Source organism: Prunus avium, chromosome 5 (assembly GCF_965620075.1).
Source record: "Prunus avium chromosome 5, drPruAviu1.hap1.1, whole genome shotgun sequence".
Classification (NCBI taxonomy): domain Eukaryota; kingdom Viridiplantae; phylum Streptophyta; class Magnoliopsida; order Rosales; family Rosaceae; genus Prunus; species Prunus avium.
In genome coordinates, this window is record NC_142288.1 from 20,384,842 (window position 1) to 20,513,213 (window position 128,372).

Sequence of the window (128,372 nt, forward strand, 5' to 3'; positions counted from 1 at the left end):
TGCTGTGCGCATACCAAATGCAAATGTGTGCATGCACGGTCAAGCCATCGATAATATTTAGGGTTACCATGATTTTTTATAATTCCGATCATTTTTTTGGGTGCAATATACCTCTTGAATACCTCTATAGATAGAGGTGATGGTATCACATCGAATACCTCTAAAAATGACGATAACATCACGTGCCATGCAACTATATGGATAATAATTTATACGTGTCAAAATTGGTTGTTATACATGTCGCAAGACTTGGGACACATAAATGTGGCATGCGCCACATACACTGTCTTTGGCAGTTTTTGACTGAAACTGAGGAGCCTTAATTTCCATGGAAAAGTGTGTTTTGGAATCGTCAGTATGAAATCGTACAGACAAATACTAGAGGATTTGTTTTCTGTCCTTTTCCCTGTTGTTTGTCCATTCGTTTTTTTTTTTCTTGCTTTGGAGAGGGACTATATATATCTGTATGTTAGTGCATTCTGTTCTCGTTTCAAGATTGCTTTGTTTCCAGAGGTTGTCCAAAAGTTTTGAGCACTTGCAACATGGCACTCTTTAGTTTATTTTACAAGTGATTCCGAAAAAACAAAAAATTAGTTATCTTTTTCGTATTTGTTTCATATACAAATCAATATACAAACTAGTTAGAAGCTACATATGGGATGCCATTCAGGTGAAACATGAACTGATAATAATTTGATCAACAAATTAGGGCAGTTTCTAATTAATTAACTAAATATTAGGACTATAAACCAAAGAGCGCCCGGCCAATGAATGGCAACTTCCTCAAAACAAGCTGGTGAAGTGCAGCTGCAAGCAAGGATTCCCTTTTTGTTTGTGTGGAAAGATCAATCCTCAGATTTTGAGTTTAAATCAGGCTGATTCTTGTTGCTGCATTCTCCCACACCTTCACAATGTTTCCATTATGCCATGAACTCTTCAATTATCTATCCGTAGCCGCCTTAGTTCAGCTTGGAAGGTAGGGCTCGAAGTTAGTGTTCGATATGCAAGAGTTCTGATGTCTTCACGTGAACAGTCTCGAGAAATGCGGACCAGCTCCCACAGAGCACCAGTACTGATCATGTCTTTTGCATTAACTTCTGAAAAATAAATTAACAGTTCAGCAAACACTCTAGAGGAGATTAGCTAGTTCATGGTGCTTGGGGGAGGAGGAGGAGAGTTTACCATGTTGCGCCAAGTGGCAGAGTGCAAGCTCAATGTGGCGCCTGATTGGCGAGGCATCATTATTAGCATTCTGTACAATCCATGAAAGTGCACCATCCTCAATCAGCAGAGACCTTCCAGTCTTGGTCCCTACAATGAATTAACCAATTTAAGTCCAAATTGGATGATTAAATTATATATGCTTTACAAATTCTTCACAAAACGAAACTTTTGTCAACAGAAAAGCAAACAAATTTATGAAGTAATGCTGGACTGTATAATAATGTTCAATGCGATAAGCACAAACTCTTTGAAGACAAGCACATGAAGATCTTTTCCATAAACCCATAGCTAGCATCTTTACCTTGTGTAGATGCTCTAGACTCGCATTTTGCGAAGTTTGCTATTCCACGAGCAACTTGTGCAAGAACATCAGGATGCCCACATCTGACCATTCCTAGCAACGCTTTGATGCCACCTTCACCCCTTAGCTTACTCTGTAATTTATCTGAACAAGCAATTTCATTGTTGTTAGTGACAGCAAGATAGAATACTCAAATTATCTTTTGTTGGTTAATGCAAATACAAGCACTTCAGAAAGGAATTAGTGCAATTGTCAAAACCATTTCCTAACTAATTATGTCTGTCATAAGAGATGGTTTTACCACTACTGCAAAATACCCAGTTTGAATGAAGTATATGATTGAATTGTAACCTTTAAAAGTTAAGAGACTAATTAAAACAGAATATGGAAGAGCCTTAACAACTACTACATCAACCTTTCCATGAGTAGTTTACCTTTTTAGTTAAATCTGACTAAATCAAGACCTTCACAAACACTTGATAATTCAACTACAAGCACAACTTACTAATAGCCGCACCACAAGAGTGTAAATTACTACAACTGTTTCCATAAGTTTTCATTTCAGGTAAATATGATTAAATAACCGGCCCGTTTGTTATTGAAAAATCAGAAAGAAAAAGAAATAGACATCTTCCTAAACCCCAATATTACAATTAGAAGAAAGTATATAAAGAACCACCCTGATGGAGAATGATGAAGATCCTACTTTCAGCAACTTGATGGGGTTTGTGATTAAGGATATGATTAAGGAATTGAACATTGAAGAGGTCAGCAAGTTTACCATTTCCACAGAGATTAGCAATGGCTCCAGCAACCATTCGAAGGGTTTGTGGATCTTCACCATTTGCTGCTGTCATAGATAACAAACTAATTCCCCCTTGAGTCATTATCAGCTCCTGGTTGGTTTCTGATTTAAACCAAAGAAGAATTATACCGCAAATTAGAGAGTAGAGACATTATCAGTCAATATTGTAATGCATACTAAGCATTATGAATTTGGGACATAAATTGTTACCATTCATTGCTAGATTTGCAATTGCCCCCGCTGCAACTCTATGTATGGTTTCATCCTCAGAGCTTTTAAGTAGCATCAACAAGGATGTAAGACCACCAGCCTCTACAATTTTCTCCTGATTTGCTTCTGCGCATTAGGAGGAGAGCACGTATTATTGCTTGCTGATGCAGTGAGTACTAAAAATACTGATACTATGAAGCGGTAATATCAGATATAGAGGTATAGCTTTATTCAACATGGCACAATAGTCAGAATATAATATATAGAAGTGAGCTTTGTTCAATGTAGCACAATATCGTAACCCACTAAGGGGTACATTTTAATCAAAAAAATAAATTAAGGAGACACATTGTATAAAATAATCATTCAGTGCATATAGATAACAAAATATATGACCTCAAATTGACCACGTAAAGTGAGATCCCTATCCCATCCCATGCTTTCACAAACTTTCACTGAACTCCAAATCAGATTGCTGATCCAATCAATAATTTCTCTATATTATTTTATGCATTTATTTATCATTCTTTTCTATAACCTACCGCCCTCTTTTTACAATCATTTGATAAAGAATCATCTAATTGCCTGTGCACTTACCACTGGTTCTAAACAAACAATGGAAGCTAAACGGAAAAGGGAATTAGTTCTATACTTTCAATGTTATTGTTACACATATGGTACAGCGCCACTTGGGCAATTATTCCCTGATCTTCCCATCTGAAAGGTTTTTATGAAGAAAAAAAAAAAAGAAGCATTGTGCCACAGGTAAAATCCAATCAGACTTGCCAAGATTAAGCAAATAATTATAGCATGAAGATGGGCTTGTGATATGACAGCAGCAGTGTAAGGAAGTCAAAAATGGTAAAGAAATATTATCACCTTCAGCAGCAAGATTTGCTACAACTTTAACAGCATGAATTCGCACATCATTGTCTTCTGCTTCAAGCAATGACAAGATCTTTTGCAATCCCACTGATAATATTGTCTATTGTCAGTAATAAACAAGAGCAAAGATTGATACACTTAAAAACATAATGCACGAATTAAAAATAAGTTTAGCACAGGAACAGACTGCAACCTTGCTCAAAGAGTTTTGCTATTGAGGTTTTCTCCTCATTTCCTGAATCTTTGAGCTGTGGATGTCTAACTTGAGTCATAAGGGATTCAAGGGCACCAACTTTTCCAGGCTCATTCCTGTCTAGTCGTTGACTTGTCTACAAAAGCATATCCGTAAGAATCCATGTTTCAAGACTACGAGCATACCACGGCCTTGCATGGAATGGCCCCATTAATGCATGACCGAAAAAAAAACATAAAAATATATACAGGCAGAGGGATTCATTGGACCTGCTCATATGCTGAAAGTGTTTTCTAACAGCTCACAGCATCATCACAAACTTTGTAAGAGTTGACAGTCTCCAAAGTTTAGATTCACTTTCTTTACAAATGTGACTTCTAGTTATCTAAATATGGAGCACGTAATAAAAAAACTCACTACGGATATGTTCACTTTGTGTCAAATTTAAACTGCAAATCCAAGTGCTTTGGGCTATGGAACTTGTTTAGACCTCACTGCAAAATTTTCTTTTAGAGCTTTTAATGATTTTATTATCCCATTTCTTGGTTTAATTCAGGCCTGACAAGCCAAAGGCAAAGTTTGACTTGAACCATCTTGATCAAACCAAAGCAGAATCACTAAACAAGACCATGTGTCTATATTTCTCACCAGCAAAACAAAGATACTACTAACCACTAGAATGTTCTTTTGGGGTAATATTCAACTTATAAACTCCCCTAAAAGAATAGGAGCTGGACCATTTCTCTCTTAAGAGGTAATATTTGAGTTTTGAATTCAACTGCATATTTATTAAGCCATCCTGTGGAGTTATTTCAGCGAAGGAAAATTATTATTCTTACTGGGGAAAAAACAATCAACAAAAGTGAGAACAATTAAAAATGAGGATATAATTGGAAGATGATTCCCAACACAATACTTATAAATTCTACAAGCAGCTTACCTCATTAGCTTCAAAACTTAGTTGCAACAACTGACTGTGTAGTGTTGCTATTTCTCCTTCAAGTTTCTCTTTCTGATGTTCCTCATCTTCCAGCATCTTACGAAGCTTTAAGATCTCCGAATTTCCAGCTGCCTAGAACATCAAATAATTGCTCTATGTAACACCAACAAAATGTCAAATTTTGGTTAAATGAGATTAAAAATTATTAAGTCAGTTATAACGCACCTCGGACCTTTTCCATTGAGTCAATTGAATTTTAAGAGTTTGCACTTCCTCTTCAGCAGCCTTCCTAAGAAGCGTCTCTTTCTGGAGCAACTTCGTTAGGTCATCAATTTCCTCAACATGCACCCTGCAACTCTATGTACAATAAAATTGTTAAGAACACTCTTCAACATGTCATATGTAAAGGAAGAAAGGACCAAAAATAATCGATTTGGCAGGGGCAGTGAGAAATATATCAACTCAAATAAAAAAACCAATACTTGGAAATTGCGCAAACTGGATCAATGGGAGAAATGCAATGTGAAAGGCACCTGAAAACTAGGATGACTTCGTGCTATGCTATTGACAGGTTAAAAGAAGAAAGCAGCCTCGATATACATAGACGCTAGAATGTGTGGCCAATGTCCAAATTTCGACCGTGCAAATTTTTGAAACCTTGACCTTGATAAAATGCATTATGTTTTCTTTCTTCCCTAATGTAATCAATAATATAATCAGGAACATCTAGAAGAGTCAACTACCAACAATAATGCTATGAAGAAAAAGAAAGTAGAGATGGTAAATATGTTGTATGGTATGTTGTTTTAAGCAAAACAATATATGACAAGATGGAAAAGAACAGAAAAACATATATAGCTTTCCCTTTTTTTTTATTTTTTCTAGAGTATAGACCATAATACCTCTTTGATAGTTGTCACATTAGAGCCATCATCTTCAGGTCCATTTGTGATTTTTTCACTGCCATGCTTTTTCTGATTCATCACCAACTGCTCTTCAAGCTTCTTTATTGATTCCATATAGTCTTTCTGATATTTTACTCTTTCCTTCTACAAGGGAGGAAATATGGATTTAAATAAGCATAAACATTCTCTCAGAAAAAAAGAAGAAGCATAAACAAACTCAAGGCAGACAATACAATTAAGTTTTCCTTCCTTGCTTTTAAAACAAATCCCACCAGCTATATTTTTCTTTGTAGTAATGAACCACAGAATAATGTTTAAATCAGTAATTAAAAAATGTTAAACTGTATAACCATGTGAAGGCCAACTAGCTTTCCAAATCTTGGTACAAAATTTACCTCCAGTCCATCTGCATAGTTCCTTTCAACCTCTGATATCCGATTTTGTGCTTCTATGGTTATTCTTTCAATCTCATCCTCAAATGCTTTCTGCTGCCTTTCATGTTCTGCAATGAGTTTGTCTAATTGTATATCTAGCCTTCTTGCCAAACTTTTGTAGTCGAATTCTTCCTTCAATTTCAGCATATTTTCCACTTTCATAGCCTATGTGAGCACAAAATTTCAGTATCTTCCAAATAACAGATATGCATAAACACATATACATTTTGCACAGAGTATTCCCTTGAAAGTTTTTTCTGTGGTTTTCTGTGGACATTGATCATACAGATAAAACCCACGCAAACAAAAATAAAGAAAAGCACTGGTATATTGCCATAATGTTCACAAATTTGGCTAATTTACCTATGACAACTATACCAATTAGTCCAGAGAGGCAAATTCAAAGTATAAAGAAACAAGAAAGTGAATTTGGAACCCACCCGCTGTCCAAACATAATAGTACTAGCTGTCTCTCCTCGATGACGGGGTGATGGACCAATAGTAATAACCAGTGATGTTCTTGCTGTGCCTGTTGCAATTTACCGGTGTCAGGCATAGAATGTTGAAATGTCAAAAGATATAATACTGCAATCCGTGTAAGGGTTTTTTTTCTTTATTTTAAAAGCAACATAGGCGTGGCCTGGGAAGCAACATTTATTTATTTATCTTTAACATACAAGTGTCTTTTGGTCTATTGTGTGTCCTGTTTATCTATTGGACTCATGAACTATTTGAGAGGTCAAGAATCATACTCAAGATAGCCGTGAAAAAAAATCTACAAGTATACACCTGAATGAAGATAACATATTCTGATACAATTTTATTTTACAGAAAAATAGAGATGAAACCACGCAACAAGGAAAACTTACTCGCATATTTAATGCATCTTACCTCCAAATGAATCCCGAAGCAATCTTGTGAGTTTTGAATCTCGAACTGGAACATGTGCACTATTCTCTGCCAATGCATTAATGCACTTGCCCAATGCACTCAAGGAGAGATTGATTGATTTGGCTTCTTCTAGTGTATGTCCTTCACTTCCTGGTACATGAAAGATTAACCAACAACAAATATCAGACCCTGCCCCCATATAAAAGTACATATCTGTCATAGCGAAAAAATGTATATATAAGATAGTTTTCCTGAAAAATTATGTTTTGTGGTTCTCTATTGTACAGTAACGCTAAGCTTATGGCAAGAAAGGATTCAATTTTCTGAGTGTTCTCAACAAAAACGAAATACTGTATTAGGAAACAAAAAACAGAATAACAGCCAGTCAATCATAAGTAAGGAGACTGTTATTATTTCCATTCACCGCATGCACGCACCTGATTTGTCAATACGCTCTGAACCAGCAAGATCCACCACAACCAACTTGCTCTTTCGAACAACAGGAGGCTTTAGACTTTTAACCATGTGAGAATTGTTCCCATTTTGGCTTGTCAGAGCTGAATCTCTTCCTTTGACAGACTTCTTTACGTTTACCTGTAGCATTTTAGATTTCTTTTCTTTTAATAAGTAGCATAACCCATATCTCTTAATGCTCCAACATTATCAGCTTATAAAATTTACAGTGAGTTCCACTTACTTTCAAAAACATAAGCATAGCAAAACAAGAAAAAGCAAATGGCTTACCATCAGAATAGCATGACTACGAGAAGATTCAGTATTCAATTTTGTATTTGTAGCAAAGCGGTGAGCCTCCCCTAATCTTAGCAGTTCCACAAAACTCTGATGGTCCCTAATTTCGACTAGGCTAGCCCCTGGTACTGAGACATCACCGGTCTTTGGGTCCTCCACTATAGAAATGTTATCATTGGCTGGATCAAGGAGGTCCTGTATAGTTTCCATGTAAAGCTGCATACATGCATAAAGAACCAGAATGTTAGAGAAACCATAAAGTCTCTAGTAAATTTGATCAATAATAAAGGTCAAATATCTATAAATAACAGTAAAATTATAAACCAACAACAATAATGATATTTAAATATATTATTAACACCAGTTTCAGAGGCAAACAACCTGCAAATACGAGACTGACAAAGAATCAGACTCTAGAGATACATCTGCTAAAATATCCTCCATAGCACGAACCATTATTCCACGAGCAGCAGTGTCTTCTTCTCCAAGTATTCCAAGAGTATATGTTTTCCCTGTACCGGTCTGGCCATATGCCATTACTGTTCCATTATAACCTTCAAGAACACTCTGGTGAAGGAAATTTCAAGATGGGATGTCAATTGAACGAAGTTCCACAAAAAAAAAAAAGAAAAAAAAGAACTTCTTAACCATATGAATAGGCATATATATAATATAGATATATGCATATGCTTATGTATTTCCCACTTATGAAAGGAGTGTTAATGCTTAGCTACAATCTCCGGGGATGGGGTGATATACATATGCAAAATCATAATATTAAGTAACGGAAAATCTACCAACTACACCTAGAAGTAGATACAGTCTTTCTGACATAGTGTGAGTCCAAACAGAAGTAGATAACATTAATGAAAATGCAAAAATTTCACTAAAATGCGTGTTACAGATTATGTGGATCCTTGGAATACACCAAATGCCTAGATTAAAAATTTAGCTTGACCAACTTCCAAATGACCAGTTCAAAAGGCAAAAGCTAATTTTTAAATGACTACAAGGTTTATGAAGGAAACTAATGAGTTATGCATGTGCACCTCAACAACAGGCTTTGCCACTACTTCATAAACACGCTTTTGGGATGCAAACTCAGTGAGCACTTCATCGAACTCATAAGTATCCGTGTCCCAATTGTTTTTCCGAAGTTTCAACCTTTTCAGCTGCAATAGACCAAAATAGATTTACTTTCCATGGCCATAAATCAGATACTAACCGGAAGACAGTGAGCTATTAATAAATCAAGTTTTAGCAGGATACCTCTGGCTGTAATTCTACACAATCAGCAAAATCAGCATCTGCAACCATTTCCTCAGCATTACGTGGTCGCAATCTTACAGCAACTCGGACTCTTCCAGGAACTAGACCCAAGAAAAGAAAAGTTGAATGACCAACCACAAAGCATTTACAATTCTTTAGTTATGGGATAGGGAAATAAACTCATGCTAGGAACCTCTTTTGATCAACAAATAATAAATTTTTGGGAAACCTAATGCTAGTGCAAAAGGAAGAACCTACCGGTTAGCATTACAGCTTACAGTAGAAAAGGACAATTAATTGTCTTCAAGGAGAGGAAAACTTTACACTAGAACTTCCCACGAATGTAGCATTGAACAAATTATTTTGACATCAATGATGTATCCTACTATTTCATCTCCAAGAAAGACGAGGAGAATCAGAGATGAATTTACAATTTAAGGTTTAAATAGGAAAAAAATTATTGAGCTTTCGACACATAAGGCAGGCGTAAAATCAAATTATTTCTGCTAACTTGACCATTTGCACAGGCATACTATAACACGATTGCATAGCTTAGTTTACAGACTGCTCATCAATTTAACAGGGCAAAAAACACAAGTTTCCATGTATACCCAATTGAATTATGGGACAATCAAATGCTCCATAACTCAAAAAGGTTTTCGCTCTGAAACACGGGATAGTTATCCATCCTCAGAAAAGTGAACACCAAATTCGACGACTTTATTTGTTTAACTGTTTGGAAGTACTTGTATTGCTTAACATAGCTATGCTAACCCTGGTTTTACTTCCAAATGCAAACCACATTAATGCCATATTATCTAAAAAGGCCTGGAGATTCTAATATGTCATAACACCTATCTAACTAGTTTTGTTAACTCACATTTATTTGCACAATCCTATCAAAACCGCCAAAATCAACAAAAACAAAAAAGCAAGAAATAAGTTCCCCAGTATCTCAATTACAAAATGCATCACAACCCAAAATTCTGAACTCACCTCCTGTATCATTTTTAGAAGTAGCAGGTCCAGCACCACCACCGCCGATAGAGCCAGTGCTGTTCCGGCGGGGCCCAGAAGCAGGCAAAGCCTTGGATTTGACAGAAGACTTCGGGTTGGAGTTGAGAGAGAGAGGCCTATCCACCTTATGAGAGCTCCTCTGAGTGCCATCTCGGTAATTATACCCGCCTGACGCGGCCATTGCAATTAACAACGAGAAATGAAACTTCAAAAATGGGTCTTCAACTTCACCAGAGGCAAACACATACAAAAGGAGCAATCTTAGAAATTCGAAGAAGAACCCAGAAAGACCCAAGTGTCTGTCTTCAAAATTAAACAATTCCCAGAAAAACCCAAGTGCAATATTTGAAGTTTGAAGAAGAAATGCAGTTCGTGCAGAGGTGATGGGATGTTGTAGAAGCAGTAGCAGAGTAGTAGTTAGTGAGTCCTTCAAGTGGTAGTGGAGCTAAATCGTGTGGAATGCGACTCAGATAAATCCGGGTTTCTCTTTTGATTTGGTGCTTTCAGCCTTTTGCTTCCTCAAATCCAAGCCTACTGGGACAGTGAGAGAGAGAGAGAGAGAGATTAGAGAGAGAAAGCAAAGCGTATTTGACTTGGTTTACTTGTGTATAAAGAGAGAGAGAGTGATGGTCCCGTCACACCTTAGTGGGTCCCCATTTTGCTCCATTTCCTTTGGGCCTTAAGTCTTCAAGTACGATAATGTCCTCGTGTTTTTGTTGCTGAGGGGTAATTTAATCACGTTATGCAACCACTAACCACCAATGAATTGACAAAACTACCACCACCATTTCTATGATAACAGTAAGACCCACCAGTTTCATAATATATATGTTTTAATCTGTGACATAATTAAGTACACACAGATTTAGTGGCGCCAGAATTTGAAAAAATGAATAAGAAATGGAGCAAAATGGATAGGAGCTGATTACCCTTAGCAAAATGATGAGAGCTCAAAGAGCAAAGAGGATGAGAGAGAGAGAGAGAGAGGTTAGCGCTTTTGCTTTTAAAAAAAAGAACAGCAAAAGTGAGGGAAGGAGCAATTCTAGAGATGTAGAATTATGAACAAACTTTGGAATTTAATGGTGCCAAAAAGAGCATTAACCATTTGAATACTGTCCCCTTATTTTAATGGAGCACTAAATCAAACCAAATGAAACTTTCAAGCACCCTTTTCCCAGCATACCAGAATGGGGCCTTCCTGCGATGCTTTGCTTTTGGAAAAAATAAAAAGAAGAAAAAATAATGGTCCCCATGATTTGTTCGGAATCAGAATCCCCCAATTTCAAACACACATCTTTCTACAAAGTTAATTGGCCTTGACTTTCTTATTTTCTTTCAAGACCAATGACGCAAGTGGTAGGGATAATTTGTTTCAGAGCAAATGTGAAGTGTTCATCTGCAGAAAAATGGTAGAAGATGAAGATGGTAATTTGCAGCATTTATAGCCCTTACCATTTGTATCAAACTGGTTTTGTTCATTTTTAGTTTATATGCAGAGAATTTTGCGGCCTATTTATATTTATAAGATGGCAAGCTTCAATCATGGGTTTGAAAAAGACACTGTTCTCACCTACCTAATGTTTCAAGCGAGCAGAAAAATTATAGTACGATTTAACACATCAATGTGGCTCTACCATGGCCATTCAAGTAGTTTAAATGTCCCATTGTTTAGGGCCTTCCTTCAGAGGGGCCCTGAGCTTTCTTGGCACAGAAGATGTCTCTCTACCAATAAATTCACTTTGAGAAAATTAAAGATGTGCTTAGGTTAATGTCAGCACAAGGCAATGTGCATCAATCTGATGATGACCACACGAAACCTTCAACATGACTACTATATACTCTCTATGTTTCCATCATAAAGATAAGAGAAGAAATCAACTCATTTACCTGACACGTATGGTTTTCGAGTGATTACATGTATATAAGATTTACCTTAAGACCATACACTCGATGAGAAGTGGGTTGCGAGAATTTCTGTCGATATCAAAATCAAAAACCTAAGGTAGAGGATCATAAAAGCATGTTTGACATGTGTATTAAATTGTCAATCTAGGTGACCCGTTGAAAGGGATCAAAATCATTTATAGTAGTTTAGATTGATAACAAGTTAAATTGTCTAGCAACACCAACACATAACACCAAAAGAATACTTCCCATTATTTCGATGTGCTAGATCGATTTGGTGAACCAATTATGTGCATTCAGGAAACCATAATTGTTTCCAAGGAAGTTCTTATACCTATTACATGACAACCAAATGCATCAATAAATTTGAACCAATTATATGTAAAGGGTCACAATCCAAGGGACCAGTGCACCAATGACACATTGACCAGTCGAATTTTTTGCCTCATGAGTTTCAAATTTCAATGATCTAAAGTGATAGATATGTTTCATAACTTTCTAGTTCTGAAAGGGAAGGGGCCTTAGGGAAAGAGGGATAAAGCAATGTTCTTAGTTTGATGAAAAAAAATTTCATCATTAAAAGAAACATGAACAGTATATTTAACCCATTTTGCGAGGAAAAAAAAGTGAGAGAGAGAGAGAGGAAAAGAAAAGGATCATGATTGCTAGTTGCTCCACCACCGCAGGCCTTATAGGCTAGTGGCAGCCTTTATGTTACTTTCTCATATCTTGAAGGGTGGTCAGTTTAAAATGCTTCATATTTAGAGCAATCGGTCATGGATGAGTAAATGCATATAATACATAGTTGAGTTGCTCACCCAGAAATTCACATGAATTGTTGGCATGACATCAATGTTTGCTTCCAACACACTTCAATTATTAAGTCACTCAATCAATCACAGGTCTTACTTTATGGCTGAGTAACATGCAATTCAGGTGAGCAGTTAATTAACCTTTTTTTTTTCTCGAGTTTAAAAAAAATTTCAGCTATGAAGTCCCAATTCTTTTTATTTGAAACAAATATGGCTATAAATCATGTTAGACAACCCACATAATTTGGCTTTTATGATATATATATATATATAGCATCTACAATGAGTTCCCTAAATCACCTCATTAGACAAATTTTATGGAGGAATTGGAAAAATACAACTCCAACCATGCTCCCTATCCACCTCCTAAAATAGGGAGACCTTTAGGAGCTCCTAAATCTGAGAAGAGAGAAAGGACTCCTAGTGGCTCCCTATAATTTAATGTTGCTTTATTTAAAGAGTATTTCAAACCTTTAATTAATGTTAACTATTTTTTATATTATTTTTTAATAGAGATGAACCAATTAAAAAAGAGTTATAGCATTTATGACTTCCTAAACTAGAGGGCACCATTGGAATTTAAATTTGATAGAGAGCTACTAAAATAACTTTTATATGTTTTTAGCTAAAATTTAACTAAAAAATAGAGAGCGTGCTTGTGGATGCTAATCAACTCTCTTAATTGTATACCTGGGATCTCTGTTTATTTTCCTTTTTGATTCCTCGCTGTATTGTATAAATTTTCTCCTTAAGAGATGAATATTCATGCAGAAATTCTCAACTTCTTCATGGTATCAGAGCAGAGATCCTCTGTCTCTGCCCTCATCTTCCCATTCTCCCTCTAAGCTTGCTGCCCAGAAATTTTGTCGCTACTAACTCCGATCAAGCTATTGTTTGCTGTTTGATCGAGTTGATTTTTCTCCTTTCTACTCAGATCGAGTCAATGTGCGAAGCCTAGCCACTCTTGCCGCTGCCACTTTCTAGCACCGCTACTCTCTCTCTTATTCATCTGCGACTCCACTAGTTCTTCAAATATGTTTCACGTGGCTCAAGGTTTTGGTTTGTCAACTGTGTCATGGAACTGGTCACACAGCTCTTATTTGTCCAACTTTGTGTCATATGGCTCATGCTAGTCCCAAGCTTGCTGGCCCTACCCCACCTTCTTCTCATGTGCCTTACTATGACATTGGGTTGTTAAGCTCATAATTTCATACATATACATGCCTTAGTTTCTTAGAATTCTGAGTCATTTACCTCTCTTTGTGTGTTTTGTAGGTCAATGGAGCAAGAGAGCATAATTCATGCAATTCAAGCATGTTAAGGCCTGATTTAGATGATTGGAAGAAGAGCTCAATTTGGGCTACACTCCCTTGTCAGTCAAGTTTCGTTGGTAACATTGCAGTCCTTATTTCAATGATCTACACCGCTCAGATGAGGAGACATCCTTCATGGACGTTGTTCCAATGGGTGTCTATTATAACATATCCAAAAATGCAGCCTAATTAGATAAATCTGGAGTTCGTCACCCATCAAACACTGAACCATGCTCAGGAGGACGTTTGTCTGCAGCTACCAAAACTGAAGACTGAGTTATCAATTCGTTTCGGACTTAAATTCTTCATCCGAACTTGGATTAGCCTAAATGACATGTGGTTGAAAAGATGACATTCTGAACTTCAAGATGGAGGGCTCAAAGTCGTCATTTGCTTAAGGGAAGCCCAATTCGTGAGCCCATGAAGTTGATGGCCATTCTAACCTAAGCATAAGCTAATTGTTGCTTGGTAATTCTGAATTAAGCATGAGGTGATTTTTTATGATGGGGAAGTTAGGTGAGCTGATTCAAGTGGAGTTTTCCAGTAGCCAGAAGAAATAAAGAAGATTAAGTGGGTGTTGTTGGTGAACTAATTTTAAATGCAATTGTGTGTTAGGTGAAGTAGGTGTGGTTGGTGAACTCAATTGTAAAAACCAATTCACCTAACCTCTATGCCTATAAATAGAGAGTCTTTAAGGAGCTAAGAGATATTCATTCATATTCATTCATATTCCATCACATTGTACACAAAGCGATGGAGAGTTGAGAGCCACAAAGGGAGAGAAGAGAGAAGGCAATAACTGGGAGGCTTCGGCTTCCTGGCAGCCATGGAGATGAAGCTCTTCCATCTCTAGCATGCTGTACCGAATGGCTCGTGCACTTGCAAGAGAGCATAATTCATGCAATTTAAGCATGTTAAGGCCTAATTTAGATGAATGAAATAAGAGCTTAAAGACACCCAATTTGGGCTACACTCCCTTGTCAGTCCAATTTCGTAGGTCACATTACAGGCCTTATTTCAGTGACCTACACCGCTCAGATGAGTAGACATCCTTTACGAACATTGTTCCAATAGGTGTATATTATAACATATCCAAAATTCAGCATAATTGGATATATCTAGAGTATGTCACCCATCGAACACTGAACCATGCTTAGGAGGATGCTTGTTTGCAGTTGCCAAAACTGAAGACTGAGTTAGCAATTCCTTTCGGATTTAACTTCTTCATCCGACCTTGGATTGACCTAAATGACATGTAGTTGGAAAAATGACATTCTGAACTTCAATATGGAGGGCTCAAAATCGTCATTTGCTTAGAGGAAGCCCAATTCGTAAGCCCATGAAGTTTATGGTCATTTTGACCTAAGCATGTGTTAATTGTTGCTTGGTCATTCTGACCTAAGCATGAGATGATTTCTGATGGTGGGAAAGTTAGGTGAGCTGATTCAAGTGGAGTTTCCAACAGCCACAAGAAATAAAGAAGATTAAGTGGGTGTTGTTGGTGAACTAATTTTAAATGCAATTGTGTGTTACGTGAAGTAGGTGTGGTTGGTGAACTCAATTGTAAAATATGATTCACTTAACCCCTATGCTTATAAATAGAGAGTCTTCAATGAATGAATTGAATGAATGCCTCTCAGCTCCTTGAAGACTCTCTATTTATAGGCACCAGGATTAGGTGAATCAGATTTTACAATTGAGTTCACCAACCACACATACTTCACCTAATACACAATTGCATTTAAAATTAATTCACCAACAACACCCACTTCATCTTCTTTATTTCTTATGGCTATTGGAAAACTCCACTTGAATAAGTTCACCTAACTTCCCCACCATCAGAAATCGCATCATGCTTAGGTCAAAATGACCAAGCAACAATTAGCTAATGCTTAGGTCAGAATGGCCATCAACTTCATGGGCTCACGAATTAGGCTTCCCTTAAGCAAATGACGACTTTGCGCCCTCCATCTTGAAGCTCAAAATGTCATCTTTCTAACCACATATCATTTAGGCCAATCCAAGGTCAAATGAAGAAGTTAAGTCCAAAATGAATTGCTAATTTAGTCTTCAGTTTTGGCAGCTGCAGACAAATATTCTCTTGAGCATGGTTCAGTGTTTGATGGGTGAAAGCATCCTCATATTGCTGACATGGCTCGCACTCTTCTCCTTAATAGCCATGTTCCCGTAAGGCATTGGGTTGATGTTGTTTCCACTTCTGTTTTTATCATCAACCTTCTTCCTTATCCTGTTTTTCAGTGGTCTTCACTCTATTGTTGTCTTTATGGTCAAACTTCATCTTATTCTGAGCTAAGAGTCTTTAGTTGTGCATGTTATCCACATTTGAGTGCTTACCTGACTAACAAACTTTTACCCATAACTATTAAGTGTGTTTTTCTAGGTTACAGTTTGTAGCACAAAGGGTATAAGTATCTTGATCGTGCTATTGGCCGAGTCTACATCTCTCACCATGTTCGTTTTGATGAGCAGTCATTTCCATTTGCTTTCTCAAACACCTCAACTGCTTCCACCTCTTTTAAATGGATGTATGCTCCAATTTCACCTCTGTCATTGCCATTGTTTGTGCCATAACGTCCTCCAGCACCACATGTGCCACCTCACTTCCTATAGGTCCACATGTGCCACCACCACTTCCGACACCCTTGCGTACCTATCATTGTCAACATATTGTAATCTCCCATGGTACACAGACTACACCATCTTCCCCTTTTAGGACTTCCGAGCCTCATACACAGACAATACCATCTCCACTTCCACCTCCTAGGGAGTCTGAGCCTTCTTATGATAGGCACACTTATGCTTCGGGTTTGCCTGCTGTGGTGCATCATGGTCACTCGAAACCAGGATGGCATTTTTCGGCTTTGTGTTCGCACCGACAAAACTGTTCGATTTATTGGCTTATTCTACTGTCCCTAATGAGGAACCTACTTGCTACACCCAGGCTGTTCGGTTCCCTGAATAGCGTACATCCATGACTACTGAATTTAATCCTCTCCTTTAAAATTAGACTTGGGTTCTTGTTCCACCTCCTCCTTAACAGCACGTTGTTGGTTGCAAGTGGGTGTTTAAGCTTAAACAAAATTCTGATGGTTCCATTCAACGGTACAAAGCTCGCCTTGTTGCCAAATGGTTCCATCAATAACCTGGTATAGATTTTGATGAAACCTTCAGTCTTGTGGTCAAGCTCACTACGGTTTGCACTATTCTTTCTTTAATTGTCTCTTTTGGTTGGCCTCTCCACCAATTAGATGTGAATGCCTTTCTTCATGGCTATTTAGACACTATGGTCTTTATGACTCAACCTTCGGGTTTTGTTGATCCGGCTTGTCCCACTTATGTATGTAAGCTTCAAAAATCCATATATGGTCTCAAACAGGCTCCTCATGCTTGGATCTAACGTCTTAGTGGCTTCTTACTTCAGTTTGGGTTTCTTTAGAGTTGGGCGATCCCTCATTGTTCATCTTTTGTCAGTCTTCTGATATTATGATTCTCTTATTATATGTGAACGATATTGTTCTAAATGGCAACCAGACCTCTCTTCTGTCATCCTTTGTAGCCTTTCTTGGTAAGGAGTTTGAGCTTAATGATGTTAGCATATTATCTTACTTTTGGGGACTTGAGGCTAATTCCACATCATCTGGCCTCCATCTTTCACAAACTAAGTATACTGTTGATCTTCTCAAACGACATTCCATGACTGATTGTAAGCCATGCACTACACCAGTTTGTGCCTCTCGCCAGATGTCTTCCCTTGATAGTCAGTTGCTTTATGATGCTACTGAATATTGCCACCTTGTGGGATCTCATCAGTATCTCACGTTCACTAGGCCAAACATCTCCTTTGTTGTTAATCATGTTGCTCAATTTATGAGTGCACCTCGTTCTCCACATCTGGTTGCTGCCGAGCGCATTCTTCGTTATCTGAAGGGTTCCCTTGGCTTTGGACTCTCTTTTCATCGGTCTCATGGTCCTCTCACTCTTCATGGCTTCAATACTCACCCTCACACCCTTCATGGTTTCTCTGATGCTGATTGGGCCGTTGCCTTGATACTCGTCGCTAGACTACTCGCTTATGTGTGTTTCTTGGCCCCGATCTTATCTCTTGGAGTGTCAAGAAACAACATACTGTGTCTCACTCTTCTGCCGAGGCTGAGTATCGGTCTTTGGCTCATGTTTGTGCCGACACCACATGGATTTCTTATCTCCTTCACGAGTTGGTCATTCCTTCTTCTGGCCCGACCCTTCTTCTTTGTGACAATCTGAGCACCACTTATATGGCTTACTAATCCGGTTTTTCATGCTCGTACTAAACATATTGAGCTTGATTATCACTTTATTTGGGAGCGCATCCTCTCCGTCTCTCACCGTGTTCGTTTTGTTTCGTCTATGGACTAGCTTTTTGACATCTTCACAAAGGGCCTTTCTACACAACGCTTCTAGCTCCTTCGATCAAATCCTGTCTCTCCTATATCGTCGGATTTGTAGGGGAGTGTTAGACAGCCCACATAATCTGGCTTTCATGATACATATATTGTCTTAGTCAACTGGCTTAATTGTATATTAGTGTATATCAGGGATCTGTGTTTATTTCCTTTTTTTATTCCCTTTTTTGATTCCTCTCTGTATTGTATAAATTTCCTCCTTGAGACTTGAGAGATGAATAATCATTCATAAATTCTCAACTTCTACAAATCCCAATTCTTTTTTGCCGAAATCTCTTCGGCCCTTTGTGGCTATACTTGGACGTACACTTAGGACTTTTGATGATGTCGGTAATTTCCTCCAAATTTGGATTAACTCTTTGGGTTACTGGACTCCATACTTGTATTAATCCTGCATGGGTATTGGTGTTTGCAATGGCCCTTTGGCTTGAATTATAAATACATTATCGTCTTTATCTCAACCAAAAAAACAAAAAAAAAGGCTAAAGAAATTTGGATGGGTCAACTTTATTATTGACATGTACTACAACAGGAACGTACACAGAACAGAGCAATGCTGTGAGATTTTAGGCCACAAGTTTTAAAGCAATTTGGAGATCGCACTATACCATAAAAATGACATCTAGCTTCTGAAAGGAGTGGCAAATTAATGGGTCTTATCTTGCCCCAAGTTTGAAGGAATGCGGAACTGTAAGGTTTAATTTGAAAAGGATGGCAAATTAAGAAATGAAAGCTATGTCTTAGTAATATTCAAATGAAGAAAAGTCCATCCTTTATGCTGAGAAAACTAGCATACTAGTTGCAAACTGATCAATTTGCACATAAGCTAGGATTAAATGAACACTGTCATAACTTGAATTGGATCCAGAACGAACTATACAACAAGATTAACAAGAGGTTCAACTAGTGATGAGAATACACACTTTGCCTTCGAGAAGCTAACCTCACTTGGATGACAAACTCATAAGCCAGGAAAGAAAGGGATAATTTCGAGATCATCAAAACGATTTGAAGAATTGAAGCAGCCGTTCAAAACATGGTGCCACCTGACCGTGAGACTCTTTTGAACACTTTGCATAAAACACAGAAAACGAATGTAACATTCACTAATGAAAATGACATCAAATGAGTACTTCAATTTCCATCTTCATATAAGTGAAGCTTCCAGCATTCTGTATCCTGATTCCTGCACACATAGAAAACCACTTGCTTCTTCCTCAGTATGTCACCTTTACTGCTCTAACAAATAGATATTTCTTGGTGCCTTACAGGAATAAGATCTGTTTGTGCATATACAGATACTTCAAAGATTCTTGGAGCGTTCTTCAGATGCTCTGTAAATACGAAATGCAGCAAAACACATTGTAGCATTGCCGATAACTGTCAGGGCTGCTTGAAGAGCCACCAGGACCTGCAAATCATGGAGGAGCCCCAAAGTCACTGTAGATATTTGTCTCACAACTTAGTTCCGGTTGTAATTGAAGGGAAATATTCATAAGAATCTAGCAATTAGTTGCTGCAAGGGATGATCATGATCAATATTCTGTTTTGTGTTTCAACCATTTTATTTCCCTTACTCTTAAACAAATCTGCAAGGAAGAGATACCACCCTTCTTACCTCAAGAGACTCAGAGTTATAAAAGAAATGCCATGTGCATGCACATAATGCTCCACCAAGCAGGGGAACCTACATCAATCAATTACATCAGTAAAAATTTAAACAAGGAGGCAGTAGCCGTTTGAATAATTACAAAACTACAAAGCAAGCTCTACATAAACTCCTCAACCTCCACACCCCGGCAACTGACTTGGAAACCTAAATTTTCGACTTAAAACTACATCAGAATCCACAAACTGACAAAAATGATATCAACCCCATCTTAAAAGCCATCTTCTTTAAGATTAGACCCTAATCGTTTTGAATTGTAAAGTCAGTTAAATGGATATGAACTGCCATTAGTAGTACAGCTTAACAAACAAGTACCGTTGTAAAAGAAATCTACCGTTAGTAGTAAAGTTTCTAATCAGCTCATAGAGAGACCATTATCAAGAAATACTTGAGATTTTTATCCTACTACTGGTAACTGTATGGTGTCAAGCAGGGAGGATCAAATCAATAAAACTATCAAGAAGACAGGTGTACCCACTATAGTTCAAATTCTAGATTGGTTGGTGGCTCATGATAAACCAAAACTTGTGATATGCTCTGAAATAAAAGGAGGCCATATGCTTGTTTATCTCCTCACTAGTTTGTGTTGAGAAAAGCTGAGAGCGAGTCAACTGAGCATATATATACTTATGTTGGGGCAAACAAGTAGGCTTTTACTCTTTGGTATTCGTTAGTGCTGGCCTCCATTTGGATTGTGGGGTTGGAGACGAATAGAAGGATCCTTGACAACAGGGCAGATAAAGTTTCTATAGGATTTCTACCCTCATTTTGGGGCATCATTGCCTAAAAACTTTAGGAACATACCTTTAGAATTATTCTTCCTGATTCAGTAGGAATTTCACATTGATGGTTGGTTTGCTAGGCTTGTGCTCGTAGTTGGTTTTCCCTAGGTGCTACGTTAGTAGTATTAGTTGCTTTGCATGTCCATCTCCTCCTTATGTACTTCATTTTGTTTCTCAATAAAGTTCATGTTTCCTATCAAATAAGATAAAAACAAAAACAGGAAGGATAGAAAACACTGGTCAATTGTATCTCCCCAATTTGATTCTCTGAGAAATTGGACAAGATTGTAATGGTTTGATTTGATATAAGTAGTATGACATTAGCCAACAAAACAACTACTGGAAACAAATGGGAACAATCGCCTACCAACCATTTTACTAAAACTTCAACTATTGTACACAACCTCTAAAAATTTCTTCAATGAAGTTAGAAGTGCTCCATCATTCAGAATAAATAATTTTAACAGAGGCAACATTGTTCTTTTGTTATTCATTTATCCATGGATCATCCAAATAATCAAATCAAAACTACATTGCACCAAAAGAAAATAACTCACCATACCCCAAGACAGCCCTTTCCAAGATTCAAACCCAGACTTCTCCCCATACTGCCACACCAAAGCCATTGCTGTAATCCTTGCAACAAAAAATAGAATTTACAATTAACACAGCAAGCAACCATGCTCAATATAATCGTCTTCCTTTCCTTTACCTCTCTTTTCTAGGCAACCAAACAGATGACCAACAAGAATTCAAAACGAAAACAAAAACAATGAAAGAGAGAGAAAATTCGGAAAACCCATTTACAGAAACACCAGAAAATGATCTTATGAGAGAAAATGCTCACCATTCAACGACACTAGAAACGTGTATGGCCCAGGTGGGCAAAGAGAGGGCATTGGAGGGTTCACTGAGCTGCAAGGATCCCCACAACGGTAACTCAGCAGCTGAGGCGGGTCCAATAAGGGTCAGGGTCAGGGTCAGACCCGCTCCGAGAAAACCCAGGGTACCATTTTGACTGAGGGACTTTGCGGGTCGGGTCTGAGCTTTTGGGTGTGTAGGGAACGTTGGAGGGGAAAGGGGTTTGTGAGGAAAAGCGGGTTTTGGGAGGTACAGTAAGGAGTTCATTGCCATGGTCGTTGGGTTTTGTTTGAAGATTTTCACTGTAAAGCTTTCGAAGCTGGTAGTTGAAGATGAGGGTACAATGGAAATTTACTTCAAGATTGAAGGTCTTTCTGGTAATTAGGCTTTAGATAAGGTACCATACTCGTATGGTGCTCTAATTTGCACCCACCAACACCAAGGAGCTCAATATAACTCGTCTACCTAAAATTCTCTACTTGTCACAGTAAAAATTAAATAAATAAAAAAGCTAATTGAATGGAACGTACATGATATTGGAGGAGGAAATCAAAATGAGTAAAAATACTCTTACCACTTGAGCTACTATTACCCAATGCAGATGGGGATGGAGAATCCCCGAAATGAATATTGCAAGTATGAAGGTGGAGATGGGGGAAAAAAACTTAACAGGGATGGAGATGGGAATGACATACCCCAATTCCACCCATTGCCATCCCTAATTCAAGGTACTAAATCAAAATTAACTCATATATTTATTGCCAAGCATTATTATACACTTGGGGGTCAAGGTGGATTGGTTTATTTTTATTTTTTGTGTGTGCTTTTTTTGCAAGTTCCGACTTGTATTGTAGGTGCTTGAAGTTTGTAGCTTGGACCAATCCGCAATGAAGGTGGTGACTTGTAAGTGAAGCAATTAGCAAGCTGCCACTAAGCTATGTGGTTTTTGTAATTTTTTATGTTCAAGAAAATACGAGTGTTGCCCTTAAAAAAAACCTCCAAAATTGTACGACAATGAATATACAAAAATTTATTGGGCATTCCTTGATTTCAAGTTCGGATTACAAATGGACCGTAGTAGACGATGATTTTTGTGATCGAATGATGTTTCTTTCATTTTAAATCAAGCATATTTTCCACACACACAAAAATAAAAAAAGAATTGTGCAAGTTCTAATACTATAGATGTAACGGACAGACATCATGAATCAATTGAATAAAATGAAGGCAATGACAATGATAATTGTCTTACAATTTCAGCATTCTTCCTATGAAAACCTGACTATGAATTGTACAATTAATAGATCAAACGTCAACTTCTACAATGCCCTCGACCAATTGCACAATTGAGGCGTCATCCATCGGCCCAAAAACACAATTCAAGCTTGCAGGGGACAGAGTGGTAATTATCCCATCCCGAACGCGGAAGAGTTTTTGCAGAGCATACTGGAGTTGGACAAGACCAGCAGAAACGCAAACGTTGTAATCCTTTATCAGTAAGTTCCACTCTTCCTTGAGTGCCCTGGCCTTGATCTCCTCTTTCATGGCTTGATACTCTTTCATAACCCTCTTGTGGTCATGGCGGTTGCCGGGTATCGAAGAAAGCCTGCACCTCTTACTCATCATGTTGACGACGACGACTGGAGAGAGATGGGAAGCTTTCTGCTCAAGAATTGGTGTACTCATCTGCGAGATGTGGTGTTTCTGCTTCGGCTCGGTTTCCTTATATAACATTTGACCAAGTCCTTGTAGGAATAGGAATGGGAAATAAGAATTTGGGCCAATTTCAAAAGGCCCAGTCCCAGGCCCGCAAAAAAATTAGAATCATCCGGTTACTTCTTTTTGTTTTTGTTTTTTTTTTTGTTGCGTACTTTTATTACATAAATAAATTATAAACATATGAAACATACAAGTAGAATAGAAACCCAATCCCATATTACAATTTATTGTTTCATTTAAACCTTTTTCCTACAACCTATATATACTTTTTTTTTATAGAGAAAATAGTATTGCATTTAACCCAAAGAGAACATTACATAGTAAGAATGAGCATGTTAACGGTGGCCTTGTTAAAACCTTCCAACGGAAAACCACAAAGGATAAAACCCCGGAGTAAGAAAGAGCAACACCCATGCTAATGACTAAACCCTATATATACTTACTCTTCATAAAAATTACACAAAAGATTATAATTTTCCAATTTTGATGCTTAAACCTATGAACCTCCACCAATCAGTCGGCAACTTGAACCTACAGACAGGGCACGTCTGATGCAACTTCAACCATTGAACGACACAGCCTGCATGAAACAAATGAGAGCATGGCATGCACGTGACTTCTTCCCCACTCAACATCTTCTCCAAGCAGACCACACAGCACTCACTATTAGTACCATAATTTACTCCATCAATTTTGATTAACTTTGCTAATTCCTCAACCGAAGCTTTGGTTGCAGGCTTTGGTTGATGGTCATCTGAGAGCACCGCCATCAACATCCCCATTTCTATCAATATTTCATTAACATCCAAACTTCCTTCAGAATTAAAATTGACATTAATATTATTTAGCAGCCCTACAGCGGCTGCATGTGACCTTATTTCATTCAAATGCGACCGAGCCCATCGACACCTTAAAGCGTAAACACTACTCGTAGCTTGGTCGCGTAGCAAACCTTCACTTGAAAGCATAGAACGGAACTCCGTTAACATACGTTTAACCTCCCTCCTTGCAACCATTGCATCATATTGTTGCTGTGAGATCTTAATCCGCTTGTCAACCGTGACAATCACGTCCAGCTTCTTACGTTGTCCTGCACTAACCATCCCATCAATGGCCCGTCGTATGTTGTTGATCGTGTCGTCAACGCTGTTCAACGGCTCGGTGTCCTTCACAAAACGACTCGGTTTCCAGCGTAGCCTGTCTAATGGGAATGAGATGTGTATCTCATGTAACATATTGGATATAATTTCATGTGACGGTAACGATTGTAGAGCATTAAATTTGGGTGTTGTGTCGGGGTCTATGATCGGATTTCTCGATCGGGTGGTGGTGCCGGTACCATCTTGAATAACATGGTAGCTCTTGAAGACATTCCAAGCAATTGAGACTTGAGGAAATTTCACAAGGGATTGATCATCTGGGAAGCCTCTGTTTTCTACCATCACAACGACACTATAGTCATGGTCGTTGGAGTTGAGATTGAAAGCCTGCATGTTTAGGTCAGAAAGAGAGAAGAGCTATGTGTTGAAAATATTTTATTCACTTTGAGGTGATGTTACTCTTTTTGGTCTTCTACCTTTTATATATTGGTGATCCATGTATCAATCTGACTAGGATTAGGATTGTTAGTTTCATATTTTTCGTTTATTCTTGGAAAAGAAATCAATTTCATTACTCAATCAGTATTAGTTTCCGCTTCAGATTAGGTTTCTATCGACTTTTTTTATTTATTAAAAAGAAAACCTTATACAATTAGGCTAATACGCCCTTGTGTCAATCGGTTAATTAATTCGTCTGCCTACACCTTCAGATTCACGCTCGCTCTCCGATTCGACTCAGTTATCCGCTTCAGATCTGTAATTTTTTTTTTCTCTCATATATAAAGTTGTTGTATATACGCCTATATGAGCTTCCACATAAACAAAAGAAAAGGATCTACAAAAACAACAATGGGGATGTTAATCTTTAATTTAAATGATTGCAAAATTTATGAATATTTTCCATAATTACTGCCTTAGGCATAATATACAAATTACAAAATGAGTTGATACACAAATCTTAGCACTAGAAATTAAAAGTGTACAATTATTAAAAAAACACTAAAGAAAAACAAAAATACTCTTCAATCATGCTTGAGTGCACTTCATTAATATGCAAGCCATCAAGAACCACTGAGCCAACTTCAAAGAATTTGAGATCTATTTTGTCTAGTTATTCTTTCCTTTTGGCCCAAACCATAACAAGAGAGAAGCCCATCAAAGACATGATTACAGTCTGCAGATCACAGTTAAAAACAGTGAACATGTAAATAATACACCCGGTGCAACAAAACACAAAGTAACCTTATCTTTTTGGGGTCAATATGTGTGCATATTGAAAGACATTAGCAGGGTGAAAGACAAAATGTGTGCGTATTGCTTGGAACAAAGCAATATGTAAATTTGAAACAATGATCTCTCCAAACTGTAGAAGAGTTCCAAGTCATCTTAGCCAATAATGAATTAGTGAAAAGAAAAAAACAAAGGTTTTTAAGCCAAGACATTGACTCACAGAGATGGCCGGAGGCACTCCAACAAGTGGATCTTGGAAAAATCTGTTTGCAAGGGCAAGGGCCAGAAGACTGCTTTGCATTCCTGCAAAAGTGAAAAATTTGTTAGTTTCATAAATTCCTATAGAATTATGTACTGATAAGGCCAAGGAGGAACCTGTCTCATAGGATAGTGTTCTTTGTAGTGCTTTGACATCAGGTGTCTTATGAAAGACCATGCCAGTAAGGAAATACCCAGCTACAAAAGCGGTCAAATGAAATGCGGTAATAAGCAATAAAATGGTTAGTCCAAAAGGAGACATAACAGACTCAATGTTAATGGCAAGTGGTGCTCCAACACAGCAAGCTGTAACTAATACAGATAACGGAGGCAAAAATGGCCGAATAGCATCACATATTCGGGGAAAGAACCTGAAGGCGAATTACATAAGACAAGTCAGAATCTCTACAAGTAAACATTGGGCTAAAAGAATGTTATTCAGAGTTGGTGTATCACCGGTTCAAAAGCAAGCCTGCAGCAACTGGTGTAACTACTATCTGCAGAATGCTGGACACCATTCCGTTTACATCAACAGGCAGTCTCTTTCCGATGAGCAAGAGTGATAAGAGTGGTGTGATAAATACTGCAGTAGCAGTAGACAGTGATGTCATGACAATGCTTAGAGGAGCCATTGGCGGGTCCGTCAGAAAAGTAGCATAATTTGAGAGCTGGGCGCCGCTAACACAAGATACCAACATAATTCCAGCACCTGATCACAGATTCAAGAAAAGTTAGTACATTCATGCCGGTGTTTTGACAGGGAGGCAGGGTGATCATACCTACTGGAGTTGGAAGACCAAATATTGCTACTGAGATAATGCCAAAAATATATCCAAGAAGCGGCTTGACAAGAAATTGGCCCATATAACCAGCAAGAATAGCTGTTGGTCTCTTGAAAGCTTCGAGGAAATCCTTTTCGCTGGAATTAACCCCAACTGCAAACATCAAAAACCCCAAGGCAGGTGCATAGTACCTGGAACGATATTGCAAGAACACAATTATAAGCATGTCCTTAGAACAATATCATTTGTTCGATGAATACGACATTTAATTTGCAAAATGTTTTAATCTGGATGTCAAAACCCAGTAGTTTCAAAATCATATCAATTAGATCCCTGTGTCCATGTCTGTTTAATTAAATGAATGGAAAACTGCAAAAGTGCCCACCACATGAGCATGGGACTGTTATTACAATTTACAACAAAGGGAAGAGGCCGCATAGCCACAAGTCAACTAATTGTGTTTGATCATGTTCGAAGGAACCAAATTGAAACACTTAGTTATTTATATGATGAAAAGTATGCTTACAATAAAAGTACATGTGTTTTATGCAATGAATTACAATTTACATAGAAAATGAACTAAAGCTTCCCTGACATGTTAGGCAGCAAAGAGAATACACAATCAACATATAAATAGCCAAGACCCTGTACTCACTAATTCCAAATGCATTTTATGTAACAAGCCAATATATACAAATTATATTTCTAACTGTGATTGGATGAATCTCTTCTTCTTTCCTCTTCATTCACTTAGTTTTCCCCTTTAAAATAATATGTATACACAAGGACCACAACTGCATTCAGCCAAACTCCACTTTTTAGCACAGTGATGTTAAAAGTCAACCTTCCTTGGAAGTGGCTCATTGTTTCTATAATGGAATAGTGTAAACAAAATATTCAATTATTGACCAACCAATTTATCTAAACAAGGTTCAAGAACCTGTTGGTAAACCATGTGAAAGAAGGTGGAAAGACAAGAGCCAACAGCGTACTAGCAAGGGTTACATGTGGCAGGAAAGAATTTGATTTCTTCAGGACCTCCACAAAAGAAACATTATTTTGTTGAGGGATCTGAAATGAGACATACAATAACTACAATCAATATGGCCCGAAAATATTTTGCAAATGCCTTGTAAAATGAACAGTAATGAGGGGTGTAAATAAACCAAGCCAAGCCGAGGTTTGGATTGGTCTGACTTTTTCTATCAGTCAAGACCCTAATTACATTTATTTTCAAAATTGAAAGTTGCAACACCCTTAGGAAGAAAAAAAAATAATTATACCATTAAACATACTAAAGATTAAATTTTCTAGATGTAAAGAAAATAAAAGCATTTAGGGATGTACATTTATCCTAACAATAATTTTGATGTAAGCAAGTGAGAACCATCTTTGTCAATCACCAAATAACTCTCCCAAGAAAAAAAAACAAAAACCAAATAATAAAGAAGGCAACTACATCTCTGTCACTTTTATTAAAAAATTATAATAGATTTAAATCCTTTAATTGGATCACTATCATTTTTATTATTATTTATTATTCCTCCAACTAATCTACTCTCATCCCACTCTAACCTGGTCACATTGCATAAACAATACGCAAGTGATCCTTCTACTATAATCTAATCAAACAAAGGATTGAGGTTCATAAAAGTAAGCAACAAAATAATATAAAAAATCACCAAAAAAAAAAGGTAAAAGAAAAAGTCAGGAACAGAGAGCACCTGCGGTGGTCCGGATGCATAATTTCGACCCGAATCCGAATCGAAAGAACCCGAAATCTTCTCCGATACACATCTGCGCACTGAACACAACAAACACGATAAACCCAAATGAAAATAAGCGCCGGGAAGTAAAGAAATGTATCGGATTGAGAGAGAAATGGCGAAGAAACTAACACAACAGAGGATGTGAAATCGAGCGAGAACGAAGGGAGAAGCCTCGAGACTGCGAGATTGGGATGTTGAAATAGAGATTTCGGAGCTGAATTTGGGTTCGATGAAAGAGATTTAGACGGTGAATCTGACACTGCTGGTTATTGACTGTACCATGCAAAGCCATTTTTGTGCAGCTTGCAGAGTAGGAAGAGAGACAGAGAGTCAAATTAGGTGAATAGAAATCAGACAGTCCACCCACTAGACGATATTTTGACCCAAAAATTCCCACCAGACGATATCATGTTACCGGAACATTATTTTCATGAATTTATTTATTTATTTATTTATTTTTTGTGTGTCAATGAAAGATGTTTCATATATGACTAGCCTCTCCGCACGCGCTTGCGAGAGGTTTTTTTTAAAAAAATTTAAATTTATTTTAGAAGTAAAAAAGATAATGAGTAGTTGTGTTCCATAAAAATAGGATCCATTATCTGATTTTTCTTTTAATTTTAATTTTTTTTAATATGAAAAGGTATGAATTTACCATATTATCCTCATTTAATTAATAATTTCAATTCTTAATGTTTGCATCAACCAAGAGCATTTTCTGGTATTTTGAATGTTTCACCATTCTCTGCCTTTTGCTATATATATATATATATAGATATATAAGCAAGAGAAAATTGGTTGACAAAAACCAAAATAAATTTTCTAGATGTACATGATGTTTCATATAGTTTTTTGCTTGGTTGACAAAAACCTACCCAAATAAAATTGGTCAGAGGTTTGAGAATAGGGTACAGGTGTACATGATGCGGACAGGTTTTAGTTTAGATTTACACAACATAACAAACTAAAACACATAAAAATATGCATTCAAATTCGAGTTCCTTTACCGTAAATTAAATTAATTAGAATAATTAATTGCTTATACAAAATAATAAATTAAAAAACACGATGCAACATGCTTTACTCCTGGAATTAATTTCTTACCAAAAACAAATTAGTACTCAATTATTTTAAGTGCCCACAAGCTTTTTGCATAATGAAGAGAGGGATTCACTATGGCAGAGGTAATGATGCTATCTTGCTTTCTGGATAGGTCCATCGGCTGGAGGTTCTTGCAGATAGGGTGTTGAAACTTGAGGATGAAGTAACAAGAGCTAAGTTTATATAGATTTAGTCAAACAATATGGGTAGAATATTTTCAGATATATTTCATTCTCCGAAAGGAGGTATTTATAATACAGGTTACAAACCCTAGTAGGGTTTAATTAGGAAATAAGTGGAATCCTAATTACATAATATCTATACAAAAGGAAAAATAAATAAAACCCAAATAGAATATGATATATTCTACTCGCCAACACTCCCCCTCAAGTTGGAGCAAAGACGTCACGCATGCCCAACTTGTCAAGCGAGTTGAGAAAGATACTTGTAGAAACAGCTTTCGTAAGAACATCAGCTAACTGATACTCTGAACGGATGAAGGGGAAGGACACAATCTCCGCATCCAACTTTTCTTTAATGAAATTTCGATCAACCTCCACATATTTTGTACGGTCATGTTGTACAGGATTATGAGCAATTGCAATCGCAGCCGTATTGTCACAGTATAAATCCATGGGTTTATTAGGCCCAAAACCAAGGTCTTTCAACAATCTCCTCAACCATAGTAACTCAGATACACCATGGGCCATTCCCCGATACTCGGCCTCAGCACTAGATCTAGACACCACCTTTTGTTTCTTGCTCCTCCACGTAACAAGATTGCCACCCACAAACATAAAATACCCAGATGTCGAACGCCTATCTGTGGCTGAACCTGCCCAATCAGCATCTGTATACCCTTCTACATTTGTATAGCCATACTTGGAGAAAATTAACCCCTTGCCAGGAGTTACTTTCAGATACCTTAAAATACGAGTCACAGCCCCCATATGATCTACACTAGGAGAGTGCATAAACTGACTCACTATATTTACAGCATACGCAATATCTGGACGAGTATGAGCCAAATAAATCAACTTCCCCACAAGTCGTTGATAACGTTCTTTATCAGTTGGAACTTGATCGGGATATATCCCCAACTTATGATTCTGCTCACTAGGGGTATCAATCGGTTTACAATCCAACATTCCAGTTTCTGCAAGTAAATCCAAAACATACTTTCTTTGGGATAGAAAAATACCATGTTTAGATCTGACAACTTCAATCCCAAGAAAATACTTTAAATCACCCAATGATTTCATCTCGAACTCAGAAGCCAGATACTTCTGAAGACTCTGTATCTCTACATGATCATCTCCAGTCACAATCATATCATCAACATAAATAATTAAAGCTGTCAATTTACCTTTATGACGCTTCAGAAACAAAGTATGATCAGAGTTACTTTGCACATACCCAAACTTCTTCATAGATGCAGCAAATCTTCCAAACCACGCTCTTGGAGACTGCTTTAATCCATACAAGGATTTCCGTAGCTTGCACACCACACCCTCCTTAGAAGTCACAGGGATACCTGGCGGATGATCCATATATATTTCTTCCTTGAGATCACCCTGGAGGAATGCATTTTTGACATCAAATTGTAGCAGTTGCCAGTCACGGTTAGCAGCTAAGGATAAGAGTACGCGTACAGTGTTGAGCTTAGCTACTGGAGCAAAAGTCTCTGTGTAATCCACTCCATATGTCTGAGTATACCCTTTTACTACCAATCTTGCCTTGTAACGGTCAATGGAACCATCAGCCTTGTGCTTCAAAGTAAACACCCATCTGCACCCAACTGCCTTTTTTCCTTTTGGTAAAGGAACTAACTCCCAAGTAGCATTCTTGTTCAAGGCTTCCATCTCAACATGCATTGCATCTACCCAGTTTTGATTAGATAGAGCATCCTGCAACTTAGTTGGCACACATACACTAGATAATTGACACAAATATGATGCATATGACTTAGATAAACGATGAGTTGACATATAATGGTTAATGAGATATTTGGACTTAGCATGTATATAAGGAGAATATTGTACTTTAGGTTTTCCACGAGTAGTACGTGGGGGCAAAGAATAGGTAGGCATATCACTAGAAAGTACCTCATTATCACAACTTGATTGAGGCAATGGCAGGGCAGAGGGGGGTATATTATCAATTTCATCTGTATGAGAGTCGTCAATATCACTGTTATATCCTTCTGAGAGAGGCTCGAAAACACCATCATTTTCGTCTGGCGACCGGTCGTGGCTTTTGTCACTCGTATCGGTACTGTTATCGCTCGTCAATGCGGGCGACCGGTCGCTTCCTATGTGCGATCGATCGTTTCCAAGCAAATTCATTCGCGACCGGTCGCCCACTTCTACACGACCGGTGGTATCCAGACAGATTCGTTCGCGACCGGTCGTTTCCTCACTGCGACCGGTCGCTTCGCTCATATCGGTACTGTAGTCCCAGCTCGACGCGAGCGACCGGTCGCGTCCTATGAGCGACCGGTCGTTTTCATCCTGTTCGCCAAAAAATTCCATATTTTTCACTCTGAAACTCTTCAATTCACTCCCCCTCTCCCCCTGAATTGAAGAGGAGGGAGAAACATAATAGGGTACTTCTTCATGAAATGTGACATCCAAAGTGACATGTACCTTCTGAGTAGGCGGGTGATAACACTTATAACCTTTCTTAGTCGTAGAATAACCAATAAAGACACAGCGGAGAGCACAAGGATCAAGTTTACTCCTTTGATGAGAGTAAACATGAACATACGCAACACACCCAAACACCTTCGGAGGTAACTTAGAGACCGAAATCGAAGGAGTAAGAGCACATAACACATCAAGTGGAGTCTTGAAATCAAGAACCCGACTAGGAGTACGGTTAATCAAGTAGGCCGCGGCCAAGACACCATGTCCCCAAAGATGATGGGAAACAGACATATCCAACATAAGAGAGCGGGCAACTTCAAGTAACTGACGATTCTTCCTTTCAGACACGCCATTCTGTTGAGGAGTGAATGGAGTGGTAGTTTGGTGAATGATATCGTGATCACGAAAGAACTGATTCAATGTATGATTCACATATTCACCGCCATTATCGGTCCGAAAAACTTTAACATGAGCATGAAACTGAGTAGACACCATGGCACAAAAATCAGGGAGAATAGAGGCAACATCATGTTTATTCTTCATCAAATACACCCATGTTAAGCGAGTGCAGTCATCAATAAATGTAACAAACCAACGGAAACCATTTGAAGTCACACGAGCAGGTCCCCATACATCAGAATGGACTAACTCAAAAGGCAAGACAGCTTTATTATTACTTAAGGGAAAAACAATACGGTGACTCTTGGCCATTACACAAGTCTCACATTTGAAGCTAGACTCATCACAGGAGCGGAATAAAGATGGAAACAGAAGCTTAAGGTAGCCAAATGACGGGTGTCCCAAGCGACGATGCCATAACCAAATTTGCTGTTTGTCTTTGACACTGCAACGTTGAACAGTATTAACGACACGATCACGAACTGGTGCAGAAGGTAATGTCAAATAATACAACCCCCCTATTCGTTTACCATGCCCAATCACCTTGTGAGTCTTGAGATCCTGAAAAGAGCAATGGGTAGGATAGAAAGTAGCAGAAGCATTAAGTGTATCAAGTAAGCGACCAACAGATAACAAGTTACAATGGATATTGGGAACTAATAACGCACGAGACAAAGACAGAGTTGGGGTGAGAGAAATGGTGCCCTCGCCAGTAATTGGAGGGGGCAAACCATTAGCACTAGTTATGTATGGGTCACGGGTGTTACTAGACAACTCATCAAAAAATTTAGCATTATAAGTCATATGATCAGAAGCACCAGTGTCAATTATCCAAGTATTAGAGCCAGTACCTGGAATAGAGTCAGAAACACGCAAATTTGCAGAAGCAGTACCAGCACCAACAATAGAATTATCACCCATGATTGTAGCAGAAACTCAACAAATCACGCAAGGTATACAACAGATCACAGCACAGACACAAATATGGCAGATGCACGAAGACAACAGAGGCACAAACACAGTAGAGGTAGATGCACGAACACAGTATAGGCACGCAGTAAAGGCACGAACACGACAGAGCACAAGGCACAAACACAGTAGAGGCAGATGCACGAACACAGTAGAGGCACAAACACGACAGAGCACACAGCGGAACACGGCAAAGGCACAGACACAAGAACCCTAAAAGAAATTAGGGCACACAGTAGAACACGGGTGGGCACAACACACACAGGTCACCAGAAACTAGGCTCTGATACCAAGTCAAACAATATGGGTAGAATATTTTCAGATATATTTCATTCTCCGAAAGGAGGTATTTATAATACAGGTTACAAACCCTAGTAGGGTTTAATTAGGAAATAAGTGGAATTCTAATTACATAATATCTATATAAAAGGAAAAATAAATAAAACCCAAATAAAATAGGATATATTCTACTCGCCAACAGATTTCACTTAAACAAGAAATGCCGATAATCCCACATTGCAGGAAATAAGTAGAAATAATTTGGGGAGATTAATTGGAGACCTGTAGGAACCAAAACTTTGATATCAAATTAGGTAATCATGTGTCCTCCAAAAGATTATACTAGAAGGAACGAGTACAATAATCATAATAACAAGCGAGTTTTGTTAAAATTAAAAATGGAAATCATATTGAATTTTGTTTTGATTAAAGAAAATCTGACGTGACTATATACCGTGTTAATTTTGGACATTTCAAGTGTGTTGACTCTATGAGAATGTGCTAAAAAATGAAATTTCATAAAAAGCCTAGAGCACCAGTTTATGTACCCAATTTTCTGCAAATTTATTTTGTGAGAACTTGGGATACACTTTTTACGAAGCTAATGTACTTGAAAGCCTAGTTAGCATTTTCCCGTTTAATACTAGTATTATATATGTATATATTTTTCAATAATATTTCCGTTTTTCATACACGTCTTAAAGATTTGGTAAAATACACATTTTTTTAAAAGCAAACACACAATACACATATTATACACGTACATACATATTTTTCACATTTAATACACGTGTTTTTTTTTTTTACAAATTTTTGAATATACATAAAATTCACTTATTTTTCACATAGTATTGAATAAAAAGTATATAGTAACCGAACTTTTTAGTTGTATCTTGCTAAAATTTTGCCCAATAAAAGACGTAAGTATTTTTATTCATACTTTTTCCCTTTTTAGCCTTCAATTTTAATGGTTTCTCCAAGGAGCTGCCGTTAAGCATTGTTGTTGTTCTTTCTACTTGAAAAAAAAATGAAGAAAATGAAGGGGCGAAAGAAAGAGCCAAATGATGAAATTCAAGAATCTTCAAGTTTGTGGTGAAATTCAAGAACCTGCAAGTTTCTGAGCCAAAAGATATGCAAGCTTTCAGTTCCAACAGCAGCCATCCCTATGGCATTTTCGTCGCGGTAGAGAAGAGAGGTTTCCCAGATGATGAATCGCTTCCCATTCCGATTCCGATTCCTCAGGTCTCGATTCTTTTGAATGTCCTCATAAGCTACAACACTAATTCTGATAATACTCTGCGCACCAGAGCTTACGATGCAAGACTCGAACTTGATCATCCTTTTCACTCATTACAGTCCCATTCACGAGATATTATATCAAACATGATCGATGTAATGCGCATTCCCTTCCCATTAGACCGGCTCCGATGGAAAACGCAGCGTTTTGGTGGCGGCAACACAGAGCCACTTGAGAGCGTTGAGGCTATGGTAAGCAAAATAGCGCTTGTGGTTAGTGCCATGGTGGAGAATCACGCGGCTGCTGGACTTAATAAGAAGCTGGGCATTCTTTTTACAATTGAGAAGGTGATTCCAATTTTTGCACACAATCTGTTTGATGAAATGCAGCAGTTGGAGGTTCAGGCCAGGGAGCTGAGGGATGAGGTGAACTCACGAATACTGACCAACGATGCTCTGCTTGCACTTTCTTTACATGGTGCTTCACAAGTCTGGGAGGGTTGGGCACGGGAACTGAGGGAAGACTGGGACTCGATTATGTTATCAGATAGTGTTGTTATGCTTTCTGCTGATGATATTCATAAATTGGAGGAGTCTCGAGATAAACTATTGAGCCTTCGGGACACTGCAGTGAGATATTGTAGAGTCCTGCGCCTACTCTTAAATCTACTGGGACTATACACAGGGGATACCGACGATGGCACATTGATGGAAGAGGCTTTGAGAGAGTCATTAAATCAAGAAATGTTCAGCCCAATGCCTGCAACCAGAGCATCAGTTGAGGCCTTGGATAAGTTTGTGTTTGATGGTTCGAGCAGCGATCAACATTGTGTGATTTGCTTGGAAGGGATGTTGAGTGGGGATCAAGTCACTTGCTTGCCATGCTCTCATATGTTTCATGCTAACTGCATTGAACAATGGTTGAGGTATGGTCATATCTGTCCTCTGTGTGGGTTCAAATTGCCAACTGATTCTTGATACAGATACATGGGATGGGATGATTGTTGTGAGAGTCCTTCAGCTTTGAATTTCACTTATTTTCTAGAATTTCTGCAGTTTCCGTTATCTACCTGCGAACGTTAATCTTTTGCAATTCCAGACATTTGGGATTGTTACAGAATTTGTGTATAGATATATCTCAGTTTTCTATGGCCAGAAAGAAATTACAATCATTCCTGCATAGAAAGAAATTACAATCATTCTTGCATAGAAAGAAATTAATCCATTGATGCAACTACTTAACAAAAAGCCTCTCACATCTCTCTTCTTTATGTGCACAAACTTTCTGAGTTAATTAAAAATGGAGGTTTTCAATCAACAGTCAGCATGGCCATGAACATGGTGCATTTGTGATGGGAGAGAATTTTCAGTCAAATTTTAGCTCTCTGTCAAATATTTCAGTCAAACTTAACGATTCTTTGCCGACATGGGATGGGATAACTGAGCCCTGCTCTTGAGCTTTGAATTTCAATTCTTTAATTTTTCAGAATTATGCAGTTTAAGTTAATCTAATTCCATATACATGGGGTTGGGATTGTATTTGTGGTAAATGGGATGGCTAGTCTTAGTCAAACTTTGGGTTTCGGTTGCAAGTTCTTTGGCAGCCTCCTTCTTTATGTGGCAAAAGTTGTGCTTGTGCTTGGATTTCACTTAAACAAGAAATACCCATAATCCCACAATATAGGAAAAAAGTAGAAATAATTTGGGGGAGATTAAAACCTCTATGAAATTTTGATATCATGTTAAGTTATCACATGACCTCGAAAAGATTATGGTATCAAGGAATGATGAGTATAACAATGTATATCATACTAACAACGAGAGTCTCGTTAACTACTTGTCATTACTAATTGCAGTGTTTTAAATTTGGAATTTTCGAGTGATTTTCATGATGTTCGTTCTAATGATCATTCTAATGCTACTTTCTAAAAACGTGCTAAAAATGAAATTTTATAAAAACCATTAGCACCCCAACATGTTTCCAAACGATTCTGTTGGAGTAAGTAAACATATTTATTTTCATGATGTTTCCGATTAACATTCTAATGCTTGGTTCCAAATTGTATTAAAACTAAAGATGGAAATCTAATGAGCTTGGGAATTTCAACCATGTAAGAATGTGCTAAAAATGAAATATCCTAAAAACCTTATAACCCCAATTTATGTGCCCAATTTTCTCCAATTTATTTTGTGAGAACATGGGAGACTATTTTTTATTTTATTTTATTTGGCAAAAGAAAGGCAAAAAAAAAAAAAAAAAAAAAAAATTAACGTAAGTCAAGTTTATGTTGTCTATAAATAAATACAATTTTTATTTTAGATTTTAGTCATATATATATATATACCTGCGAAATTCGAGAACCTGCAAGTTTCTGAGCAAATATGCAAGCTTTCAGTTCCAACAGCAGCCACGACTATGGCATTTTTGTCACGGTAGAGCAGAGAGGTTTCTCAGATGATGAATCGCTTCCCATTCCCATTCCGATTCCTGAGGTCTCGATTCTTTTGAATGTCGTCGTAAGCTACAATGTTAATTCAGATATTTCTTTGCCCACCAGAGCTTACGATGCAAGACTCGAACTTGATCATCCTTTTCACTCATTCAAGTCCAATTCACGAGATATTTTATCAAACATGATCGATGCAATGCACATTCCGTTCCCATTGGACCGGCTTCGATGGAAAACGCAGCGTTTTGGTGGTGGCAACACAGAGCCTCTCGAGAGCGTTGAAGCTATGGTAAGCAGAATGGCGCTTGAGGCTAGTACAATGGTGGAAAATCATGGAGCTGCTGGACTTAACAAGAAGCTTGGCATACTAGTTACAGTTGAGAAGGAGATTCCAATGCTTGCACACCAACTGTTCGACGAAATGCAGCAGTTGGAGGATGAGGACAGGGAACTGAGGGATGAGGTGAACTCGCAAATAGAGACATATCATGCTCCGCTTGCACTTTCTTCGGGTGGTATTGAACAAATAGGGGAGGGTTGGGCACGGCGGCTGAGGGAAGGCTGGTACTCACTTGCATTACGGGCTAGTGTTATGCTTTCTGCTGATGATGTTCATCAAATGGAGGATGTTCTAGATAGGCTATTGAGCCTCCGGGACAGTATGATAAGAACTTGTGCAAACATGCGCTCTTTCTTGGATACATTGGCCCAAAACAACGGGGATATCGACGATGGCGCATTGACAGAAGCAGCCGTGAGAGAGTCATTAGAGGAAGCAGTGCTCAGCCCAATGCCTGCAACTAGAGCATCAGTTGAGGCCTTGGAGAAGTTTGTGTTTGATGGAGAGGTGCAACGCGGTTCTAGCAGCGATCAACGTTGTGTGGTTTGCTTGGGAAAGATGTTGAGTGGGGATCAAGTCACTTGCTTGCCATGCTCTCACATGTTTCATGGACATTGCATTGAACAGTGGTTGAGGTATGGTCATGTATGCCCTCTGTGTAGGTTCAAGTTGCCAACTGATTATTGATACAGATATATGGGATTGTTGTGAGAGCTCTTCATCTTTGAATTTCACTTCTTTTTCAGAATTTCTTCAGTTTCCGTTATCTACCTGCGAATGTTAATCTTTCGCAATTCCAGACATGTGGGATTGATTGATACAGAATTTGTATATATCAATATCTCAATTTTCTATGGCTAAAAAGAAATCACACTCATTCTTGCATTAAAATAAATTAATCCATTGATGCAACTTTTTAACAAAAACACCCTCACATCTGTCTTCTTTAATTTCTGTGGACAAACTTTCTTTGTTAATTAAAAATGGAGGTTTTCAATCAACAGTCAGCATGACCATGACCATGGCGTATTTGTGATGGGAGATAATTTCTTGTCAAATTTTAGCTCTCTGTCAAATGTTTCAGTCAAGCTTAACGATTCTTTGCCGATATGGGATGGGATAACTGAGCCCTGCTCTTGAGCTTGAATTTCACTTCTTTAATTTTCCAGAATTATATGCAGTTTAAGTTAATCTACCTTTCATTCCAATTGGTAATCACGCACAACTTTTATTTCTACTCTAAGTCAACAATGAAAACTTATGTTTGGGTTTTTCTTGGGGAAAAAATCTTATTCCCAAGCATTTTTTACCAGAAAAAGAAATTATCATTCCTAGTCATAATGGATTAGGATTATCTTTCCCATTCCTACTGGAGTTCATCATTATAAAAGGAAACTCATACACAGACATCAACCAATTCATTAGCAAAAAAGGTTTATTATTCGCCAAACTCTTTTCCTAAAAGGAAACTAATACTGATTGAGTAATGAAATTGATTTCTTTTCCAAGAATAAACGAAAAATATGAAACAAATAATCCTAATCCTAGTCAGATTGAGACATGGATCACCAATGCATAAAAGGTAGAAAACCAAAAAGAGTAATATCACCTCAAAGTGAATAAAATCTTTTCAACATATAGCTCTTCTCTCTTTATGACCTAAACATGCAGGCTTTCAATCCCAACACGAATGACCATGACTATAGTGTCGTTGTGATGGTAGAAAACAGAGGCTTCCCAGATGATCAATCCCTTGTGAAATTTCCTCAAGTCTCAATTGCTTGGAATGTCTTCAAGAGCTACTGTAAACCGCATATCCTTCTCATATAGTGTATAGCCAGGACTTGGATCAAAGCCTGGGCCTATACGAGATCTCCTGGGTTGAGATGCTTCCCGTAGAAGACCTGCACACTCAGAACAACTATCAAAATAGGAATGAACTGGGGTTGTACCCAGTTAAACCCCCTCCGATGGTGAAGTTAGGTGTGGTTGTACGGTGGAGAGAATGAATGTAGGGTTTTCACAATAAGAATATTTATTACCTTTGTCCTGATGTAGGTGAAGGGTATTTATAGAGGGGAGAGAGACAAAGATATCTTAAGGAGGAGATATTTATCTCTTCTCTCCCAAGTGGGACTGGAGTACAATAAATGACCTATTCCTAATTACCATGCTATCTGACAGAGATTGTGTGACAAAGCAACATGTGGCTTGGGATGGGAAGTATATTAAATGATCCCTCTCCATCACCAGACCGTTTATCGGGGATCGAAGGGTAAGGCAACACTTGGTTTCGGATGGGAAATGCATTAACTAATCTCTTTCACTTTCCAGGCTGTCTATCAGGCGGATGGAGTGATTGACCTGACAGGGGTCTGGTCACACTTGTTGAGCATTAATGCACCCCTAGTTGCACACGGTACCACAGTGGTTGGCTCGGTATCTTGCGCCTGAGCACTGGTTCATCTCTTGCTCAGTCAGGTTTTGGTCGGGAGGCCTTTGATTTATACCCGAGACATCACGTTTGCTCAGGTCGGTGCACGTTTAACGTAGCCATCTACGGCCACGTTGTGATTTGTGATGGGCTCGGCTCACCATGATGGTATGAGGCATTAACAGCTACCATGTTATTCAAGATGGTAACGGCACCACCACCCGATCGAGAAATCCGATCACAGACCCCGACACAACACACAAATTTAATGCTTTACAATTGTTACCGTCACATGAAATTATATCCAATATTTAATGCTTAAACCAACCAACCAATGATGTGTAAATTGGATTGAACTTAGTCTTTGGTGTGCTCCCAAGTGATTTGGGTGTTCAAATTCAATGATATCCGCCATGCGTGTGACATCATTATAATTTGATTTGAAATTCAAATTTCAACTTAAGCCAATTCAGACATCATTATAATTTCATTGTTCAACTATCAGGGAAAACCACCCTTTGAACTTTACTTCTCATAGAAAGACTTGAATTGCCGAAATCTTTGATTTCATAACATCTCCTAATCAAATTCAAAATTGAAGTCGTGAACAAACTACAACCCAAACTTAATTTTCATTGTTGATTTTAATTTTTTTTTTTATTTTTATATCAAAAGATATGAGAATTCCTACTTTTAAGGAATTCAAATTTTTTTTCTTCCCCCATTCGAAATTCAAAACAACGAAACATATCATTGTCATTGTTGATATATAGATCCAATTGTTAATCACTAACAATGAAAAGAGAATATATAAATTGACATTAACCCTTTAAAAAATTCACATATACTTGTATGTTTCATATGTTTATAATTTATTTATGTAATAAAAGTACGCAACCCAAAAAAAACAAAAAGAAGTAACCGGATGATTCAAATTGGCCCAAACTCTTATTTCCCATTCCTATTCCAACAAGGACTTCGTCAACATGTTATATAAGGAAACCGCGTCAGGTATACTCTGGATATTTTATTTATAAAAAAGCGTATAGTCGTTCAGCTTTAGTGCGGTCATTTTTAAATTTTTAAATTTTTTATAAATAGCATAGCCGCGAGGTTATACTCTTGGTATAGATACTGTGATCTTTTTTTAAATTATTTTTGCCTGATTTTTGTTTATCAATATGAGTAGTTTAGAGAATTATCTATTACTCTTAGGCTATTACTTGAGTCTCTATTATCCCCTTTTGAGTTTTTACTTTTCCAAAATTATTATCTGTATAAAGAATTTAGCATTTTCATATTAAATACTCATACTGTACACATACATACATATTTTTCATGTTTAATGCACTTTTTTTTATTTACAAAATTTTCAATATTACACACAAAATTCACGTATTATACATAAAATACTCACATATTATTGAATAAAAATAAAATATATTTAAATATTTAAATATTTAAATATTAATTATTCACTTAGTAAATAATAATTTAATCATAAGTACTATTTAAAGTAATTAAAAAGAGAAATTTAGATTATGCTATTAATTGGGTATAGCCGAGTGGCTATACTTTAAAAAAAATATATTTACAGAGTATAGCCGCACGCTTCATCTTTTTCAATAAATCGTATGGCCGCGCGGCTATACTCTGGATTTGTTTATATAAAAAGGAGTATAGCCGCGGTTTTACTGGGTTGTTTTTATTTTTTATTTTTATAAATAGTGTAGCCGCGCGGCTATACGTTTCCCCTTTTTTATTATTTATTGATAAGAGTAGTTTAGAGCATATTTTTTTAACAAATTGAAGAAAGAAAATCTAACTTTTGCAGGTCTGATTTTTCAGGGTCCATCTCTGTTATCATTGAAGTTATATAAAAAATAAAAAATAAAAAATAAAAAAACTTCAGGTTTTGAGAGCTTGTGCACATAACATGGGTTAGTGTAAGCTACTTCATAAATGTTTCCTAGCAGTAATATGGTTCTTGATTTTGCTGTTAGAAGTCAAGAAACTTCCAAAACCAAGATGTCATAACATTTGCAAAGTTCATATTGGGAATTTCTTGGCAAATATATTTTGTCTTTTTAAATATTTTTTATTTGAATACTTAATTGCTTATCTGATAGATACTGAAAAGGATGATTGTGCCCACATTTTGCAATCATTTGGATTCCATTACCTTCTTTTCCCCCATAATCAGCCTAACTGGTCTGATATAGGAAAACGCAGGCAGATGCCAAACTTTTTACAACCTGTACTCTTTTTTCCTTTTAAAACCACAATTTAGAAACCATTTCTTGCATATTCTATAGCTATGCTTCAATGGTTGTGCATAATATCTCATGGTAATAATTCACAGCAAAACATTTATGCTTCGAGATAGCATGACAAAAAATTTCCTCATGGTGGCGAGACGAGGAAGCTCTCGGTCCTCATGGAGGTTAAATGCAGTGTGATAGAAAAAAAACAAAGTAATTAAGTAATATCACATACACAGCTTGAATTGTCTGTTAAACATCAATTACCAAACTCTATTTCAAGTCTCAAATTAAACAATCTGATTCGCGCCTAGTAAATTTGTTTCAGAAACCTAATGACTATACATTATAAATGTATGGTCAACTATTCTTTCTTTCTCATACCTTAAGAAAGAGGGTTTCATTCTTTGTGCATGAGGATGCTTACTGGAACAGGAATATTACAGACAAAAAAAAAAATTGAATGTAAATTGCGCTGTTCCTAATGAGAATGTTATTCAGTATTTGCTTGCACAGAAAAAGTTGCTAATACACTAACTGATATCAAATTTGTAGGAATATCCAAAAACAACCCTAAAAGCAACCACATAAATGGAACCTCATCTAATTTGATAGCAGCAGCAACCTTGAACTTCCTAAAATGATTTAATTAAGTTTCTGGTTTCAAGGAAAAGAGGAAACAAAACAACTAACTACAACAGATGATGAACACCAAAATCAGTGAGTACTCAGGCCACTACAACCAGCTTCTGATATTCTTTGCCTGAGATAGTTGCTTCCAGCATCGTCACCCCTAGTTGCTTCCATGATAACTAGGACTGTTCTTTACCTTGACTTTGTCCTATTTCTTTGGCACTAGTCTGTGGTATAAATAACCATGACAATTTGACTTTAATTAGGTGAAGAAGGGCAACAACAGCAACTTGTCTTCCACAGATATTATAACATGTGGACGAAGTACAACCGTGGGATGATCGGTCTGATGCTGACTCAAAGAATCATAAAAAAGGGTGTCATGAATAAATAGCAGGGGCTCCTCGAACCAACTAAAACAAGTCTCTCACTGCTTAAACCAATTTGGTGTGCAACACCATTTGCTTTTCTAGGAATAAATATAACAACAGAACCAGGAACTTGTCGCTGGAGATGCTGAATGTCTTCAATAACGGAGCAGTCTTGCCCTCCTCTCTTTACTGCAGCAACAACGACAAGTGGAGCTTTGATATATATTTTGTACAGTGGTTCTGATTAAGAAGGAAAACGTGACTGCAGATAATGTGGTTCTCAATAAAAACGCGTCCATGCTCTGCAACCTACTACTGAACATGCGGTAGAGGTCGCATACAGCCAAGCAGTAGCAGTTGTTGAGTATTTTCTTACCGTTTATCTTGCCTTGCTTTTTTATACCCTCCATCATGGCCTTCCACTGAAGCTCAGCCACTTGCCCGAAATTCCAATGATTCACATATCTTACGATTTGATTTGGAAGCAAAGCATCCGGTGCAATCTTGGACTTGCCGGCTTTCACCTCCTCCAAATACTTCTCAACCACAGAGTCTTTTGATTCGTAGGCCTCATACAGCTCGTCCACCTTCGTTTCTCAGGCGATCTAGGACAGAGTACTTCAAACTGCAGAATATTCTGATTCAGATAATTACTCTTTGGGTTTCTTTAATCTTCACTCCTCAGCTGAAACCAGAAGCAATTTGAGCAATTTGAGCCTTCAGATGGATCGGTAGTAGCAATTTGAGCCATGGACACATGAAACCAGAAGCAGCTGAGAAAGCATAGACTGCAAAAGAAGCCAAAGGACGCTGAAAGAGGCCATTGTTGTTTCAGACTCTCAGTCAATCGCAGCTTTCGAAAAATCGGAGCTTGAGTTGATAGAGAAGCGAAATGGCTTGACTGCGAGTGCAAGTTCCATACTTCGTGTTCGTGGGGAATATATTTACAGAGTATAGCCGATCGGCTATACTTTTAAAATATTCGAATGTACTTTTGAAAAGCTACTGCAAAATTCGTAAACAAGTGAAGCTACTCAATTACACTAAGCTCATGAACGACACTGACAAATCACTATAGAGCTAACAAGTCACAAGCAAAACCTCTCAAACCAAACAAAAATCCAATCTTTTTCTCAAAATAACAGAGCTAAGGAGAATGAAGAAGCAAATAATGCAGGGGCTCATAATCATGATTAACTACAGAAACTAAGAAAGCATGGAACAAACAGAAACTAAGAAAGCCCCTAGCATTGCACCGAATCCTTGTGAACACATATGATAAAATTTATGGATTTCCAAAGGCATTACCTTATCATAGTCCTTGTTCATTGCTTCCCAAATCATTCTTTTGAACAGTGCCGCCTGCTTGCTGTTAAGGTACCCAACAACCTACAAACCACAAGCATCATGCCTTCCATGTCAAAATTCCAAAAATAAAAAATTGAAGCAACAATCATATACAAATCCAAATCAAAGACAGCACTTTACAGATAAGTCTAGACCAAGCACTATATACCAAGTGGCTATGGAGAAAACTGATGGATCATGGGCAGGGGGTAACTTTCAGTTTCAGGATCACTGCTATTGTCTTTCATTAATTTTTACCCTTTATTTTCAAACATAGAAAATGTGGTTGATTGTCATGAACCAAGAACAAAACTTTTCACAATAACCATGAAAGGATATTCCAAGAACATTGATATGTCGATTAAATTCAAATCATCATTGAGGAATTTGAGCATCTACCTTCTATTCATCAACTTGAGAAAAATGGGCAACCACTGAAAAGCAAGAGCAGTGTTCGAAAAATCGGCCTAGGCGGGTGGCTAGGTGGCTAGGCGGTCGCTAGGCGGGCTCGAGGCGACTAGGCTGTCGCTAGGAAGGCGTGAGGCAGCTAGGTGGTTGCTAGGCGGGAGCGAGGCGGCTAGGCGGTCGCTAGGTAGGCGGGAGGATGCTAGGCGGTCGCTAGGAGGCTAGGCGGTAGCTAGGCGGGTTGGGTCTTTTTTCGTTGCCGAACCCGGAGGACGAAGCAGCTGAAACCAAAGAAAACAAATCGAAGCTTGAGTTGATAGAGAAGCGAAATGGCTTGACTGCGAGTGCAAGTTCCGTACTTCGTGTTCGTCTGGAATATATTTTCAGAGTATAGCCGTTCGGCTATACCTTTAAAATATTCGAACGAACTTTTGAAAACCTACTGCAAAATTCGTAAACAAGAGAAGCTACCCAATTACACTAAGCTCATGAACGACACTGACAAGTCACAAGTCAAAACCTCTCAAACCAAACAAAAATCCAATCTTTTTCTCAAAATAACATTGGTGATGGTTTCAAAATGTGACCTTTTCCCCCAAATCTATCCAAGTCCTTAACAATCTTAATCCCCACAGAATTAGCCGTTGATTGATGGACTTGCAAATGGACTCCAAGGGCAAGTACTGGCAATACTCGGAAACCATCCAAGAGAGCTTTAAGCAAGGGCGGAACCAGGAATTTTTCAACGGGTGGGCTAGCTAAAGTTATTAGCTTAAAATTTAATGATTATTTTTTTTGGTACTTACAATTTCTATAGTCTTTGTAGAAATAAAAGTAAACATTAAATCATATAAACCACACTAGTTCATAGCTCCATAAACTAATTTTCAATAAGTTTTAACACAAACCAAATAGGGTTTAACACCATAGTGGATTGAACGTATAAGGCTTTTTACCTAGATTGACCTTAGTTCCTTCATGCATTCATATCATACATGAAAAAATGTTTTATGTAAAAATATTGACTAAGTATGAAAAATGGGTTTTCGGAATAATCATTTTCTGAAGATAATTTTTGGCGGCTTTTATTCCTCAGACATCAAATAAGAAAACTTGATTTTATGGGATTTTAGTATGAAGTATATATTGACTTAATGAGCCATCATTTTTAGCCTAAATCGTATTTTGTACTAAAACCGTTTTTTCATATTTTGATTTGGTGGGAATTTGATTTTCTAGTATTTTTATTTGAATCCAAATGGGGGGGTACTTCCTTATTTACATTGTAAACTTAAGTAAATGGAGTAATATAAAAATAAATAAAAGTAAAATGTCTTTAATAAAAATAAATAAAAGTAAAATGACAAAGACATTTACTTAAATGTTGAAAGTGGAAATAAGGTAATCTGTACACCGCCACTGACTGGGCTAATATTGAAAATAAGTTAAATATATAAGTTATATTTTTTTTTCCTTAAAAAACCACACTGGGCTACAGCCCACTGTAGCCCTTAGTGTGGTTCCGCCCTTGGCTTTAAGGATAAGAAAGTCTCATCCGTTCCTACCTTTTCTTTTGTGCATAAGTGAGATTAGACCTAGAAAGATACTTGGAATTTGGTAGCATTAGGCTTAATAAGATCTAAAAGTAGCTTCCGCCTCTTTGAATGTTTGATTCATGCATGTTGTAGCTTAAAATCCATGAATTTAAATTTAAATGCATGTTTCCTTCAGAGGCTGAGTTCTGGAGTCTCCTTAGAGGTTTGCAAATGGCTTGGGCTAAGGGTATTAGGACCCTTGATGTTGAACGTGACTCTTTTATATGTTGTTTCTCTGATGGCTAGGCTTCTGGAGAAATGAGGAAACAAGTATGGTGTCAGTGAAGTTCTTGGATAAAGAGGGTGAAATGTCAATCACCATGGATGGGCTACCAGAGAAGTTCTTTGAGCCCTTTATCATGAAAGGCATTCGAGTCGATCTCCCTTGAACCTGGTTGTATTGTTTGCTCCTTCAAAGTACCCCCTCGTTTGCTGAATGGAGGCAATTTTATGCATGGTGGAGCCATAGCAACCCTTGTGGATTTGATAGGGTCAGCTGCAATCCTCACCGTCGGAACTCCCAGCTTTGGAGATTCAGTGGAGATCAACGTTTCATACTTGGATTCTGCTTACCCTAGTGAGGAAGTTGAGGTTGAGGCCAAGGCTTTACGTGTTGGGAAGGTTGTTGGTGTTGCCAGTGTTGAGTTAAGGAAGAAGAAGACAGGCAAAATTATAGCTCAGGGCCGTCGTACCAAGTATCTTGCTCTCGCTAGCAAACTCTGAACAACTTGGAAGCTGGAACCAAGACCCAAGACACAATTCAGTCTATGTTCTATGTAAAGATTTTTCAACATTGAATAAAATTTCTTTTAACTGAATTATATAAATTCACAGTTTGAGATGCAAATCAATGATCAATTGAAATTTTCCTCAGACTTGTATAGAATATTGAGAAGCCTTTTGGCATTGTCAGTGTTGAATTTAGGAAGAAGAAAACAGGGGAAACATTGTTGTCAAACTGGTGCTTCTCCCTACACTCAATAAACTGTGAACAACTTTAAACCAACAATTCAGTGTTCCAATTTACAAATTTTGCTCATGGTTATAGTTCAAGGAGTTTCACATGCAAACAATGCTCAATAGCATCTCTCCTCAGACTGATTCCAATTTGAAAAAGTTGTTAAAAACCAGAAGATTCAATTGCTTAACCTTTAGATCGTAACAAGATACAACTGGTTCATGAAAAAATAATCTAAATCAAGAAAAAAAAAGTTGATTATTTAAGTCATTCTTCAAAATCGCATTCCTCATCATAATTGCATTCATCATCGTAATTGTATCCATTATATTTGTCATTTGCAACATATGAATCGTCATCTTGGCCTTGTCTGGCTTCAGCCTCTTTACTGTAACCATTACTTTCATGCTCAAACTCATCATCACGATTGTTCTTCTCATTTGACAGTTGCATATCACCAAGACTGCCACAATTAGACTTTGTGCCTTCCTCAAATGCAGGTGCATAACCCTGATTTCACACATGAAGAAAAAGCAAAATTGAATAAAGCAAAATTGATTCTAAAATAAGACATATAAAATATGCTTACAAGCTCTTCATTTAATTTATCCAAAGCTTCAGAGTTGATTTTTGACAATCAACATTGCAGGAAAATTTAAGCACCAAAATTCCCATAAACTAGTTTATTATTAACTTACATTCTTAGTATCCGTCACAGTAGAAACTTTGACAGCCTTTTTTGGCTTTTTAGCAGGATCAGTTTTTTTGGCCATTTTGACTCGTTTTCTACTCTTTCCCTGCCAATTTTATAGTTGCATATAGAGGTCAATACATAAGACTCAATGCTGGCAGTAAAACATACACAAATAGTCGAAAGATCAAAAAATAAGTCAAATGCAAATAAGATTGAAGTGAAAACTTTCAACATAGTTATGCAGTGTGTGACTCAAATAACAGCTCAGAACTAGGCAAGAACTCTAAGCCGGATGAGACTTCCAAGCCTGTGCTTCAGATCACAATGCACATATGACATGCAGCAAACATAAACTCAAATACAAGAAACGAGGTCAGTTTTTAAAGTGAAGAATTCCTGCACAATCACATAGCTAAGGAGAATGAAGAGGCAAATAATGCAGGGGCTGATAATCATGATTAACTACATAACCTCAATGATTTTCAATCTAAAGACTCAAAAGCCAAAAATATAGACAACAAATAAAAAGAAACCATGGAACAAACAGAAACTAAGAAAGCCCCAAGCATTGCACCGATTCCTTGTGAACACATATGATAAAATTTATGGATTTCCAAAGGCATTACCTTATCATAGTCCTTGTTCATTGCTTCCCAAATCATTCTTTTGAACAGTGCCGCCTGCTTGCTGTTAAGGTACCCAACAACCTACAAACCACAAGCATCATGCCTTCCATGTCAAAATTCCAAAAATAAAAAATTGAAGCAACAATCATATACAAATCCAAATCAAAGACAGCACTTTACAGATAAGTCTAGACCAAGTACTATATACCAAGTGGCTATGATGGAAGTGATCTTGAAGAAAGCTGATGGATCATGGGCAAGGGGTAACTTTCAGTTTCAGGATCATTGCTATTGTCTTTCATTAATTTTTACCCTTTATTTTCAAACATAGAAAATGTGGTTGATTGTCATGAACCAAGAACAAAACTTTTCACAATAACCACGAAAGGATATTCCAAGAGCATTGATATGTTGATTGAATTCAAATCATCATTGAGGAATTTGAGCATCTACCTTCTATTCATCAACTTGAGAAAAATGGGCGACCACGGAAAAGCAAGAGCAGTGTTCGAAAAATCGGCCTAGGCAGGCGGCTAGGTGGCTAGGCGGTCGCTAGGCGGGCCCGAGGCGGCTAGGCCGTCACTAGGAAGGCGCGAGGCAGCTAGGCGGTTGCTGGGCGGGAGCGAGGCGGCTAGGCGGTTGCTAGGCAGGCGGGAGGATGCTAGGCAGTCGCTAGGCGGCTAGGCGGTAGCTAGGTGGTCGCTAGGCGGGCGGCTAGGCGGGTTGGGTCTTTTTTCGTTGCTGAACCTGGAGGACGAAGAAGCCGAAACCAAAGAAAACAAATCGAAGCTTGAGTTGATAGAGAAGCGAAATGGCTTGACTGCGAGTGCAAGTTCCGTACTTCGTGTTCGGCGGAATATATTTACAGAGTATAGCCGCCCGGCTATACGTTTAAAATATTCGAATGTACTTTTGAAAAGCACTGCAAAATTTGTAAAGAAGAGAAGCTACCCAATTACACTAAGCTCGTGAACGACATTGACAAAATCACTATAGAGCTAACAAGTCACAAGCAAAACCTCTCAAACCAAACAAAAATCCAATCTTTTTCTCAAAATAATGATGATGGTTTCAAAATGTGACCTTTTCCCCCATATCAATCAAAGTCCTTAACAATCTTAATCCCCATAGAATTAGCCGTAGATTGATGGACTTGCAAATGGACTCCAAGGGCAAGTACTGGCAGTATGGGTCAGATTGCTTCACTTTGGCGATCTCATACAAGTGCCTCACAAACAGCTTAAAAGCGACCATGTCTTTGAGTCGACTGCTGCCGGAGTCGACGCCGGTGGCCTTTTTCAAGTACCAGCTGACAGACGGTGACTTTACGGTGAAGTTGTAGGTGTTGTCACAGAGTATAGCCGCGCGGCTATAGGCTATACTCTTTTCACCAAACCACGTGTGCAAGAACCTACAAGTTGGAACCTGCAAAAAAAGTAGAGAAAAAAAAAAACCTCCACCTTAACCCCCAAGTGTACGATGCTTGGCAATAAATATAGTCTTTCAATTTTAGTTTAGTTGCAAACTTGTAAAATTAAAGAAACTACGAGTTTTAATTGGTTGAGTAATAAAACTAATTAAATTGATATCCTAGTCGTAGTAGGAGCCGTACATAACCAACATGGATCATCATTATAAAGGGAAAGGCAATTAATTAAAACAGAACCACGAAACACATGCTGCTGCAATTATAATTAATAGTAGATTGAGCTTAGACCCATAAAATTCATTTTAAATTCCTTTAGTTTTCTATTTAAAATACCCAATTTTTTAAAATAATACCCGATGACTAGGATCCAACTAAGCAAGTTACGTAATATAACTTACAATCTGATTTATTGTATTTTTCAGATTCCAAAACTACCCTTATTTATAAGTTATTGTGTTATGGGGAGGTGTAACTAATGACACACGTTAAAATCTGAATGTGTTATGGGGGGTGTAACTAATAACTTAATCAAAAGCAGCCCTGGTCTACAGGCTTAACTTATCCGTGGCTTCACACTCGTCAAGCAATGGATTGGTTTGAAAATGCTATAAATCTCCCTCACTAGCATGAACATTTCATCCAACAATTGAGTTTTCAACCTCAAAGTGATATTGTGTGTTTGTGCAGAGTAAAAAAGCAAATTTACTTATCAATATGAACCAATCCCAGAATATCAGCCACCAAGCCGGCCAGGCCAAGGGCCAGGCTGAGGTTAGTCTTGAAAAATCTGTTGTTTTTTTTTTTTAATACAAGCGATAGTCTTGAAAAACTCTTAGCTTTAATCCAATATATATATATATATATAGGGTGGTTGATGATTACAATTTTGATGCAGGAGAAGGCTAGTGGCATGATGGACCAGATGAGCAATGCTGCCCAATCTGCCAAGGAATCATGCCAAGGGGTTAGAAATTTGTTTGTTTGTTTTTTTAATTAAGAATTTTTATATTAATTAATATATGCACCACATTTGTTTGTGCATGTTGTTAATAGCTTGTGTGTTTTGCTTTGCAGGCTGGTCAGCAGATGAAGGACAAGGCACAGGGAGCAGCTGATTCTGTCAAAGATGCAGTTGGAGCCAACAAAAATTAAGCTGATCTCATCCCAAACTAGTTTTGGTGTTCCCGTTTTCTGTTTTTGTTTGGTTGATCTTTCTTGACTTGTCCAAATCCATTTAAATATTTTAAAATTCCGATAAGATTTATAAAATAAAATAACATTGTAGGTGTTTACCTTTGAATTTTTTGGACCGTTTAATGGTTATGTATTTACTTTACAAAATTTTTGGATCTTTGGATTAAATGCTATGGGGATATGAAAAAGAAAAAAGGGGCCGGGTGGATTTTTTTAGGTAATTTTTCGGACACTTTAGCAGCTTAGCTAAAGGTCAATGAATCTGGACCTTCCATTTTGAATGGAGATAAAATCTCAGCCCTTCGGGGACCCGCAGAACAGCAGCTGGCGAGCGAGTGACAGCCAAGTCGCGCGTGAAGGGCAAGTGGCTCTTACACAATTTAATTTTCTGAAGCTTAATTTTGCGGGCCTGGGCTTATTTGACATTGGCCCATTGGCCCAACATCTTATTTCCTAGCTAGTCCTAATGGGATTAGGATTATTTTTCCCACTCCCACAAGGAGTTCACCAACAAATATGAAAGGAAACACAGCCCAAGATCAAATACCACCACACGCACAGACAGCAACCAATTCTTGGGCAGAAAGCTTCCCATTTCCCTCGCTCTCTTCTCTTCTATCTCTGGTAGTCGTCGGCAACATGTTGAGTAAGAGGTGCAGGCTTTCGTCGATGCCCGGCAACCGCCATGACCACGAGAGGGTCATGAAAGAGTACCAAGCTATGAAAGAGGAGATCAAGGCCAGGGCACTCAAGAAAGAGTGGGAGTTACTGATAAAGGATTACAACGTTTGCGTTTCTGCTGGTCTTGTCCAACTCCAGTATGCTCTGCAAAAACTCTTCCGCGTTCGGGATGGGATAATTACCACTATGTCCCCTGCAAGCTTGAATTGTGTTTTTGGGCCGATGGATGACGCCTCAATTGTGCAATTGGTCGAGGGCATTGGAGAAGTTGGCGTTTGATCTACAACTCATAGCCAGGTTTTCATAGGAAGAAAGATGATATTGTAAGACAATTATCATTGTCATTACCTTCATTTTATTCTCTGTTATCACATATACTCTATGAATATATATCTTGTATTCTTCTTTCACAACTTCAAAATTGATTCATCATGTTTGTCCGTTACATCGTTAGAACTTGCACAATTCTTTTTATTATTTTTTATTTCGAAAATATGCTTGATTTAAAATGAAAGAAATACTATAAGATCACAAAAATCATCGTCTACGACGGTCCATTTGTAATCCGAACTTGAAATCAAGGAATGCCCAATAAATTTGTGAAGTTTTTGTAAATTCATTGTCATAAAATTTTGGAGTTTTTTTAAGGGTAAAACTCTATTTGGTGTCAGTCCTAATAAAAAATCAGCGACAATAATACTGATATTTTACTTGATTGAAAAGTTAATCAAGGGCATATTTTTTGGTCTAATTTTTTATTTTTATTTTTTGTTCTTATAGCTTGGTTCATTTTTCATGTAAATCCTCATTATTTCAAATTTTGAAATTTTATTTATCTAGTTTGTTCTATATTAGCAATCAAGCCTACAATACTAACTTTGTTATACAAAAAATTGACGAAATTCTTCCATTCTAGGTTGATTGCAATTTGCAATGCTTTGGAAAGACAAAAGTATCCTCACATATGGTCGTTACATATTGCTATGTCGAATTTCATTTATTAATTTGACAAAGTTTATGATTTCGACTTGAGAGCAAACCAAATAGAACTACAAGGCTAAATTTTGTAAAAATTAAAATAACATAGACCAAAATAGAAAATAACATAAAATACCCACACAAAATAGAAAGATTAGCCTTGTTATTTTCTATTTTGTGTGTAATATTGAAAATTTTGTAAATAAAAAAAAAGTGCATTAAACATGAAAAATATGTACGTACGTGTACAATATGAGTATTAAACATGAAAATGTTAAATTCTTTATACGAATAATAATTCTGGAAAAGTAAAAACTCAAAATGAGACAATAGAGACTCAAGTAATGGCCTAATAGCAATAGATAATACTCTAAACTACTCATATTGATAAACAAAAATCGGGGAAAAATAATTTTAAAAAAAGATCACAGTATCTATACCAAGAGTATAGCCTCGCGCCTTTGAAATTTATAAAAAAATAAACCATTTAAAAACCACCGCACTAAAGCCGGACGGCTATACACTTTTTTATAAATAAAATATCCAGAGTATACCTGATGCGGTTTCCTTATTTAACAATTCGATCTTATATCAACAATGACAATTATATGTTTCGGTGTTTTGAATTTTGAATGGGAGAAAAAAAAATTTGAACTCCTTAAAACAGTAGGAATTCTCATATCTTTTGATATAAAAAATTAAAATTAAAAAAAAAAAATCAACAATGAAAATTAAGTTTGGGTTGTAGTTTGTTCACGACTTCGATTTTGAATTTGATTAGGAGATGTTATGAAATCAAAGATTTCGGCAATCCAAGTCTTTCTATGAGAAGTAAAGTTCAAAGGGTGGTTTTCCCTGATAGTTGAACAATGAAATTATGATAGTTGAACAATGAAATTATAATGATGTCTGAATTGGCTTAAGTTGAAATTTGAATTTCAAATAAAATGATAATGATGTCACGCGCATTGCGGATATCATGGAATATGAACACCCAAATCACTTGGGAGCACACCAAAGACTAAGTTCAATCCAATTTACACATCATTGGTTGGTTGGTTTAAGTCCTTCAATAACATCATGTTTGCAAGGATTCACTCACAACACATTCCAATCAAGCTATATATAGCAACATGATTTACTCCACTCAACGTCTGCATGAAACAAATGAGAGCATGGCATGCACGTGACTTCTTCTCCACTCAACGTCTTCTCCATGCAGACCACACACTACTCACTATTAGTATCATAATTTACTCCATCAATTTCCATGAACGAACGAAGCACATAGAGATTGTCACTATTAGTGGCAACCGCCATGACCACGAGAGGGTCATGAAAGAGTACCAAGCTATGAAAGAGGAGATCAAGGCCAGGGCACTCAAGAAAGAGTGGGAGTTACTGATAAAGGATACCTTTGCGTTTCTGCTGGTCTTGTCCAACTCCAGTATGCTCTGCAAAAACTCTTCCGCGTTCGGGATGGGATAATTACCACGCTGTCCCCTGCGAGCTTGAATTGTGTTTTTGGGACGATGGATGACGCCTCAATTGTGCAATTGGTCGAGGGCATTGGAGAAGTTGGCGTTTGATCTACAACTCATAGCCAGGTTTTCATAGGAAGACCTGTGATGATTTAAGTACTAGTGCATTCCTAATTAAGTTTGTCCAATTTGGAGATATTTTAATTCCCTTGTCATCCTTTCCTACTTGTATTTTGGTCGATTGGGCTCTTTATCAATTTCTTTAATTTGTATTGTCCATTTGGACACATTTCTCTCTCCTTTAATAAAAGTTTTTTCGGCCCTTTTACAATTTCAGCATTTTGTTCGTTCAGTTCTTACATCATGCAAGGGGAATTTTAAAGTCCTTAATCAATCTAGGCATAAAAAAAGAATTAATCACGGCCAGTTCTCTACTTAGAGCGCAATGGGTTGAAAAAGAGATTTCATAATGCACAAGACTTCTATTACAATTTTATATGAATTACCTCTTTTTATTGGGCTTAACAATACTAATTGCAGCATGCTTGTGCAAACACATCATACAAAACACATACCAACCCACTAAAGGGCTTTGAATATTTAAAATCATTCATGTAATTTAGATTAGATTAATGTATAATATGTATAAAAAAAAACAATAAATCAATACAAAGCCACACTTTTTGGACCCGCCAATGGCTCCTCTAAGCATTGTCATGACATCACTGTCTACCATGCTACTGCAGTATTTATCACACCACTCTTATCACTCTTGCTCATCGGAAAGAGACTGCCTGTTGATGTAAAGGGAATGGTGTCCAGCATTCTGCAGATAGTAGTTACACCAGTTGCTGCAGGCTTGCTTTTGAACCGGTGATACACCAACTCTGAATAACATTCTTTTAGCCCAATGTTCACTTGTAGAGATTCTGACTTGTCTTATGTAATTCGCCTTCAGGTTCTTTCCCCGAATATGTGATGCTATTCGGCCATTTTTGCCTCCGTTATCTGTATTAGTTACAGCTTGCTGTGTTGGAGCACCACTCCACTTGCCATTAACATTGAGTCTGTTATGTCTCCTTTTGGACTAACCATTTTATTGCTTATTATCGCATTTCATTTGACCGCTTTTGTAGCTGGGTATTTCCTTACTGGCATGGTCTTTCATAAGACACCTGATGTCAAAGCACTACAAAGAACACTATCCTATGAGACAGGTTCCTCCTTGGCCTTATCAGTACATAATTCTATAGGAATTTATGAAACTAACAAATTTTTCACTTTTGCAGGAATGCAAAGCAGTCTTCTGGCCCTTGCCCTTGCAAACAGATTTTTCCAAGATCCACTTGTTGGAGTGCCTCCGGCCATCTCTGTGAGTCAATGTCTTGGCTTAAAAACCTTTGTTTTTTTCTTTTCACCAATTCATTATTGGCTAAGATGACTTGGAACTCTTCTACAGTTTGGAGAGATCATTGTTTCAAATTTACATATTGCTTTGTTCCAAGCAATACGCACACATTTTGTCTTTCACCCTGCTAATGTCTTTCAATATGCACACATATTGACCCCAAAAAGATAAGGTTACTTTGTGTTTTGTTGCACCGGGTGTATTATTGACATGTTCACTGTTTTTAACTGTGATCTGCAGACTGTAATCATGTCTTTGATGGGCTTCTCTCTTGTTATGGTTTGGGCCAAAAGGAAAGAATAACTAGACAAAATAGATCTCAAATTCTTTGAAGTTGGCTCAGTGGTTCTTGATGGCTTGCATATTAATGAAGTGCACTCAAGCATGATTGAAGAGTATTTTTGTTTTTCTTTAGTGTTTTTTTAATAATTGTACACTTTTAATTTCTAGTGCTAAGATTTGTGTATCAACTCATTTTGTAATTTGTATATTATGCCTAGGGCAGTAATTATGGAAAATATTCATAAATTTTGCAATTATTTAAATTAAAGATTAACATCCCCATTGTTGTTTTTGTAGATCCTTTTCTTTTGTTTATGTGGAAGCTCATATACAACAACTTTATATATGAGAGAAAAAAAAAAATTACAGATCTGAAGCGGATAACTGAGTCGAATCGGAGAGCGAGCGTGAATCTGAAGGTGTAGGCAGACGAATTAATTAACCGATTGACACAAGGGCGTATTAGCCTAATTGTATAAGGTTTTCTTTTTAATAAATAAAAAAAGTCGATAGAAACCTAATCTGAAGCGGAAACTAATACTGATTGAGTAATGAAATTGATTTCTTTTCCAAGAATAAACGAAAAATATGAAACTAACAATCCTAATCCTAGTCAGATTGATACATGGATCACCAATATATAAAAGGTAGAAGACCAAAAAGAGTAACATCACCTCAAAGTGAATAAAATATTTTCAACACATAGCTCTTCTCTCTTTCTGACCTAAACATGCAGGCTTTCAATCTCAACTCCAACGACCATGACTATAGTGTCGTTGTGATGGTAGAAAACAGAGGCTTCCCAGATGATCAATCCCTTGTGAAATTTCCTCAAGTCTCAATTGCTTGGAATGTCTTCAAGAGCTACCATGTTATTCAAGATGGTACCGGCACCACCACCCGATCGAGAAATCCGATCATAGACCCCGACACAACACCCAAATTTAATGCTCTACAATCGTTACCGTCACATGAAATTATATCCAATATGTTACATGAGATACACATCTCATTCCCATTAGACAGGCTACGCTGGAAACCGAGTCGTTTTGTGAAGGACACCGAGCCGTTGAACAGCGTTGACGACACGATCAACAACATACGACGGGCCATTGATGGGATGGTTAGTGCAGGACAACGTAAGAAGCTGGACGTGATTGTCACGGTTGACAAGCGGATTAAGATCTCACAGCAACAATATGATGCAATGGTTGCAAGGAGGGAGGTTAAACGTATGTTAACGGAGTTCCGTTCTATGCTTTCAAGTGAAGGTTTGCTACGCGACCAAGCTACGAGTAGTGTTTACGCTTTAAGGTGTCGATGGGCTCGGTCGCATTTGAATGAAATAAGGTCACATGCAGCCGCTGTAGGGCTGCTAAATAATATTAATGTCAATTTTAATTCTGAAGGAAGTTTGGATGTTAATGAAATATTGATAGAAATGGGGATGTTGATGGCGGTGCTCTCAGATGACCATCAACCAAAGCCTGCAACCAAAGCTTCGGTTGAGGAATTAGCAAAGTTAATCAAAATTGATGGAGTAAATTATGGTACTAATAGTGAGTGCTGTGTGGTCTGCTTGGAGAAGATGTTGAGTGGGGAAGAAGTCACGTGCATGCCATGCTCTCATTTGTTTCATGCAGGCTGTGTCGTTCAATGGTTGAAGTTGCATCAGACGTGCCCTGTCTGTAGGTTCAAGTTGCCGACTGATTGGTGGAGGTTCATAGGTTTAAGCATCAAAATTGGAAAATTATAATCTTTTGTGTAATTTTTATGAAGAGTAAGTATATATAGGGTTTAGTCATTAGCATGGGTGTTGCTCTTTCTTACTCCGGGGTTTTATCCTTTGTGGTTTTCCGTTGGAAGGTTTTAACAAGGCCACCGTTAACATGCTCATTCTTACTATGTAATGTTCTCTTTGGGTTAAATGCAATACTATTTTCTCTATAAAAAAAAAAAAGTATATATAGGTTGTAGGAAAAAGGTTTAAATGAAACAATAAATTGTAATATGGGATTGGGTTTCTATTCTACTTGTATGTTTCATATGTTTATAATTTATTTATGTAATAAAAGTACGCAACCAAAAAAATAAAATAAAAAAGAAGTAATTGGATTATTCTAATTTATTTGCGGGCCTGGGCCTTGGCCTTTTGAAATTGGCCCAAAATCTTATTTCCCATTCCTATTCCTACAAGGACTTGGTCAAATGTTATATAAGGAAACCGAGCCGAAGCAGAAACACCACATCTCGCAGACGAGTACACCCATTCTTGAGCAGAAAGCTTCCCATCTCTCTCCAGTCGTCGTCGTCAACATGATGAGTAAGAGGTGCAGGCTTTCTTCGATACCCGGCAACCGCCATGACCACGAGAGGGTTATGAAAGAGTACCAAGCTATGAAAGAGGAGATCAAGGCCAGGGCACTCAAGGAAGAGTGGGACTTACTGATAAAGGATTACAACGCCTGCGTTTCTGCTGGTCTTGTCCAACTGCCATATGCTCTGCAAAAACTCTTCCGCGTTCGGGATGGGATAATTACCACTCTGTCCCCTGCAAGCTTGAATTGTGTTTTTGGGCCGATGGATGACGCCTCAATTGTGCAATTGGTCGAGGGCATTGGAGAAGTTGGCGTTTGATCTACAACTCATAGCCAGGTTTTCATAGGAAGAAGGATGATATTGTAAGACAATTATCATTGTCATTACCTTCATTTTATTCTCTGTTATCACATATATTCTATGAATATATATCTTGTATTCTTCTTTCACAACTTCAAAATTGATTCATCATGTTTGTCCGTTACATCATTAGAACTTGCACAATTCTTTTTATTATTTTTTATTTCGAAAATATGATTGATTTAAAATGAAAGAAATACCATAAGATCACGAAAATCATCGTCTACGACGGTCCATTTGTAATCCGAACTTGAAATCAAGGAATGCCCAATAAATTTGTGAAGTTTTTGTAAATTCATTGTCGTAAAATTTTGGAGTTTTTTCAAGGGTAAAACTCTATTTGTTGTCAGTCCAAATAAAAAATCAGCGACAATACTGATATTTTACTTGATTGAAAAGTTAATCAAGGGCATATTTTTTGGTCTAATTTTTTATTTTTATTTTTTGTTCTTGTAGCTTGGTTCATTTTTCATGTAAATCCTCATTATTTCAAATTTTGAAATTTTATTTATCTAGTTTGTTCTATTAGTATTAGCAATCAAGTCCTACAATACTAACTTTGTTATACAAAAAATTGACGAAATTCTTCCATTCTAGGTTGATTGCAATTTGCAAATGCTTTGGAAAGACAAAAGTATCCTCACATATGGTCGTTACATATTGCTATGTCGAATTTCATTTATTAATTTGACGAAGTTTATGATTTCGACTTGAGAGCAAACCAAATATAACTACAAGGCTAAATTTTGTAAAAATTAAAATAACATAGACCAAAATAGAAAATAAGTTAAACTCCAAAGACAAACAATATAATTCCACCTAATCTTTTCATCTTTTAGTTACGCCTTGTAAAACTCAAGAGATCTACAAGTTTCAATTGGTAGGGGCCAAAACGGAAATCACACTCTTTTTACTTACTAGGAATGGGGGAAGCCATGAATTGGAGAATTTAGATAATGAAATCAAGGTATTGGAATCGGATCAACTACTCTCCCCTACTTGATCCCATTCCCAATTTTGAGGGTATTTAATTAGGATTTTTAAGGTGGAACTCACATAATTTTTTTATTCCTTATGTGTTAGTAAATGCGAAAAAGACATGAATTGGAACTCGCATAAAGCTCCACAACTTGGAACCCATTTACATGTATTCAGCCACACAAAAAAAACTCTCAACAAGACAAAATAGATGCCCAACCCAAACACAAAGCTATTGAAATTTGTATTTCCCCCCCCCCCCCCCAAAAAAAAACTATTGAAATTTCTGTCACACTCTTTTTTTTAGTAAGATAATAATTACTTAATACCAGTGTATGATGCTGGGCAATAACCATCCTTTTTCAAGTTTAGTTTGGTAAGGACCAAAACGGAAATCAGTCATTGAGTAAAATTAAAGAAGTTTAGTATCCTAGTCGTAGTAGGAGTAGTAGATGGATCATCATTACAAAGGGAAAGGTCATTAAAACAGAACCACACGACAATAAACCTTTTACATCTCTTATAATGTTTACGTGCGAGAAACCCCGTTCCTTATAGTTTAGATTATCGTTTCCCTTGTACTTCTTTTTAAAAAATTGCAGGTTTTCATTCCCAGAAGAAGATACGTCCCTGAATATAGTGTATTTGTGAAGGTAGAGAACAGAGGTTTCCCGGATCATGAGTCGCTTTCGATTCCTCACTCTCAGGTTTCAATTGCACGGAAGTTCATCAGAAGCCACCGTTCTTCTTCGGACACCAACACGGACACAAGGCGGATTATAGACGTCAATACATGGTACGAATCTAATGAGAAGTACCCATTCGAGTTATTCACATCCAATAATACCTGCAATATTATATCAAACATGCTATCTCGCATAGAGATCCCATTCCCACTAGATAGGCTACGCTGGGGAAAGCGTTACATTGGAAACACAGAGCCATTAGAGGACGTTGAAGCTATGACAAGGAAAATAGTGCTTGAATATTGAGATCAACGCCGTCACTGCATTCTCAATTCAATCATTGCGTACACATCACATAACTTATTTATACTATACCTGAAAGATGGCTAGTACCTTCAGATGGATCGGTAGTAGCAACTTGAGCCATGGACACATGAAACCAGAAGCAGCTGAGAAAGCATAGACTGCAAAAGAAGCCAAAGGACGCTGAAAGAGGCCATTGTTGTTTCAGACTCTCAGTCAATCGCAGTGTTCGAAAAATCGGCCTAGGCGGAAGGCTAGGGGGCTAGGCGGGCTCGAGGCGGCTAGGCTGTAGCTAGGAAGGCGCGAGGCAGCTAGGCGGTTGCTAGGCGGGCGCGAGGAGGCTAGGCGGTAGCTAGGCGGCTAGGCGGGCACTAGGCAACTACGCAGTAGCTAGGCGGGTTGGGTCTTTTTTCATTGCCGAACTCGGAGGACGAAGCAGCCGAAACCAAAGAAAACAAATTGAAGCTTGAGTTGATAGAGAAGCGAAATGGCTTGACTGCGAGTGGAAGCTTCGTGTTTGTCCGGAATATATTTACAGAGTATAGCCGCTCGGCTATACCTTTAAAATATTCTAATGTACTTTTGAAAAGCTACTGCAAAATTCGTAAACAAGAGAAGCTACCCAATTACACTAAGCTCATGAACAACATTGGCAAAACCTCTCAAACCAAACAAAAATCCAATCTTTTTCTCAAAATAACGATGATGGTTTCAAAACGTGACCTTTTCCCCCAAATCAATCCAAGTCCTTAACAATCTTAATCCCCATAGAATTAGCTATAGATTGATGGACTTGCAAATGGACTCCAAGGGCAAGTATTGGCAATACGGGTCAGATTGCTTCAATTTGGCGATCTCATACAAGTGCCTCACAAACAGCTCAGAAGCGACCACGTGTTTGAGTCGGCTGCTGCCGGAGTCGACGCCGGTGGCCTATTTCAGGTACCAACTGACAGACGGCGACTTTACTGTGAAGTTGTAGGTGTTGTCACAAAGTATAGCCGATCGGCTATACTCTTTTCACCGAAACACGTGTGCAAGAACTTACAAGTTGGAACCTGCAAGAACCTACAAGTTGGAACCTGCCAAAAGAGAAAAAAAAAAAGTTATGAGAATTCCTACTGTTTTAAGGAGTTCAAATTTTTTTTTTCTCCCATTCGAAATTCAAAACACCGAAACATATAATTGTCATTGTTGATATAAGATCCAATTGTTAATCACTAACAATGAAAAGAGAATATATAAATTGACATTAACCCTTTAAAAAATTCACATCTACTTGTATGTTTCATATGTTTATAATTTATTTATGTAATAAAAGTACGCAACCCAAAAAAAAAACAAAAAGACTATACATTATAAATGTATGGTCAAATATTCTTTTTTTTTTTTTTTTTGGTTTACATTAGAGGAAAGAAACCCCTCGGGGTTTCGAACCTAGGTGCCATGAGGGGAAGGGGGAATCCACCACAACTGTGGTGGGAACCCATTGGCATATTCTTTCTTTTTCATACCTTAAGAAAGAGGGTTTCATTCTTTGTGCATGAGGATGCTTACTGGAACAGGAATACTACAGACAAAAAAATAAAATAAAAAATTGAATGTAAATCGCTTGCACAGAAAAAGTTGCTAATACACTAACTGATATCAAATTTGTAGGAAACATCCAAAAACAACCCTAAAAGCAACCACATAAATGGAACCTCATCTAATTTGATAGCAGCAGCAACCTTGAACTTCCTAAAATGATTTAATTAAGTTTCTGGTCTTCAAGGAAAAGAGGAAACAAAACAACTAACTACAACAGATGATGAACACCAAAATCAGTGAGTACTCAGGCCACTACAACCAGCTTCTGATATTCTTTGCCTGAGATAGTTGCTTCCATGATAAGGTCCAGGGAAATTTCCCCTCCATTGTCCAAGACCAACTTGAGAAAATTGTCAGCGGTGCCTTCCGGCATCGTCACCCCTAGTTGCTTCCATGATAACTAGGACTGTTCTTTACCTTGACTTTGTCCTATTTCTTTGGCACTAGTCTGTGGTGTAAATAACCATGACAATTTGACTTTAATTAGGTGAAGAAGGGCAACAACAGCAACTTGTCTTCCTTAGATATTATAACATGTGGACGAAGTACAACCGGGGGACGATCGGTTTGATGCTGACTCAAAGAATCATAAAAAAGGGTGTCATGAATAAATAGCAGGGGCTCCTCGAACCAACTAAAACAAGTCTCTCACTGCTTAAACCAATTTGGTGTGCAACACCATTTGCTTTTCTAGGAATAAATATAACAACAGAACCAGGAACTTGTCGCTGGAGATGCTGAATGTCTTCAATAACGGAGCAGTCTTGCCCTCCTCTCTTTGCTGCAGCAACAACGACAAGTGGAGCTTTGATATATATTTTGTACAGTGGTTCTGATTAAGAAGGAAAACGTGACTGCAGATAATGTGGTTCTCAATAAAAACGCGTCCATGCTCTGCAACCTGCTACTGAACATGCGGTAGAGGTCGCATACAGCCAAGCAGTAGCAGTTGTTGAGTATTTTCTTACCGTTTATCTTGCCTTGCTTTTTTATACCCTCCATCATGGCCTTCCACTGAAGCTCAGCCACTTGCCCGAAATTCCAATGATTCACATATCTTACGATTTGATTTGGAAGCAAAGCATCCGGTGCAATCTTGGACTTGCCGGCTTTCACCTCCTCCAAATACTTCTCAACCACACAGTCTTTTGATTCGTAGGCCTCGTACAGCTCGTCCACCTTGTACAAGGGCAGTAAAACCTCGTTTCTCAGGCGATCTAGGACAGAGTACTTCAAATTGCAGAATATTCTGATTCAGATAATTACTCATTTGGTTTCTTTAATCTTCACTCCTCAGCTGAAACCAGAAGCAATTTGAGCAATTTGAGCCTTCAGATGGATCGGTAGTAGCAATTTGAGCCATGGACACATGAAACCAGAAGCAGCTGAGAAAGCATAGACTGCAAAAGAAGCCAAAGGACGCTGAAAGAGGCCATTGTTGTTTCAGACTCTCAGTCAATCGCAGCGTTCGAAAAATCGGCCTAGGCGGGCGGCTAGGTGGCTAGGCGGTCGCTAGGAAGGAGTGAGGCAGCTAGGCGGGCGCGAGGCGGCTAGGCGGTCGCTAGGTGGGTGGGAGGATGCTAGGCAGTCGCTAGGCGGCTAGGCGGTAGCTAGGCGGTCGCTAGGCGGCTAGGCGGTAGCTAGGCGGATTGGGTCTTTTTTCGTTGCAGAACCCGGAGGATGAAGCAGCCGAAACCATAGAAAATAAATCGAAGCTTGAGTTGATAGAGAAGCGAAATGGCTTGACTGCGAGTGCAAGTTCCGTACTTCGTGTTCGTGTGGAATATATTTACAGAGTATAGCCGATCGGCTATACTCTTAAAATATTCGAATGTACTTTTGAAAAGCTACTGCAAAATTCGTAAATAGGTGAAGCTACTCAATTACACTAAGCTCATGAACGACACTGACAAATCACTATAGAGCTAACAAGTCACAAGCAAAACCTCTCAAACCAAACAAAAATCCAATCTTTTTCTCAAAATAACAGAGCTAAGGAGAATGAAGAAGCAAATAATGCAGGGGCTGATAATCATGATTAACTACATAACCTCAATGATTTTCAATCTAAAGACTCAAAAGCCAAAAATATAGACAACAAATAAAAACAATAGATATTTTCTAAAATACCCAATCGTAGACATGTATTTATAAAAATACTCAAGCACTATTTAAACATAGAAACATACCCAAAATGGGTTTTGGGTATGTGTGTAATGATGGGTTTTGGGTATGTTTATAAATGGGTTTTGAGTGTGTGTAATGATGAGTTTTGGGTATGTTTATAAAGTGTTTTGGGTGTTGGGTATTTTTATAATTTCAGCCCCCATTTTGGGTATTTTAGTGAAACTCCCTAAAAAGAAACCATGGAAACCTTCTTGTAGCATAAACCATGTTTCCTTCAGAGGCTAAGTTCTGGAGTCTCCTTAGAGGTTTGCAAATGGCTTGGGCTAAGGGTATTAGGACCCTTGATGTTGAACGTGACTCTTTTATCTGTTGTTTCTCTGATGGCTAGGCTTCTGGAGAAATGAGGAAAGAAGTATGGTGTCAGTGAAGAAGTTCTTGGGGAAAGAGGGTGAAATGGCAATCACCATGGATGAGCTACCAGAGAAGTTCTTTGAGCCCTTTATCATGAAAGGCATTCGAGTCAATCTCCTTGAACCCAGTCGTATTGTTTGCTCCTTCAAAGTAACCCCTCGTTTGTTGAATGGAGGCAATTTTATGCATGGTGGAGCCACAGCAACCCTTGTGGATTTGATAGGGCCAGCTGCAACCCTTGTGGATTTGGAGTTTCAGTGGAGATCAACGTTTCATACTTGGATTCTGCTTACCCTCGTGAGGAAGTTGAGGTTGAGGCCAAGGCTTTACGAGTTGGGAAGGCTGTTGGTGTTGCCAGTGTTGAGTTAAGGAAGAAGAAGACATGCAAAATTATAGCTCAGGGCCGTCATACCAAGTATCTTGCTCTCGCTAGCAAACTCTAAACAACTTGGAAGCTGGAACCAAGACCCAAGACACAACTCAGTCTGTGTTCTATGTAAAGCTTTTTCAACATTGAATAAAATTTCTTTTAACTGAATTATATAAATTCACAGTTTGAGATGCAAATCAATGATCAATTGAAATTTTCCTCATACTTGTATAGAATATTGAGAAGCCTTTTGGTGTTGTCAGTGATGAATTTAGGAAGAAGAAAACAGGGGAAACATTGTTGTCAAACTAGTGCTTCTCCCTACACTCAATAAACTGTGAACAACTTTAAACCAACAATTCAATGTTCCAATTTACAAATTTTGCTCATGGTTATAGTTCAAGGAGTTTCACATGCAACAATGCTCAATAGCATCTCTCCTCAGACTGATTCCAATTTGAAAAAGTTGTTAAAAACCAGAAGATTCAATTGCTTAACCTTTAGATCGTAACATGATACAACTGGTTCATGAAAAAATAATCTAAATCAAGAAAGAAAAAAAAAAGTTGACTATTTAAGTCAATTCTTCAAAATCGCATTCCTCATCATAATTGCATTCATCATCGTAATTGTATCCATTATATTTATCATTTGCAACATATGAATAGTCATCTTGGCCTTGTCTGGCTTCAGCCTCTTCACTGTAACCATTACTTCCATGCTCAAACTCATCATCACGACTGTTCTTCTCATTTGACAGTTGCATATCACCAAGACTGCCACAATTAGACTTTGTGCCTTCCTCAAATGCAGGTGCATAACCCAGATTTCACACATGAAGAAAAAGATTAGATGAATCAAATTCGGCATCTATTGAAGTTCAGGCAATTACTCGCAGAGAGATACCTCCATTTTCTAAAACCTACCAGGATTTTAACTAGGAACTACATTGCAAAATCATTATAAAATGACAAAAAAAACTTTGAACCATATAACTGCCCCATTAACTGCCCAATTAGTTAACTGATCATTCTAGTAAACCACCAGATTGATTTTCAGATATCACAGTTTCATGTGTTAATCCATGCTTAATAATAATATACCATCTTCCAAAGATTATTCTTTTATGTATTAAGTTCTATCCTGGAGTAGTTTGTGTGACTTGGATCACTACACCAAACTCAAGCTTTTACGGCTTAAAATTTACGACATGCATAATAAGCGTGTCGTTAATAATCAATATTTACGACATATAAAAAAGCAAGCCATTAATTAGATTCTTTTTCTCTTTTAACGGCGTGCTATTGCCCACGCCGTTAGTGTTTAGAAATTAAGGCTTGCAATTCGTGCACGTCGTTAAGCATAAATGTTTTTTTTTTAAAGTATTCATGGCGTGTTATGTTTTACGCCGTAATTGTATTATTTATTTTATTTTGGCAACCCGCTAAAAATTTCACGCGGTTTTTTCCCTCTGTTTGTCGTTCCTTCAGACCAAAACCTTCTCGCAGCTCTCATAAAATAATCTCTATCTTCTCTCTCCATCTCCCTCTCTTTCTCTGACTTCTTCTCTGTCTCCCTCTCTCACAATCTATGGCCTCTCTCTCACTGGAACATTCAAGGGCTTCAACTCCTCATCAACTAGAAGACAACTGCTCGAGGCCAATTGCTTCGAAGTTGAAGGCTCAGTGACAGTTCCCAAGGTGCGATTTTCAAAAGCCCTAACCTCCATGCTTGATACAAAGTTTTCATATCAGTTTAGGATTGATTTGAATTCTAGATGTCCGTAGCTTGCTTTTATTGTGGATTCTATGTGAATGTTTGATTTTATTTGATTGAATCCAAGATTCTACTTGTATTTCTGATTTTATTTGATTGAATGGGTTCTAGTTGTGCGTTAGAATTTAGAAATTTGTATTTTTTTTAATTTTCAGAGAGTAATTTTGATTATGTGAAAATTTCTCCTCATGGTTACCGAAAAAGAGAAATTATCCTTCCAACTTATGTCAGAGTGTAATTGTTATCTTCAACTCAAATTTGGGGATTATCGGTAGCTTAAGAATACAACACTTCAACCATAATGTTCCTGGGTAGGCGCTTCAATCATCGGTTTGTATTGGGTGGGCAGGTGTGCTGGAATTTTAGTTCTTGCTTGAAATTTTAATTTGATATCTTATTCGAATTGGGATGTGATGAGTAAATAAGGTATTATGTGTTTGGATACTGAGAAAAGTCTAAGATTAGAGAATCGAAGAGAAAAGTGAATCTGGAACTTTCTGATTTTATTGACTTGAATGAAAATAATTACAAGAATATAATTTTTTTATACAAGAGAGAAACACAACTCTCTCTCAATAACAAACTCTCACATCTAACAGTCAAAGCAATCTAAGCATGACATGTGTCACAATCTGAGCCTTCTTGAGGATCATTTGATTTTTTGTGTGCAGGTTCAGAGTAATTATTCTGAACTTGTGTTAACTGCTGTGATATATTTGTAACAGGATGAACGATTCTGTTAACAAGTTGTTCACTATAGCAATGGACAAAGAATGGGCATATACCGCCGAACTTAGGATCTGGTAAAGAATGGGCTGAATTTGAAATATTGTTGCTTTGGAAAAGTTAGGAAGTTCAAAAGTTGGCAAGGGAGGTTGCTGACATTGTGGTCTTAGTCATAGATGAGGAAGATGTCGATTCTCTTATATCTGAGCTTGTTATAGCTGTCAATGATAGTCGAGTATTTCATGTTCTGTTATTGACTCCAAGTGTATAACATTGTATGTTAGCTTCTGTTCAACAGGTTTCTTGGGAAGCTTTCTCAAGGGTTTGTAAGTTCAGTTCCCTTGCTTCATATATTAAATTAGTGTGAGTTGGTGTATCTACTTCTAGGTATTAGGAGAGTAGGAAGAAGAATGTGAGAAAATAGTTTAGATTGTTAATGTGGCCAGATTCTTTTGTTCCAAATAAGTTCCATATCTTGTGTATTCTAAATGTTTTCCAGTGAATGGTCTATATTAATCCTAATATGTTATGTTTGTGACCTTGCAGGGAGGAGCAATTCTCATACCTGGATTTTGTTCACCAAAAGCACTTAAGCCATTGCTTCCAGTGTTTCTATCAGAGCTGGAGGACTTGGTATTAATCTTGCTACTGCAGACTTGCTGCTTTTGTTATCTTTCAGTTTGGATAGTCAGATGGTTATGAATGTTTTGTGGATCTGACATATATATTACTGATGCAGCTATGGTTCGAAGACATCTCCAATTGAGTTATAATCTACATTATTTTATTTTCACAATTACTTTCTATTTCTTGTTGTTTCCATTTTTTCTGACACATTATATGCTTTAAGCCTCGACTCTTATGCCCTGCTTTACTTGCACCTCTAACTTTCTGATTAAGTCAGTTGCTACTTTTATCCATCAACCAATCTTGTATTGGCTTTACATATATTCTGTCCAATAGTTCCTTGCCGAGCTTCATTTGCAAGTACTAGTGGTTTCTGAATCTAAGCGAGTTTTATCAAACTTTCTTTCTTCCTATTCCACAGGCAGATGGATTTGCTGCCGTTGAAAGAGTAGCTATAGCCTATAGATGCAAGATCCTGCATGGCCAATCAAGTTCATCACCTTCGACTAGCTGTTGATGGAGGTAATCATTATGTTGATGTTTTGCTGATCCTTGTAAGTATGAATTTGCTTACCCTTTTTTTTTTGTGGTTGTGTAAGTGGGATATGAGTTAGATAGATAGTCTTTAATTTTGAGTGGATTAAGAATAACAGATTGCTCAGTAATGGTCAACTACTAACAGATTGCTCAGTGATTTTCGAGTGGATTTACTCATGTATTTTCATTATTTTTTCTGGGTGATGTTTCAGCAAGAAGCTGGTTTGCTGAGAGGAAATGATCAACCACTAACACTAGGGCTGGGAGCGTTAGCCACTGCACTCGCTGCTGCTTAGTATCTATGGAAATTGCTTGGTCTTTTTTGTATGGCTCTATTGACAGTAGGTGCTTCAGTTCATCAATCAAATGTTATGTTTTTGTATTTGAAAATTTCTATTGATTAATCCAAGCACATGGAGTTTAATGCCTTCATTAATCTCATTCTTGTTCGATATCTATTTTATTCTTTAATACTGGGTAGTGATATGTTCTGGTGTAGTGATAGTTTTCAATGAAATGGTTCTTTCTTTCAAGCTTGGTTGCAATACTATTTTTCATTTTGTGAAATTTTGTATCCAGGGAAGTAATAGATGATATAAGTATATTGTAAATATGAAACAGGAGTAGGCAGGAAATTAATAATTTTTTTAAAAAATTTAAAGTTAAACACGGCGTGCACTAAACGTCGTAAATGAGAATTAATTACTCTTTTACGGCGCGCAAAGCGTGTCGTAATTGCTTTAACTAAATTACGGCTCACATGGAACGTCGTCTTAAGTTTTTATTACGACGTTCATGCACGCCGTGATTGAGGAGCACTATTTACGACGGGGGCTTTTATTGCTTGCGTGTTTCACATTGTGAATGATAATTCACGACGTGCTTTGTGCGCCGTAATAGATGTGTTCTGGTGTAGTGGATATACCTTTATTCCATTAAACAGGAATTTGGTGTCTGCACACTAACCATACATTAAGAAAACAAAAAATATATTGAACAAGTAACATCATTTGACAATTGAAATTAAACGTGCCATTAGATTTGATTGGCTTTTAGTCGCTTGTAGTCTCTGCATCAGTTAACAAGACCTTGGATGTTGACAGAACATAATATGGGATTTGCAATGCATGAAAAAGCAAAATTGATTCTAAAATAAGACATATAAAAGATGCTTACAAGCTCTTCATTTAATTTATCCAAAGCTTCATAGTTGATTTTTGAACTCAGCCTCTGCAAGAACAAAATGTCACATTAGTATCTGTTAAATAAATTATAAGTAGGACAATCAACATTGCAAGAAAATTTAAGCACCGAAAATCCCATAAACCAGTTTATTATTAACTTACATTCTTAGTATCCATCACAGTAGAAACTTTGACAGCCTTTTCTGGCTTTTTAGCAGGAGCAGTTTTCTTGGCCATTTTGACTCGTTTTCTACTCTTTCCCTGCCAATTTTATAGTTGCATATAGAGATCAATACATAAGACTCAATGCTGGCAGTAAAACATACACAAATAGTCGAAAGATCAAAAAATAAGTCAAATGCAAATAAGATTGAAGTGAAAACTTTCAACACAGTTATGCAGTGTGCGACTCAAATAATGGCTCAGAACTAGGCAAGAACTCTAAGCTGGATGAGACTTCCAAGCCTATGCCTCAGATCACAATGCACATATGACATGCAGCAAACATAAACTCAAATAAAAGAAACGAGGTCAGTTTTTAAAGTGAAGAATTCCTGCACAATCACAGAGCTAAGGAGAATGAAGAGGCAAATAATGCAGGGGCTGATAATCATGATTAACTACATAACCAATGATTTTCAATCTAAAGACTCAAAAGCCTAAAATATAGACAACAAATAAAAAGAAACCATGGAACAAACAGAAACTAAGAAAGCCCCTAGCATTGCACCGAATCCTTGTGAACACATATGATAAAATTTATGGATTTCCAAAGGCATTACCTTATCATAGTCCTTGTTCATTGCTTCCCAAATCATTCTTTTGAACAGTGCCGCCTGCTTGCTGTTAAGGTACCCAACAACCTACAAACCACAAGCATCATGCCTTCCATGTCAAAATTCCAAAAATAAAAAATTGAAGCAACAATCATATACAAATCCAAATCAAAGACAGCACTTTACAAATAAGTCTAGACCAAGCACTATATACCAAGTGGCTATGATGGAAGTGAAGTGATCTTGAAGAAAGCTGATGGATCATGAGCAGGGGGTAACTTTCAGTTTCAGGATCACTGCTATTGTCTTTCATTAATTTTTACCCTTTATTTGCAAACATAGAACATGTGGTTGATTGTCATGAACCAAGAACAAAACTTTTCACAATAACCATGAAAGGATATTCCAAGAGCATTGATATGTCGATTAAATTAAAATCATCATTGATGAATTTGAGCATCTACATTCTATTCATCAACTTGAGAAAAATGGGCAACCACTGAAAAGCAAGAGCAGTGTTCGAAAAATCGGCCTAGGCGGGCGGCTAGGTGGCTAGGCGGTTGCTAGGCGGGCGAGAGGCGGCTAGGCTGTCACTAGGCGGGCGAGAGGCAGCTAGGCGGTTGCTAGGCGGGAGCGAGGCGGCGAGGCGGTTGCTAGGCGGGAGCGAGGCGGCTAGGCGGTCGCTAGGCAGTCGGGAGGATGCTAGGCAATCACTAGGCGGCTAGGCGGTAGCTAGGCGGTCGCTAGGCGGCTAGGCGGGCGCTAGGCAGCTAGGCGGTAGCTAGGCGGGCGCCTAGGCGGGTTGGGTCTTTTTTCGTTGCCGAACCTGGAGGACGAAGTTGCCGAAACCAAAGAAAACAAATCGAAGCTTGAGTTGATAGAGAAGCGAAATGGCTTGACTGCGAGTGCAAGTTCCATACTTCGTGTTCGTCTGGAATATATTTACAGCGTATAGCCGTTCGGCTATACCCTTAAAATATTCTTTTGAAAAGCTACTGCAAAATTCGTAAACAAGAGAAGCTACCCAATTACACTAAGCTCATGAATGACACTGACAAGTCACAAGTCAAAACCTCTCAAACCAAAAAAAAATCCAATCTTTTTCTCAAAATAACATTGGTGATGGTTTCAAAATGTGACCTTTTCCCCCAAATCAATCCAAGTCCTTAACAATCTTAATCCCCATAGAATTAGCCGTTGATTGATGGACTTGCAAATGGACTCCAAGGGCAAGTACTGGCAATATGGTTCAGATTGCTTCACTTTGGCGATCTCATACAAGTGCCTCACAAACAGCTCAGAAGCGACCACGTGTTTGAGTCGGCTACTGCCGGAATCAACGCCGATGGCCTTTTTCAGGTACCAGCTGATAGACAGTGACTAGTATAGCCGAGCGGCTACTTCAAAAGCGTAGCCGAGCGGCTATACGTTTGAAATGTTTTATTTGCACAGTATAGCCGCGCGGCTACACATTTGTCACAGAATCAGGCGCCGGATCCCTTTTTTAATAAAAATAAAACGTATAGCCGCTCGGCTATACTCTGGATTTGTTATTAAAAAAGAGAGTAGCCGATCGGCTTTACGGGGTCGTTTTTATTTCATTTGTTTAATAGTATAGCCGGACGGCTATACGCTAGCCAAAGATACATGCTGTAATCCTTTTTTAGTTGTTTATTACAAAGGATAGCCGCGCGGCTATACTATTTTCGACACGCGCTGAATGCTGGGCAAATGAGTACACCAATTCTTGAGCGGAAAGTTTCCTTTCTCTCTCCGGTCGTTGTCAGCAACATGATGAGTAAGAGGTGCTGGCTTTCGTCGATAACCGGCAACCGCCATGACCACAAGAGGTCATGAAAAAGTACCATGCTATGAAAGAGGAGATCAAGGCCAGGGCACTCAAGGAAGAGTGGGACTTACTGATAAAGGATTACAACGTTTGCGTTTCTGCTGGTCTTTGAATAAATTTTTAATTTGAGCTTTGGTTAGCAATCCATAGTTTCGCTCAAATGAATAAATTCATTCTTTCTTTTTGAGTCTTTCAGCACCTTATAGCAAACACACAGATTGAAGAAAATTGGCTATGTTGTCTTATAGTGATCATATATAATCTCATGCTTTTATGTTATATATGATCCCTATAAATTTTGCTAGGTCACGGCGCTAAGGGCACTTCCAGCAGTCAAACCCTTGCCATGGCAAGGGGGGGCTAAGGCTGACACTATTCATATGAATAGTGTCTGCCCTTGCAAAAAGTAAGTTGCACTTCCAGCAGTTGCCCGGGCAAAGGGCAAGTACTATTCAATTTTTTGTTTTTTTCACAAATTTGTTTACCTAAACAATTAATTTGGACAATATTTTCGGATAAAATTTTTGGGTTCGTACTTGTCAATACTTGAGTAAAAGTGAATAATAGTAGAAGTAGAAGAAAATGTATGAGGATTTGGTGTTGAAAGTGAAGAGTTTTGGGTATTTTTTTTTTAAAAAAATTGATTTTTTGGGTATAGAAAAAAATTACAGAATTTTTGGGTATTTTTTTAAAAAAAATTCGATTTTTTTTTCATTTTTTTATTGCACAAAAATTGGCTGCCGTTGGATTGGAGGAAAAATTCTGATCGGAGAGCTCAGAACACGACACTTGTCAGAGTGCTGTTGGCGGTACTGTAGCATAGCACTGTAGCGGCACTGTAGCGGATCACTGTAGCATCACTGTGGCAGATGACGTCAGCAGCCTTCGGGCCAGCACTCGGGCTGATTCTGCCTTCGGGCCTGCCCAGGCAGGTGGACCCCAGTAGTTGCCCGGGCTGGACTTTGCTGCTGGAAATGGGTTTTGGAGTTTTACCCCCCCCCCCCCCCCCCCAGCCCTTGCCCTAGGGGGCTGCTGGAAGTGCTCTAAGAGAGAGAGTCCCCCCTTATAAAGCATCTAGATTGAAAAAGAAAAGCAATGTACTAAAACCTAGACTATCTTACATGAAAGACCTCTTCCAAAATCGGTTCATACATGACTTGAGTAACCCAAATTCCTTTCTCAATTGATAGTTGGATATTTTGATGATTCAAACCCTAATAAAGAACCCAATATTCCGAATGTCATACAAAACTTTTAGAGAACAAAGGTATAATTTATAAAACCCATTACAAGGATATGATCCGCAACCATGTTTGTTTCAAAATATGTCTCGGTGACATTGACCTCTTGAATAAAATTTGAGAAGTCTCCTTCAATGACTAGAGCAAAAAATCAGAAAGCTAATTAGCTGGAGTAAAGGACCTAGCGTAGTACATAGCTTCATTAGCTGGAGTTTGCTTGCTTTACTTAACACCTTTCATTGTGTGCATTGCTACAAGGAACAATTTGCATGATCTATTTTTGGATACCTTCCAAGTCTTGTTTTGCCAAATCATGTTTCCAGCAAACTCAAACCTCCAAAGATAGTAGTTTTTAATAATTCTCTTCTCATTCTCCTGTCCAACCCCAATCTTATGTTTCTCCTCGTTGTCAAAACCTAATTATAAATTCCCAATGTTATTTGGTCAATTATGGATTAAAACTAGATCATAATATTAATTAATATTATCCTCTTATATCAACAATAGTTATTAAAAACATCAAATACTAAAATTTCCAATTTGGAATATACCGAGTTAAAATAAATATAAACATAAAAATCCGAAGGACCAACACTGAGCGAGTCGGCTCAGTGAGTCACTCAACTCCACTCAGCCCCACACTCACCGTGACGGTGAAGAAACGACGAGCCAACATCCTATCTTACCGTTACTCTACCTGTTACTTCCTTCGTTCTTCTTACGCCACGTGTTACAATCAACCAAAACGCTACCGTTTTGGCAGGTGGCAGCGTCGTAAATTTAGTAATATATAATAATATATAGAGCATCTTTGTTGTGGAGGTATAAACTGGCTCTTCATTCTAACAGGCTGTGAGAGTTTTTGGTTCTGTTGTTTGCGTGTGTTTGATTCCATTGATCGTCTCTGCGCATCTACCATGGCCACGCGGCTCTCTGATTGACCACCAAACCACTCGCATTCGGCACACTCTCTCTCCTAGGGCTCCAAATTCCCCAAATTTCTCACAGTTTCTAACCGAAAAGGGGGCCAATTGGGGTTTTGCGCGGCCAAATTTCTGGGGTTTTTCAATGACCTATGACGAAAGTGAGGATCGGGGAGAGTTGGTGCCGGAGCTGATTTTGAGAATTGGTGGTGAAGATGACAAAAGGGACTATGTGAAGTTGAGGAGTGATCATGGCGATTGCGGACCGGCGGAGGGGGTTGAGGGGCCGGTGGAGCCCTCTTCCCCGAAAAAGTTAGCGTCTTTGTGGTATTGGGTTCGGTTGGTATTATTGGTCATGTGCTTGGGTTTGTTGGCTGGGGTTTTTGTCAAATGGGTTGGACCTTTCTTCATGGATAAGGTAATTTGTGCTTTTTAATTTTTCTTTTTCTTTTCTGTTTTTTGGTATTTGGGTATTTGGGTTTCGTTCAATTCTTTCATAGGGCAATGTATTTAAAACTGTGGTTGATTGTTTTTTTATATTCTTGATTTCATATTGTCTAGTACATGTTTATAAAGGGCTGTGTAAGGTTTGTATTGGAATGCATGAATTTTGTTCTATATACAATCAACCTACCTCTGGTGGTTCTGCTACTGGAATGGTTTTTGATTAATTGTTTGCATTCCTTTTATAAAATTTTACCTGGAACGCGTTTCCTTTTTGTGCGAATAGCTCTGTCTTGCATACAAGGCACGTCTAATTTGAGTTTTGATGAAATGGGTACCGGGTACTCATGTAGTACTTTTTGGATTATAATTTGGCGCTTGTCGGAAACTTTGGAAATATTTATGGCTGCAGTCATTTATGTGGCATACAAATTAAGTTGAAGCCCACTTTATAACTAAGTTCTGCTTCCCTAGTCTATTTTCGAAGGTTTAAGCTGAGTTTTAATTATATTACTCTAGATAGTAGATAATTTCGTATCCCTGTTAATTCATTGCATGGTGTCTGCCCAAAACAATTGTTGCGTTGATGAAGAAACATAGGACATTAAGAATGCAGTACTGCTATTAAGTCTTATCTTAAATGGTATTATAAATGATTGCTGGTTACTTTTCCTGTTCCAACTATCATTGTTTCCAACCTTGAGAGATTGTGACATACTTCCTCACATATAGTCTTTTTCTAGCTAACTAATGATGAAGTCGTTTACAGGAGATTATTCCAATTATAACCTGGGAGACAAAGACATTCAGTACTCCAGTGCTTGCAGTTCTCGTCTTTGCTTCTGTTGCATTATTTCCCACCCTACTTTTACCATCGTCACCTTCTATGTGGGTGGCTGGTATGACTTTTGGTTATGGCTATGGATTTCTTCTAATCATGTCAGCAGCAGCTGTGGGTGTATCTCTTCCATTTTTCATTGGCTCTCTCTTCTATCGTAAAATTCAAGTGCGTAACCCCTGTATTAAACTTAGCTTCTCCCTTTTTTTGGGTTATTGCTCTCTCTCTCTCTCTCTCTCTCTCTCTCTCTCTCTCTCTCTCTCTCTGCGAAGGCACTTAATCTGATTTAACCTAACATTTCTCCATTCTTATGCAGGGATGGTTAGAAAAATACCCAAAGAGAGCGTCCGTTCTAAGATCAGCTGGTGAAGGAAACTGGTTTCATCAGTTTCGAGCCGTAACATTAATCAGGATTTCTCCGTTCCCTTACATTATTTATAACTACTGTGCTGTGGCATCAAATGTAAAGTATGTTCCTTATCTCTTGGGGTCCTTGGCGGGAATGGTGCCAGAAACATTTGTTGCCATCTACACGTATGTAAAATCCACCACCTTCTCTCTTACTCATAGATTCATATGTGTTTTCATGTCTCTATTGTTAGAACTTGGCCATTGTTTTAAGACCATCTTATGATATTATTATTATTATTATTATATACATTTATATTTATATATTTGCTTGAATTCTTAAATTGGTTACAAAACAAATTCTTATGTGCATAAGAACATGGGTGGTATTTGTTTAATCTTGTTTGTCTGAAATTCTTGTGAGGACTCCAAGATATTATATTTTTTGTAAAATGAGAACTTCTGGTATATTGGATTGTGCTTATCCTAACTTATTTAGTAGTGTTTGGAAAAATATGTATATTTTGTTCATGTTCGTCTATTAAAGTTTATCTTGGAAGTGTGTTGAATCTTTTTCCAGAACTCATTCACAATTGGTAATTTCCTTGTTTCAGAAGAATGTTAACTCTTTTCAATATGTTGCATTGATGAATCTCCATTTCTCGTGTTTCATGAAAATGTGGGGTTTCCAACAATTAAGCAATATAGGTGTCACATGGTTGGATGGTTGGAAGTCACAGCTATCCTGACCTTCTTTAGTACTGCCCTGAGTTGGCTTTCATTTGGCACTGGCCCTGAATTGGTTTTCATTTGGCATGTCTTCACACCTTATCACTATATTGGTAATGGTTGCCAAGGGAATCACTATCAATTCCTGGTAATTGTAGCCATGATAAGTGCAGTGTGGCTGGCTTTGAGTACACCGCAGGCTTTTTGAACCACAAAGCTTATTTCTCTTGTCCCCCCACTATCCTTAACTGGTAGCTCTTCTTCCATTTCATTCTTTCAATCTGGTTTGTGTATTGAGCTGTTATGACTTGTTAGCAAAAGTTTGGACAGGAAAGGAGGGAACACTATAGGAAATGTTTTGTGGGCAATAACTTTGTGAAGTTCTCATTTTAAACTTTTTTCTTTTCTTGAGTGCAGAACAGAATACATCTGTTTCGTTCTTACCGATATTCCCATATTGTTCTCATGGACATTGCTCTCTGTTTAGATTTTTCAAACAATCGAATGTGCTTTAACTTATCAGCTAAGTTTTTCTTTTGCTTTTGTTGCAGTGGAATCCTAATACGGACGTTGGCAGATGCTTCGCATGAGCACCATGGTCTTTCTGCCCCACAAATAATCTTCACTGTTGTTGGCTTCTCTTTGACTGTGGCCACCACAATTTTCTTCACGGTGTATGCTAAAAGGCAGCTCAAGGAATTACAAAAGGATGATGAACCACTATTGCAATAAGCTTTTGGTTCTTGTTTTTGTTGCAGGAAAACCATCTGCGGCACAAGACAGGCCAAAGACACGGATGAAGTTTCTTTTACCATATGACTTCATCTGTTATTGTTAATGTATTCAAAATTGATGCAATATGAACTCTGTGGAAGACGGAGGAGAAGAAGCCATGATAAAGTTCAACATGCTTGACACTGTTATACCACCATTTGTTCCTTAAAACAAGCGTAAATTTATTTCCATTCTCTCCCTCTCTCTCAATTGTCTTTTGTATATGATTGAAATGATGCTTGAAGGATCTAAATGGACTCTTGCAAGATTCCTGACTGTATATAGAGAACCACTCATTAGTATATTAATTGTAGATGTTTTTGGTCATGTAGATTCATGTAAGCTGTATTGCAATATTACCCTCCCTCTCTTTGTTCTTAATGAGTGATTTTCGCACATGAGTCAAAACTGTTATTGGCAGGTAGGAAGAATGGTTCATTTCAATTAAGGAGCCATGTAGTTACGAATCCCCCTTCTCATAGAGTGGATGAAAGAGTGGATGAATAGCTTAGACTATCATTTGTATTACATTAAAAAAAAACAGAAAACGAAGCCAGTCTCGAAATTTACAACTTGCAAATTACAATACATATGGCAGATGACCTTGAGTAATTGATGCTCTAATCAATGGACGCCTCTATGGTTGTGCTGTTGACCTCACAAGATCTAAAGCTTCCTTGGTTTTCCACAATGTAGGACTTCAACGTTCTTTAACAGATTATTGCAAACTTTATTCTGGCAAGGTTTATCTTTGTGGCTAATCATGCTTTGTTGACCAAAAATCGATAAATCATAACTTAATTTGTTACTATTAAAATAAACATTGAGCATAAACTTGTTAGAGATTCTGATTCTTGGTCCCAAAAGAAAAGTATGCTTTTCATTTAATTATTTTTCTCTACCAACAATCTATAAACCACTTTATATATTAATTGACGTACCAAGAGCATATGTGGGATTACTGAAATCTAAAATTTACCCAACGAAAAAAAAGGTAAGAGATTCTTGGTATTATATGAGTTGTGTGAATTGTTAATGATTGCAATGTACGATTTATTTAGTAATATTCTCGAGTCTGTCAAGCATTACTCGTCATTAACTCACATTTTTCAGCACTTTTATGCTTTTTTACTTTATTATCACGGGATGCGCATCATCATGCACATTATTATTGTTTTGACACAATCTGATGAACACTCGAAATCCTTACAAAATTTGTGAGACTCAACGCACCCGATAAATCATTGTTTTGACATTAAAATTGTCTTTTGTATAGGGTTTGAATATGCTAAATGGTTTGAGTACTTTGCTTTTTTGGTTTGAGGAACTACCTGATTCTAGGAGGAAGGGGGGAGAGTGCTCTAACGAAGACAAGGTTCCTTCGCCTGCGTGCTGTTGAGAGGGTAGGCTACTTCGGTAGTTTGATGATCATACGCTCATATACAATAGTCTAAACTATAAGGGGGAAGTGAGTTTCTCTCACACACACACACACGTACTACCAACGTGTCATTGGAGTTGGAACTTGAGACCACTGATATTTAAGTCAATGTCATTTTTCACTAGACTAGACCCCGTTGGCCTTCTGATAATTAAAATAAATGAGACTGATATACTAATTAGAAGTCTAACCGAGTAACATTTGATGCACTGGACTAGACTAAGAAATACTAGATTAGAAACAAAGTCCATGAGCCCAATAAACCCAAGGGGAAGGAATACTCGTAGGCTTTTTGATTCTCACACTCAGTTTCACACCAAGGCAGGCATAGTGAAGGTGTTATGCTAAAGATTTAAATATTTCCTTCAAATGGAACAAGCCTCTTGTTTCATCACATATTGTGTTTTGCTCAGAATAAAAAGAAGATTCGGATCCAATGCCACAACAAATGTATATGGGCAGACAATTTCTGCAGAGAGATAGAAGGTGAAGAATGAATTCCACATTTTACATCTACCAAACCATCCTGTGCAGTCCAGTGCTTGCCTGACCAACCAACCAACCCAATATTAAATCATTTGTGGTGCAACCGCACTTCTTTTTTTCATTTTTTTTTTATTTTATAAATATTTATTTTCCCTTTGCCATGTTCTTCTTTGTGAAGTATCCTTTGACGTAGATAGAGGAGAGGGAATTAAATTGGGGCAAAAAGAATAGATATTACAAAAATTATAAAACTATGATAGGTCTTTTTCTGTGAATTTGGACCACCAATGAAATTGCCGACTGTTGCAGTTCGGTGTATTAAATACTTTTTCTTTTTCTTCAATTTTCTTTTAAAAGCAAAATTTGGGTTGGGGTCTGCTAAGTTCATTGAGAAGATTCTTCATATCTTTGCTTAGTCAAATGCAAAAAGACAATATTTGAATGGAAAAAGATGAAACTCAAATTGAGAAAAAAATAAATAAAGAAAAGATAAAATGAAAGAGACCCAGTTGGCCACGTGGCATGATCTAAGATGGGAAGCTGTGAACTTGACATTATAGTTAATGCGGATGATTTGTCATTTCCAGCTGGAAAATATAGTATACAAATGCAACGTTAAAGACGACTTTTTCTTCTTCTTCTTCTTTTTGGTTTGTATTTTAATGATCTGATGTATTATTATAGAGAGAACAATTACAATATGCTTAGATGATTAAATAATTAATGGTATTAGTTAATAAGGGAACAAATGTCTTCTCAAAGTCTTTCAATTGAAACGGTTCAATGCAAAAGCAGAGAAAGAGAGAGAGAGTTTGTTCACTTGTCAGCAAATAGTGCAGACAAAAATTAGAAAGACCCTCTTCTTCTTCTTTCTTGTTCACTTTCTTTTTTTTCTTCTTTTTCTTTAATTTTCTTGCATAGCAATTATGGTGGTGATGGGAAGTGGTGGCATGGTTGGTGGGGAAGAATGAATGCTGTGAAAGAGAGAGAGGCCCAACTTGGTTCCGAGAGAGAACAAATAAAGACGCATTGGTCTTTGTTTTATTTGGGTCTGAACTCTCTCTCTCTCTCTCTCTTTGTTAATTCAACATTATCATTGTGTTTAGATACTACATAGAACATACAGATTAGAGAGAGAGAGAGAGAGAGAGAGAGAGAGAGAGAGAGAGGGCATGCACGTGGTTCAGCTTCTGTTAAGTGGAGGCGAACTGCTGAATTTTCAGACTATTATAAGCAGTTACATTAATTTTGGCTCCCACTCTCTCACCTGCTTCCTTTCCAGCCAAGCGAAGGCAGAGGTCACTATTTTCCTCCATTTTTATTTTCCTTTTACAATTAAGCCCATAACTGCCTGCCATCCTTTACTTCTCTGTTCTCTCTTCCTTCCCTTCAAGCCAAGCTCAAATTTTGAGGCTTTGCTTCAACCCAGAAGACAAAACAGTTCATAAATCTTGGATCTTTTATTGTTCCTGAATTCTGAACCTTGACTGAGACAAACCCAGAAGTGAAAAACCAGCAGAGATTCTAAAACTAGTATTTTCTTTGTTTTTGTACAAATGTGGTCTAATTCTCAGAGATTTCTGCAATTCCAGTGAGACCCAGAAGGTGAAAAATGTTGCTATTTGGTCATGATCGTGATGGGGCATTTCTCATACTCGAAAATAAGTGCAACACTCAAAGCGAAGTAGCAGCAGAACTCGGATCTTATCTCCATCAGATCCAATTACCATAATGCCAAACGGGTAGACCCCTTTTACCTCACATTAACTGTGTTTAGCATGAGAAAGCTTCATACTTTTCGTCTTTCTCATGCTCTTTTATGCTTTGTTCCTTTCTTTTTGGCAATCATTGTGGTTTCCTCAGAAACTGAGAAAGAGATTCTGCTTCAATTTAAAGGAAACGTAACAAATGATCCGCTCAATAGTTTAGCTTCATGGGTTCTTAGTAGGAATCCTTGTGAAGATTATCTTGGTGTGTTCTGTAACTCTGCTGGGTTTGTAGATAAGATAGTTCTGTGGAACACTAGCTTAGGTGGAGTATTATCTCCGGCTTTGTCCGGGTTGAAATATCTGAGGGTTTTGACATTGTTTGGGAACAGATTTATGGGAAATATACCAAATGAGTATGCTGATATTCAAACATTGTGGAAGATCAATTTTAGCTCAAATGCGTTATCTGGCCCGATTCCAGAGTTTATAGGTGACTTGCCTAGCATTAGGCTTCTGGATTTGTCAAGGAATGGTTTTACCGGGGAGATTCCATCAGCTCTGTTTAAGCACTGTTACAAAACCAAGTTTGTTTCTTTGTCTCATAACATTCTTTTGGGTTCAATTCCAGAGTCATTGGCTAATTGCCTTAATCTTGAAGGGTTTGATTTCTCCTTCAACAATCTCAGTGGTGGCATTCCTTTGCGAATTTGCGATATTCCTAGGTTAGATTATTTGTCACTGAGAAGCAATGCCTTATCGGGTGATGTTGTGCAGCAGCTTTCAACATGCCAGAGCTTGAAACTATTGGATCTTGGTAGCAATTTGTTTAAAGGTTCAGCACCATTTGGGGTTCTTGGATCAAGCAATCTTACTTATTTCAATGTTTCACATAATGTATTCTATGGGAAGATTCCTGAGATTGCAATTTGTAGTGAGAGAATGGAGTATTTTGATGCTTCATGGAATGAGTTAGAGGGAGAGCTTCCTCTGAGCATTACAAATTGCAGAAGTCTCAAGGTTCTGGAGGTGGGGTACAATAGGCTGAGTGGGAGCATACCAGAGGTTCTTGGGAATCTGGATAGGCTTTTGGTGATTCAATTGTGCAATAATTCAATAAGTGGAACGATTCCAAAGAATCTTGCAAGCATTCAGCTACTTCAGGTCTTGGATTTGCACAATCTCAGCCTTGTTGGTGACATACCCGATGATATAAGCAATTGCATGTTTCTTCGTGAGCTGTAAGTCCAAATACTATAACGACATTTGTTTAAATTTACATCAAGACTGCTTTCAATCTAACTTAGAAATATTTTATGTTATTGTTGCTGCAGGGATGTTTCTGGTAATGCTTTGGAGGGAGAAATACCTCAAAATCTTTACAACATGACTTACCTTGAAATCCTGGACCTACATAAAAACCAGCTCAACGGAAGCATCCCACCAGACCTAGGAAACCTGGCCAAATTACAATATCTGGATCTGTCACAAAATTCACTCTCTGGGCAAATTCCTTCTTCCCTTGGAAACCTAACAAAGTTGACCTATTTTAATCTCTCCTCCAATAAACTCTCAGGCACCATTCCTACAGCTATTCAAGGTTATGGCTCTTATGCATTTATTGACAACCCCTTCCTCTGTGGTGCCCCTTTGGATAAGCCTTGCTCAGCAAATGGCAATGGTACTCTAACTCCCACTTCGAAAAAACCCAAGGCTCTTCGTGTGCCTGCCATAATCGCAATTGTTGCCGCTGCAGTGATTCTTAGTGGAGTATGTCTGGTATCAATTATGAACATCAGAGCCCGCAGAAAGAAGAAAGCTGATGTGACAATGGTCGTTGAGAGCACGCCACTTGGTTCAACTGATTCAAATGTTATAATCGGGAAGCTGGTTCTCTTCAGCAAAAGTTTGCCCTCAAGGTATGAAGACTGGGAGTCTGGCACAAGAGCTTTGCTTGGCAAAGAATGTATTATAGGTGTTGGATCAATTGGTGTAGTGTACAAAACTACTTTTGAAGGTGGCATCTCAATTGCAGTTAAGAAGCTTGAAACTCTGGGAAGGATCAGAAACCAAGATGAATTCGAGCAAGAAATTGGACGACTGGGCAACATTCAGCATCCCAATTTAGTAGCATTTCAAGGTTACTATTGGTCCTCAACAATGAAGTTGATGCTATCCGAATTTGTCCCAAATGGGAATTTGTATGACAATCTACACGGTCGTCATTATCCAGGCCCAAGCACTAGCAGAGGCAATAGTGAACTGTATTGGTCTAGGAGATTTAAGATTGCTGTGGGAACGGCGAAAGCTCTTGCCTACCTTCACCATGACTGTAGACCTCCTATTCTCCATCTCAACATTAAATCCACTAACATACTCTTGGATGAGAAATATGAGGCAAAGTTGTCTGATTATGGGTTGAATAAACTGCTTCCCATTTTGGATAATCATGGTTTAACCAAATTCCACACTGCTGTAGGGTATGTTGCACCAGAGTTGGCTCAAAGTCTGAGACTAAGTGAGAAATGTGATGTGTATAGCTTTGGAGTAATTCTTTTGGAACTGGTCACTGGGAGGAAACCAGTAGAGAGACCAACCGCAAACGAGGTGGTGGTTTTGTGTGAATATGTTAGGGAGTTACTGGAGAGTGGCTTTGCTTCAGACTGCTTGGACAGAAGCTTAAGAGATTTGGTAGAGAATGAACTGATTCAGGTTATGAAATTGGGGTTGATTTGTACATCTGAGCTCCCTTCAAAAAGACCAAGCATGGCTGAGGTTATTCAGGTTCTTGAATCCATCAGAAATGGATTGGAGTCATAGTTATCAAAATGAAATCATGAATTATGTGTTTACCTCAGCATCAGATCAATGATGCATCTTCACCAGAGTAGAGGTCACAAGATAGTAGTTTACCTGAGATGAAGCTTGGATTAGGTGGGGAGACTAGAAGGTTTTACATATAGGAAAAAAAGATAAAATTCATTGTATTCATTTGGGGTTTTACCAAAATCAATTGTTTTTTGCATTTTTCAATCTTGCAAATAAAAAACATTCATTTACTGTATGTCATCAATAAGACAATTGCTTATGAGAAGTGTAGTTATACTTTGTTCTGGCTTCATGTGCAAACATGGGGAAGACCTATTCTGTTTTTGGTTTCTTCAAAGGTAGACCCAGTCTTCGGGTCCCCTTTAATAATGAGAATTAACAACAGGAAACAATAACCAAATGTCTTCTTTTTGGTTTGATTGCTTTTACCGCCACCCCTCATCTCATTCCCTTTAAATAAATGTTTTAATTACAAATTTATCCCTATATGCAGCCATGAGCTATGGGCAAATGTACAGGGAAAAATTGTGTAGGAAGCATGAGTTGTCTTAGACTGCAAGATCCAAAATCAAATGACTTCCAGATCTTGTCACGTGAACCCTAGCACAAGTAGCTTCAGAATTTTAAGAATATTATATTGGACTGGGTCAATTGGAAATTTGATTGCACTTTTAGTTCCCGGATTCAGGGGGAAGTTCTGCTTTGACCAGATACAAAAGAGGCTTTGATGCTACAGCAAGAGCTATTCCTTTAAAAATTTGTATGCAACCTGAACCTGGGGAAGGAATGAACAATATTTCAACTTTGTAATTTACAGGTTTCGGAAATTTTCCGAATTCGATCCATAACAACAGGAATATCTTTTTCAGTCAATGTCGAAAGACAAAACCGGAACCATCCGGGTTCAATACAATGACACAAAGATCCGGGAGTTACATTTACCTTAGCTACATTCAACAACCTATCCCAGAGCTCAAGCTCCCCTTTCTCATTGTAAGAGCGGATTAACCCACTCAAGTCAGCCCAACAGTTGAAACCCCCATTGCTCTTTGTGCACTCAATGCCCAATTGCTTCAACCCTGTCAGAAATTTAAGGTGCATTCCTCTAAGTCTCTCTCTATTGGCATCAATAAACTTTTGGACAAATTTGGTGTCTGAAAGCATAGAGATGAGCAACCGTTGGGATGGAGCGGAAATGGACGAGAACCTTGTTAGCCTTTTAGCAGCAGCCAGCACATTCTTGTTAAAGGAGTAGATAACTCCCACCCTAAAACCTGGAATAGAGAGGTCTTTAGATAGACCATATACTATATGTACTCTGTTCTGGTCAAGATCCTCCAATTCAACGATTTCTGCCATGCTTACAAACTCTTCATTTCCATGTGTGGATCCAGCAAACAGCTCATTCGAGATTATATGTATGTTCTTCTCTCGGGCAAAGTCTAGGAGGTTGTAAAGTGATTCACGACTAAACAAAGTGCCAACAGGATTTGAAGGGTTTGAAATTATAATCCCTCGAACATTTAAACCGCGTTTCTTTGCCTGGTTGAATGCACGGTCAAGAGCAGTTACACTCAAATTGAATTTGTCAGCACTACGGCATGGAACAGGTATTATTTCAACTCCAGTTCGCCACTTTACATCTTTGTCCAAACTGCAAGTCATGTTCAGAAAGTCAGAAAATATTAGCTTACCTACAGAAACTCTTCAGAAATGTTGAGATTAGATAATAGTTATTACCCAGGGTAATATGGTGCAGGAACAAGAAATGCATTTCCACTGTCTGCTAGGCAGAAGCTTAGTATCTCAATGGCAGCGGTCGCACCAGCTGTCAACACTATTTGTGAGGGGTTGAAGGACACTGAATTTTTCATGACCTGAGACATGAATCCTGCGACAGCCTGTTGGACTAGAAATATTAGAGAGGGTATAAAATCTCAATGCAATACAAAGAGATGATCTTCAACAAAGAAGAAATCAGAAACACTGTTCATGGGAATAAATTCTATATTGGATCTCAATTGCAAAATCTTTTAAGTATAAAAGTAAATGCATATACATCACAAAAACAATCCTGCACATTGCATAACAGATTAATGTCTGACCGGCGACCTATAATTCCTCTAGAGAGGTAATAAAAAGAAAAAATACCAGTCCAAATTGATCTAGTTAAAGGTGCAAATAATCAACCATCAAGTTATAAATCATTCAGAGAGACATTGAACCACTCCAAAAAGCCCCTTAACAGCAGTTGTGTCAAGAGACTTTGCCACATTGATACAGCCAAAAATTGAATACCATCTAAAGTTGAACATAAATTTTGAAAGTTAGGTACATATTCCACCAACATCTCAACCATTGCCAGTCACCCCAAAATCAAGTGTTATTCAGTCAAGAGACTTCCCCATTTCGATAAACCACAAAATTTGTGAATTGCAACTTGTGCTGGACGTAAATTTTGTAAGTTAGATGCATATTCCACCAAAACCTCAACCGTTTCGAGTCATCAAATCAAGAGTTATTCAAACAGAAAGCCAAAGACAAAAGTCGATTTCTTTTTAAGCACTCAGCAATATGCAAACTACAGAATATGCTCCAAAAGTACAAATGTAAAATCCAATTAAAAAATTTGCATGAAAAGACATAACTTTCGTTATAGATTCGCATTTGTATTCTTCTACACACACAAACATATAATGATGTCAGAGAAAATATGAAATATACCACTTTCAACTCCATCAAGCCATCAAAAGACTGGTAACAAGCAATCCCACTTATGCCCAGCTCCCCGCCACCCAAAATTGCGTCCTCTGCATTCTCCACAAGCCAATCTCGAACCACGTCCAGCGATAGCTACACACACCAAAATTCAACAAAACCCATTTACACCAATATTCGTTTTTTTTTCAAATTTAAATTTTGAAAAGATGAAAAAAGCTAAAGAAAAAGACTTGAAGCAACACAAGCCAAAGCAACCTCGAGTCTGGACCCACCTTATTTTCATCCAAACCCAGCTGAATGACCCCATCCGGATTGCCTAACTCGTCATACGGATCCTCCGATACCTTCCTCAACCCAACCTCGTACGGCGACTGGCCACCTTTCAAAATCGAATTGGCCCGACCCGAAACGTAAACGGGTCCTCCGGGACATCTGGGGGAGAGGAGGGTCCGAGACAGGGACCGTGGCAGAACGGGTAGTTCCACCAACTGCCCAGCCGGCTCGGAGTCGGAGTCGGGCGAAGGTGGAGGCGTGGGCGGGTTTGGGTTCGAGCGGTGTCGTTTCAAGTAGAGCTGGAGGAAATAGAAGAGAGCGCATGGGATGACGGAGCCCAAAACGAGGCCTCCTCTTCCTTGAACCACGCCCTGTAGAGGGACAATAACTCTCATGGCGGTGGTGACTCCCCCGCCGCCGGTGGGTTTGGAGCGGTTGGTGTCTGGGTCGGGTTCGGAGGAGAGGAGCCGGGTTCGGGTCATTCTAGAGACATGTGGGCGGGGTTAGAATTGTGGGTTTTCGGGTCGTCGGAGAGTACAAAGCTTGAAGAAGACGAAGAAGGAGAACAAGAAATGGAGGAAAATAGCAAAGAGGGCAGCAAAGGCCAGAAAGAGGGTGTGTGTGTGGGTGACAGTGTGGGCGTTGAGTGACGAAATATTTGCGGGTTTGAGAGATTTTAGAAAAATCATTTTGTTTGTTATGTTATGTTATATGCGCCGTTCCTTTGTTTGAGGCGAAGATTGGATCTTAGTCGTTGGGATTTTGCCAAGGGAGTTTACTCATATAGCCTTTCAAAACTAGTTCCTTGCTCTTTTTTTTTTCTATTTATTTCCTTCATTTATTTTTTGAATGAAAAAAAAAAACCATGTTCGATGATCAGATGTACTATATGTAACCACTCGCAAACTACGCATATTGAGTGAATTTAATATTATATGTATCACATGTATTCGAGTGTTTTTGTATTTGTGTGAGAATTTAAGAGTTCGAATTATGACGTTTATTGTTCAACACTCAACGTAACTAAATCCTTATTCTTGTTTAAGCCATATTTGGATAGGTTGAACGAAATTGTTTGAGTATGGGATCAAATCGGACAACATTAAACCACTTAATTACTATCATAATCAATTTATTTTATCAGATGAAATGTATTTGTAGGAATGACCATAGATAAAGTATCTAAACGATAAATAATTTCGATCATTAAACTACATTGTAGAGTGGTTAGAAAGAAAGAGAATATACACATCTTTTTAACAATAATGCTACATTATTGTCTTTTTAATAAGTGAATGTGCATTATTCTAGATCCTACTTGGAAATTTGAGCATTATCAAATCTGATTGTAAAACCTCAAGTCTCAGATTACCAAAAAGGAAAACCTCAAGTAACCAAGTGACATTAGCATAGCAAAGAAAGAATATATCTGAATCTGAGATACTCTGGTCACGGACTGATTGTCCATCTAGGCATCTCCTCACATGGAATTAATTCTTTTTCAAACAAGTGGTGAAATGGACACGTACACCAATTAGGTTAAAAGTTGCATTCCCCATTTCTTTCTTTGTGCTGACCAATTTGGTCAAATGGACACACACACACACACCAATTAGGTCATCCCTACCTAATATTATAATTGTCAATTTCATGCCAAATTTACCATACCATTGATTTCAAAATACAGAATTAACTTTGGGTTTTGTAGTAATTTCAGCCACACTAATTTAATAATATATTCAAATATTATACAATATTTTTTTTTTTTTGGTAATAGCAAGTGAGCAACCACTCCGAGTCGTAGACCTGAACGGATTTGACTCTCCCCAGGGGGTGTTTTTCACAAGGTGGGATTCGAACGCTGGACCTCACTGAGGCCAGCTAACATTCGCCCACTTGCAGGCCTAGCCAGGATATCCACTAGACCAAACCCCTTGGGTATATTATACAATATATATTAGGAGACAACAAAACATTGTTTATATCTGACTCACTTGTATGGTTCTCCCATGATTTGAAATCCCAAGGGGGGAAGGAATCTGCATACAAGCAAAGGGTTGGAATCTGCGTACAAGCAAAGGGTTGGAATCTATAGACTAAATAATTGATATATGCCACCAAAGTCCTTCCCTTCGTTGGCAATAGAAACAAGCTTTCGGTTTTGTCCCTTTTCATGGTCACCACAAACCACAAGTTAAGCAACCAAAATTGAAGTCTCCCAAGCCACCTATTATCACCACAAAATGAAAATGAACCTCTCCTTGTTTCCTGTTCTCCTAGTACGTCTACATGCATGGCTACAAATCTCCTCTTATCCATGAATTGTCATTATTACAAGCTTTTAGCGATCTTCTTGTTTTTCTTGGACCAGCGAACTTTTGGTTATGCTAATTGGTTAAGAAAGTGTATCGGATCTATTACACCCGAGTTTAAGTCTCCCTTCTTATAATCTAGAGTAGTTTATATGAGCATCGAGGTTTGAGTGTAAAACTGGGAGTTTGGAGACAAAGCAGGCAAATATTGCAAGCAACCCAATTTGGTTGAACTACTAGATAGATGCTTATCTGCACAAGGTTGATTACATTATTCCGGGAGCACGCAAGAGCTTTCAGATAAATGAGTTAATGCTCATCATTTTGGTTGTGGTTGCCCAAAAAAATTGCTTTTGAATGTGACTTATGGTTCGTGATCCAAAACTTCGTTGCATTTTTAAACTAAATGACAGATTTTCATGAAAGGAACTTTTAGCCCAGTTGTTATCTTTAGACTTTAGTCTATGAAAACTCGTTTTCCTTATTGCAAATCAAATGCCAAACAAGGCTTATCAATTGAATATATGCTCTTCTACAAAGGCAATTTGCAGAAAGGTATACATATAAGTGGGAAAGTACTCTGTCCTTCGCCCACATATATATGGTATAGTATCAATATGGTATATATAGTATACCATATATATATATATGGTACAGTATCAATAAAAGTCCATTTATATTCCTCACTAACCATACAAAATTACCGTTATGTAAATATGTAAAATCGCTCAAAAATACGTGTCAAATCTTGAAGATTTATTTATTTTTCAATTAACAACCTTGGGGTTGTTAATAATTAGGCTAAAACGAGAAGAAAATCTTGACTAATGAATGCATAATTGGTATAGAATGGCCAGCAAAGTCCATACCCCTTTTTGGTGATTGACGTGGATGTTTGAGGCTTAGGTGCAAAACCTAGCTGGTCACGTAGGAATCTTCTAACAAAAAAACAAAGGCACATCTTGTTGTAGGGCTCAAGTGTGATTGGAGACTGATGGTAGTAATTTGGCCTACTGGGTTTGGCTTTTGTTCAAAATAAGTCTAGCCATAATATCTCAAATAGCTGTCGGCTTTGTATTGGGTTCAAATATTATGAATTCATGAGAAAACGTGTCCTGCATTTATCTATATTTTGATTTTTACAATTTAGGTTTGGGTGCCCACTTCATAATATCTAGGCTAATTTAAACTTGAAAGTTGTAACACATAAATCAGATTAAGATGAAGTAATGGGATTATAGACATGATCTCATTTATGGAATATTTGGCCCACTTCATAATATCATTTTATAATTAATTAATAATATATACATTCATTATAGTCATAATTGTTATAGATAAAGTGCGGCAAGGCGGCACCAGGGACGGACCCACAGTGGGGTCAATGGGGTCAAGCGACCCTATGGACTCCATGGAAATAAGCTTGAAGGTCCCTTTAAGCTGACTGTGCGACCCCATGGATGCCCTCCACTTGCTTATTGTTTGGCCTGAACGAAATGGCTGCTGCACGAGGAAGAAGAAGAAGCAGCGCGCTGCTTCATTTTTTGTTAAAATGCTGGGCAAAACGACGTCGTTTTAGCCCAGCGAATTTCTTTCTTTTTAAAAATAAAAATAAAAACAGCCCAGCTATTCTAATACCCCTCCACACCCGATCCCAGCAACGTCCAAAACCCCAATTCTTTAGTCCTGAACCCTCCATCCCTCTCCCCCCCCCCCCAGCCACACACACACACACACACAACAAAACCTTTAACCCCCATCTCCTCAATTGTTGCCGCCACTGCCAAAAGCTTGCTGCCACATCCACCGCATAACAATTCAAGTAAATTCTAACTCTAAGCCTAAATTAATTGAATTGAAATTATGATTTTATTATTTTATTTCGATTTATTGGATGTTTCATATATGAATTTTTTTGTAGTTCATTGGTACAAATTTAGTGTTCTCTTTAATTGATGTGAGTTATTACTTCGAAACAAAATGGAAGATCAATTGTTGAGTGATAATTTGCTTGTTTACGTTGAGAATGATATTTTTGCTTGTATTAAAAATGAAGTTATAATGCTACGTTTTCAAAATATGAAATCTCGTCGTGGACAATTGTAGTTTGTAATGTTGTTTTTTTATATGAATTATGAATGAACGTTTCATTTCTAATGTTATTTTGATCTATAAAAAATTTCGAACTTTTACACTATGACCCCATAAGGTAAGATTTCTGGGTCCGTCCCTGGGCGGCACTAGTGGCGGCTCTAAAATTTTAGGGATCCTGTGCCAAAACAAGGGATAGAGCTTCTTAAAATAAAGTCTTCAACGAAAAATTATAAGAAAATATCAAGTTATATAATCAAAATCTTGTCATCATCAAATTACTAATTATTATTGACAAAAAAGAAAACAATAATACACAAAAAAAACCAACATTTATATTATCCTACTAATATAGGAAATCCAAAGCAATCAGGATATATTATTATAGCAATATATAATTTTATTAAATAACATTTAATATGCGCTCCTTAAATGCCAACTTTCCTTATTTTGTATTGAAAAAAATAAAAAATATTTCTATTAAATTAATACAATTAATGTTACTTGTAGGACTCCGTTTAAAGTGGGCCCCACAAGTAAAAAGAAAAAAAGACAGACTCTTCATCTGATGCTGCTGATGCCGAGTTTTTCTTTTCTTTCCTTTCTAATTACTAGGCACACTAAATTAAAACAATAATGCTAGGCACACTAAATTTGGTTACATGTCATTAATTTTAAATTAATTAAATTGCCACATGTGTTAGATAGAATTATTTTTTTATATCATAATAATGAGAGAAAAAATACAGAGTGCAACCTGAAAACCCAAAATTAATTGTGTTATCAAACCGCCACAGCACCACCATATTCCCACGGCCTACTGTATTCCAAGTTTCCTAGTCGGTGTCAGATCTCCTACCTATTCTATTCCAAGTTCCCAGTCTTTGAAGGAAAAAGACGATCATATCCTATTTCTAATCGGAAAAGGAAAAAAAAAGGGGTTAAAAACCTTACAAGTGCAACGATGAACAGACAAACCTACGGCTAGGAGCATTGGATATCTGAGATCTGCAAAGGCAGCCTGATAAGTGTTAACGAAAGCGTCAATTAGATTTAGACCTCCTTTAGATTAGTATTAACAACAGTAAAAACTTACTGCCATATTTGATGGACCGCATCAGTGAGTTGCCACATGAAATTCTTGGTAGTATATTGTCTCTCTTGCCACTAAAGGAAGCAGTGGCTACTAGTGTTCTCTCAAGGCACTGGCGGTATGCGTGGGCATCGTCTACTTCGACACTTGATTTTGATCCCGAGGAAACTTTGATCGGCTTCAAATACCACAGTCGAACATTGCAAAACAAGAAAAGCCATAGGTATGTCAATTGGGTCAATAGTGTAGTGGAACAACATTCTGGCCCTAACATCAAACTATTTAGGGCTTGCTTCGATCTAGATCGCCGCTTTACAAGTTCCATCGATAAATGGATTGAATTTGCATTGAAAAGGAGAGTTCAAGTGTTGGTCTTGGATTTTGTTAAGGAATATGGAGTCAACAAAGATTCATATATGTTTCCCCGCAAACTGTTAGGTCTCGAAGCAGGGTTTGCTTCAAGGCATTGTGTTGGACTTAAATCCCTCAAATTTCTTTCTTTTCACTTTGTTGATGTGACTGGAGAAATTCTAGAGCACTTCTTGTCAGTCTGCCCATTTCTTGAGCGATTATCAGTGTCTTTTGCCGAAAAGTTAGTTAACTTAAGAGTTGTCGATTCATCAATTGCTTTGAAGTACTTAGAACTAAACGATTGTTATGACCTCAAAAGAGTTGAAATTTCTGACACAAACCTTGTTTCGTTTATTCACACCGGGATTGCAATAGACTTGCGTCTCAGTAATGTACCCTCTCTGGTTGAGGTAGCCATTACTAGTCAAAATAATGACATTGCTCGTTTATGTGCCTCCACTGCTTTCATGAGACTTGCCTTTACCCAACTTGCATGTTGTCTTTATCAGCTAGAGACTCTCATGATCAATACTCAAGGATCGGTTAGCATTTATGCTTTGTTTTTCTTTTCTTTTTGTTTCGTTTGATTATGTAGTTACTCACTCTCTTTTTTGGTTCTCAGGAGTACAATAAGGATTACACCTTTCCTATATTACCAAATCTCAAGCATTTGGAGTTAACAGTCGAAGGAGATTACAACTTGAGTCTTAGCCAATTATCGTCTTTTATGAAGGCATATCCTTACTTGCAGAGACTTGCGTTGAAGGTATATTTTTTGCATAGAATAGAAAACTTTGAAAGTAATTTTATTTGAATGGAGGAGAAAAGTGACAAAGCTTAGATATAGGACTTATCACTAGTAAAGTCGGTTATATTAGCAAACCGACTTGTATTTACTATATAACCGACATATTATTCATTATACGTTAGTAATATCATGAAGTTTCTAACATATGGGTTGAGCTGTTTGGACTTGCCGACTTTGCTTAGTTGGTAAACTTCTCTTGAGTATTCTAGATGCTTCTTGATTTATCTAGGCACAAATGTGCGTAGATTTCATCAAGAAAAGACGTGAAACCTTATATTGGAGAAAAGATATTTTGAATTTAATGGTGATTCTTGTTACTTGTATCATAGGTTAGGAGATAAGTATATAATCTTTTGTAGTTCCGTTGGTCTTATGACTTCCTGAGGTTAATGGTGATTCTATTTGTCATGTGTAGACTCAATTGTGGTTCTTGTTCCACTAATAGATTGTTTGCTTGATGCAGTTGCGATTCTGGGAGGACTATTTTAATGAGGGGAGAAAAATAAAGAAAGCTGCCAAATGCCCCCACCATTACATCAAGGTAGTAGAAGTATTAGGGTATTGTGATCGTACAAATGCTGTCGAACATGTCATGTTCTTGATGGAGAATGTTGTTGCTCTCGAAAAACTTGTTATTGTTCCTAATTTGTCGTGGGATTGGCATCATAGCGGATCAGAATCGGGAAAGAGAGAAAGGAAGAAGGACGCAAAGGCAAGACGTCATGCTAATATGCACCTTAAAAATAGGGTTCCTTCAACAGTAGAATTTATATGCTTGTAATAAGTGGGGAAATTCTTCACTCGTATTCTTTGCATTTGATTTCATGTGTAGGTTACGAAACTTCATAGTATCAAACTTTTTATTGAAATTGATGTCGTGTGAATTGGTATATTAGTTTGTTAGAATAGACGGGGGGCATGGTGCGAGTTATAAAATGGACGAAGTGTCGAGTTGGGTTGGTCATGGTACCTTAGATGATGGAGATGAAAGACTACTTTCTGCAGCTTTGGAAATACTTGCTGAACAGCTATTATCTGAAGAGTAATCTGCCAGTATCGGGGATGAGGCAAGATTTAAAATTGTTATCTTTAGTCTATGAAAACTCATTTTCCTATCGCGAATTAAATGCAAAACAAGGCTTATCAAATGAATGCTCTTCTACAAAGGCAGTTTGCAGAAACGTGTATTTAGAAAAGAAATATATAATTGTGTGCCTCAGTAATATTTGCCACATTATCTTTTACTAAAACGGGACAAACTACTTCCGATCTATGGAAAAACCATTTTTCATAATAAGAAATTATTGCATAGTACTAGAATAATGTCATGTGGATAACTCGTTAGTAACTTGAGCTTAGACCCATAAAATTCATATGTAATCACCTACAACCCTTTCCTTTATTTTTCTATTTAAAATACCCAATTTTTTCAAGTAAAACCCGCTGACTAGGATCCAAGTAAGCAAGTTACCTAATCTAGCTTAAAATCTGATTTATTCTATTTTTTGGATTCCAAAACTACCCGTATTTACAAGTTAACGTGTTATGTGGAGGTGTAACTCATGACACACGTTGAATTTGGAAAGATCTTCAAATGGTTGTAATGGATGTAGGAATTAATTTAGAAACTTATTTGAAATTAAATATTAAATTAAACATTAACATATTAGTAACGTTTTGGTTTATTTTATGACCAAAAAAAAAAACCGTTTTGGTTTATTTAATAAATTTTTGTTGTTGTTTTCCTTTTATGAATTATACTACTAGTAATCTATTTTATTATAGTTTTATGAATAATAGTGTACATTCTAATTATGTTGAAAAATATTTTGATAATCTATTTATTGTTTGTTTTATGAATTTTTTTTTTTAAATGAACCTATTTTTTCTCTAAATAATGTACCTATTTTTTTTCTCTAAATTATGTACCCTTTTTTCTCTGAATAAAGTACCTATTATTTGCTTTATGAAAAACAATTTTTTTTTAAATGAACCTATTTTCTCTCTCTAAATAATGTACCTATTTTTTTCCTCTAATAATATACCTAGTAAAACAATGTACGTATTTTTTTTTTGTCAACAATGTACGTATTTTTTTTAAATGAACCTATTTTTCCTCTCCAAATAATGTACCTATACACATTTATAGGTATAGTGTAAAATAATTTACCTATGGGTAAAGAATGTACCTATATTTTCTATAAATTATTGTGTACCTATTTTTAATTTATGAAAAATGCACCGAAATTTCAATTACAAAGTAACTGACTTAGGTTTTTTTATTTATTTATAAATTTGGTAAATAATATACCTATATTTTATTTAAATAATATATTTATATTTTATACGTATATATTTATATTTATAGGTACATTATTGGATATGTAATTTACAGATATTTTTTTTTGTTTGCAATTTTAGGGGGTGGTATGTGAGAGGGAATGACAACCAAAAGAAATGGGGTGATTGATATGCTATTAATACGGAGTGTTAATTACAATTATGACAGTTAATGAAATGCTTGAAATAAATTATAAATAAAATATGAAGTTTGGTGGCAACAATGTAAAAATATAGGAATACTACAACCTCTTATATCCTACTGGTCATTTAAATTTGAAATTGGGTTTTACACATAGATTTATAGAGTGATGGGTATATGTCTAGGAAATAGAAAATGTAAGGATCTATATTGGACACACGTGTTATAATATTGGTGAAAGACAGAGTATTTTTCCACTTATATATATAGTGTCAATAGAAATCTCTTTATATTCCTCACTAACCATACAAAATTACCGCTATGTAAATTTGTAAAGAGTAATGCTACTTTTACCACATTCTCATACCATCTTATGTGGCAGATGAGGTGTACAACCACATCAATTAAAACTAATTTAACATTTTTTTTTCTTTTATGATATTTATTGACACTTTTTAATTGATGTGGTTTTACACCTCATTTGCCATATAAGGTGATATGAGAATGTGGTATACAAATGTCGTAAAAGTAGCCTCTTTGTAAAATCACTAAAAAATACGTGTCAAATCTTGAAGATTTTTTTTTTTTCAATTAGCAACCTTGGGGGTGTTAATAATTAAGCTTAAATGAGAAGAAAATCTTGACTAATGAATGCATAATTAGTATAGAATGGCCAGCAAAGTCCGTACCGATGTGGATGTTTGAGGCTTAGGTGCAAAACCTAGCTGGTCACGTATGTATCTTCTAACAAAAAAACAAAGGCACATCTTGTTGAAGGGCTCAAGTTTGATTGGAGAGTGATGGTAGTAATTTGGCCTCCTAGGTTTGGCTTTTGTTCAAATAAGTCTAGCCATAATCTCTAATAGCTGTCGGCTTTCTATTGGCTTTAAATATTATGAATTCGTGAGAAAATGAGTCCTGCATTTGTGTATTTGGTGAACGCCACTAGTTGGTTTGCTTTGCACACCTTCATGCCTAACAACATGCATGAATTGGTGAAGTGTGGAAATCGAAGACAAGGTTTTATAAAGAGTTGGTGTCCGCATCACATGTATATTTTGATTTTTATACAATTTGGGTTTGGGTGCCACCAGGAATGTGGGAAATAAAAATAGATTTTGTTGATGCTAAAAAATGGTTCAACACTTTTGGGTCCAACTTAGTGATGTTGTCTCCTTCGGCCTCTTCTGAGCTTTGGTAGAGCGATCTATCTGCAAGACAAAGAAATGCTCGATAAGTCCTTTGGCACATGTGTGGTACTGGCCGAAGGCTCCCGATGCTTAATTTAGAATAAGTACGGTGTGAATAGTAATCTGGATAGAGTAATGGCAGCTTTGCCGAATGTCGCAGTTACCTCCTTGACCTTTTTGTTGGCTTTCTGTATAGTCTGGTGGCTAAAGTCCTCTCGAGTCAGGATGTTCATCGAGACACTTTACAAGTTTACGAGGGGGCTCTGATGAGGTTTCGATTAAGGAGATTGGGACTAATAGTTTTTGGCTATGCTTTGTCTCTGTGAACAGGACCAAAAACGGGTTCTTGAAATGGCGCCTTGGACTTATCGGCCTTTTTTTGATGCTACTAGATTATATGCTTGGTGATGGATGTATACATACAATAACCTTAACCCAGGGGACCTTTTGGGTCTAGGTGCATGGGGTTCCGAGTTTCTGTATGACTGTTGCTGTTGCTACACAATTGGGTCGCCGGTTGGTGAGGTATTATGAGTGGATAATAGAGATGGGGATGACTCCGTTGGAAGTTTTATTCATATATGATTTGTGGCTACCTTTGATGAGGAGGACACCAATTACCTTCCCGGAGGTAGGCGCGAAGATGATAGAGTTTCGTTATGAATATTTACCTGAGTACTGTTTTGCCTGCGGTCGCTTTGGTCATGCTACAAAAGAAAGTGTGAAGAAATATGAGGATTCACATGGCAAACTTAATTTTGATGTCTATACCCAATTTACATATGCCTTTGCACGGCTTGAAGGAGAAATAAATATATGGGGCAAACTAATTGGGTCATCAGCGAGACATCTCTCTTCTCAGCAGGTTGTTTCATCACACAGTGACAAAAAGAATAGAGGATATGGGTCTTGGAGGCGAGCCGGGGTCAGGGCTCATACGAGTTCTAATAGCTAGTCTTGGCGATCTTCCTTCCATGACACGGATGATGTAATAGATATGTTTCCTCTCCATGCAAGACTAGACAACAGTGAGAGGTCGCGACAATTCGTACAGGGGCGAGTCATGGTGCGAGTTTGAAAATGGAAGAAGTGTCGAGGCGGGTCGGTCATGATACCATAGATGATGGAGATGAAAGACTACTTTTTACAGCGTTGGGAATACTTGCTAAACAACTGTTATCTGAAGAGTAATATGCCAATATCCGAGATGAGGGTGAGATGCTTCCAATGGACGTGCGTATGCAGGATGATCCATATACTTTTTTGGTGGTTCCGCAACCTGGAGTGGTGGTTAGTAATTCTTTGGCCTTGGATCTAAATGAGACTTGTTATGCTGAGGGTGGACAAGATCTCTTTGGGGGTAAGGGTGGGCATTGAGATGGGAAAACAGGAACACCGAGTCGCACCAGATGGAAAAATAAAAATAAAAACCCGTGTTGGCTAAAAAGTCAACAAATCGGCACCGAATCAGATCGAACAGGTTCAAACGTGTTTTGGTGCCGGTTTCACACCTTACAAAATTGGACCACACTAGTTGTGTATTTTTTTAATTTTTTTAAAAAAATTAAATGACAACCAAACAGGACAATTAGCAAATGAGGATATGGCCCTCAATTCAGATCCTTTTAAATTATTCCAATAATTGAACAAACTGCTGAAAGGGAAAAGGACGAGGACGATAGAGAGCAGGGAGTGTGGGGAAAGGCAAGCACAAGGGTTCATCATTCGTTTTAGTACGTTGTATCATTTTCAAGATGAGGATTCTCAATTTCTACATCGACTTGACTCAATAATAAAAATAAAATTATTTTATATTTAATATTAAAGACGAGTTTGTTGAAACTAATTGATTAAGTTAAAAATGTGTTTTATAATCTTCTAAATTATTATCACTATATAAACTCTCTAACCAAATTAAATTAACAAAATTCCTTTTTATATTTTTAGGTAGTTATATGACGAATGTGCCAATTTTCTATTTTAGATCCTATGAAGTAAAATTTTGTTAGATAATTGATACACCCATGTTAATACCTAACTTAATCGGATTGCTAAATCTTAACATAAATTCTCTAGGCAACTAAAAATCTTAAGAATTAATACAAAATTAACTATGCAAATAATTACAAAAATCCCTTGTATCGCTTAAATTGTGTTATACAAAAATTATAATTTTTTTTCTTTAAAGATAAAATTCATTTTTTATTTTAGATTAATAATATAAATGAATCATTAAAAAATACAAACCAGCCAAAATTTATAATTGTTTTAATTATCTAGTTCATTTTTGTCTTAGGAAACAAACCCTCAAATTTCATGTCGTTCTGGTACTGATCGAGTGGGAGAAGATCAAAACAGAACAGCCCTCTGTTCAACTTCCTCTCGTGTGAGAGAGCTTCAGAGGCTGAATTAAATCTCAAATTGTCCTTCATTTTCTATTCCCTGAACCAAATCTCAACCTCCAACTCTCTCTCTCTCTCTCTCTCTCTCTCTCTCTCTCTCTCTCTCTCAAATTCATCTGTCTGTTTGTACATTCTACCTGCCGTCTCTTCTGGACCAGTACCCTCCTCCTCCTCAGCTCTCAATCGTAAGCACCAATCTTCGCTGCTTTCAATTTCTGCTTCTCTTCTTTTCTTCTGTTTGTTTTCCCAAATCCTTTTTTTTTTTTTTCATTCAATTTCAGCTGCGCCTTATGAATCATCTGGATGATTGTGTGCTTTTCTTGTTTTCTGTTTCAGTGTGTGTTTCCAGCTGTTGTTTTGTTCTATTCATCAGGCTATGATTCCAATGACGCCTACACGATTCCACGGAGCTACCTCATTGTTCTCACTGGTATTTAAGCTCTACTCTCTGCTCTATGCATTCTTCATGAAAGTGTTTCCTTCCTTGTTATTAAACTTGCAGAAGAAAATGTAGAATTTAACCACTCCTTCAAGTTAGTGTTGTCGCTTAAAAATTTCAGAGTGTATCGGGGGCATTATACGAGTGGTTTCTCCAGATTAGTTGGTTTAAACAAAGCTTTAGATAGAGCTATGTGTTTTCTGTTTAACATTAATATGTTTCCTTTTTGTTTAATGATCATTTCATAGTTAGTTGCTTTCTTGCAAGTGTGCATGTACCCATGTCTTGTTGTTTGTTCCTATGGGTGTTTTCCTAATTTTGTGCAGAGGGTGATGGGACAAAAATTTATGTTAGTTACATTGCGTTCTGGGATCCAGTCAACGAGGATATTGCTGAAGCTTATTGTGTACCTGCAAATTCATTTGTAGATAAGTGTATCTGTCTAGTTTCTCCATCGCCTAGCTTTCGTTTACTTAGGAATACTCTAGAGGAATTATTTTCTTCTGATGTTGATGCACAACCTCATTGTTTTCTTCTTTTTTAGTTGAATGCGTCTGCCTTCTGCTTTTGATGGGTCTAGGAAAATATGTTCCCCTTTACTTGTGCTTCATTTAGTTTTTGTCATTGTGATGACAAATTTTTTACCTTCCAACATTTTCAAAAGAACTTATTTTTTGTTCAAAGATGGAATGCATAATGCTTCCTGTATTTGACTCTTGTTCTAATTTGTGCATGTTTATTGTGCGGAAGCAAGTCTACATTCTGTTACTCTTTTTCAGTGGAGTAGACTATATTGATGCGCCCACGCCATAAATGATGGGTCTCCATTCAGGCGTTGATACATCTACTCTGGCCATCGATGGTGTAAGTTGTTCTGTATAAACTGCTCTTTTGTCAATATATAGTTATTAATTTACATGTGCTGGTTGAACAATATATCTCGTGGTCTTTTATATATGTTATATGGTTGTTAGGTTCCCAACAGCATAGCTTATAAGTTAATAACAATATGTTGAGAAACCTTTGGATTTGATCCTGACCTATATTTGGTCAAAGTAACTATCACAGGAATTCATGGCTGTATATTGTATAATTACTTGGGCTTAGGTTTTCTATTCTTTACAATGTTGCATATCTCTTACAGCTCGCCCTTCTTACCTTCTTTTTGTCTCTATCTCTGTTTTGGTTTCTTTTTCTGTGATTTCTTCTTTCATGTTTTCCACAAGATTGCAAAATCATGATGAAATTTGTAGCATGTAAGAAAGTTAGTGATGTAATATCTGCTTTCTTGCCTTCCCCTTGTGGTTCTAGATAGTTGTTGTTGACCTTGAGTGCAATCATATCACGACGATGGAAGATATACCTCCTATCCCAGAGCCAGAATTAGGCGATTTGCGTGGGGAGATAACAAAATTATTGCATCCCGATGTTGTGGGGTCGGATAAATCAGATGAAGGATGGTTTATATAGTTTGCCTGAGCAATATCCTGAAGGTGTCAACAAACCTTGGGGAGAAGATCATGACCTTCAACCTAGGTGATAGTCGGGTGCCAAGCAAAATAATTATGAAGTATTAGTGAAATAAATGCAGGGGTTCCACTTTTGTTGTAAAACACTGAAAGGGCAATTTTGCCTTGATTTATTTTAAATTTTGTGACCAACTTTGCAGATTATAAGCTTTTCATTATACTTCAACAAACATCAGTGTAGTCATTGTTATTCCCTTCTTTTCTTTTTCTTAAAGTTTAAAGTTTAATGTTGGTGAGGTCTTGAAGCTATGTCTTCCCTTTGAGCTAATGGCTTGTTAGTTGTTTCTTAAGCCCGAATATTTGGAGTGTGTTAAGTATTCACACATATTCTTTGCATTTGATTTCATGTGCAAGTTAGTGTTCTTAAAGTTCTTTGCATCACTTTCAAGTGGCTACCGAAACTTCATAGTATGAAACTTTTTATCTAATTTGATGTGTGAATTGGCCTATTCATTTGTCTTCGTAGTTTCCTTTAAATTTTATTTGGTGGAATTGTGTATTTTTTTTCCCAAGGAAGTTTCTGCTGCTCATGTCTTCAACACTCAAGCATTCTTGACGATGCGGTCTTGGTCAATTGGCCAACCACCAGAACCCTTGGTATTTATGTTCATTGCACCCATCTTTATCTTCGAGATATTGACTCACATTTAGTAATTATTGGTAGATATAATTCCTAGTCGTAATTATAGTAATTGGTATGACTAATGTAGTTATTGATCGTGATTGTAATTGTTGAGACTCTACATATTGCAGAGTTTCTTGCATACCAGTCAAACATGTGTGTTTTTGTGTTGTTGTTGTTGGTTTATTTCAGCAACGTTTTTTCTTTAGTATCATTTTAATCTTCATTTCATGAAATATCTTGTCCGCGGCTCTTCGTGTTGGACTTATTTATTTGTTGGTATTCACAGTTAACACACTTCCTGCATTCCCATGGTTCCATGGATTATCTGGAAAGAGGATTAGGTTCTGACGAAAACACTAATAACCTACTGGACAAGTTACAAGATGCAATTAGAAGAGGCCAGAATCCTATTTCAATTCTTACCTCAAATATTGGCAGTCCTTACAATAATTCTCTTAAGATTCTTGAGGCTGATATTCAGCATGCCAATAATCTGTGAGTGTAACCCCCTTACTTTTTTTTTCCTTTCTAATCTGCTTTTTTCTGTTTATATTGTGTTTTGAAATTGGGTTTGAGAAACGTGAAATAAAAGGCTTCTAACTTTGTACTCTGATATTCAGCATGCCATATTCTACATTTACTATTTTGAGGCTGAATCCTACTCTGCAATATCCAGAAGGGTCAAAATAATGCATGGGTTTCTATTTCTTTATTAATTTTGGTTTTGATTTTGATGGATTGTTACTGCAAAAAATAACTGGGGAAGAAAGAGAGAAAAATAATATAGTTGTTTTGCATTTCAGTATTTTTTTGGTTCTGAAACTAATATCTATTTGCGTATGGACATAATCCGCATACAACGCCTTTTGTTCTTGCTGTCATTGTTATGCTAAATGAATTCCATAATTTGTTGTCATGTTGACCCCAATTCACAAGCTTTGATCTTTATGTGGATAATGAGCATGCTAGGAAGTTTGCAAGTCCTCTGTACATAATCTTGGATATATACTACTGGATTCCCCCTGTTATATTTTATCATTTCATTCTCTTCTGGCTGTAGTTGAACTAATGTTGGGGGTTTGCTGAATATTTGCAATTTTAAAAATGGCCTGAGGTTCAGTCCATAGTTTTAAGAGCACGCCTTCTGGTTCCTTGCTTACCTTGTTTTATGAATTTGTTGCTGACCCTTCGAATGTTTTGCTGAGTTAATAGACCTTTTTTTTTGGTTGATGAAGTTAAGTGACTTTTGATGTTACTTGTATAAATATATGTTTGCAGGGCAGCTTCCATCCCCAGACGCAAGAGTGATACGGTTCTTCAAATGAAATTGGTTTACGATAACTTGGCACCCATTTTCCTGTTTTTGCTTCAATGGATTGATTGCTCCTCTTCGTGTTTTTGATTCGTTGGAGATGAGGAAGCTCTAGAGATGGCTGTTAGGAAGAGATATGAGGATAAGATAAAGCTTTCAGATATAGACTTGGAGAGAGAAAATGAGTGTCGCATCTGCTTGGCACCTCGTACCAAAATGGTTTTGCCAAACTGTTGCCATGCCATGTGCATTATTTGCTACCGCGATTGGTATGAATAATCTAGTTCTTCCTTAATCCCCAAAATAGTTGTTCTTCCATTTTCTGCTTTACTCTCATCCAGTATCACCGGAGAAGTATTTGCATCTTTGCATCTTTATGTGTTATAGGAACACAAGATCGGAATCTTGCCCGTTCTGCCGGGGAAGTATAAAGAGAGTGAATTCAGGGGACTTGTGGGTTCTGACCTGCGGCAGTAATGTACATGTTTTGTGTGAGAGATAAAAATTATATATATCAGAAGAGTCACTTCTTTTGTCATGCAATTTTGATTTTGTGATGGAAATGCTGTCAGGCCATGCAACTCCCATGTTGCATTTAGTGAGGAGTTCTTTTACACAGAGATAACAAATTTTCTTTTTTAACCTTTGTTGGATGATTAAATCCCATGGCACCAAGAGTGCATCATTTCCTTTGTTGAATCTTATTCATTAGCTTTCGATGAGAAATAATTGGTGATTTCGTAGGTTCAATTCCTCCCAAACAATGAATATTTAGAAACAAGTACGATTTGGTGAATAGTTCAACATGTAAATTTTTCACAAGATGTTCTAAATTATGGAAGCCTGAGAAATGTTCTCAAGCAGTAGTAACTAACACCGATTATACCATCTGATTTGTTTTTCTTTTGCTTCATAACTACAATCTACTCAGTTGAGATCACAAGCAACATAGCAAAGTACTAAAACATTAAGCTGATCCAAAGGCAAGCAGTTCATCCGCGACGCAGTTTCATGTCCAACAAGTAACTGAAGCTAGGGTGAGTGGCCTTGCCATTGAGGAACATAACAGTAAGCACCTTGTACATGGCTTCAGTGAGATGAACTCCATCCCAGTTTAAGTACTGGGAAGGGCTTGGACAGGCACTAGCAGACGGTGTGCCACACACGGCAAACACCTCGAAGTTGTAGGGGTCACCTGTCCCACAGCAGGCCTTGAAGCTCTCCTTGAAACCATACTGGTTTGGATTCTTCATGACTGTGAAATAGGCATTCCAGTAATCAGCATAGGTGATGACAGCATGTCGAAACTGTGTCCCGAGTTGTTGCAACTTGGCTTGGAGGACAAGGTTATGGCCATAGGTTTGGTTGTTTGCGCTCTTCACACATCCTATACTGTCTCGGTCGTCTTCGGGAGCTAAGTTCATGGCCAATGGCAAGCACCCTGACATTGGCAGACCTTGGACAACAACATACTTTGCACCCTTCTTTAACAATGCCCTCAAATTTGGTAGAGCCTGAGATTATAACAACCGCAGATACTGATGCTCCCGCATCAGGTGAATTTGATTTGCTGTTTATTTAAGATTGAAAATTATGTCCAGAGAAGAAGATATTACAGATATTAAGCTTCAGATGGTGTTAATTTTTTCCTCATTTTCTATGGATTTTAGGATCAGGTGCCAAATACACATATGATAGGTTTCCCTCCCTAAAAAATTAGCCAGAAGAGCAAGAAGAAAAGAGGGGACAGATGCTTGCTATAGCAAGTGGATTATCCTCTAGGTATATGTAATGTACATGGCAATTTGTTGCAGATGAAAATGAAATCTTATTCATGTTTGTAATTTTCAGTCAGTCTGTCCTGAAAACTATTGGAGACAAATTCAACTTGCATTGATTGACACTAAAATATATATTTTCGTCCAATTAGTGAGTTGGTTATACAATAAAGTCAATCAGATTTTGTTATGCCTGTACTAAGCTTTCATGTATGATAAAAGATTAGATTGAGTTGAAGGGGATATGCATATGATGACATTACCTTGTTCAGTAGAATTGAACTATCACACTGCTATGTTTCTCTACTGCTCTTTCAAATTTTAACTCAGGCAATTTTCAGTAGCGGGTCTAAGCAAAGTGTCAATCAGATGCAGAGTCCATAAATAAATCCTTACATTTCCAGTCTCAATGTGGATATTAAGAAAACCGGAATTTTTCGTCAGCGCAAAAATAGATAGGAATGGTTAGAGAAAGCAACAGACTTCTATTGAGTTACTCCTTGTAATGGGGATAGGCCACATCAGCATTCAGGTGATGATCTTTAGCTTTGGCAACCAATGCCGCTTTCTTGCTGGTAGCTATATTCGCGGCTACTGCAATTTGTCCTTCCCAATTTGTTCCACGAACCAGCTCCTCCACGAAAAGCAATTCCTCGTATTGCTCCACAAATATGCTATCCATTTCTAGCAGGTTCTTCTTACGCAAGGCGATCTCTTCTGCCACCTTCTCACTGGCTTTTCCCTTCAATTTTGGAAGTCGTGTCAGTGCCTTCTTTTTCGTGGAACTAGCTCCGTCACGAAAAAGAAGGCACTGACACGACTTCCAAAATTGAAGGGAAAAGCCAGTGAGAAGGTGGCAGAAGAGATCGCCTTGCGCAAGAAGAACATGCTAGAAATGGATAGCATATTTGTGGAGCAGTACGAGGAATTGCTTTTTGTGGCGGAGCTGGTTCGTGGAACAAATTGGGAAGGACAAATTGCAGTAGCCGCGAATATAGCTACCAGCAAGAATGCGGCATTGGTTGCCAAAGCTAAAGATCATCACCTTAAGGCTGATGTGGCCCCTCCCCATTACAAGGAGTAACTCAATAGAAGTCCGTTGCTTCCTCTAACCACTACTATCTATTTTTGCACTGACGATAAATTCCAAAAAATTCCGGTCCATTCCTATCAACAATGTCAGCCATGGAAACATACCTGCAACAAGAGAGAAAGATAGTTGTATTATAAATATAAAAAATATCGAAACAAATTTGGAACCAATGAATAAATATCATAAGTATACATCAAGTGAGTTTGATAAGACACATTTGGTACCATTAACATGGAAATCCAAACAAACCCAATAAACCAACATGCCAATCCTACCAAAAAAGAAAAATCCAATACCTTCCCAGCATTAGGCCTGGGCACGATTCGGGTCGGGTCAAATTTTGGCCGACCCACGAGCCGAACCAAAGGAGAGCTCGGGTCTCAAATCAAGTCAGGTCTAGAGTGAAACCCGAAATGAAGCCGAACCGAAAATGGGCTCGGTTCTCGGGTCGGTTCTAAGGTTCTGATCGGGTTTGGGCTTGAGCCCATTTTTACCATTTTCTTTAGGGTTCTCAAATTTTTTTAGCAAAACAAAGCCCAAATCAGATTTACATTCAGCCAAAACCCTTTTTTTGTTCACAAATTGCCAAAACCTATTAAATTCTTATGAACAAGCCCAAAACCAATTTTTCAAACAGGCCATCCATTAAAGCCCATTTCGTTTTTTCTCACCCAAATCATATAGATTCAACCTATCTATAACCTGTTTTTTTAAAGTTTCTAAACTGAATCACAATCACAAGCATCATCCAACTATCAAATTAGTTGGTTCTTACATCCCATGACAAAAAATACAAGCAAAGCACCAAATTATATTTTACATCCCATGACAAAAAATACAAGTAAGGCAGCAAATTATATTTTACAACCCATGACAAAAAATACAAATAAAGGAGCTGCAGGTTTGAACAAATGATACTAATGGCATATTATCACTTACCAAACAGATTCACGTGTATAAGGGAGCTGCAAAAAAATACACTTGTTGTATTAGTTAAAAATCACTCACCAGATCATAATCCAACTCAATAGTTAATTTCACCAAAAAAAGAAAGTGTTTGCAGTAACTCTAATTCTATTAATATTGAAGATAGAAGAACACTTCACAGCAACCAAACAAATAAAAATTCATGGCCAAAAAGAAAGAATCTGGAACCCAAGAAAACAAAGAAAAACTCAACCGAAGGATTAGCCACATATTAAAAACACCCTAACTGAAAAGCTTTAGCCACATAGTTTAGAGAATGATTATGGTTCCTCTTCTTCATCATCCTCCATCTACATGAACATTACCCATGAACTCATGTCAGATTAAACCACACGAGAGAAATTATCAAAGAACTAAACCCTTAATAAACCTTAACCCAAAAGAATAAACATGAACCATATCATATGAATTAAACCAAAAATGACAACAACAAAAAATTCAAATAAAATTAAAAGCCTGATTTTGATCAAAGTTGATACCAGAAACAGAAAAGAATCACATAACCCATTACAGATTAAGCCAAAAAAAAATTCACAGGAATTAAAAACTAAGCCAAACCCATCTCAATTCAAAAGCGTCTCTACAAACCCAGAAAATAGAAAATTTCATATAGCTCATCATGTCAGATTGGCAAAGAAAAAAAAAACATAAAATAGATAAGCAAGACCCTTTTATGGTGATTCAAAATGAAACGAGAACTTACAATTATTTAAGGGAGCGTTTCTCGAAGGCACTGAATCAGTAAAGGATAAAAAACACAGAAATTAAACTAAATAACAAGAAATCAAATATCAGAAATCAAACTAAATAATCAGAAACAAAGTCAAGGCTAGCAGCAGAAATCAACATATTAAACACACTCAAAACAAAACAAAAATAAGGTTAGCAACAAATATTTACCTCCATTGAAGCCAAAATTTCAAAACCTTCCATAGATTAACACAGTTCCACCATCGACATGAGATGGAGAGAGACGAGGCAAGACGAGAGAGAGAGGTCGATGACGGTGAGGGTGAGGTCGGGAGAGAGACGATAGAGGTAGAGGGTGAGAGAGAGGCGGCGACTGAAACTGAGAGTGAGAGGGAGGTCGATTGAATTTGAGAGAAAGGTAAAGGCGCTAGGTTTAGTTGTGGTTGTGATCTAGTGCGAGCATCCTCAAGGTAAACTCTTCTTTTACCCAATAAACAGAGGCCGCGTGGTATATTTATATATTATTAATTAATGCTCGGTTCGGGTCAGGTTCACCGGTTCCAAATATTTTTTAACCGAAGACCGAACCGTTGACTTCGGTTTGGGTCAGGTCCAATGTTGACTTTTTCGATTTGGTCAAAAAAACTTCATTTTCGGTTCGGTTTGGTTTGGTTCGGTCGGTTCATTCGGTTTATCGGTTTTTATGCCCACCCCTACCCAGCATCATTTTACAAACCGAACAATGGGTCAAGCAAAAACAAGTTGGGGCCATTAACATGAAAACTAAAACAAACCAATCAAACCCACATTCCAATTCCACCAAAATTCAACACCTTTACCCCAAATAGACCAACAAAATGAGAAACGGAGGAAACCGATATACCTCCCACTCCGAATGAGCTCAACTATGATCCCAGACCGAAATTCAGATCTCATTGGCACTTAAAACCCCAAACTTGGGGCAACTACCGAGAGCAACAGCATGGTGATCGAGAACCGGAGGGACAACCAAGGTCCGGTTCAAAATGGCGGCCATCAAAACGGCGTTCTTGAACTCGGAAAGCTGGTTGCTGAAGCCACTGTGGGGAGCGTACCAGAGGAACTTTCCTCCTACAAGGGAGGGGCATTTCGGGGAATCGGAAATTGAGGTCTTGTTAGAGAGGAGAGAATTGGGAGTGTGAGAGAGAAGTCGGAGAAGAAGAAGAGGGGAAAAGAGGAGAGTGAGGTAAATGAGTGGGTACCTGTACAGAGAGAGGAAAGCCAAAAATACCAGAAAATCACAAGACTCTGGGATTTACCTCAGACTCTCATGATATACACACTAATATAGCGTTATGATTTTCTGGTTTTTTGTTCCTACCAAAAAATCAGAAAATCACAGAGATATGAAAGAACACAAGTGCTCAATTTCTGAAAAGGTTCTCCCCCTCTCCTCCCCTCCCCCGCCCCCTAACTCTTGATTATAGATAGCCATGCGAATTTACCTCAGATTCTCATGATATATACACTAATATAGCATTATGATTTTCTGGTTTTTTGTTCCTTACAGAAAATCAGAAAATCACAAAGATATGAAAGAACACAAGTGCTCAATAACTGAAAACCCAAAGATTTGGGACCAAAAGCGATTAGCGGTGCCCAATTCAATTTCTGAATAGTAGTCGCATCAAAAAGAAAAAGTAACTAAAAGATAAACTGTGTCTCGGTCTTGAAATTGAAAGAGAAATTGCCATGATCTACAGATCCATACCTCAAATGTGCTTCGGTATTGAAAGCAGTGCTGTTGGTGTGGCTTAAGATTGGATACTTCGGTATTTTGAAGGCAATGCTGTTGGTGTGGCTTATATACTAGGGCTAGGGGTCATCATTAGGCCTACCCATGGGCAGATGGGGGCCTGCCCGGCCCATCGAGAAAAAGCCCTGTCATGTGTGGGTTACGAAACTTCAAGTGGCTACGAAACTTTTTATCTAATTTGATGTCGTGTGAATTGGTCTATTAGTTTGTTAGAATAAACGGGACATGGTGCGAGTTATAAAATGGACGAAGTGTCGAGGTGCGTTGGTCACGGTAACCTTAGATGATGGAGATGAAAGACTACTTTCTGCAGCTTTGGGAATGCTTGCTGAATAGCTGTTATCTGAAGAGTAATCTGCCAGTATCCGGGATGAGGCCAGATTTAAAATAAACATATAACCAAGATTTAAAATTGTTATCTTTAGTTTTTTTTTCTTTTTTTTTTTGGGGTCTGAAAACTCATTTTCCTATCGCGAATTAAATGCAAAACAAGGCTTATCTACAAAGGCAACTTGCAGAAGCATGTATTTAGAAAAGAAAAATATAACTGTGTGCCTCAGTAATATTTGCCACATTATTTTTACTAAAACGGGACAAACTAAATGTTTTTTTTTAAAAAAACTTGACTATAGTTTGAGAGAGCTTTAGAGAGAGAGGCTCCTCCTTCTCTCTAGAACTTCTCTCCTTTTCCACCACCCTCTTCTGAGCAGCTGATGGCTGTGCCGCCGCCCTTCGGGGCGACTCCTCCGCCACCTTTGGTGTGGCTTCTCTGCCACCCTTTGGTGTGGCTTTCCTTTTCCTTTTTTTCAGTTTGCTTTGGATTGGCCTTCCTCGTATGTTTTTCCATTTGTAAGCCCAGATCTCCTCCACATCCCCTCCATCACTACTCTTCAGCCATTTCACCTCTCTCACCCTTTTCCCCTTTCATACACTCACCTCCCATCAGTCCATTTCTCTACCCCTCCTAGGAAAACTCAAACCCTAAAATCCTCCTCTCTCCCTAGAATTTTCTTGGTTGTCTACTTGTTTGCTGCTGCTGCTGTTTCTCCCCTACTAACCAACCTCAGATCTGAGATCATGTTATGGAGGTGTTGGCTTTGCAGTTTAATGGTCCATTTGGACCCATACCTGCTACTGGATCGCTTGAGCATGATGCATGTTGGTGGCTTGCTTCCCCAACTCCACACTCTACAGATCCCCTTTGTTGGTTCCCCTGAACCTTCTTGTTCTTCTGGCTACAACGGTGGTGGCAGATTAGGTGGTGGCGGTTGCTTGGTGTATCTAGGGTTTGATTCTAGGGTTTTTGTATTTGGGGGTTTTTTTGGTTATTTTGGGCTTTTTTGTATTTTGGATTGGGCTTGTATTTTGTTTGGTTGAGCCCTTGTTTTATGTTTCTGACTTTTGTAACACTATATGGTAATGACATGTTCATTTCCTTGACCAAAAAAAAAAAAAAAAAAGAGGGACAAACTACTTCCGATATATGGAAAAACCATTTTTCATAATAAGAAATTATTGCATAGTACTAGAATAATGTCATGTGGTATAACTCATTCACGTGTTATAATATAGGTGAAAGATAGTATTTTTCCACTTTTATATATATATGGTATAGTATCAATAGAAATCTATTTATATTTCTCACTAACCATACAAAATTACCGCTATGTAAATTTGTAAAGAATAATGCTACTCTTACCACATTCCCATACCACCTTATGCGGCAGATGAGATGTACAACCACATCAATTAAAACTAATTTAGCATTTTCTTTTCTTTTATGATTTATTGACACTTTTTAATTGATGTGGTTGTACACCTTATCTGCCACATAAGGTGGTATGAGAATGTGGTATATATACAAATGGTAAAAGTAGTATTTTTGTAAAATCGCTCAAAAATACGTGTCAAATCTTGAAGATTTATTTATTTTTCAATTATCAACCTTGGGGGTGTTAATAATTAAGCTTAAATGAGAAGAAAATCTTGACTAATGAATGCATAATTGGTATAGAATGGCCAGCAAAGTCCACACCGACGTGGATGTTTGAGGCTTAGGTTTCAAAACCTAGCTGGTCACGTACGTATCTTCTAACAAAAAAACAAAGGCACATCTTGTTGAAGGGCTCGAGTGTGATTGGAGACTGATGGTGGTAATTTGGCCTCCTGGGTTTGGCTTTTGTTCAAATAAGTCTAGCCAAAATCTCTAATAGCTGTCGGCTTTCTATTGGCTTCAACTAAGGTCTTTGAAGCCAAACAAAGTTTTATCAGGATCAAAATCAAGTGTCCAAGTAGAAGCCCACACATGCAACTAATGCCTTGAAAGAACACTATACTAACAAGAATTTTACGTGGCAACTTACTGATGCGTTCCACCAAAGTTATTCTTCAATGTACGGTAATCAAAATAAATTGGCAAATTCATTTAACAAAGAGCTAGCATAACCAGAATAATGAGCTTGAGATAGTGTTAATTATTCATACCAATCCCGGTAGCAACTAATGCACATTAAGGACGACCTAGGTTATTCATGCAATTATTTAACCAAGTTATTCTTAAATGTACGGTAACAAACAATTATTTTTGGGGACTAGGTTGTTAATGCACATGGCATGGCAACAGTTTGGCAAAACCATTTGGGTACAAGGCTCCAAGCAGATGCCACACTCATTCTCTCTCCAAGTCTACATCTGAAAGCTTTATCTTATCCTCATACCTCTTCCTAACAACCATCTCTAGAACTTCCTCTTGGGTGATATCCATCTCCAATGAATCACCACGAAGAAGCTGGATGGTAATATAACATCTGCAGTTTTAGGTTGGGAAGACATGAAAAAAGATGAATTTCACAAACGCAGCAGCATGTAAAATTATGCAAAGTTTGATCCCATTTAAAGATTAAAAGCAGAAAGCCTACACCCCCCAAATGCAATGCTTTATGAAAATTGGAAAGCAGCAGGCAAAATGAGATCCATTTAAAGAAGGGAAGCTGTTAAGTATTTTAAGCATCAATATTGTTCAAGTAGCATCTTCAACAGATATTAAACTACCAAAGTGTCACGGGATGACTTTTTCAAAGTCTTCCTTCCGTGCGGCCTTAGACTTGATCGCCTCTCGAACAAGCTAAGTCAGCCTCCCTTCCTACAAAATAAGATCGAACCAAGCAAGAACACGAAGCAAGAGCAAGAACAATAAGAACGCACAAGAGAGTTTGGGAGAATATATGCTTGTATTGCTACTCAATGCTTTACAAGTTGTGAGGTGAGGATACACAATGAGACATCCTCCTTATATAGAGATCATATCCCACTTACCACCACAATAGAGGGCTAAGATACATTGTCACCAACCGAAGTCTACCTACTATTGTCACCAACCGTAGTATACCTGCTACTGTACATTGAATCTAGACATGTGGGCTAAGAGGTCTAGCATGATCCATCTAACGGGTTGGGCCTTGAGCTTCTCTTGTGGGGCTTGACCTTCACAAATGGATCCTCTAGGTTGGCCCCATAGTTATTGGGTTGAGCCTTCAACATGCGGGCTGTGACATTCTCCCCCACCTAATCCGGTGACGTCCTCGTCGCCGAGGTAGTTCCTTCTTGTTCGAATGTTTCGATCTTGTCCTTGTACTGCCATAAGGACTCTTCTTTCTCCCAATTGCCTTCGGACTCTGGCAGGCCCTTCCATTTGACAAAGTACTCAAAGTATCTCGGTACACCTTTGCGTCGCACCTCACGCTTGGCCATGATGCACTCGACCTCCCTGTCAAATGAAGTCACCATTAAGGGTGGAGCTCGTTGAGACTCCCCACGACTTGGCTCCTCAGGGTCAGCATGGTAGGGCTTGAGATTGCTCACGTGAAACACCGGATGAATCTTCAATCGTGGCGGTAGTTCCACACGGTAAGCAGCTCTTCCCACAGTTCGGAGGATAAGAAATGGGCCCTCATATCTCCTCAACAACACCTTGTGCACCTTTCTAGTGGACTTGAGTTGAGAGGGGTTGAGCTTCACAAAGACCATGTCACCTGGTTGGAATACAACATCTCGCCGGTGCTTATCCGCCCATTTCTTCATCTTCCTGGTTGCCTTCTCCAATTGAGCTCGAGCCAGCTCATTAGTCACATGCCAATATTTGGCCGTATTGTATGCAGCAGGGCTACTCCCGGTGTAGCATGACACCACTGTGTTCGGTGTCATAGGTTGTTGTCTAGTTGCCAACTCAAAATGTCTTGACCCTATCGACTCCGATCACTGCAAGTTGTACGAGAACTGAGCAACATCCAACAACTTTGCCCAATCTCATCTGGTTGGAACAGGAAGTGGCTCTAGCAACCCCCTTGGCTACTTCTGCAAGGTCTTGTCTTGTTGGCATACAAGACAAGTCTGCACGAACAAGTCTACATCTTCCCTCTCTTGAACGGTATGCCTCCGCTCGGTGTCATTGAGCTTTCAGCTCTTGAAAGCCAATGGGTGTCCATCCTGCATGAGTACACCACCAATAGCAAAATCTGATGCATCAGTGTGTACCTCAAAAGGTTTGCTAAGATCAGAAGGTCTCAGCACTGGTTCCTCCTCAATGGCATGATCCACCTCTCTCTTAGGTGGTAAGGTGTTGGGCAACTCCTTGGGCATGACATCTGCAAACTCCTTAAGGACTGCTTCCACTACTTTTGGGACTGGTTGGACTTCCTTCTCAACTATATCCCTCTTCATAGTTGCAAGGAACGTCGGTTCGCCCTTCTTCCAATACTTGGAAAATTGCATGGCTAACAAAAGCTTCGACTTGCCTTGTTGCCTCACCACTGGCACCATGCATGACATTGCTCCACCCTGTGCAATGCACATAGTATTGTAAAACGGAATGGGAAATGCATTTACCTTGTCCATGAACTCCATTCCTAGCACGACATCGTAGTCATCCATCGAGATCACGGAGAAGTCAACTACTCCCTTCCAAGTAGCGATGTGTAGCTCCACACCATGAGCTACTCCATCAATTGGTTTGGCAGTTGAATTCACCGTCTTCATACTGCCTTCTTCCTTCGAGACTCGACACCCAAGTCTCTTTGCTTCCTGCACATACATAAAGTTGTGCAAGGCACCCGTATCCACCAGACAACGGGTTGTCTTGCCATCCACCATGGCGTCGACGAACATCACCCATTTAGCTTGAACTTGCGGTTAAGCGACTTTGGCCTGTAGGCAATTGAAGCAGTGAATGGCCCCCATTCCTGCTTCCGTGTTGGCCACTTCTTCTTTCTCCTGGTTCATGGCATTCAAGGGTTTCTTTTGCGGACAATCCCACATCATGTGCGCTCCATCGGACAAGAAGCAAGCTAGCTTCGACTTGTCTTTCCCCTTGTCACCTTTGTCATTCTTATTCACGGATGACTTGTGACTGTCAGACTTGTCTCCTGACTTGCTACCCTCTTTGTGGTCTCCCTCATCGGATCCACTGCTACCTTTCTTTCCTTTGAACTTGGAGTCGCTTTGATCATTCCTCTTGAACTCAACAAGAGACTCGGCTGCAGCAATTGCCCCTAACAAGGTTTGGACGTGTCTCCTTTGTAACTCCAGCTCGGCCCAATTCTATAGGCCACTCATGAAGTACATGAGCTTGTCTTCATCTATCATGCTAGGCACCTCGAACAACAGGTTGGTGAACGTGGCGACATAGTCCTTCACGCTCCCCGTTTGCTTTAGCCATCTCAGCTTCTCCTTTGTCTCATACTTGGCATTCTCTGGATAGAAATGCAACATAATATCTTTCTTAAACTCATCCCAAGTCTCAAGTGTAAACGTACCTTGGTCGATCTCCATAGATCGACGGCACCACCACATGAGAGCATTGTCGGTGAGAAACAACGTTGCTGAAGTAATCTTGGGCTCATCATCCTCCATCTTAAGGTACTTGAAATACTTTTTGATATTCCATAGAAACGTGTTCAGCTCCTTCACCTCACTCTTCCCATTATAAGATTTGGGCTTGAAAGAATCTAACACCTTCGGTTCCTTCGGAGTCCGGGTCTTGTTCAAGACAACTTCCTTGCACAAGGCCCAATTGGTGTGGACATCTAGCATGATGCTGCCCAATGCAGAGTTGAGGGCTCCTTGGAATTGGCCTTGAAGCTCTTCCACCACAGATCCGAAGCCCTCCTTCATAAGGACATCCTCCTCGAGTCGCTGATCGAACTCAATTACGGCATTCTCCATCTTAGAAAGCCGCTTCTCCATTGTTGCTACAACATCTCTAGATCGTTCCCTCTTTGATTTGCCCCCATGATCCAAGTTGACCTTGGACATATCTGTCTCCACATCGGATCTGCTCTTCGACATGCTTCTTCGAATGATTCGAGCTTTCGCTTTGATACCAATTGTCACGGGATGACTTTTTTGAAGTCTTCCTTCTGTGCGGCGTTAGACTTGATCGCCTCTTGAACAAGCTAAGTCAGCCTCCCTTCCTACAAAATAAGATCGAACCAAGCAAGAACACGAAGCCAGAGCAAGAACAATAAGAACACACAAGAGAGTTTGGGAGAATATATGCTTGTATTGCTACTCAATGCTTTACAAGTTGTGAGGTGAGGATACACAATAAGACATCCCCCTTATATAGAGATCATATCCACCTACCACCACAATAGAGGGCTAAGATACACTGTCACCAACCGAAGTCTACCTACTACTGTCACCAATCGTAGTCTGCCTACTACTGTACATTGAATCTAGACATGTGGGCTAAGAGGTCTAGCATGATCCATCTGACGGGTTGGGCCTTGAGCTTCTCTTGTGGGGCTTGACCTTCACAAATGGATCATCTAGGTTGGCCCCATAGTTGTTGGGTTGAGCCTTCAACATGCGGGCCGTGACAAAAGGCATATGTAAATTGGGTATAGACATCAGAATTAAGTTTGCCATGCGAATCCTCATATTTCTTCACACTTTCTTTTGTAGCATGACCAACGTGATCGCAGGCAAAATAGTACTCGGGTAAATATTCATAACAAAACTCTATCATCTTCTTGCCTACTTCCGAGAAGGTAACCGGAGTCCTCCTTATCAAAGGTAGCCGCACATCAAATCGCACACGTATATGAATAAAACTTCCAACAAAGATCCCCATCTCTATTATATCCACTCATAATACCTTACCAACCGGCAACCCAATGGCTTTAGCAACAACAACAGTCATACAAAAATCTGGAACCCCATACACCTGGACCCAAAAGGTCCCTTGGGTTAAGGTTATTGTATGTATACATCCATCGCCAGGCACATCATCTAGTAGCATCAAAGAACATCGATATGTCCAAGGCGCCATTTCAAGAACCCATTTTTGATCCTGTTCATAGACAAAGCGTACCCAAAAACGATTAGTCGCAATCTCCTTAATCGAAACCTCATCAGAGCCCCTCCATAAACTAGTAAAGGTCTTAATAAATTTGTCTCCATGAACCTCCTGACTCGAGAGGACTTTAGCCACTAGACTATACAAAAAGCCAATAAAACCGTCAAAGAGTGCAAAACTATCAATCACTACCCCCAACTTTTTCTCAATCAATCAAATCCAATTGCCACTCAATCTCCACAAGAGCCATATCGACACCAGTAGCCAAAAGCCCCAAGCGCACCACACAAACTTGTGTTCGTATCAACCTAATATTAAAAAACAAGAAAAATCAAAGGAGAGAACTGAGGGCACAAGGAACCCTATCAAAACCCTAGCCACACTCACAAAACTCAGGGAACGAGCCAAATACCAGGAGAAGAACCAGTGACCAAATCAAAGATGAATGGAGAAAACAAGAAAAACCCTAGGGACCATGAAGAAACCTTAGTAAAACCCTAGCTGACTTAAAAGGCTCTCCTCGCAAAGATGAGAGAGCAACCATATCTTCATCAAAACGAACCGAGTAAATTGTGAAAAAAAAATTGTTAGGGCTTTAAACGTTTTCGTTAATAATAGTTATTACAGTTGTAACTAGATAATTTTGACTTCAATCCATAAATATAACTAAAAACAATGTTCTGTCTCGTTTGTTTGTTTTTTTTTTAATGATTTGTTTATTTTATTAATCTAAAATAAAAAATGAATTTTATCTTTGAAGAGAAAAAAAAAATTGTATAACAGAATTTCAGCTATACACTTGAGGGATTTTTTTAAATATTTGCATAGTTAGTTTTATATTAATTCTTAAGACTTTTTGTTGTGTAGAGAATTTATGTTAAGATTTTGCAACCCGATTAAGTTAGGTATTAGTATAGGTGTATCAATTATATAACAAAATTTTCTATTTCTATAGAAATTGTACCGTACTTCAAAAAATACTTTATAATTTTTTTAAATTAATATATATTATATCTTTGATATATATTCTATTTTGATCAATCTTCCAATCAAACCATAGGATCTAAAATAGATCACTCAAAATTGGCACATTCCTAAAAATGTGAAAAGGGATTTTATTAATTTTATTGGGTTAAAAAGTTTATATAGTGATAATGATTTAGAAGATTATAAAACACATTTGAAACTTAATCAATTAGTTTCAACGAAGTTGTCTTTAATATTAGATATGATTTTCCCACTCCCATTTTCTCCACTTACACTCCATTTTGCTTTTTAATACTTTTTAATCAATTTTGTTCCTTCTCTTTCCTATTCTACCCTTACTTTACATTAATTTCTTTTTACTTCACTTTTATATTAGTTCTTTTTCTTTATACTTAGTTTTCCAACTTGCACTCCATTTTCAGTAAAAAAAATTTCCTTTCATCGAGTAAGAAATTGAGTTTTTTTTCCCTTTAATACTGAAAATGGAGTGTAAGTTAAAAAATTAAGTATGAAGAAAAAGAAATAATATAAAAGTGAAGTAAAAAAGAAATTAATGTAGGGTAAGGATAGAATAGGAAAGAGAAAGAACAAAATTGATTAAAAAGTATTAAAAAGCAAAAGGGAGTGTAAGTGGAGAAAATTGGAGTGGGGAAATCAGCTCCCTATGGACTCCACCTTTATTAGAAAGTTAGAGATGAACTCCACCTTTATTAGAGAATTAGAGAGGTGGTACACAATTTGGTATACCTAACATTGTTCAAAGAAATAAGAATGTCAATAACGTATAAAGAAAATCCCTAGTTTTTTTTTTTTTTTTTTGTTTATATTGAGAGGAAAGACACACGTTGGGGTTTGATTTTGGATGCCAAACATGAGAAAGAGAAAGGGCCATAACCACTGTGGTAACTCAACTCGACATCCCTAGTTTTTACTTAGGTGCGGTATTGAAATGGAAAAGTTAAAAAAGTCATGGGCGGTTGGGTGTTAAAGACAAAGTGAGAAAGAGAAAGATGAATAAAGAATGGGCCACACACTGCACTGCAAGCTTGTCTTTTTGTTTATGTTTTGTTTTGTTGGTAAGGGGTGGATTAGGATTATATAGCCTTATTTAGTGTGTATTTAATGTATTTAATAATTATTTGCCATTTTTACTTTTGATGTTACAACATTTTCAGAAATTGGATTGAGCACTTATGTTTTTTTATTTTCTGATAATTGAGTAAAAACTTTTTATTTACACATTTGTTTTTTTTTATATTTGTGCATAAAGTATCTTTTTTAGTGAGTCATTTTGGTATGTCTCGTATTGTGAGACCATAGTAATATGAGACTTAGAGTCCATAGGTTAGTATTGCCAGTAGTAGTAATAAACCTGCTTACTAATTTATAATTAAAACGATGATGGCTAGCCTATAATATGCTTATAGGAAAGTAAAAATAAATTTTTCTAGGGTAAGTGTATTGAAGCAAATGAATAAACTTGGCCATCTTCTTAGCTAAATGGGTACACTATGAACCCATGTTTAATCCCAAACACCATTGACAGGGGCAGAGCTAAGATCGCATGTCTGGGGGAGCCGAATAATAGTTATGTTTTTCCTTTTGATGTGATAAACTATTTCAGAAAATTGGATTAAGCACTTATGTTTTTTATTTTCCAATAATTGAGTAAAAATTGTTTATTTAATCACATTTCTTTTTTTTATTTTTGTGCATAAGCTATCTTTTTTAGTGAGTCATTTTGGTATATGTCTTATATTGTGATGTAGAGACCATAGTAATATGAGACTTAGAGTCCATAGGTTAATATAGCCAGTAATAGTAATAAACCTTAGCATATAATACGCTTATAGGAAAGTAAAAGTAATTTTTTTTAGAGTAAGTGTATTGAAGTCCATGAATAATCTTGGCCCATCTTCTTAGCTAAATGGCTAAATGGGTGCACTATGAACCCATGTTTAATCCCAATCACCATTGGCATCTTCTTAGATAAATGACTAAATGGGTGCACTATGAATTCATGTTTAATCCCAATCACCATTGGTAGAGGCGGAACTAGGATTGCATGTTTGGGGGGCCGAATAATAGTTATATTTTCTTTTGATGAGAACTTTTTCAAAAATGGGATTGAGCACTTGTGTTTTGTTATTTTTGAATAATTGAGTAAAAACTATTTATTTGCACAAATTTTTTTTGATATGTGTGCATAAACTATCTTTTTTAGTGAGTCATCTTGGTATATGTCTCATATTGTGATTTAGAGTCCATAGGTTAGTATTGTCAACAATAGTAATAAACCTGCTTACTAGCTTAAAATTAAAAGGATGATGGCTAGCCTATAATATGCTTATAGGAAAGTGAAAATAATTTTTTTTTAGGGTAAGTGTATTGAAGCCCATGAATAATCAATCCATGAATAAACTTGGCCTATATTCTTAGCTAAATGGCTAAATGGGTACACTCTAAATCCATGTTTAATGTCAAACACCATTGCATCTTCTTAGCTAAATAGCTGAATGGGTGTACTATGAACCCATGTTTAACGTAGCATTTTTGTTTTCTAGTCTTTTTGGCCTCCCCTCTCTACATATATATACATATAAACTTCAATCCTAGGTTATGAATCCCTATAAATCAAATTTGTGGCTGTAACACCAACACTGCTTTCAAGACCGAAGTAAATTGTTTTCTACTTTTTCACATTTGAGGTATGAATTTTTCATTTTTACTGTAGACCAATAATGAGAGTAGAGATCCCTTGTTCTACATTCATTTGCCTCTATGACTTTATTGATAGTCCCAATAAACACCTTTTGGTTATGTCTTTTATAACACAACTGTATAGTGTCATCAAAGACAAACAACATAGTCACAAGACAACTATGACGTCTCAAGTCTAAAGATTAGTTTGCACCATTGCAATTTATGAGTTTTAGTTTGACCTATGAGTAAAAACTTCCATTTTAGAATTCATTTCTTTGATCACATTCAATGTACTTGTTCTGCTACAAGAACATACACACATATCTTGGTGTCACCACACTTAATGACTTCAGACCTCGTCTTCCTCTACATTTAGAGAAGATATTATGTGTATTGGTCTTGGCGGAAGATCAATGCCCAATTGATATTCTACGACCAAGAACATTTTAAGATATAAATAGGGACAATGATAAGTCTCGATGTATGCAATCTTATTACATAGTTCTCATGTCTATTTTCATATTCCTACGACTATAGTTGTTTTACTGTTATGATAGTAGACCAAATATATGGGTGGACCAATCAATGAGCTAAAACAGTGTGTACATATCCATTTTGATGCCTAAATTTAGTGGAAAATAAAAGTTCACACTTACAATCAACCACCAATATGCAACAGCTTTACAAAACGCATGCATATGGAATTGAACCCAAAAAAAAATATGCATGGTTTGATGTCTAGACAACTATTACTAGATAAATGGTTGCACAAAACACACAAATTTTAAGCTAATCTACTTCCATAATCTTCAAAATATCATAAAGAAATCCTACATAGGTATGTTAGTTATGTTTATTCATATGTTTTGGTTGCAAGGCACTTGTTGTATTATTTAAATTGTATGTTAACTCTACTTTTGAAATGGGTACACTATGAACCCATGTTTAATGTCAAACACCATTGCATCTTCTTAGCTAAATGGCTAAATGAGTGTACTATGAACCCATATTTAATGTAGCCTTTTTGTTTTCTAGTCTTTTTGGTCTCCTCTCTCTATATATATATACATATAAACTTCAATCCTAGTTTATGAATCCCTATAAATTAAATTTACAGCTGTAACACCAACAACACTGCTTTCAAGACCGAAGTAAATTGTTTTCTACTTTTTCACATTTGAGGTATGGATTTTTCATTTTTACTGTAGACCATTATTAAGAGTAAAGATCCCTTATTCTACATTCATTTGCCTCCATGACTTTATTGAGAGTCCCAATAAACACCTTTTGGTTATGTCTTCTATAACACAACTGTATAGTGTCATCAAAGACAAACAACATAGTCACAAGACAACTATGATGTCTCAGTTTTGAAGATTAGTTTGCACCATTGCAATTTATGAGTTTTAGTTTGACCTGTGAGTAAAAACTTTCATTCTAGAACTCATTTCTTTGATCGCATTCAATGTACTTGTTCTGCTACAAGAACATACACACATATCTTGGTGTCACCACACTTAATGACTTCAGACCTCGTCTTCCTCTACATTTAGAAAAGATATTATGTGTACTGGTCATGGCGGAAGATCAATGCCCAATTGATATTCCTATGACTAGGAACATTTTAGGATATGAATAGGGACAATGATAAGTCTCGATGTATGCAATCTTATTACATAGTTCTCATGTCCATTTTCATATTTCTACGACTATAGTTGTTTTACTGTTATGATAGTAGACCAAATATATGGGTGGACCAATCAATGAGCTAAAACAGTGCGTACATATCCATTTTGATGCCTAAATTTAGTGGAAAATAAAAGTTCACACTTACAATCAACCACCAATATTCAACAGCTTTACAAAACGCATGCGTATGGAATTGAACCAAAAAAAAAACATGCATGGGCTGATGAGCAGGCAATTATTACTAGATAAATGGTTGCGTAAAACACACAAATTTTAAGCCAACCTACTTCCATAATCTTCAAAATAGCATAAAGAAATCCTATGTAACTATATGTTAGTTATGTTTATTGATATGTTTTGGTTGCAAGACACTTGTCATATTATTTGAATTGTATGTTATCTCTACTTTTGAAAACACAAACACATTTACTATAAACCATATTGTGTGTCTGTGCGGATGTGTTCATATGCATGGCCATGACAAATATGTGTGCATGCCTTTATTTTTACACTGTTTAAGTTAAACTTTCTTTTGCTATGCCCTTTAACTTCTTGTTCATTAAAAGCTATGCAATCAAGAACAAGGTTGTTATAGATTTGAACTCCTTAAAACCACAACGAAGATAAGTTTAATACAAAGCATGGTGCATTCAAAAGAATCCACCATGCATGCCTTTCATTTCATGCAAAGCAAATTTGAAACATCCAGGGCCACATCACTTATTTTTCTTTATTCATACATGATGCAATTATAAAACAAATAAAAATAAAACACACAAGATTAGCCAAATAGTTGGAGTAAGTTTTAGGTTTTGACAAGTCCTGCTATGAATATTGAACTTTTGACGATGGTTTTATTATTTGGATTTATGTCATCCCTACGCTCACTCTTAATGTTCAATTCAATGTGTTATTATTTGGATCATATAGATTCACAATAACACTTTGATACAACTAGTTAATCATAGATGTAAAGTTCACATTTCAACAAAAAATTAAATTTAAAAACTTCAACTCTCTTTTTACAAATTAATCATTCACCATCATCGTTTGTTGGTACTCTTAATCCAATCCATCAAATGAGCCCATAACTTCTAGGTCGAGAAAGAGATCGCCGGGAATTAGAGTAGGCTCCTTGTGATGGACAACATCTTCATCTATATGTTATGAAAACATCATTTAGTTACAAACACCAAAAGCATCTAGTTCATCTATATTGTGGGAAAACACCACTTAGTTACAAACATCAATCATCCACCTACTAAGATACTAAAAATATATGTTATGAGAATACTAAGATATGTTTATATATATTTTGATATTCAAAATATATGTTCTGATAATGGACTTTTATTGCTTTACTTCTTATAGTGGGCGGGGCCACCTCAACCTTAAGGTGATGAGCTTCTGCTTAGGTGACCAACTCCTTCGTCATGAAAGCTAGTTTCCCGAATACTACAATTTTTCCTCCTCAAAACCCCCCACCCCACACCACCCTCAAAAAATTAAACACCAAAAAGAAAGAAAAACCATTATTGGTTTTGGCTTTTAATTCATAATGAACAACAACAACAACACAAACAAGCTCAGATAAAAAAATTAAAAAAAACTCAACCCCTCATTTTAGCCTGAGCTCTGTTTCATGCCTGAACCACATAACCCTCGAAACCACTGCCGGCGATGTGGAGAAGATCGAGAAGTTCTTCGGCTAGCCATCGGTCTTCGTTCTTCGACAAGAAGCGCAAGCCATCCCCGGCACGAATTGAGATCTTACAAGGTGTATAGCTCTCATCAAACTTGAAATCCACATAGAGAACAACAAGCTGATTTTGTTATGTTTTTTTGGTGAGAAAAAACAAAACCCATTAGTCAAAATCAAATTTTGGATTTTTAAATAACTAAAAAGGTAGAAACTTTCACACATACTTGGAGCTTCACTTTCTTCTGGAATTGAATGTTTACTAAATGAGGTTGCCATCGTGAAAACTCCAATATACAAAGCTGGCCATCGTGAAAATACCAATATACACCTCACAACAAGAGCACGTGCTATTCACACGGTTAAACTTGACGGATTCTATTACGGCAGGACTCAATTGGAACTACTTGTCAAGTTAAAGGATGTAATTGCCTAAAAAAAAAGTTTACAAACCCAATTGCAACTGAGGGCAAAGTTTAGGGACGTCTACAGTTAAAAACCCTTTCCCTTTTTAATCTCCTTTAGATTCCTAGAGTTTCTAGGAGTATTTAAACCCACTTTAGCCTATGGCTAGGGCATTATATTATCATTATGAATTCAATAAACGAAAGATTTTCTCATATTTGGTGGATTTCATGCTTTGTCACGCCATTTGATTGCCTCTTACGTTGTCACGCCGTGTCAAATTGTCTAATCATAACGGGACCATATTCTTCACATATAGAGTGGCCAACTAGTTAGAAAAGTCAAGAAAATCAGGAAAGCATCACATAGCGCACGATATAGCGCGATATAATGCTACAGTGCTATCGCGTACGCGATGGCAAAATAGCATCCGCTACATGGGTGTTGTGCCATGGACTACTGCTATGTAAAAAAAAAAACAATTGCTAAGTGATAATGCTAGTGACATAGTGCCGCGATTTAAAACACTCATGACTCATGATTAAAATAAAAGTTACAATGATTTATTCCTAAATCAAACAGTTCAAGATTGGTTATTTCATTTACCTCCTTGTTTAATCAAATTATTTACTGAAGAGAATGTGTATTGACTAGATCAATGAAGAGGAATAGCTTATTGGCTTTCGGAAAGCCGCTTTCCTAATTGGTAACTAGGCTGTTTTGTTTTTGTTTTTCAATCAAAACACTTACTCTTTTTTTGTAACAACAATTTAAAAAACAAAATTGCCAATTAGGGTTGTTCAGTTGGTAAGGTCCCTACATTGTGTATAGCCCCACCAGTGTTCAAGTCCCACTGCCAGCAGTCATCGTTGGTGCGCAATTTGTAATTTCCTACATAAATCCATACCCGTGGCAGCTGGCAGTTGGGTGCCACGCGTAAGTTCTTTTGGCTCAAGGTTGTGGGTCTGCCCTAACGTTTGTGGTGAGAGTAGCCAATCTCCCCCTAAACTTTTATTTCATATAAAATGAAATAAAACACGTCAAGAAAATAAATGAAGAGTAGTTACGCTTGCACTTCAAGGTTCTATGTTCGAATTCTCCTCTTCCAGAATCGCTTGTATAAAAAAATGAACACTACATGTGCATGGCGTTTTCTTGTCACATATATATATATATATATATATATATATATTTTGATTTTTACAATTTATGTTTGGGGATGCCACCAGAAAATAATCAGAAAAACAAAAGTTCAGTCTCTAGGCTAATTTAAACTTAAAAGTTTGAAATCATAAATCAGATCTGAAGCAATGGGATGGGATAAAGAAATGCGGAAAGGCTAAAATGAGGAGGTTGAGTGAGGAGCTTATTTGAGGAGGTGAAATCTCACCATCAACAACCAAAAACAAAGTACATGGGGGGGGTGCATTGGGGGGTCCACACCCCTTTTGATGGTGAGATGGGCCTCCTCAAATAAGCTCCTCACTCTACCTCCTCATTATAGAAGCTCCCTAAAGAAATGATTTCATTTTATGGAATATTCGAGAGAGATGAGCCCAAATAGATCAGTCCATGTATGTGTTTTACTTTGCATGCATATCACTCACGCACGGCCCACACAAGAACCACCATGAGGTATTGCTATTTGCCACTTTTATTTTGTCAAATTGCATCAATGGTCCCTATAATTTATCCGGATTTTCATTTTGGTCCTTTTACCTTTTACATTTTCAGTTTTGTCCTTATAGTTTCATTCCATTGGCACTGTTGACTGTTAGTCTAATCTGTCAAACGAGCCAATAACTTCCAAGTTGCAAAAATTATAGGTTTTTTTGTTCATGATGTTGAAGCTTAGATTTGATTGTAGGGGTTTTAAACCTTGTAACCACAGACTCTGAATCACATAAATATGCACGATGAGTCGATGACTTTATTTTGATTTTTAATGGCAATTGGATCAAAGGCTTTGTTGTTAATCTCGGTTCTGGTACTGTCATGGAAGCTGAGTTATGGGGCCTTTTCCATGGGTTACACCTTGCATGGAATGAATGCTGCAGATTACTTGAGATTGAATGTGACCCTCAAGCTCATATGATCACATATGACGTAGCGGACTCACATCCCCTATTCAGTTTAATTAATGGTTGTAAAGAGTTTCTCGGAAAGGATTGGTTATATCGCTTGTCGCATGTGTACAGAGAACAGAATCATGCTGCTGATCACCTTGCTGCTATGGGTCACAATTTATCTTTGGTTTTGCATAGTTTTGATGTTATGCCTTCTTCTCTAGAGCATATTTTGCATGATGATAATTTAAGTCGAGCTTTGCATCGAAGTATTCTTTGTTAGTTTTTTTTCCTCCTGGGCTTGCCCTACTCAAAAAGAAAAAAGAAAAAAAGAAAAAAAGAAATCAAAGTTACATTTTGAAATGAGAAGATGCGCACAAAGATTTGATGGACCAAAGAGAAGACGGAATAAAGCTACGAAAGTGAAGTTGACAAAA

General features: G+C 37.6%; 13 protein-coding genes, 1 long non-coding RNA gene and 4 pseudogenes across 51 annotated transcripts; 11 read left to right on the forward strand and 7 right to left on the reverse strand.

The window, feature by feature from the left end:
* Nucleotides 1-577: 577 nt before the first annotated feature.
* On the reverse strand, nt 578-10,403 carry ARK3 (armadillo repeat kinesin 3). Its single transcript, XM_021978030.2, has 19 exons — nt 9,804-10,403; nt 8,808-8,908; nt 8,588-8,710; nt 7,920-8,105; nt 7,533-7,754; nt 7,226-7,382; nt 6,789-6,938; nt 6,338-6,426; nt 5,859-6,062; nt 5,461-5,607; nt 4,784-4,915; nt 4,559-4,690; nt 3,619-3,754; nt 3,420-3,512; nt 2,541-2,666; nt 2,307-2,432; nt 1,526-1,669; nt 1,183-1,311; nt 578-1,097 (listed from the first exon to the last, which is right to left on the reverse strand). The coding sequence occupies exons 1-19, from the start codon at nt 10,003-10,005 to the stop codon at nt 937-939; spliced, it is 2,760 nt and encodes a 919-aa protein (XP_021833722.1). The 5' UTR covers nt 10,006-10,403; the 3' UTR covers nt 578-936.
* An 8,741-nt stretch (nt 10,404-19,144) lies between these two features.
* On the reverse strand, nt 19,145-22,018 carry LOC110773501 (YCF49-like protein). Its single transcript, XM_021978025.2, has 5 exons — nt 21,616-22,018; nt 21,326-21,404; nt 19,936-20,004; nt 19,587-19,728; nt 19,145-19,503 (listed from the first exon to the last, which is right to left on the reverse strand). Exons 1-4 carry the CDS (start codon nt 21,900-21,902, stop codon nt 19,621-19,623), a joined length of 543 nt encoding a protein of 180 aa, XP_021833717.1. The 5' UTR covers nt 21,903-22,018; the 3' UTR covers nt 19,145-19,503; nt 19,587-19,620.
* A 3,280-nt stretch (nt 22,019-25,298) lies between these two features.
* LOC110773500 (Sodium Bile acid symporter family) lies at nt 25,299-28,867 on the reverse strand. Of its 3 annotated transcripts, XM_021978024.2 has the most exons (8): nt 28,617-28,867; nt 28,443-28,522; nt 27,659-27,789; nt 26,716-26,909; nt 26,393-26,645; nt 26,054-26,307; nt 25,899-25,981; nt 25,299-25,622 (listed from the first exon to the last, which is right to left on the reverse strand). In XM_021978024.2, the coding sequence occupies exons 1-8, from the start codon at nt 28,777-28,779 to the stop codon at nt 25,560-25,562; spliced, it is 1,221 nt and encodes a 406-aa protein (XP_021833716.1). In that variant the 5' UTR covers nt 28,780-28,867; the 3' UTR covers nt 25,299-25,559. The 3 variants fall into 3 exon arrangements, with proteins under 3 accessions (XP_021833716.1, XP_088109057.1, XP_088109058.1); XM_088252931.1 differs by lacking the exon at nt 27,659-27,789 and having other exon boundaries at nt 28,617-28,759; XM_088252932.1 differs by lacking the exon at nt 28,617-28,867 and having other exon boundaries at nt 27,711-27,789; nt 28,443-28,473.
* Nucleotides 28,868-34,852: 5,985 nt separating this feature from the next.
* On the forward strand, nt 34,853-36,303 carry LOC110773502 (uncharacterized). Its single transcript, XM_021978029.2, has one exon. It carries the CDS (start codon nt 35,012-35,014, stop codon nt 36,092-36,094), a length of 1,083 nt encoding a protein of 360 aa, XP_021833721.2. The 5' UTR covers nt 34,853-35,011; the 3' UTR covers nt 36,095-36,303.
* Nucleotides 36,304-37,408: 1,105 nt separating this feature from the next.
* On the forward strand, nt 37,409-38,656 carry LOC110748188 (uncharacterized). The gene has a single exon (XM_021948209.2). The coding sequence runs from the start codon at nt 37,499-37,501 to the stop codon at nt 38,591-38,593; it is 1,095 nt and encodes a 364-aa protein (XP_021803901.2). The 5' UTR covers nt 37,409-37,498; the 3' UTR covers nt 38,594-38,656.
* Nucleotides 38,657-47,215: 8,559 nt separating this feature from the next.
* Nucleotides 47,216-47,675, forward strand: LOC110773486 (uncharacterized; annotated as a pseudogene).
* Nucleotides 47,676-48,177: 502 nt separating this feature from the next.
* Nucleotides 48,178-49,266, reverse strand: LOC110773485 (uncharacterized). Its single transcript, XM_088253049.1, has 4 exons — nt 49,231-49,266; nt 48,603-48,707; nt 48,500-48,544; nt 48,178-48,420 (listed from the first exon to the last, which is right to left on the reverse strand). The coding sequence occupies exons 1-4, from the start codon at nt 49,264-49,266 to the stop codon at nt 48,178-48,180; spliced, it is 429 nt and encodes a 142-aa protein (XP_088109175.1).
* A 2,049-nt stretch (nt 49,267-51,315) lies between these two features.
* Nucleotides 51,316-51,959, forward strand: LOC110773516 (uncharacterized). The gene is made up of 3 exons (XM_021978044.2): nt 51,316-51,430; nt 51,555-51,623; nt 51,734-51,959. Exons 1-3 carry the CDS (start codon nt 51,374-51,376, stop codon nt 51,809-51,811), a joined length of 204 nt encoding a protein of 67 aa, XP_021833736.2. The 5' UTR covers nt 51,316-51,373; the 3' UTR covers nt 51,812-51,959.
* Nucleotides 51,960-52,522: 563 nt separating this feature from the next.
* Nucleotides 52,523-56,901, forward strand: LOC110773504 (putative sodium/metabolite cotransporter BASS6, chloroplastic; annotated as a pseudogene). The gene is made up of 5 exons (XR_015836081.1): nt 52,523-52,807; nt 55,668-55,866; nt 55,952-56,210; nt 56,283-56,365; nt 56,642-56,901. The product of XR_015836081.1 is annotated as a putative sodium/metabolite cotransporter BASS6, chloroplastic (transcript).
* Nucleotides 56,902-65,460: 8,559 nt separating this feature from the next.
* On the forward strand, nt 65,461-65,900 carry LOC110773484 (uncharacterized; annotated as a pseudogene).
* Nucleotides 65,901-66,401: 501 nt separating this feature from the next.
* On the reverse strand, nt 66,402-71,534 carry LOC148294490 (uncharacterized). The gene is made up of 4 exons (XM_088253052.1): nt 71,460-71,534; nt 70,840-70,938; nt 70,673-70,723; nt 66,402-66,653 (listed from the first exon to the last, which is right to left on the reverse strand). The coding sequence occupies exons 1-4, from the start codon at nt 71,493-71,495 to the stop codon at nt 66,402-66,404; spliced, it is 438 nt and encodes a 145-aa protein (XP_088109178.1). The 5' UTR covers nt 71,496-71,534.
* On the forward strand, nt 67,267-69,929 carry LOC148294491 (uncharacterized). Of its 5 annotated transcripts, none has more exons than XR_015835770.1 (6): nt 67,267-67,527; nt 68,329-68,406; nt 68,628-68,655; nt 68,876-68,962; nt 69,378-69,510; nt 69,706-69,929. It is a non-coding gene; the product is annotated as an uncharacterized LOC148294491 (long non-coding RNA). The 5 variants fall into 5 exon arrangements; XR_015835769.1 differs by having other exon boundaries at nt 67,273-67,527; nt 69,378-69,478; XR_015835773.1 differs by lacking the exon at nt 68,628-68,655 and having other exon boundaries at nt 67,273-67,527; nt 69,378-69,478.
* A 3,822-nt stretch (nt 71,535-75,356) lies between the features above and the next one.
* Nucleotides 75,357-78,926, forward strand: LOC110773498 (uncharacterized). The gene is made up of 4 exons (XM_088253676.1): nt 75,357-75,884; nt 76,680-76,916; nt 77,065-77,282; nt 78,377-78,926. The coding sequence occupies exons 1-4, from the start codon at nt 75,612-75,614 to the stop codon at nt 78,555-78,557; spliced, it is 909 nt and encodes a 302-aa protein (XP_088109802.1). The 5' UTR covers nt 75,357-75,611; the 3' UTR covers nt 78,558-78,926.
* Nucleotides 78,927-81,248: 2,322 nt separating this feature from the next.
* Nucleotides 81,249-85,320, forward strand: LOC110773510 (putative LRR receptor-like serine/threonine-protein kinase At1g12460). 2 transcript variants are annotated; one of them, XM_021978040.2, is made up of 3 exons: nt 81,249-81,824; nt 82,119-83,473; nt 83,567-85,320. In XM_021978040.2, the coding sequence occupies exons 2-3, from the start codon at nt 82,305-82,307 to the stop codon at nt 85,050-85,052; spliced, it is 2,655 nt and encodes an 884-aa protein (XP_021833732.1). In that variant the 5' UTR covers nt 81,249-81,824; nt 82,119-82,304; the 3' UTR covers nt 85,053-85,320. The 2 variants fall into 2 exon arrangements, with proteins under 2 accessions (XP_021833732.1, XP_021833733.1); XM_021978041.2 differs by having other exon boundaries at nt 81,256-82,268; nt 82,390-83,473.
* A 486-nt stretch (nt 85,321-85,806) lies between these two features.
* ACS10 (ACC synthase 10) lies at nt 85,807-88,785 on the reverse strand. The gene is made up of 4 exons (XM_021978010.2): nt 88,055-88,785; nt 87,786-87,914; nt 86,802-86,962; nt 85,807-86,715 (listed from the first exon to the last, which is right to left on the reverse strand). Exons 1-4 carry the CDS (start codon nt 88,535-88,537, stop codon nt 85,860-85,862), a joined length of 1,629 nt encoding a protein of 542 aa, XP_021833702.2. The 5' UTR covers nt 88,538-88,785; the 3' UTR covers nt 85,807-85,859.
* A 4,780-nt stretch (nt 88,786-93,565) lies between these two features.
* Nucleotides 93,566-95,756, forward strand: LOC110773511 (F-box/FBD/LRR-repeat protein At5g22700-like). The gene is made up of 4 exons (XM_021978042.2): nt 93,566-94,444; nt 94,525-94,668; nt 95,174-95,422; nt 95,607-95,756. Exons 1-4 carry the CDS (start codon nt 93,566-93,568, stop codon nt 95,754-95,756), a joined length of 1,422 nt encoding a protein of 473 aa, XP_021833734.2.
* Nucleotides 95,757-100,660: 4,904 nt separating this feature from the next.
* Nucleotides 100,661-105,227, forward strand: LOC110773513 (uncharacterized). Of its 6 annotated transcripts, none has more exons than XM_088253188.1 (6): nt 100,661-100,969; nt 101,121-101,214; nt 101,974-102,087; nt 103,266-103,349; nt 103,664-103,872; nt 104,656-105,227. In XM_088253188.1, the coding sequence occupies exons 3-6, from the start codon at nt 102,037-102,039 to the stop codon at nt 104,777-104,779; spliced, it is 468 nt and encodes a 155-aa protein (XP_088109314.1). In that variant the 5' UTR covers nt 100,661-100,969; nt 101,121-101,214; nt 101,974-102,036; the 3' UTR covers nt 104,780-105,227. The 6 variants fall into 6 exon arrangements, with proteins under 6 accessions (XP_088109314.1, XP_088109315.1, XP_088109316.1 ...); XM_088253189.1 differs by having other exon boundaries at nt 101,978-102,087; XM_088253190.1 differs by having other exon boundaries at nt 102,003-102,087.
* A 232-nt stretch (nt 105,228-105,459) lies between these two features.
* LOC110773496 (GDSL esterase/lipase At3g48460 pseudogene) lies at nt 105,460-111,080 on the reverse strand (annotated as a pseudogene). Of its 24 annotated transcripts, XR_002529312.2 has the most exons (5): nt 110,988-111,053; nt 109,251-109,280; nt 108,775-108,837; nt 108,500-108,525; nt 107,328-107,664 (listed from the first exon to the last, which is right to left on the reverse strand). The product of XR_002529312.2 is annotated as a GDSL esterase/lipase At3g48460 pseudogene, transcript variant X15 (transcript). The 24 variants fall into 24 exon arrangements; XR_002529309.2 differs by lacking the exon at nt 108,775-108,837 and having other exon boundaries at nt 107,327-107,664; XR_015835883.1 differs by lacking the exons at nt 108,775-108,837; nt 110,988-111,053 and adding an exon at nt 109,448-110,981 and having other exon boundaries at nt 107,327-107,664.
* Nucleotides 111,081-128,372: the final 17,292 nt, after the last annotated feature.

Coding starts and splice junctions, on each gene's coding strand:
- LOC110773510 (XM_021978040.2), top strand. CDS start 82,305: ATGAGAAAGCTTCATACTTTTCGTCTTTCTCATGCTCTTTTATGCTTT. Junction 83,474..83,566: donor TGCATGTTTCTTCGTGAGCT/GTAAGTCCAAAT, acceptor TTGTTGCTGCAG/GGATGTTTCTGGTAATGCTT.
- ACS10 (XM_021978010.2), bottom strand. CDS start 88,537: ATGACCCGAACCCGGCTCCTCTCCTCCGAACCCGACCCAGACACCAAC. Junction 86,963..87,785: donor GCTTGATGGAGTTGAAAGTG/GTATATTTCATA, acceptor CTAGTCCAACAG/GCTGTCGCAGGATTCATGTC. Junction 86,716..86,801: donor CCTGCACCATATTACCCTGG/GTAATAACTATT, acceptor CATGACTTGCAG/TTTGGACAAAGATGTAAAGT.
- LOC110773485 (XM_088253049.1), bottom strand. CDS start 49,266: ATGATTTGGGAAGCAATGAACAAGGACTATGATAAG. Junction 48,708..49,230: donor TGAACAAGGACTATGATAAG/GTAATGCCTTTG, acceptor TAAAATTGGCAG/GGAAAGAGTAGAAAACGAGT. Junction 48,421..48,499: donor ATAAATTAAATGAAGAGCTT/GTAAGCATATTT, acceptor GTGTGAAATCAG/GGTTATGCACCTGCATTTGA.
- LOC110748188 (XM_021948209.2), top strand. CDS start 37,499: ATGCAAGCTTTCAGTTCCAACAGCAGCCACGACTATGGCATTTTTGTC.
- LOC110773516 (XM_021978044.2), top strand. CDS start 51,374: ATGAACCAATCCCAGAATATCAGCCACCAAGCCGGCCAGGCCAAGGGC. Junction 51,431..51,554: donor AGGCCAAGGGCCAGGCTGAG/GTTAGTCTTGAA, acceptor ATTTTGATGCAG/GAGAAGGCTAGTGGCATGAT. Junction 51,624..51,733: donor CCAAGGAATCATGCCAAGGG/GTTAGAAATTTG, acceptor TTTGCTTTGCAG/GCTGGTCAGCAGATGAAGGA.
- LOC110773501 (XM_021978025.2), bottom strand. CDS start 21,902: ATGGCAATGAACTCCTTACTGTACCTCCCAAAACCCGCTTTTCCTCAC. Junction 21,405..21,615: donor GTTTCTAGTGTCGTTGAATG/GTGAGCATTTTC, acceptor TTTTGTTGCAAG/GATTACAGCAATGGCTTTGG. Junction 19,729..19,935: donor ATAACTCTGAGTCTCTTGAG/GTAAGAAGGGTG, acceptor CATGATTTGCAG/GTCCTGGTGGCTCTTCAAGC.
- LOC110773498 (XM_088253676.1), top strand. CDS start 75,612: ATGACCTATGACGAAAGTGAGGATCGGGGAGAGTTGGTGCCGGAGCTG. Junction 76,917..77,064: donor TCTTCTATCGTAAAATTCAA/GTGCGTAACCCC, acceptor ATTCTTATGCAG/GGATGGTTAGAAAAATACCC. Junction 77,283..78,376: donor ACATTTGTTGCCATCTACAC/GTATGTAAAATC, acceptor CTTTTGTTGCAG/TGGAATCCTAATACGGACGT.
- LOC148294490 (XM_088253052.1), bottom strand. CDS start 71,495: ATGATTTGGGAAGCAATGAACAAGGACTATGATAAG. Junction 70,939..71,459: donor TGAACAAGGACTATGATAAG/GTAATGCCTTTG, acceptor TAAAATTGGCAG/GGAAAGAGTAGAAAACGAGT. Junction 70,724..70,839: donor CTGTGATGGATACTAAGAAT/GTAAGTTAATAA, acceptor TTGTTCTTGCAG/AGGCTGAGTTCAAAAATCAA.
- LOC110773502 (XM_021978029.2), top strand. CDS start 35,012: ATGCAAGCTTTCAGTTCCAACAGCAGCCATCCCTATGGCATTTTCGTC.
- LOC110773500 (XM_021978024.2), bottom strand. CDS start 28,779: ATGGCTTTGCATGGTACAGTCAATAACCAGCAGTGTCAGATTCACCGT. Junction 26,646..26,715: donor TGGTCTTCCAACTCCAGTAG/GTATGATCACCC, acceptor ATCTGTGATCAG/GTGCTGGAATTATGTTGGTA. Junction 25,982..26,053: donor AACACTATCCTATGAGACAG/GTTCCTCCTTGG, acceptor TCACTTTTGCAG/GAATGCAAAGCAGTCTTCTG.
- LOC110773511 (XM_021978042.2), top strand. CDS start 93,566: ATGGACCGCATCAGTGAGTTGCCACATGAAATTCTTGGTAGTATATTG. Junction 94,445..94,524: donor TGATCAATACTCAAGGATCG/GTTAGCATTTAT, acceptor TTTGGTTCTCAG/GAGTACAATAAGGATTACAC. Junction 94,669..95,173: donor TGCAGAGACTTGCGTTGAAG/GTATATTTTTTG, acceptor TGCTTGATGCAG/TTGCGATTCTGGGAGGACTA.
- ARK3 (XM_021978030.2), bottom strand. CDS start 10,005: ATGGCCGCGTCAGGCGGGTATAATTACCGAGATGGCACTCAGAGGAGC. Junction 6,427..6,788: donor GCTTCGGGATTCATTTGGAG/GTAAGATGCATT, acceptor AAATTGCAACAG/GCACAGCAAGAACATCACTG. Junction 1,312..1,525: donor GTCTAGAGCATCTACACAAG/GTAAAGATGCTA, acceptor AATTCATTGTAG/GGACCAAGACTGGAAGGTCT.
- LOC110773513 (XM_088253188.1), top strand. CDS start 102,037: ATGATGGGTCTCCATTCAGGCGTTGATACATCTACTCTGGCCATCGAT. Junction 102,088..103,265: donor CTACTCTGGCCATCGATGGT/GTAAGTTGTTCT, acceptor TTTTTTCCCAAG/GAAGTTTCTGCTGCTCATGT. Junction 103,350..103,663: donor GCCAACCACCAGAACCCTTG/GTATTTATGTTC, acceptor TGGTATTCACAG/TTAACACACTTCCTGCATTC.